The 144,179-nt window shown below is 38.6% G+C and overlaps 2 protein-coding genes and 2 pseudogenes across 2 annotated transcripts; 3 read left to right on the forward strand and 1 right to left on the reverse strand.

The window, feature by feature from the left end:
* Positions 1–27,214: 27,214 nt before the first annotated feature.
* Positions 27,215–31,118, forward strand: LOC140498803 (single-strand DNA endonuclease ASTE1-like; annotated as a pseudogene).
* Positions 31,119–49,388: 18,270 nt separating this feature from the next.
* Positions 49,389–73,154, reverse strand: LOC140498804 (vomeronasal type-2 receptor 26-like). The gene is given in 6 exon segments (XM_072599586.1): positions 49,389–50,305; positions 53,396–53,519; positions 56,336–56,563; positions 60,413–61,216; positions 64,084–64,375; positions 72,820–73,154. Coding segments are annotated over 6 exon segments (2,700 nt in total).
* A 3,884-nt stretch (positions 73,155–77,038) lies between these two features.
* On the forward strand, positions 77,039–78,324 carry LOC140498805 (G1/S-specific cyclin-E2 pseudogene; annotated as a pseudogene).
* A 25,428-nt stretch (positions 78,325–103,752) lies between these two features.
* Positions 103,753–119,146, forward strand: LOC140498846 (vomeronasal type-2 receptor 26-like). Its single transcript, XM_072599634.1, has 5 exons — positions 103,753–103,788; positions 106,671–107,474; positions 109,660–109,887; positions 113,715–113,838; positions 118,072–119,146. Exons 1-5 carry the CDS (start codon positions 103,753–103,755, stop codon positions 118,989–118,991), a joined length of 2,112 nt encoding a protein of 703 aa, XP_072455735.1. The 3' UTR covers positions 118,992–119,146.
* The last annotated feature ends 25,033 nt before the right edge of the window (positions 119,147–144,179 follow it).

The following is a 144,179-nucleotide window of genomic DNA, read 5'->3' on the forward strand; positions in this document are numbered from 1 at the left end:
AAAATAGTCCATATCAAGTAAGTAATGTGCAGTAAAACATTATCAACTTCTAGCCATGTTCAAATGAATAATCCCTAAGAAAAGTGAATGTCTCTTTAAGGCTTTTACAAAATAGAAAAAGCATTCTTCTTCTAAGCTAATTAAATGTGGTGATATTCCTTTAACACGGGACTAAGATAGTTATGATATTGACTAAATACCAGGCACGTATTCTGGTTTCACAAATCTTTGCATCATTTGCTTAATTATCACCATTACACTGTGAGAAATTAAAGGACCTTAACCTACACAGGAACACATAGCTAGTAACAAATGTCAATGCTAAATAATTAGTTGTTTGGAACGCAGAAAGGACTAAAATTCTACATCAAATAGTTCAAATCTTATACTTACATCTTATTGTAGTAACTCAGATGTGCTCCAGTATTAGCTTATGCTAGATAAAATATTGTGTTCATACTCATTATTTAATATGATTATAGAAATTTTCCATAAAAGAAGAAAAGGAAAATAATGACATAGTAAGGAAATTATGCTTTCCTAACTTCATGCCAACTCCAGGCAAAAATTATGTAGGTAGCCAATTGCACTGAGCCATGTTTAAAGTCAGCCAGGTGGGATATTTTCAAGAGGAAATGTCTCACTGGGAAATTGAGTGAGGAGAATCCTACTTCACCCCATGCCAAATGCCATTCTCCCAACTTTTTCCCATAAGGATTCCACTTACAGCTCATGCATGTAAAATCCCGTAAGGTTGCTGCCACCGCAGATCAGAGACTCGGTGACTCAGTGTTCCTTGAGGATCATACCTGGAGTCAGACTTAGAATAATATCAGTTTACCATCCTCAGGTATTCCTGAGGTGACAATCAACTAGAATTGGTCAACACAATAACAGGTGTGGGCTATATTAATATAAGTGTTTTGGGGTATGTGACTTAGGTCACTCAAACCTTGTTTGAAGAGACATCAATATCACCAGTCTTGATAACAGAGAGAATCAACCTTTCCTAAGGTCTATCTGAGCAAATAAAATGCACAGGCCTACCACCATCAGCCCATACTAAGCATTTCTTTTACTGTATGATTAGATGTTGGCCTGCATAGGTCTCTAAGAGAGATTTCCCATGCTGGTTGGTTTCTGGATGAGAGAGTAGAAAAGAGGAAAAATCTTTGGTCCTAATACAATAATTACTTATTAAATTTAAGAGAAATACTCATTTCTCACATTCCCCCTTTGGATTCTGACTGAGAGATAAAGACTTTTCAATGAATTACTGATTGATATTACAAACACGTCAAGGATGAGAGGCAGACAAAGGGAGAACTTGATGTATGGGCAAGGCCATGTTCACAGCACTGATGGTGACTATGAAAAAGCCAGTGTAGTTCTCAGTGGCAAAGTATACCAGACTCTCCATACAGAAGGCAGAAGAAAAACATTTATTCAGACACCAGACAGCTACATCCCAGAACCAGAAAGTTAAATTTGTCATGGTGACCAAGAAGTTAATGAACATGATCATCACGGGGGGCAAAGCCATTCCCAAACCTTTCCACCTCTGCTGGGGCTTCCTCACAAGCAAAGAAACACGGGCCTGAGCCTCGCACCTTCCTGCATCCTCTCTACTCTGCCCTGACCACCACAGAATGACAAAAAATTCAGGTCAAAGTAGCAAGATCTTTCCCACTTGCTTTTCATTACAGTAATTTAGATGTTTTTGTATCAATCTAATAACTAATAGATTCAGTACTGAGGGAACAAACTTCCATTTTGTCTACCCTTAAATAGAAATTTATGAGAGTTCTAAGCTGGGACATAGTCATAACGGTATCAGAACTGGTCCTGAAGGCCTACATCACTGCGAGTGGCCTGCCATGTGGAGCCAGGTGGACCGATTTCTTGTAGGGAAAGATGAATTAAGAAGAGTCCAACCTTAGCTTGCGAAGGTCACCTCCGTGCCTAATCCCCAGGGACAGATATGGACTAGCCTTAAATCTCAGATGCTGCTTCTACTGAGCTGCTGACTGCTGATGTTTCCTTAAAGAGCCCACTTAAGGCCAGCCCAAGCACACAAGAAACAAGAATGAAACTCAAAGAGTAGTAAGCGTCTCCCTCCCCCAAAGAGTTTTCTCTATAAAGCCTCGCTAATAGTACTAGGTTTGGACACAACTGTTACTAATAGCATCAAATTATTGCAACAAATTAGGTTGCAAATAAAATTAGTAGGGCTTCTAAAAAAATCACACGAAATTTTTCTACAAAAATATTTTTTAACTTAAATATTTCTTCCTAAAAGTATTTCTCTTTCTGAAAAAGAACTTAAAAACTATCCTGATTTTAAAAAGATGATCGCTAACCTTTCATGAAGCAAATTAATTGGAAACCTCTGAAATGACAGATTGCTTTCTTATTCAATACAAATCTTTAAAACTGAAAGCTATCAAAGCTAAATTGGTGTACAATGTCTCTGAGTAACAAAAATAAATCCCTAAAGTTTTATAACAATTTCTACTCATCACTAATCCCTAAATACCATCCCATTCTCATCAAAAGGTGTTTTCCAAGGGGATTTCAGTTTTTCTAAGAAGCCAAAAAGAATATATCCAATTAAATTAGCCCTATTACAGTAACAAAATTTACCTTGCCTTTAAAAAATATTCAATATCTTTTTCCCTTCATCTAAAAATATATCACTAGAAATTAATAAAAATAATTTCATTTTCTTATCCTATATAGACAATGAATATGTGATAGTTCACTTAAATCCCCTAGAAAATTAACACTGGTTAATTTCTGTAAACCTCCAAATTAGCTGGTGAGAGTGTGTGTATGTGTGTGGGTGTGTGTGTGTATCTCCTTAGATGAAGCAGGCTTGAAAATCACACCCCCATTTTGAGGAAGCATTCCCATTTACTCAGTAAGAATTCCACAACACAGGAAACTCCTGCACAGAGTTGATATGAATTTATGCCTAGATGGTTCTAAAAATCCTTCTAGGTTTACAAAGGAGATTTTTATAAGGTCTTTTCTTTGTATAATTACCAATTTTCCTTTTGAAAATACCCATGTAAATACTTGATTAAAATAATAAATCCATAAAACTTAGTTAGCAATCTCATCATTTTCATAAGTGATAGCCAAATAAATTTAGGTGAACTTCCTCTTGAATAACAGTACTTCAGAATATTACCAACACATAGTCAGCAGAGCTGATAGAATGACCTAACTGCATCCTAACCCATTCATTTTTTTTTAAAACAGTACAATTCTAAATCTAACAACATCTAGATTATAAGAGAAATTACTTTTCTAACACCATAGTAGATACAATTGTTTATCCAATTACACAACATAAGAAAATTTAGAAATATGCTAATACCCTAAACAACATTATGTATTTCAAATTGGAAACAAACCCATTACCAATCAGATGGCCTTACTTTATTTGAATGCACTTCTAAATTACCTTACACAGAAAATCACTCATCACCATTGGCATTGTATGGATCACATGTAAAAATCCAAATAAAATGATCAAATATGAAGCAATTCCATCTTATTAAAAGAGATAATAAAACAGTTAACAATTATATAGTTCTTGGCCTATGCCAGGCACTTTACAGTCATGTGATCCTCACAATAACCCTGGGAGGTAGGTTTTATTATGATCCACTTACAGAACAGTAAGCTGAGGTAAATAGTATTTTCTGGGAAGGAAGGCATACAGCTAATAAATTTCTTATACCAAATAATAAGTGTCTTTTTATGTTAGATTGTAATTTGCCATAATAATCCTGAAGAAGAGAGCGTACTAATACCTGACTCTCATTTGCTTCAGGACGTATTTTGGCTTAAATCTAATCAAATCTAGATTTATAAACACTAATGGTAATGTTTTCATTTCTAAGGCCTAATACTCTTGGCACTTTAAAAGAAAAGATTATTGTCCACAAATTCATATTTCCTTTTTTTTAAGGACTCATGGTTACAATTCCCAGATCCATATAGACTTGTTCAAGATCCCCTGCCTCTACTTTTGAGACTAATCAGAAAAGGCACATTCTGGCTTCCCATTCCCATCCTCCTGGGAACTTCAAGCTGTACATAGTAGAGAACACCTGTAAAGTTATACAAAAGAGGTTGAAATCACACCTGTATTCATCGGATCAGCTTAAAATGCGGTGGGTAAAAATATCCCCAAATTCTAAGTTGACCTGTTGCTTTGGGACCAAGCAAAAAGATCGAAGGAATTTGATTTAATGCCAACAAGGCTTGGCCAGGTTCCCCAGGGAGAAATCTTAAGAGCTTTCAGAAAGTTACTTAAATAATAAATAAGTAATTTGACAGTACAAAGAAACATTTAAGATTTAATATAATATATAATTTATACAACATTCATATAACATAAACGATATATAATAAATTTTATATGAAAATATAATTTTTTATAATTTTATATAATAATTGCAAATCACAATAACCATATTTGTCGTATCCTAGAAGTCAAATCACAATACTTTAGCTACTCTAGAATGGGGACTGGATCCTGAAATCTTAAAATACTGACACCCTAACTCAGTTACTAACCCTCTAATAATTTTTATTAAATTATTATTTCGTTATTATTAAATTCTTATTAAGGCTTTCACATCAGTATTTAACAGTTAGATCCATAATCCACAAGAATTAAGGAAGAATTCACATTTCTAAAAATCTTTCTAATACACTAAATTACCAAATTAATGTTGGGCGTTAGCTTCATACAAATTACAAATCGGATAACTGGGGTAAGGTGATTTAAAACTACACAAGTAACAGTTTCCTGACAAATTATAGCAATAGAAATAATAATAAATTTCACTTAAAATGAGAAAGCGATAAATTCAATTGCACCTGCATCTCTTTTCCAAAAGTCACACAGAGCTTCAATTTATAATTTCATTTATTTAGTATTATATTTTGCACACGGGCTATTTATTCCAAGCACGTTTTATAATTGGATTCACTGTTTCCAGCTCATCTGCTGCCAAATATTTTAAAGTGACAGTATATGAAAAAAGAGGCTTGAAATACATGGTGTCTTCTGTTTTGATTTCTCCTATCCCTCTAAAACTTTGTCTATTGGCTTTCAAATCAAGCTACAAAATTCTCTTTTTTACTCTTTCTATTTAACACAGTCCAACTTCTTCCCACCTTTGCACCATGCTGAAACCATCTGATGTTGGCATAAGGGCACCCAGAGCAACTATCCAGGGACAGGTGGGCTAGGAGCACCTGGGCTTGCTGTTGCTCATCTGTCCCCAAACCTTCTTATCTACCTTCCCTATTTTCACTCAAGCCTTTATTTGTCTTTTTAAACATTTCAAACCCATTACTCAGACTACCCCACTGTCCTTTATATTTCATCCACATCCCAGACTGAACATACTATTATTAAACCACTGTCTTACTAAAGCCCTACTTTGCCAATCTATGGAGTTAATTTGAACCCCGGGGATTCTCTTCAATAATCTACATATCACAAAATTCAGGTGTTCTCTAGAGACCAAAGAGCTGCAAATCCCTCATTCTCCCAAAAGGAGAGAGAAACTCTGACTATCTTTAGTCCCAATATAGGAAGAAGTTTGTTGGATGATTCCTTTTTTTTAAAAAAGTATCCATTAAGATGTTTTTAGTGATTACAAAACTTCTAGGAGGCATACAGTTGTTCATGCTGCTGTTGAAACACAAGGTTGGGGATCTGGCTACTCGCAAAACCCATTAATGGATTACAAAAGGCTTGACTTCCTCCCTGATGCAGTTTTCCAAATTAAAAATCATACTCACCCCCTTTTTGTCCTGCTTCTCTTCAGAGCTTAGAATCTAGAGAGAACTAACACTTAATAATTTACAAATCAGAGAGGTGTATTTCTTTCACACCCTTCACCAACATTATTAATATAAGAAAACCAGCTTTTACAATGTTAATATATGTTTTGAATCAATTACTGAAATCCTAAAGTGGTTACATTTGAAGCTATCACATTAAAGGCCTGATCATTGTCTTACAAGACAAAAAAACATATTTTTGCAGTTTTAAACACATTGTCCTGATGTCAGACGTATTAGGGGTGAGGGAGAGTTCCCTAGATTTAATTGCAACAGCCTAAAGTGACTTTAAGTGGATCCCTAACTAACCTCACTTGAGATGATAGGCTTACTCCTAAAAATCAGTCCTACCAGGCTTCATGCAAGCTACAGGCTACTTGGTCTGAGATATTATCTCCTGGCAGAGTCTCAGGCTACTTTTTTCAAGCTTACTTAACAAGCTAGTCTTCAAAAACCTTGCACAAATGGACACAGAGACAAAGAGAACAGAGCCTTAGTTGTTGGTGGTGCTGTGAGCAGATCCAATCATTCTGGAGAGCAATTTGGAACTATGCCCAAAGGGCTACAAAAATGTTCATATCCTTTGGCCCAGCAATACTGCTTCTAGGACTGTATCCCCAAGAGATCATAAAAATGGGAAAGGGTCCCATGTGTACAAAAATGTTTGTAGCAGCTCTCTTTGTGGTGGCCAAGAACTAAAAATTGAGGGAATGCCCATCAGTTGGAGAATGGCTGAACAAGTTGCGGTATATGAAGGTAATGGAATACTATTGTGCTATAAGAAATGATGAAGAGGAAGACTTCAGAGAGGCCTGGAAGGACTTATATGAACTGATGCTGAGTGAAAGGAGCAGAAGCAGGAGAACCTTGCACACAGTGTGAGAGGAATTTTTCTGGGAGACTTAGTACTTCATTGTAATGCAAGGACTTACAAAATTTCCATTGGTCTCTTGAGGCAAAATGCCTTCCACATCCAGAGAAAGAACTATGGAATGGGATCGCAGAATGAAGCAGACCATTGTCTTTTGTATTATGTTTTGTTTTGTTTTATGATTTCTCCCATTCAGTTTAGTTCTTCTATGTAACATGACTAAGGTGAAAATGTATTTAATAGGAATGTATGTAGAGAACCTATATAAAATTGTATGCCATCTCAGGGAAGGAGTGGGGACAGAAGGGAGAAGGAGAGGGAGGGAGGGGGAAAATCTAAGATATATGGAAGTGATTGTAGAACACTGAAAACAAATAAAATAATTTAAAAAAACTACTTTTTTCCTTGCTTTAATATCTCCCTCCCTCTGTTTACTCACTTTCCCTGACAGAATCCTTTTGACACACCTCTGCCTGAAAAGGCTAAGAATAGGTCGTCTCAAAGCCCTCTTGAGCAGGCTTACACACCTGGACACCTTTACTTACAGAGTCCTTTTGCACAAACACACACACAGGCAGCTTAATTTATATGTAACCCCAAAACTTGAAAACAAGGCTTGCAGCTTTAGAGATTCTCTCACACAGTATTGGTCCAGATATCACCATTCAAAAACCTATTCGTAAAAAACTCAGAATATATTGATAGTACTTTTGGGTTTAGTAGAAATTGGTTTTGCAGGCTGAATATCCAGAACACCCTGAATTTCCCAGGTGGCCCTCAGTATGTACACAGTTTTCTCTTTCTCATCCCCATATAGTTTACTTCAGTGGATCTTTTGAAGTAAACCCATCTGACTTGATGATCTGTTTCCCTGTGAGAGTGAAAATGAGAAAAAAAGCTACAGTACAAACACTAAAACCAAAAATATAGACAGATATATGCTGACTCAAATAGAATTTAATTACTGGTAAAAGAGTCAGATCACAGAATCCTAAGAGGGAACTCTCTCCATGGGTTCAATTGAGGGGACCTCCTAGTAAAGAATCTAGAATAAATGACTCTATACCCCTTCCAGGTTAGCTATAACTGTGATGTTTAAAAAGGTTTGAGAGATAAAGTTTCTGGGTAATTTGATAATTTTATTAATAAAGCCAGCAGGTTGTTAATAAAAGGATGGTCATTTGGCCATCTCTCTTAGACCAAAGACCCCTAATGGTGTCGGGGGTCACATTTTATACCCTAAGAAAAGGTACTCCTGAGCAGGGGCAGTCAACTAGGAGTGGTCAAGCATAATAACAGGTGGTGGGCTGTATTAAGATGAAGGTCTTGGGGTATGTGATTTAGGTCACTCAAATCTTGGTCAAAGAAACATCAGTTTCCATATCGCTGGTCTTGATAATAGAATCAACTGTTCCCCAAGCCTATCTGAGCAAACACAATAAGCAGAAATACACACATTAGCCCTTTTCTTTTACTATCAAATTATATCTTGACATGGCTAAGATTTTCCACCGTTTGGTTTCTGGATAAGAAAGGAGAAAAAGGAAAAACTCTGGTCAAAATACAATAATTAGTTATTAAATATAAGAGAAATATTCATTTCTCACACCCTTCCTGGAGAAACAAACACCAGCACTTACACATCATTCAAATGAAAATCAGAAAATCTCAGATATCTCTGATTATGACAGGCATTACATCACCAACTTTTTTTTATATCTGTAAGGATTCATATTTACTATAGCTGGTGATTGAATATACTACTATCCTCCCAAAAAATCCAACAGAAATGATTTCCTCCGTTCCCAGCCACAGTTCAGACTAGTCCAGTCAGCCCCTCTAGGCTTCTCTAGTCTGGAACACAAAGACACCCATGCATAGTACGGGTATGGACACTGAAGGGCAGGATAGGGGAGGTGTGGTAATAAATGACAGAGAATCCTAGTAACCCTTATCTCTGTATCTTCTCAAGGACATGGCTCCAGGTCACAGAAAGAGAAATGCAGGAAAGAGAGAGACCGAGACAAAGACAGAGACACACAGCTAGAGAGAAAAATATAGTACTAGAGACAGAGACAAAGGAAAAGAGAGACAGAAATAGAGACAAAGACAGAGACATAAAGCCAAAAACAGAGGCAGATAGTGAAATAGGAAAAAAAAGAGACAGAGAATGATGGAGACAGAGACAAAGAGGCAGAAAGAAGCAGTTACCAACACAGAGACCTAAGTAGAAAGAAAGGATATTTTCCTTCTTTAGATTTGGAAGAATATCAAAAAATGAAACCTAGTTTGTGGGAACAAAAGCTGGAGGTGGAAGGTGGGGGTTAAGTGGCCTAGGCTTCCCTGTTTGCCATTTCTTTAACAAGAGAATACTTTTAAAAATCCACTCAGTGACTCTAATACTGATAGACACTTACTGATAAGTCCTACAGTCTTTGTTAGGCTGACTTGTAAACAGTGCTGCTCCTGTGACCTCACTGATTTTCACTGCATACAGGGGGAGAAAGCTGCCAATCACCAGGTCCCCATCCCTGCTGAGGCTGGGACTGATTTTGTGGAAGCAGAAGGGCTCCTCTGTCCTGCACACAGAAGCAGGAAACTGCAGGAGTAGTGTCAACAGCAGGATAGGAAGGAGCCAGAAAGTGTCTCTCTGAATGTGAAACAGCATCTCCCTGAACATCAGCCAAAGCCCCAAACCTGGGAGGAGCCAAGGAGCTGCCTGGATTACAACAAAGCCTACTGCTTGGGTCATTGACTGATGGAAAACTGTCCAGCAACAGAAATATTATTGATGTCCAGTGTGGAGTCGTCCTTTTATTTCTGAGGAAACAAAAATGAACATGAGTCATGCCCTTGTCCAAGACAAGGACAATGATGTAAGACCAAGGGCTAAATTTATAAGGCTTCCCTTGCTATTTGACAGAACTGTGTCTCGGTAGCCCCATGTTAGTTACAAGGAGGGGTCCCTCCCCTGGAACCCCAGTCTCCAAAGGGACATCTGGGTCCCCTGAGAAATTCAAGGATTGTCCTTGCCTGAAGCATCTCCACCTGTGTCTCTGTATCCAAGGGAAAAACAGAAGTCAAATAACACGTTTTGGTTTCTCCCTATCTGCTCCCAGCAGAGCCAACCAGGTGGTTGAAACTTTGAAGTCTCAGTGACTTCTCAACTAGAGATACTTGTGCATTCCTGGATAGGCACAAAGCCACAAGGACTCTGTGGCTGTCCTGGATTGTAACTTCAGTGAGGACACTCTGGGGGGAACACTGGATCTGTCTGTTTCAGATAGTGTTCATTGTGAACAGACAACAGGAACTTTTAGTTCAGACACTGAGCTGAGAGCTGACCATTCATAGTCACAGTGTCTATAATGTTCACTGAGCCAAAGGTCATACTTACCAGAGCTCATGTACCCAAAATAAAGAATAATCACTTCCTAAATGCTGTCCTTTGATGTGCTCATAAATCTCATCTGTCACTATGTGCAGGATCATGGAAGCTTAGGGGTGGAGTTTTCCTAATTCAGTTTGTACCAAACAGAAATCCCTTCTTCAGGGACAAACATTGGAGACCCATCAGTGCTTCAAGTTTTCTGCCGCAATAGGGCCATGCTCACAGACTCTGGTGATGTGTTTGTTTTCTCCCAAGGCCATAGAAAATTGGAATTTAGAGCAAAGAGGAATGTAAAGGAAGTTTAACATCCCTACCTCATTTTCAAATGACAGAGACTGAGGCCAAAAGACATCATGTGACTTGCTTAACTTAAATAGTGAGCAGCAGAAAAATGATACAAATTCAGGGCATCTGATCCCAAGCCCAGGGTTCCCCCCACTAGAAGTGGGAAGCACACAAGGATATCCCTTCTAGTAACAACTTTCCCCTCAGGAACTACATCCATTTATGAACCTCCATGTCAGGAGAGTTGCCTTCAAGAACCATTGGATCACACTAGCCAGGAGCTGGAAAGGCCTCAAAGTCATCAGGGAATCACTGATGCCTTAACTAGGAATTGCAACAACTGGGAGAGATTTAGGTGAGAAAAGTTTGTGGAGTGTGATGCTGGTTCACTGGGAGGCCAGTAGATGGGAGTCCAGGGGGTGCCACTCTAGTTACCAATGCTGGGAATCCCAGACAGCATGAGCTTCCAATCCCATGGGCATGATACAGGTTGTCTAACCTCTTTTGAAAGCAAGAAGGTGGCGTAGTGAAAAGAGTCTTGGAGATGGGGTCAGGCCAACTTCAATTGAAATTGTACTTCAGACGCTGTTTTGCTGTTACTTTAGGCAAGTAACTTAACTTTTTCTGTCACTTTCCTGAATTGTAGAAGGGAGAAAAGAATAGCCCCTCCCTTATAGGGTTATTGTGAGATTCCACACTGATAACACAAATAAAGTGCTTTCCAAAATGAAATCACAATATAAGTACAGGCTATCATAGTTATTTTCAATAGGATTATTATTATACTGGAACCTTACAACCTTACAAATGGGTACTCATTAATGCTTATTAATAAAAAGTATTTCTTTGGACTGAACACAACACTCCAGATGTAGTCTAAGCACAGACTTTTCTAAAGGGATGAATTCTTTTCTGATCACAATCCTGACTAAAATTATATTTAATAAAGGTCAATGGAAACATAGAATCAAAACTAACTGGAGACTAAACAATATTCATTCATATTAAATATTAAATTAATTTAATGCTATTGAATATACTATGTAATGAATGGTAAACAATATTAATATTAAAGAAGCAGTGGTTTAAAGAAAAAATTATAGAAAAAATCAATAATTTCATTAAAGAGAAAGACAATAATGAGACAACATAACAAGGCTTATGGAATACAGACAAAGCAGTGATCACAGGAAAATTTATATCCCTAAATGCTTACCTTAATATAATAAAGAAAAGACTAATGAAGTGGATCAGCATTTTGAAAAATAGAAAAAACTCAGCTAAAATACTCATTTAAAAATTAAATTTGAAACTTCTAAAAATTAAAGGTGAGACATAATTGAGTGTAAAAACATTGAATTAATAAATAAAAGTAGGAGCTTGTTTTCTTTTTAAAAAATAAAATAGATATAGCGTTGGTTAATTGTATTTAAAAAAAGAGAGAAGAAAAGCAAATAAAAAAAATTTAAAATGGCAAGAGCAAATCCATCACTAATGAAGATGAAATGAAAAGAAGCAGGAGCTATTTCATCCAATTGTATGCCACTAAATTTAACAATTTAAGTGAAGTGGAAGAATATTAAGAATATTTATGAAAATATAAAGTGCCTAGGTTAGCAAAAGAATAAATAGAACTCTTGTAGAAAAAGACATTGAACACGCCATGAGTGAGCTTTCTAAGAAAGAAACATCAGGACCAGCTGGATTTGCAAGTTAATTGTATCAAACATTTAAATTAACATTTATATTAAATTCCAATATTAAATAAATTATTTAGAATAACAGGCAAAAAAGTAGATCTTACCAAACACCTTTTATGAAATAAATATGATATCTAAAGCAAGCAGGGAAAGAGAAATCCGATCGCTTTTAACATTCCTTCCACCCATGTTCTTAAGCGATGACTTCACCTCATGCATCACAAAAAAACCTGTCATTCTTAATGAAAGTTCCCTTTTCTCTTATCCTTAATCATTTAATGTCTTCCCTTTCTCTCTTCTTCACCTCTGTCTAGTGTGAAGAGGTAGCCTCTGTCATGGTAAAGGCAAAGTACTCTGACTGCACCCTTGATTCCATCTCAATCCATCTTATTCAACAGGTTGTCCCCTTGGTCATTTTCACTCTCACCAATCTGTAATCTCTCCTTATTTCTTGGCTGGTTCACAACGGCTTAAATATAGGCCCATGTTCATTCCTGTCATCCTAAAAACAACCCTCATTGGATCCTACCAACCCTAGTTCTATACCTCTCATCCACTCTATGACTTAATTTCTTGACAAATTAATCTATATCCAACACCTCCTCTTCCTCTCTAACTTTCTTCTAAACCTCTGTAATATAGCACCTAAAGTCATTGAATTTGGGGTTAGAGGGCCTTGGCCAATCAAAAGTTTTCTGGGCCATAGTTTTCTTATTTGTCAAATAAAGAGGTAGTCAACATGATCTTTAAAGTCCCTTTCTGTTCTGTTTCCTATGATGTTAACCATTGCACTGTTTGAAAATACCTGCCTTATGGATTATTTTTCCATTTTGTTTATATGAAAGTTTATTTAAAAAGCAAAAGAGAGGAGGCAGAGACAAGATGGCAGAATAAAGGCAGGGACTTGCCTAAGATCTCTGCCAACCCCCTACAAATACTTTTTAAAATGACTCTAAACAAGTCTGGGTGCACCAGAATGAGCGGAGTGAAACAAATTTCACCTCTGTATAGTGTGAAGCCCAAGACAACTTGGAAGGTGGGTAGGAAAGGTCTGTTGCACCAGGGTGGGAGAGGAACACAATCTAGCATGTGCCATGCCAGCACAGACTTGACCCCAGCAAACCCAGAGCAGGCTTTGGGGTGTCTGAATCACTGGCAGTAGTAGCAGTTTCCACAACTTTCAGCCCACAGATGTCAAAGTATCTTAGAACATCAGCAGAAAAGGTCTGTTGCACCAGGATAAGAGAGGAGCACAGTCTAGTGCAAGGTGCACCCGCAGAGGCTTGGCTACAGCAAACCAGGAGCAGGCTTGGGCGTGGTTGAATCAGCAGTGGCAATGGCAGGAGCTGCTTCCAGAATTCTCAGCCCATAGGCAATAATGGGGTCAAACAACTAGTTGGTCAAAAGGAGATTACAGAGCTTTTTGTTAGCACTGAGGCAGGACACTATAGTTTTGGCCATATTTAGATCTGGATTACAGTCCTAGCAGTGTCAGTCCCAGGGTGAGGAGGAGCACTAGCATAGCAGAGCTTGCAGCCATAGTGGAGCATAGTGGAGCAGGGACATTCCAGTGGATAGAATTCTGATTTTTATAATAATACTCTAATTAATTAGATTTTTCAGAACTGCCTTTCCAACCAGTGAGTCAGACTCATAATGCTGCTTGAACTGATCAATCAAACCTTGACAAGATTCACAATCACTGGCATTTCTGTGCCTGCATACCTGAAGTGAAGGCAATCAAAGACTATAGAATCCATTCCTGTCACAGAATTCTGGTCCTGTGACCCATCACGTGTGTATACACTTCCTGTCTTCACTTCATCCAGGTAGAATTCTGATCAGGAGAATTCCCAAATTGTAAATTTATTCCTCATAATAAAATTCATTAATTAAATGGCTACCTGATTAATGGCACTTTATCTCTGGCCTGTTTCATCATTCTCAGGTTAGAGACTGGCTCACTAAAATCCTGTTAACATTCCTCACAGTTTCAGGGCAGAAAAGTGTGCTTGTGGTCACACACACACCAGAGCACAGGCCAAGGGAGTAGTAAACATCTCTCATTAGGTCATATCACTTTGGAAGAACTGAAAACTTATAGGTCCCTAGAAGTATCTCTGAAAATAGCAGAAAAAAGCCTCTAAAGCTTGGGACAAGAAGACACTTCACCCTGGAAGCAGAGTCCTACTTTAAAAAAGAGTGAAAAGTCAAGTAACAGTCTGGGAAAATGAGCAAACAATAGAAAAAATAAAACCATAACTATAAAAAGTTACCATAGTGACGAGGAACATCAAAACACACACTCAGAAGAAGGTGACAAAGTCAAAGCTCCTATATCAAAAGTCTCCAAGAAAAATATAAATTGGTCTGAGGGCATGTAGGAGCTCAAAAAGGATTTTGAAAATCAAGTAAAAGAGGTAGAGGGAAAATTAGGAAGAGAAATGAGAATGATGCAAGAAAATCATGAAAAATGGGTCAACAGGTAAGTAAGGGAGACACAAAACAAATGCTAAAGAAAATGATATCTTAAAAAACAGACTAGGCCAAATAGTAAAGAAGGTACAAAAAGTCAGTGAGAAGAATGCCTTAAAAAGCAGACTTGGACAAATGGAAAGGAAGTCCAAAAGCTCACTGAAAAAATAATTCCTTAAAAATTAGAATGGAGGAAACAAAAGCTAATGTCTTTACAAGAAATCAAGAAACAACAAAACAAAACCAAAGAAATGAAAAAAAAAATAGAAGACTGTGAAATATCTCACTTAAAAATAAAAGTATCTGGAAAATAGATCTAGGAGATATAATTTAAAATTATTGGACTACTTGAAAGCCATGATCAAAAACTGAGCCTAGACATAATCTTTCAAGCAATTATCAAGAAAAACTGCCCTGATATTGTACAATCTGAGGGTAAAATAGATATTGAAAGATTCCACTGATCACTTCCTGAAGGAAATCCTAACATGAAAACTTCCATATAAATGACAGATGTTGTAAGGGATGTGGAAAATATCAGACAGTAATGTATTGTTGGTGGGATGGTGGATCCAAACATTCTGTAGAGTAATTTGGAACTATGCCCAAAGAACTATAAGACCATGAATATCCTTTGACCTAGCATTCCACTGCTAGGTCTATATTCCAAAATAGACTTTTTTTTTTACAAAAGGAAAAGGACCTACATGTACAAAAATATTTAGAGCAGCTCTTTTCAGGAGACAAAGAATTAGATATTGAGGTGGATGCCTATCAATTGCAGAATAGCTGAATGAGTTGTATATTATTTTGATGGAAAAAATTGTATTATAAGAAAGGATGAACAGTATGCTTGCAGAAAAACCTGGAAAGACTTCCATGGGATGGTGCAAAGTGAAATGTACTTAGTGCAAAGTAGCAGCAATATTATATGATGATCAGCAGTGAATGACTCAGTCATTCTCAGCAATACAAAAATCCAAGACAACTCTGAAGGTATAGTAAAACATGTTATCCATGTCCAGGAAAAGAACTGATGGTGTCTGAATACCGGAGGAAGAATACTGTGTTTTATTTTCTTTATTTTCCTTGAGTATTTTGGTCTATGTTTTCTTTCACAAAATGATTATTATATTTTTTGTGACTACATATTGTTTGTCTTCTTAAAGAAGAGGGGTGGACGAGACAGGAAGGGAGAGAGTTTGGAACTCAAAGTTTTTATAATTAATGTTAAAATTGTTTTTACATGTAACTGATGAAAAATAAAATGGTAAACAAAAAATTTTAAAAGCAAGAGGAGAAAGCAACTGGAAAGATTTCCTATGCATAAATATGAGATGTGAAGTGAGGGAAGTAGAGCGCAACTTGTTCATATGACTGAGCACATAAATTTATGTGAAATAGCTTTTGACCTTTGAATCTACCCATTCCCAGTTGATGGGTTCCTTACATACAGTGAAATCTTGACCAGGTGGAGCACTGGTGATAAATTGAACCACTTTCAACAATAATTCAGTAATATTATGATAAATCACATAATTCCTAATGCCATATTGATCCTCAGAGCTTCTTATCTCATTCACAAACATCTGGTCACCAACACTATTATTAAAATGAATGTCCTTCAGAAAGAAGTGGATCTGAAAGGGAAGAGAAATTTTTGTCATTTCCTGGTATCTAAAGCCAGGACTTTCCCAGAAGTAACACCTGTGTAATATGACAAAGATGCTGGGGCTGGTGAACTGATGCTTCTGACCTGTTTGTAGAGATGACATGTAAGTTGGAATTTGATCTCACATACTTTCTAGCTATACATGACTTTGGTCAAGTTACTTATCTTCTCTCGATCTTACTTGTCTCTGTAAAACACACCTAATAAGAAAATAGATCTAAATCCACTGTCGATCTTAAAGTGCTTTAAAAATGACAGCTGTTATTCTTAATTCTTATCATTACATTCCCTTATTCCCCATGAAATCTAAAAGTGGGCAACACAATTAGGAAAGGAAATGTATATGCAGAGAAAGGAGGTGCTTTGGGACATGGCAGGATCTTGGTGGGATAGTGATAGCAGTATTTTTGTGAAAACAACACTTGAATTATGTGTTGCACGTTTAATAAGGCCAAAGTATGGCACGTACGCTTTTTAAAAATACATTAAGATTATGTTTAAAATCAATGTAATGATTTCCTCTTTGACACTGAAATATGTATTTTACTTCTTTACAGACATTTAGAAATGATAATTAATAAATATTTTAAGGTCTTGTAGGACACAAATGCTGTCATTCAGAGCATTTATTTGTAAATATCATATAGTAAACCAGCTGTTGAAATGGGCATGACTTGTTTTGCAATAATTATCACACACAATCGCTACAACAGATATATGTTCTCTAGTTACAGGCAATGTACTTGGATGTTAGGGAACATGATAAATGACACTATCACCATGAAAGTAATGGCCATGCCAATCTTTTTCCTCAACTGCCACTTGATGGTGTTATCCTTCTATCATAGTAAATGCTAAAACAAAACCAAAAGCAATCTTGTAATCCCAAGACCACATACTGAATGACATGTCCATAGCACCCCATCAGAGGTCACTTTTCCAACTCTCATTCAACCATTAAGTTGGTTCTCCAAAGGGTGGCCGCTATTAACTACTCTCTCTCTAATCTCCTAACAAGGATGAGTGGAGGCAGGAGTTTATGGGAGTTGCTAGTATTTTGAGTCATGAGCCACAAATGGATTCATCATTGATTATCAACTAGAGTTAGTTAGCTTTCAGAAAAGGCATTTACTAAGCAGGTACTGCAAAAACAGTTGCTACAAAAACCTTTACCTTGACCATGGCCCACTCTTCACTTCTACAACAAGGTCCTAAAGGAGAATTGACTCACACTTAGAACTCTTATTGTGCTGTTCTCATGAAATTCCTCTTCAGCTGGCTAAAGAGTTATTAAGCTGTCTATGCCCTTTGACCTAGCAGTACCACTACTATGTCTACTCCCAAAGTTGATTAGAGGAAAAAAAAAGGAAAAAAACATATATGCTCTAAAACGTTTAGAGTAGCTGTCTTCAGAGTAGGCAAAGAACTGAAAATTGCAGGGATGTACATCAGTTGTGGAGTGGTCCAACAAGTTGTGCTTTATGATTGCTATGGAACACTTCCGTACTATAAGAAGTGATGAGCTCAATGATCTTAGAAAAACCTGAAAAGATTTCTAAGAAATAATAAAGAGCAAATGAGCAGAACAAAAGGAACATTTTAAATCATAACAGCATTATTGTTTTACGAGTGGCTTTAAACAAATAAGTTATTTCAACTACTATAAAAACCCAAATTAACCATAAGGAACATAAGACCATGAGATGCTATCTGCATCTAGAGAAAGAAATGATAAATAAAACTACGTACAGAATAATTTTACATTTACATGCATACATACACACAGTGTCTCTCTTTTTCTCCCTCACACACACACATACACATAATTTGTGTCTCATGGTGGCCATCTCTAGGGCAGGGATAGGGGAGGGAAGGAAAAATAATTACAAGATAACTTTGTTGTATGTTTGAAGGGAATGGCAAGTTGTACATAGTGGATCTGCACGTGCATGTGCAATCATCTTTTTATCGGGCTTTGTTGAGGAAATGTTTGTTTTATTGCATAAATAAGATAAAATCAGACTATGTAATGGTTTTTTCTTTGACACAGAAATATGTATTTTACTTGTAATATATATTTTGTTCGAAGACATTTGGAAATAAGTAATAAATATTCAAAATTCTTGTGCTGAACACAAATATAGTTATTTTGATGTTTCCAATATCACTTAATAGCTTCTTATTCAGAGCATTGATTTGTAAACATCAAATATTAATCATGCTGGTTTAGATGTGCAATGGTTTAAATCTTACCATCACTCCAACAGTTAAGTGCTACCTACTTACATGCAAAGTATATAGATGTTAGAGAACATGAAAAACAAAGAGATCACCATGGGAATACTGGCCATGCCCATGGCGTTCCTGATATTCCATTTTATGGTGTTACACACTGACCACAGAGAGGACTAAAAGGAGCAAAATCAGAAGCCATCACGTAATCACTAGACCTTACATTGAATCACTTATGTTTAGCACCAACTCTGAAACAACGTGCCCCAACTTCCATTAAGTTGTCAAGTTAGTTCTCAAAAGGATGGGTGCTACTAAATTCTCTCTCTCTCTCTCTCTGTCTCTGTCTCTCTGTCTCTGTCTCTGTCTCTCTGTCTCTGTCTCTGTCTCTCCCCTTCTCCCTCTCATCTGCTAAGAAGGATAGGTCAAGGCATGGGGTTATCTAGGTTTCTAGTACTTTGAATCATGAGCCCCAAATGGAGTACCTCTCATTGATTATCACCCAGACATAATGAGGTTTGAGAATAGTTGTTTACCAAACAGGTATAGCAAAGACAGTTCTTACCATAACATTCCCCCTAAGCATGGGCAACCTTTGCACTTACACTCAAGGTAACTGAAGATAATTGGGTCAAACTGGGAGAACAGGAGTGACCAAAAGGTTAATTCACATCTCCTGGATTCTGGAAGTCCTTTTCTCCCCCTGTGGAGTCTTCGTGAAGTACCTTTTCAGTGTGGCTTTCTGCTGAGTTCTCAGGATTAGTGGCCTTATAGAATTTTCAAGCTTCCTTTCTTTTTATGTCTCATTTGTTGTTAATGTGTCTTTTGCCTCCCATTGCCAAAGTTAATGTCTTCTACTGCTTGACACAGACATTGCTATTGACTCCAGTGTACAATGCTACTAGTGATGAGAGAAAATCCAGCTCTTATGACCTTTCAAAGTTAATAAGGTCATCATGTGGAAAGGTTATCCTTCCCTCCTCACAGGTCATTACCTCTCAGGAGTCCCTTAACCTTGGATTCAAATACCAAGTGGCTGGCCTGCTGTTACAATGCACAATTCTGCCATGGCTTGTTGCATAATGCATAAATCCAGAGACACGTTTTCTTTTTTCAGTCAAACATGATTTACTTCATATGATGTCGTTTACTGACCCAAAGCCCATATTGTATTTTCAAACTGATTAATGCCTCGCTTAAATATGCTCTACTGTTGATTGATTTACATGGTTAGCTGGAATGTTTTCTGTGATTACATTGTCACTGAGACTATAATAATTTGAACTAGCAGAGAGTTTCTGAACATCAGAAAATGAATGTAATTATTAGGATATAAAAAGACTCAATAAAAATGTCATGTAAAAATTTTCCTTATAAACAGATTGTCAGATAAGGAAAAATATGTAGTTATAATTTACTCAAATTTGAACACATTATTTGACAAAATCTCACTGCATAGGTTCGTAGATACAAAACTACAAAGGATCAGAGAAGACATTCAATTTAATCCCCTTGTTTTACAGGCAAGGAAGCAAGGGCTGGAGAGGGGTGGGGGTTGACTTGTCCAAATATCTGCAAGTACTTAAGTCTAAAAGGTGAGATTTGAAACCAGGCCTCAGAATTCAGAGCAAGTGTTCCTTCCACTATAGTAACCTAATTTATGCTATTTCTGTGCATGGGGGAAATGGGAAAATGGGATGTGATCAATAGTACAATTAAGTTAACGTGGAAATGGTTGAATAGACCCAGAGCATGGTCATTAATGGGACAATGTCAACTTGGAAGGGAGTCTCCAACAGAATGTTCCAGGAAGCTGTTCTTTGTCCTGGACATTTTACCCCATTATCAATGATTTAGGTAAAGCCAGACCATGGTGCTAAGTGTGCAAATAACAGAAAGCTGTGAGTACTAACTTCAACATGAATGGCAAAGTGAAGAAGGCTCAAAAAGGGGTTAATCAGCTAGAACAGTGGGCTCTTTCTAAGAAATGAAATAAACCAGAAATCAGTAAAGTCTGGTATGTGGGTTCAAAAAAGTTAACTCCATAAGTACAAGAAGGGCAGAAAGGGGTCAAGTAGGGAGCATTTCATATGAAAGAGGATGTGACAGTATTAGTGGACTACAATCTCAATGTGCATCCCCAGTGTGTCAGAGCAGCTGCAAGAACTCATTAAGTCTTAGTCTTCAGTGAGAAGCAGAGTATTCAAAAAGAAAACTACCTCAGTCTGCATTACCGACCACATCCAGAACATCCTGACCAGTACTGGAAAGGACAAATACTATTTTAGGAAGAATACTGATAATCTAGAGATTATCTTTCCCAGTCCATCAACCCCATTTTGCCCATTCTCTCCTCTTTGCTCTATTTCATCTCACTGGTGAATGAATTCCACTCTGCAATATTCTCTTCACTCAATCAACGAAATCCCTTAGCCTAGCACCAATTTTACCTTGGCAGACCCCAACTTTGGATTCCTCCCACCATTCACCCTCTTGTTTCTATTTCCATGTTCTTGAAAGGAGCTGGAGAAAATAAGAAAATGATGCTGATTGGTCCTCTACAGATTCTTATTAAACAACTCACCTGGAAACCAAAACAACTCATTGCAGTAAGACAATTTTTTTACACTTCCTCACTGTTTCCCTATCTCACTGGCTAAAGTGACTATTCCAAAAATTCTCACTGAATGTCAGGTAGGTGCCACAGTGAATAGAGCACTGGCCCTTGAGTCAGGAAGACCTGAGTTCAAATCTCAGGTATGTCACTTATTGTTTATATAACTTAGTTTTCTCTTTTGTCAAATGAGTGTAACAATAGCACCTACCTTCCTGTTGTGAAGCTCAACAGAGATAATATATTCACTATAAATAATACCTAATACATATAGTGTTCATTGTGTGCCAGACACCTTATCCTTCTATAATAAAATGCAATCATAAAACCCTGTATGAATGTTAGCCTTCTTAAAGTCCCTTGCAGTATTCCATCCACCTACACCCTCAACAGATAACCTTGTCTCAGACTTTATCAAAAAACATGTCATGTTTAATGAGTTCTCTTTTCACTTCTTATAAGGCAAACCAATGAAATATCTTCCCTTACTATCTATCCCTTTAACCTCTGCATAATGTGAAGAGATAGCCTCTCTCATTGTAAAGGCAAACTTCTCTAAATACATCATTGATCCCATCCAATTCAACCTTCTCTGACAGATTGCCTTGTCTGTCATTTTCCCACTCTCTCTCTCTCTATGCTATTTCCCAGCTACTTACAAATATGCTCATATCCCTCTTTTCAAATCCTAGAAACAATACTCATTGAATCTAGGAATACTAGTTGCTACTGTCCTATACCTCATCTTCTCTTTGTGGATCAATTCCTTAACAAATTCATGATATTCAACATCTTGTATTCCTCTTCTCGTATTTTCTACTAAACTCTCTGCAATATAGCACCTAAAGTATTGATCTGAAATTGTTCTCTCTAAAGTCAACCATGATTGCTTCACTGTCAAGTATGATGGACTTTTCAAAATCTTCATCTGTGTTGATTTCTCTGTAGCTTTGGATACTCATGATCATACTGTTTTCCTTCAAGTCTTATCTTCTCGTTTTTAGGATGCTCTTTTCTTCTTGTTCTTCTACTTGAATGACGGCTTCTTCTTTGTCTCTTTTACTACATATACAACAGGTTTTGGAAGCAGTGAATACAGCATTGGATCTGAAATCAGGAAGATCTGAGTTCATATCTTTACTTAGACACTCACTGGTTGGGTGATCATAGGAAAAGTCACCTAATTTCTGTGTGCTTCGGTTGGGAATAACAACAAAACCTGCCTGACAAAGTTGGTAAGAGGATAAAGTGAGATAATTGTTGTGATGCTTAATCCTACCCCACCCTAACCCTCCATAGGATTAGGCAACTCTAATTCTATTCTTTGTGTAATTCAATGCAAGGTCCGTCCATTCTAAGTTGCAATGGTCCATATAAAGATTTAGAATGTATGAGGCCCAAGATCATTCACCTGTGGGAACTTGTAGAGCTCAAGCAGGGTCCCCATCTGCGTAGACAGAGCTGATGTGGCTCCTCCAATGACAGCCATAGACTTGTTCTGTCCTCTGCAGCTGAAGTTAGGGACTAGCTGATCCCCTCCATGCAACCACCTCAGGGAGCTCTCCAAGGTCCTCTTATCACTGTGGTAGGCATTGTAGACCTGGAATCCCTGAGAAATGTTGGGCAGCAGAACATGATCCCTGTTGATCTCCTCCACAGCAAATCTTATGGTCATGGCCTGCTGGTAGTTTTTATGCAGCCACCTGAGGGGGAATGATCCATAAACCACTGAAAAAGCCAGACCAGAAAGTGAATCACTGAAGGAAAGCTTCTTCAGTAATGTAAAGGTCCACTAAGCACTCCAGCTCGTTTTGTGTTTATGATAATAGCGATAGCTACAATAATAGTACCTAACATTTATATAGTGCTCTGCACTGTATTCAGCCATTCAAAATGACTATCTCATTTAATCCTGACAACAACCCTGGGAGATACATGCCACTATTATCCTCATTTCTTAAGTGGAAAGCTGAGGGAAACAGAAGTTAAGTGATTTGTCCAGTCACACAACCAATAAGTGGATTTAAACACAAATCTTCCTGACTTGAGGCCTGTCCATCTCTCTACAGTTGTATCGTTCTGCCCCAAGATTATTATTCATAGCAGTCTTGCTTAATAGTAGGTACTTAATAAATGCCAGTTGAATTGACTGATTACTTTCTAGGTAATTATTCTCTGCAATTAGAATGAGGCACTGCAGAATAAGCTTTTTGTCTCCATCCAGAATCATGGCTCATAAAGAAAGTTGGTCAAAGGCAACATATAGATAAGAAGGAAATTTGATTCACAGCAGCACCTTGGTCTAAACTGCACAGAGGTCAGGAACATATTCCCCCTTTAAAGTCAACCATCATCAGCCCTGTCAGGTGAAGAAGGAAGGAAGAGAAAAAGATGCTGAAACATTTAAGAAATAAAAAATTAGCAAGAACAGAAGAGCCAGTATTCATATAGTGCTTTAAGATTTTCGAAGGATATGTACATATATATATATATATACATACACATATGTATGTGTGTGTATATATATGTATGTACATATGTCTGTATGTATATAATCTGCTTTGATCCTCACTGGATGCCAGAGAAGTAGGTGCTGTTCTTATCTACAGAGAAACAGAGAAGTTTAGTGTTTTGCCCTACATCACAAACCTAGTAAATAACTGACACAGGATTCAACTCATATTTTTCAGCTCCAGGTTACATAATTTGGTCCCTTATTTTGGACAATTAAAGGAGATACAATTAGGGAGAAGGGGAAGGAGGGGCAGAAAATGAAATAGAGAAATGAAAAGGTAGCTCAGTAGTGGAGAGACAGAGTGATGCAGGAGCCCTGGAAACACAGATCCAGAGGAAGACATCAGAATGCCCATCTGACATGGACCATTTGTATTTTTCCATAATCCACCTCCAATATTCCTACCACACAATCTTGGACCATCCTCTAATCCCTCATTCACCTTATAGTGAAGCTTCTTGAATTGAAATGTTGTGCAGAAGTGTGTGTGTGTGTGTGTGTGTGTGTGTGTGTGTGTGCGTGTACTCAAATCTAGATCCCACCACCTTCTCCCTGGTTCACGATGGGCAGACTCATAGATATTTACATCTGAGGCTACATTGCTAGGCAAAGTGTTCCTACTGCATTTACTCCTCAGAATGCAACAGGAGCAGGGCCCAGACAAAATTCCATGAGAATAGCCATGAGAAAAATGTTCCTGTATTCTAATAAAATTCTGGAAGCAAGGTCAAATTCCAATTTGTCTTCTGCTTTGAGCGTAGCAGAAACTCACTTGAGAAAAAAACACCAAATCCTCACACATCACTCAAGGGAAAATCAGAACATTTTACATATCTCTAAGTACGATAGACATTTCATCACAAGGATTTTATACTTCCAAGGGTTCATGTTTACTCTAGCTGGTGCCCAAACATACCTCGATCATCCCAAGAGTTGCATCCCTCATGATCTTTCAGTTCTCAACTGAATCCTAGCCATCCATGTCAGGTTTCTCTAGTTTGAAACACAAAGACTTGGGTTTATAGTTTCAATACAGACACTGAGGTTCAGAATATGGGAGGTGGAGGAATTGTTGATTGTCCTTCATTCTAGAAGAGAACCATCACATCAGATAAGTTATGCACTGACTGGCAAGTGATTTGGATGTAAGAGAGGCAGGGCTCTGCAAATTTCCCAGGGTCACTTTCTCCCCCAGGGGCAAGTCCATCTGGGTCCAGTGGCAAGTTATAGATCAGAATGACTGGAGTTGGCCACCCGAGGAGGAACAAATTACAGTGAATACTATAGTAACTTATCTCTGGAGACTCTCAGAGGCAAGAATCTTCTGGAAGAAAGAAGCGAAGGGGAGAAATACAGAGATACAGAGACACAAAGCTAAGCAAAAAAGATACATGGAGATAGAGACAGAAACAAAGCCAGAAAGAAAGACAAACAAAAGAAAGACTGTTATATGCAGAAAAACAGAGAAAGATACAGAGAGAGAATATTCTCTATCTCTAGCTTTGTAAGGCAATCAGAGATGAAAATTGATTTGCAAAAACAAAAGTTGGGGAGGGAAGGGTGGGATTATCACTTGGCATGGTAACTGGAGCTTCCTTTTTGCCATTTCTTTTTTTTTTTTTAAAGAATGCTTTGGAAATCAACTCAATCAAAATGAGCCTTTTCATATGGAGAGGTACTTACTGATAACTCCTGCAGTCCTTGTTGGGCTGACTTGTGAAAACTTCTGCTTTTGTAAAACTACTCACTCTCCCTGAATACAGAGAAAGCTTCCAATCATCAGGTGCCCGTCTCTGGTGAGGCTGGGGCTGATTTTGGAAAAACAAAGGGGCTTCTCAGTCCCGCACACTAAGGCAGTAAGGTGCAAGAGCAGCATCAAGACCAGCACAGAAAGCAGCCAGAACGTGTCTCTTCGAATGTGAAGAACCATCTCCCTGAACATCAGCTAAACTAGGGAGCTGCCTGGACAGAGCAAAGTAAACTGTTTTGGTCATTGACTAGTAGAAAACTGACTAGCAACTGAAATACTGCTGATGTGCAGTCTTAAGTCCTCTAACCAAAACTGAGGAAATAATAAGGAACGTGAAGTAGGTCCTTGTCCAGGACAAGGAGAAGGATGCAAGATCAAGGGCTGAATTTATAAGACTTCTCTGGCTATTTGATAGCACTGTGTCTCTTAGTCCCTTGTAGTTAGGTAAGCAAGGAGTTCCTCCATTAGCCATGTCCTCTGCCCCTTACACCCTCTGATTCCTCAAAGAGACATCTGGGATCATTGGGAGCTCTGGGGACTGTCTTGTTTGGAGCATCTCCAGATGTGTCTCTGCATCCAAGGGAAAAACAGAAATGGAATAACATGTTTTGACCTCTCCTTAACATTTCCCAGCAGACCTCACAGGTTGAGTGAAACTTGGGAGTCTCATTTATCCCTGTCAACTTGGGGTACTCATGTGTGTTTCTGTGGGAGAACATGGCTACAGGGACTCTGTGGCATGTCCATGTTGCTACTTCAGAGAGGAGGCTTTAGTAGGGCATCCTGGATCTCATTGTATCAGATAGGACTGGATGTGAACAGACAAGACCAAACTCTCAGTTCAGACAGCTGCACTGATAACTGACCATTCATGGCCGCAGTATCCACCACATTCCTTGAGTAAGGGATCATGTGTACTTGGGCTCCTGTACCCACAATCCAGAGTAATCACTCTCTAAATCGTCTTTACAGATAAGCTCATAAATCTCCTCTCTCATCATTCTCAGGATCACGGAAGTTTAGAGATGGCAATTGCCTAGTCCAACTTGTACCAAACAAAATTTCCTTTTACAAAGAACAGCCATGGAGACACATTACTGTCTCGTGTTCTCTGCCTCAGTAGGGCCATATTCACAAACTTTAGGGATACACATTTTCTCCCTAGATAATAGAATTATGGGATTTAGAATGGGAAAAGACCTTAAAAACAGTCTTTTTCATCCCCATTTGAAAGATAAGGAGACTAAGGCCCAAAACCTATGTGAGGTTATATAGTAAGCAGCAGAGGAATTATTCAAGTTCAGGGGATATGATTCCAACTACAGAATTCTCTCTACTAGGAGATCTCTTCTATCGTTAATGTTCCCTATGGAAACTATATCCAATTATGACTCTCCATGTATAATGTTAAGGAAATTTGAAGATCTTCCCTTCCCCTTAGTAGGCCCATGTGACCTGCTTTATGCTTTGGCCCAGCTCACTGCTTAAGTCACATGGAGCCCGTAGTGGGGGGAGCTTTCTGAATGGGTGGAGCAGGAAAGGTACAGCAGGAAGAGAGAGGGAGGTGGAGCTGAGAGACAGCAGGCAGAGCTGATCTGAGCAGAGCAACTAGCCTGGGTGAGAGAGGGGTATTTTGCCTATGGGAGCTTATTTGTGAGGAGGTCTGTAGGAGGGAAGACTTGGGGAGGGAAATCCTCCCTCTGTTGGGAATGTGTACAAACTTCCTTGTTACAATGGTGGAATTGGCTTTCTGGCATCTGAATAAATATTTTGGTTTCATCTTTGAGGAAGAGCATTTATATTTTGTGAATTTATCCTGGAAATACACCTGTATATCCATGGCGGCTGCTGTGAGTAGCACACATGTCAAGAAAGTTCCCTTCTAGAAACAGTCGGAAGGATCCTCAGAGGACAATAAGTAATCACTGGAACCTTAACTAGGAACTCTAGCACCTGGGAAAAATTTGGTTTAGAGAAGAGGGAAGAGAGTGATTCTAGTGCATCCTAAGGTCACGAGCTGGGCATCCATGAAATACCACTTCAACTGCTGGTCCTAAGAATCCCAGGGGACATGGATTCCTAGCACCAGTGGCATGATATGGATAATCTATCTATTTTGGGGTCAGCTAGATTGTGTTGCACCTAGAGCACTGGACTTGGCATCAAGTAGACCTGAGTTAAAATCTTACTTTAGACACTTACTTGCTTTATGACTGTGGACATATCACTTAACTTTACCTAACTTTTCTGATTTGTAAAATGGCATAACAATAGCACACAACTTTTAGGATTAATTTGAGTTTCAAAGAAGGTATCTCATATAAAATTCTTTGAAAATTTAACAGAAGATAAAATATTAACATAATTTCTTATATTAATGATAGAAGTTTTAAAAATATGATTATATCAAGAGAAGCCGAAAAAGTTTTGAAGTATAACATTCATTTCTATTAAAATTACTTGAAAGCATAGTTTTTTCTTAAATTGTCAAAAAGCATTTATCTAAAAGCATCAGCAAGAAAAGATCAGGTGTGAAACAAGGATGCCCACTCTCATCAATATTATTCAATATCGAATTGGCAATCCTAGCAATAGCAATGAGATTAAAAAGAAATAGAAGGAATCAGAATATGAAACGAGGTACTAAAATTGTCTCCTTTTGCACACAATATAATGACATACTTGGAAGGTTCCTAAAGACTCAATTAAAAAGTCAGTTGGAACAATGAATAACTTTAGCAAAGTAGCAGGATATAAAATAAATCCACAGAAATCGTCAAAATTCCTATAGATCTGAAACAACACTGCAAGAAGAGATAGCAAGCGATGTCCATAAGACTTATGGATAGGAGAAGAATTTTTGAAATGACAAGAGATAGAGAACCCTGTGAGATGTGAAATGGATAATTGTGATTACATTCAATCAAAAAGGGTCTATACAAATAAACGTAAGGCAGCCAAGATGAGAAGGAAAGAGTAAAATTGAGGGCAAGTTGGGGGGTTGGGTGGGTAAAGGCGTCATATACCAAATGTAGAGAACTTCATCCAATGGATAAGAGTAAGAGCTTTCCCCCAATAATTGATACACAATCAGGGGACATGAACAGGTAGTTTATTACAAAGAAGTCAAGGATAGATTAGCAGGCGTAGTTATGTAGAAATATTGACACATATTGATCTATCGATTGATATCTATTGATATAAAATGCTCTAAACAGTTGCCTCTAGAGGGTTAAAGGGAACAACTTTGAGATATCATCTCAGAGCCGTAGAAGGGGAAAATGCCAAGCAGTGGAGGAGCTGCCCAAGACACTGCTGGTGACCGTGCCCGGCACGTGGGGCAGGTGCCCGTGCCCAGGGGCACGTACGGCAGGTGCCCGTAACCTCCCAACAGGAGTCACATTTCTAAAGCGCCTTCAGCAGGCCTTGTGGGGGCAAGAAGCAGACGCGGAGCGGAGCGGACGGCCGTGGCTTGGGTTCATGATGGGGCGCATCCTCCCGGCTGTAGGGAAGGATGAGCGGTGGGGGAGGGGCATGGAGGCGGCCATGATGGTTCAGGAGGCGGGAGCAGGTTGGGGGCCGACCCCGGGACCCGTTCGGTTCTCATGGGAGCCTCCCCGCCCTTTCTTGGGTCACCCCAGGCCCTCAACGAGGGCCAACAATGGCGGGCCACAGAACCTGGCAGGGCGGAACCCCGTGGAACACGTCACATCCGGTCACTTCCGGTGCCTTATCTGCCGTTACTCTCGCGCTAGCCGCGTTCCTGCGGCACTTCCGGCAGCTGGGCTCCTGGCGCGCGAGGCGCAGCAGGCCACTCCTCCAACCGCCAGTCTGGGGGTGGGTGCTGATGACGTAGAAGATCCCAGCAGGCAGTTCGTCCTGGCTCTGCAGTGGAGGCGCCCGGCAGCGATCGCTGACGCCCTGAGCTCTTCCATCGACTGTGTGTCGGTCCCAGCGTGGAGGAGACGGACTCTTTCACCCACAGATTCCTCCGATCGCGCTCCGCTTGGGTGTGGTAGTGGGTGGAGGCTGTGATGTTTCCAACTCCTTACAGGAGATCCGGGTGGGCCTTTCCTCCTCCTGTAGGCCTTGTCCAGCGCTCCTCAGAAGGCCCCAGAGACGTCAGGACACTGGCCCGCACTAACCATGGACAGTGAGGGTTGCTTGTCCTCCGAACGGAAACACCTGGCTGTGATTAAGGTCCCTGCCACCGGGGCCTCTCTTTGTTGTGCTGTGCGGTGATGACTACATCCATGTGCCTGCTCTGGATACAGTCTTCATAGAATGAGTCTCACCTCCAGAACTTCCATCAGCGAAGGGAGAAAGCACCAGAGGATCCTGGGACTCCTGAACTGGCTGTCCCATTTTGGTGATGACCCCCTGAAGTCTTAGATAGTGTTGTGAAGTACTGGAAAATACATGATGGACAAGTGGCTAGAGAACTCCTTTGGGTTCAATGGAGGAATACCAGCCATCTCCAGTGAAGCTGCAGGATTTTTTCTAGGCTTGTTGCTTATGCATCTCCCAGCACTGACTTAGGCTTACTAGAATGGATACAGCTGGCTTTGGTGAAAGGGCAACTTTCTCCTTTTCTTTATGACCCTTTCTCATTACAGAAGACCATTCTTCATACGCAGATAAAAAGTATGCAGCATCCAAGTGCCCACTTTGTCTCTGTGTCCATTCAAAAAGTCACATGTGGGCTTCTTCAGAATTCTTCAAAGCTGAGTAATGTGTTCCAAGGCACAATGTCTAAACCAGCGCTTTCAGTGAGGTAGAAAGGGTTAATAAGAATATTGCAACAGTAGTTACTCATGCAGCAAAGCTCCCAGAAGAATATTGGGAATTAGGCAAATTGACTGAGCCTTCTTTTAAGTACAAGATTCTTCAACTAGAAACTCTGGAAGTGAAAGAGGGAGGCTTGGACCCGATTCCTGCTTTCTTGAAGCTGCCTGTCTCTGTCACTTCCTTTCGTTGCAATCTTTAGAAGCCAAGCTAAAACTACATCGTGCAAGTTTTACTGATGGGAATGCTGTGTGGGCAGTCACACAAGATGACCAGAGAGCCTCATGAAAGTGGCTGTGTGACCAACTTCTTAAAGTGAAAGAAAATAAACTTACAAAGAAGATTGGATTTAGAAACAGCCCACAATTTCTTTCACTGGCAATGTTGCCTCCAGATGGAATTCTATTTCAGTCAGCTTCTGTTGATGCCTTAATCAGAGTCTGACCTCACCTGGCTCTACAGTGCAACACTTGTCCATGGACTTTCTCAAAAAATCTCCATTTCATCCTCAGCAGAAAGTCTCCTTAGTGTGTGCCTTGCAGCATGACACCTTTATAACCAGCCTTTCCATGCACTGAGTGCCTTCAAAATGCCTTTTCCCAAAGTGAAAAGTCAAAAGTCAGAAAGAAGAAACAGAAGAAAAATTACACCAACCTGACAAAGCACCTGGTTGGCATCTCCCTGGGAACAATGTCTTTACATGCTCATGTAGGCTTCTCACAGTAGAAGATTCAAAGGACCAAGGTCAGGGATCAGGGCTGTGTAAATCCAGAAGTGCTTTTAGTTTCCTGCATTGTGAGTTTCCAAGTCCTTTCCTTCCAGAGATCAAGCTTTCAGATTTATTCTCTAAATCAGTCATGCTGCAGAGATTTCAGTACCCCTATTATTTGGTAGTACTCAGTACAGGTGGAACCTAGGAAAGATGTCAGTGTAAAATAATAATTGCTGGAAACCTTTCTCATGGTCCTCTTTAGTTGGGTAATAGTTATAATAGATTATTAAACTGCAACACCTCTGGCTGTGTGTGTGTGTGTGTGTGTGTGTGTGTGTGTATGTGGACATAGATGTACACATATGTATATACACAGAAATTTTTTTAAGGTTTTATGTCATACACATTCTATTAATATTCTGTATTTTACCCCTGGGGATGCTGCAGTGTAGCCCTGGGACTGCCTGGAACAAATTTGACTGTTACAGGGAATCAGGTAATTGCCATTTCTAAAATTATTTTATTGTACTTTTTATGTTTTTTATATATCATTTGCACTGAAAAATAAAATTCCATAGCATAGAACCAGAAAAAAAGAAAAAAAAGAAATGATGAGCATGATAGTTTTAGAAAAATACAGAAAGACTTTCATAAAATGATGAAGAATGAAATTAGCAGAATCAAGAGAAAGTTGTATTCAATAATTGCAATATTGCTCAAATAGTAACTGTGAATGACTAAATGATTCTGAATATTTTACCCAAATCAATTACAAAGGGCTTATGAAGGAAGATGCTATCATATCTACAGATCAAGAGAAAGAACTGATACATAGGCATAGGTAGAGCAGAATTTTATGTGAGTGTGTGTGTCTGTGTCCAATGGTGGCCTCCTTTAATGTGGGTGTGAGGAAGGGAGGGAGACAGTTCAGAACTTAAAATGTAACAAAACATAAATAAAATGAAATGTCTAGATTGCCAGGCCTAGAGGCCTGAGGGCTACCCGAGTCTTACCTTACCTATCGCAGGTCTTCGGCTGGCCAAACCGGGTAAACGTATGAGAGAAGAGACTTTCCAGAGTCGAACAAGGGTTAGGCTTTATTCAGGGTCCTGGTTACATGTGCAGGGGGAACTCTTCCTTAGGAGAGAGAGAGAAATCTCCCAAGGAGACAAAGATCTTACAGTAAGAGAATGAAAGCAGAAGTGGAAGTGGGGAGAGAGGGGAGAGGGAAGAGCGAAGAGAGGAAAAGGGACCTTCTGTCCTGTAAGGGCCCCTCAGCGCTAAGAGAGCCTTCGGGCTTTCCTGACCCTACTTAAGCTGTCCTGCCGCATAGTTTGCACCTGAATACAGTGCCTGTTAGATAACAATAGGTGTGCCCAGATCCGGGCCAGTCTCGAGGGCGGGGATGCTCTCTCCCATCACGTTCTCACGGGAAGAGGCGGAAATACACAAGATCTCACTCCTCAATTCTCTGCTGTTTCCTGGGGGGCCTCATGAGAACTCTAAGGTTTAGAAGCTCTCACCTTTACCCGCCCAAGACTGTCCACATGGAACTGAGCTTACACCCCCAACACTAGATAAATAGTAAATGACAGCCATTGTGTCACTTGTTATCTCTTCTGCTGTTAAACATTCCCAGAACCTTAGAATAATCTTCATATGACAGGGATTCCAGGGTGCTCATCACCTTCATTGTTCCTAGATATTCATGTCTCTTTCTTGCCTAAACTGTTAGTCATAGGCTGCTGAGAGATACTGCAACATAATGGAAGAGGAGTATTCCTTTCTATCTTTATAAATGGATTTTTCATTTGTTTTAAGACATTGATGTTGTGTGTGAAGACTGTCAACCTCCCCGACTGGATGTATCTTAGCCTTGCAGACCTTACAACAAGAGACCAATTAGTTATTACCAATATGACATGTACCAGTGTTAAGCAGAATGCTCTTTGCAGAAGTTTCTGTACATCTTTTGTGTGCTTCAACCACAAAAGGGTGGAATCCCCACCTGTTGCAGTAAGCAAACAGGTGTGGGGTAAAGCAGATAATTTTTAGGGCAACTTTTCCAGGCCCTTTCTCACCCCAGAAGGTGAAGAGCTTGACCTTGAAAACGTTTCTCAGACAACCCAGGGTATGCCAAATCTTACTGCTGCTTCCTATCGTCTAGACCATCAGCATGCAGGGTTGTAACTACAGCTCCCTGAGTACCTACACCTGCTTCTTTGCCACTTTCCTGTCACCACAGGACTTTTAGATAGGAAAAAATGGATTTACAGTGGGTGATATCTTCAGGGTTATAAGACCAGGAGTAGAAACAGGGTGTGGGCTTAAGCTAGGGTGTCCAACTCTATTGTCATCTGATCTGGGATTCAAGTGATTTTCTGTGGCATCTGGCTGGGAACCACTTCCCACTTCCCAGACACAGACTCTGAATCTGGTCACATCACTATTCACTGTAATCAGGGGTCTGATATTGTCTTCTACTGTGCCCTGAGTTACCTGGGTTTTCTAACCCTGGGTGGCTTCAATATAGCTGTTCTAGCCAGGACTCTTCATGACACCTACAATGAAGCCAAATTCATCACATTCAGCATGTTGGTGGTCTACAACGTCTGAGTTTCCTTCTCCACATATGGAAACACCAAATAGAAAGCTGTGGTTATTGAGGAAAATTCCATCCTGGCCTCCAGTTCTAGGCTAGTGGGCTGCATTTTTATTCCAAAGTACTATGTAATGCTACTCAGGACAGAAAGAAGTATCCAGGAGTGGATGAAAAAGAAAGTGGATTCTGAGGACAAAAAGTATTGTGGTTCATTGCCTAAGAATTTCTTTGACAGTCCTAAGAGACTTAAATAATAATACATTCTGTCTAGCATTTCTCTGTTTGAACATTGTCCCTGGCCTGATTACTGTGGCAGGTGGGGAATTCCACTATGTAGTAGAAACGCACACACAAAAAATGTACAAAATGTACAAAAGCATTTGCAAAGATGATTCCACTCACCAGTGGCACATGGAACATGCACGCACTAATAGACAACACAAAATCCAGTAGACCTGAAAGACAAACTGCTCTAGTTGCAAGAGAACTCAACAGGTATTGCATCCAAGTAGCAGCCCTGAGTGAAACAAGGTTGGCAAATGAAGGCCAGCTTACTGAATTTGGATACACCATTTTCTAGAGTCGTCACAGTGAAGGGGAGCACCATGAAACTGGAGTGAGTTTTGCAATCAAAACTAACCTAATCAGCAAGCTGGTATGCCTGCCAAAAGGAGTGAATGACAGGCTCATGACAATGCTATTGCCACTCACAGGAAAACACCATGCCATCATCATCAGGGCCTATGCTCGCACCATGAGAAACTCTGATGAAGTCAAAGAAAAATTTTATGAAGACCTAGAAACCCTTATCGTCAATGTGCCAAAAGAGGACAAGCTTATAATTCTGGGTGACTTTAATGCTAGAGTAGGTTCAGATTACCAGACTTGGCAGGGAGTCCTAGGGAGGAATGGAGTTGGAAACAGCAACAACAATGGTCATTTGTTACTGAGGACTTGTGCATCGTGTGACCTTCTCATCAGCAACACTGCCTTCCTTTTACCTAAATGCACTAAAACTTCATGGATGTGCCCTCACAGCAAACATTGGCATCTAATAGATTATGTGATTGTAAGGAGAAGAAATAGACAAGATGTGAGAGGGACAATGTATGTCAATCTGTGGTGCAGAGTGCTGGACCTATCATAGACTTATTCATTCCAAGCTACATGTTTACATTCATCAAAAGTGCTGCCACCAAGGCAAAATGACTACCAGAAGAATTAAAGTCAAGAGATTATAACTCTTCTCTGAATGTGAACAGTTTGTTGCTGACTTGGGGGGAAAGGTGAGCCAACACAGAGTTGGTAACAGTGGGGCAGAGAAGGAGTGGGCCACTTTCAGAGATTTAGTGTACAGCACTGCATTTGTTTATCTGGGTCAGAACACTGGCAAACACCAAGACTGATTTGATGAAAATGATGGGGAAATTCAGAAACTGCTAAATGAAAAGCGAGAACATCACAGGATTTACCAGCATGATAGTTGATCCACCTCTAAGAAGGCAGAATTTAATTCCATCAAAAGCAAAGTACATGCAAAGTTTAGAGAAATGCAAGATTCCTTGCTTAGTAAGAAGGCACATGAAATTTACTTTTATGCTGATAGTAACAATTCAAAGTGTGCTTCTATGATTCTCTGAAAGGTCTTTATGAACCAAAAACCTATGGTGCATCGCAGATACTCAGTGCTGATGGAGCCACATTGATTAATGATAAGGACATGATCCTAGTGAGATGAGCTGAACACTTCCACAGTGTTCTCAACAGACCATCATCAATCAATGCTGAGGCCATTGACTGTTTACATCGGGTTAAAGTCAATCCCTCCTTAGCAGAACTTCTAACTGAAGAAGAGGTTTTGAGGGCCATTAGACTCCTTTCATGTGTCAAAGCACCTGGTAGTGATTCTATTTCAGTTGAGATTTACAAGGGAGGGGGACCATTGCTCATAGAAAAACTGACTGAAATTTTCCCAGTTATATGGCAAGAGGAGGTTATCTCCCAGGAGTTCAAGGATGCCTCCATTGTCCATCTCTATAAGGGTAAAGGACAATCACAGGAGGATCTCTGTCTCTCTTAGTCATTGCTGGAAAAATTCTTTCTAGAGTACTCCTCAATAGACTAATCCTTCACCTGGAAGATGGTCATATATCTGAGAGCCAGTGTGGCTTCAGAAAGGGCTGAGGAACAGTTGATATGGTGTTTGGTGCCTGACAACTCTTGACAAATGCCAGGAGCAGAAGAGAAGTCTGTACACAATGTTTGTAGATCTGACCAAGGCCTTTGACACTGTTAGTCATGAGGGGTTATGGAAAATTATGTCAAAATTTGGTTGGCCAGAGAAGTTCATCAATATTGTATGTCAGTTTCATGATGGCATGTTTGCCCAGGTTCTGGATAGTGGAGAAAGCTCTCTTGCCTTCCTATTCACCAATGGAGTGAAACAGGGCTGTGTCCTTGCTCCCATGTTTTTTAGCATGATGTTTTCAGACATATTGACAAATGCTTTCAATGAGGAGGAGCACTGCATCGAGGTCAACTACCATACTCATGGCAAGTTCTTCAATTTGAAAAGGCTACAAGTCAAGACCAAAGTGGAGGGAGTGGCGGTGCATGATTTTCTGTTTGCAGATGATTGTGAACTTAGTGCAGCCTCTGAAGCTGAGATTCAACAAAGTATGGATCAATTCTCTGGTGCCTCTGCTAATTTTGGCCTAATAATTAACACCAAGGAAACACAGGTGCTCCATCAGCTACTACCAAACCATCCATACGTGGAACCATTGGTTACAACAAATGGAGAAATTTTGAATGCTGTGGATAAGTTCACTTACCTTGGTAGCGTACTTTCCATGGATGTACACATTGACAATGAGGTTGATGCACGCATTGCCAGAGCTAGCTCAGTGTTTGAGAAGCTCCAAAGAAAAGTTTGGGAGAGAAGAGGTATTAGACTGACTACCAAACTGAAGTTCTGCAGAGCCATTGTGCTGACCTCATTGTTATATGCTGTGAAACATGTACAGTCTACCAGTGCCATGTCAACAAAGTGAATCACTTCCATTTGAACTGTCTTAGGAAAATTCTGAGGATCACCTGGCAGGATAAGGTGTCAGACACTGAAGTCCTTGCTCGAGCTGAACTGCCAAGTATTCAAACTATGCTTCAGAGAGCGCAGTTCTGATAGGCTGCCCATATTGTTAGAATGCCAAATGTACACTTGCCAAAAAGACTGTTTTATGGAGAACTCACATGGTGCAGGCCATCACATGGTGGCCAGAAGAAATGACAGAAGGACACTCTCAAGGTTTCTCTCAAGAACTTTGGATTTGACTGTGCAACATGAGAGACACTAGTACAGGATCACTCAACATAGCAGGCCCACATCAGAAAGGGTACTGTGCTCTGAGCAAAGCAGAATTTAGACAGTACCAGATAAATGCAGGATGTGCAAATTTGTGATATCCACCCCAAATATTCACACAGACTATCTGTGCCCAACCTCTGGTAGAGTATTCTGAGCTCTTATTCATCTGATCAGCCACAGTCAGACACACTGAAATTTCACTTTATCATGGTGATGTCATTTTGGTCCTCTTCAAAGATGGACAACAACCAACCAGTCAACCAATTTGACCATTGTAATGATTTAGGAATCAATTATTTTATTTCAAGCAGTTTGTTTTCCCATTTTTTCCAAAAATGCTTGATCCCTCATATAATGGTATAGAAAGCATAACTGAATACTTTTGAAGTTCCTGATATGCAGTCTGTGAGAATATCACCTTTTCCTTAAAACTCTTTTTATCAGCTACCATAAATAGTAAAGTTTTACCAAGACATTCATCTTTGATTAATGAATTTCCCTAATATATTCTGACTTAGAATCCTATTCTCTTTCTTTTCCTATACTGTGATTGTTCATTTTTTATTAAGTCACGTGAAGACAAGCAAAAAAAGACATTTGTAAATACCACAAACCTAAATTATAGTTGAGCTGTTTCAGCAATATCTCACTATTTGTGACCCATTTGGGATTTTTTGGGAAAGATTGCTCTACGGAATGGATGAATCAGTCCACAACTCCACCAACAGTGAACTAATGTCTCATTTTTCCCACATCCCCTCCTACATTTGTCCTTTACTTTTTGTGTCTTATTAGCTAACCTAATAAGCATGAGGTAGTACTTTAGAATTGTTTCAATTTTCATTTCTCCAACCAATAGAGAGTTAGAATATTTTTTCATACAGCTACAGATAGTTCTGATTACTTCATCTGAAAACTGATCACATCTTTCAAGTGTTTATGAATTGGAGAATGGCTCTCATTTTTTATAAATTTCACTTTGTTCTCTACATGTTTGAGAAATGAGGGCTTTCATGGAGAAACTTGCTTCCAAATTTTTTTTCACAATTACTTTGCTAACTCTATTTCCCTCCATCCTATCCTGTCCCTACATTCTATTCTCTCCCACCTCAAAACTGTTTTCCTTCTGGGGCAGAACCGAGATGGTGGAGTAGAAGCACAGACCAGCTCTAGATCTCCCCCCAAATCCCTTTTAAAATACCTGTAAAGATGACTCTAAACAAATGCTAGGGCAGCAGAAGCCACAAAATGAGAGAATGAAACAGATTTCCAGCCCAAGATAGCCTGGATGGCTGACAAGAAAGGTCTATTGCACCAGGATCAGAGCACAGCATAGCCCAGTCCACTGTGGGCTGCTCCAGCACAGACAGGACTGGAGCAGGCTTCAGGGCACTGAAATATGGGCAGCTGCTACAGTTTTCAGATTTCTCAACCCACAAACAGCAAAGACAGCTTCGAAGGTCAGTGAGAAAATGTGAGGATTGGAAGCTCAATTCCGTGTGGACGGTCTTGGGCGGGTAAAAGTGGGACTTCTAAATCTTAGAGTCTTACGAGGCCCTCCATGAACAGCGGGGATTCGAGAAGGTCAGACTGAGCTAGCTCGGCTAGCTCGGGTATTTCCGCCTCTCCCTGGGAGATATGTGATGGGTGGAGTCTCCCTGCCTTCGAGGTCGTCCCGGATCTGGGCACACTATTGTTATCTAACAGCACGGTATTGAGATGCAAACTGTGTGGCTGAAGGTTAAGTAGGATTGAGGAAGCCTGAAAGCTCTCTTAGCACATGAGGAGCCAAGAGGACAGTAGGCTCCGTTTCTCTTCTCTTCTCTCTCCCCTCCCCCTCTCTCCCTGCTTGTACTTCTATTTCCAAGCCCTTAAGATCCTAGCCTCCTTAGGAAATCTCCCCCTCTTCCTCCTAAGGAAGACCCCCCTGCACTTGTAACTAGACCCTGAAATAAAGCTCAACCCTTGTTCGACTCTGGAACGTCCTTTCTCTCATATGTGCATCCGGTGTGGCCAGCCGAAGACCTCGGAGGTGAGGTAAGAAAGACTCGGGTAGCCCACACAGGCCTCTAGGCCTGGCAAGAAAACTCTTTCACCTGTGTGAGAGGCAAGCCTGGTCAGGCCTTAGCCCTAGCCCCAGGGTGGTGGCAGTCGTTGTGGCAGGCATCAGGGTTCACTTTTTTGCCTACAGACCCCGTGGGAACTGAGCAGTTGATCTGAGTTTCAATCCTGAAGGATGGTCCTGGAGTGAGGAGAAGTGCTGGTGTGGAGAAGCTGGTGGCAGCTGTGGAGAGGGAATCCTACTTGCAGTTCCAGGGCAGAAAAGAGTGCTTGAAGTTGCTCACAGAACAGAGCACAGGCCAAGAGAGGAGTAAACATATGTCTCTTGACTATACCACTTTGGAGGAAATGAAAAGTTACAGGTCCCTATAGATGTCTCTGTAAACAACTGCACAAAATTTCTGAGGCTTCGGGTAGTATAATCTTCACTTGACAAAGGACTTGAAAGTCAAGTAATTGTCTGAGAAAACTACCGAAAAGGGGAAAAATAAGACTATGGAAGGTTACCTTCTTGGTGAAAAAGTGTTTTCTTCCATCCTTTTATATGAGAAAGAGCAAAGCATACAGTCAGAGGAAGACAGCCAGGTCAAGGCTCCTACATCCAAAGCCTCCAAAAAATACAATGGTCTCAGGCCATGGAATAGCAAAAAAAGGATTTTGAAAATCAAGAAAGAGAGGTAGAGGAAAAATTGGAAAGAGAAATCAAAGCAATGCAAGAAAATCATGAAAAACGAGTCAATAGCTAAAGCAAACCCAAAAGTGCTGAAGAAAATAACACCTTTAAAAACAGACTAACCCAAATGGCAAAAGAGGTCCAAAAAGCCAATGAGGAAGAGAATACCCTAAAAAGCAGAAATGGTCAAATGTAAAAGGAGGTCCAAAAGCTCACTGAAGAAAATAGTTCTTTAAAATTTAGAATGGAGCAGAGGGAAACTAATGACTTTATGAGAAATCAAGAAATGATAAAACAAAACCAAAAGAATGAAAAAAATAGCTGACAATGTGAAATATCTCATTGGAAGAGAGAACCAGGAGACATAATTTAAAAATTATTGGTCTACCTGAAAACTATGATCAAAGAAAGAGCTTAAACATCATCTTCCAAGAAATTATGAAGGAAAACTGCCCTGATATTCTAGAATCAGAGGGTAAAATAGGAATGGAAAGAATTCACCAATCACCTCTTGAAAGAGACTCTAGCAGGAAAATTCCTAGGAATACTGTAGCCAGATTCTAGTGTTCTCAGGTCGAGGAGAAAATATTGCAGGCATCCAGAAAGAAACAATTCGAGTATTGTGGGAACACAATCAGGATAACACAAGATCTAGCAGCTTCTACACTAAGCGATCAAATGGTTCAGAATATGATATTCCAGAGGTCAAAGGCAATAGAATTAAAACCAATAATAGCCTACCCAGAAAAACTGAGTATAATACTTCAAGGAAAAAAATGGAATTTCAGTGAAATGGAGAACTTCCAAGCATTCCTGTTGAAAAGACCAGAAGTGAACAGAAAATTTGACTTTCAAATACAAGAATCAAGAGAAACATGAAAAGATATACAGGAAAGAAAGCCTTAAGGAATTCTTTAAAGTTGAATTGTTTACGTTCCTACATGGAAAGATGATATCAGAAACTCCTGATACCTTTTTCAGCATTTGGGTAATTAGAGGATATATCTATCTATCTATCTATACCTACCTACCTACCTACCTACACATACATATATATATGTGTGTGTGTGTGTGTGTGTGTGTGTATAGGTATGTACATATGTTTATATTGTATGTGTATGTGTTGTATATATGTATATATCTATTGTATGTGTGTATATACGTATGCATATACAGATGGAGGGGCACAGGGTTACCTGAATATGAAGGGAGAATGCCTAAAAACAAAATTTATTGTTGAGTGTAATGTAGTGGAAGAAATAGAAAGAGAGAGGAAGAATGTAGTAAATCATCTCCACATAAAAGAGGGAAGAAAAAGCTTTTACAATGGAAGGGAAAAGGGGGGAGAGGAAAGGCAATAAGTGAGCCTTACTCTCATGGCATTTGGTTTATGAAGGGAATAACACACACTCAATTGGATATGGAAATCTATTTTACCCAGCAGGAAGTCAGAGCGGGGAGAAAGGGGATAGGAGAGGGAAGACAATAGCAGGGACAGCAAATTGGGGAAAGGAATAATCACAAGCAATCATTATTGTGAGAGGACAGGTCATGGGAGAGAATGGAATAAATGGAGGGCACGACAGGACAGAGGAAAATGTGGTTAGTCTTTTGCAGCACAACTATTATGGAAGTGTTTTGCATGTTTATGCATGTACGACATATTGAATTGCTTGCTTTCTCAATGAGGGTGGGTGAAGAAGGAGGAAGGGAGAGAATATGGAACTCAAAGCTTTAATAACAAAAGTTAAAAATTGTGTTAGCATGTCACTGAGAAATAAGTTGTACAGGCAATGGGGTATAGAAATCTATTTTGCCCTACAGGAAATTAGAGAGAAGGGGGATGGAATATGGAGTGTAATAGAAGGAAAGACAGAGTGGAGGAAGGGATGGATGGGGTGCATACTGTTCTGGGGTAGTGGGGTGGGGAGAGATGGGGAGAACATTTTTCATTCAAATTCTTGTGGAAGTGAATGTTGAGAACTGAAAAATCATGTATTTAAAAAAGTGTTTTGCTTCTGACAACCCTTACCCCAACCTGCCCTCTCTTATGTCACCCCCACTTTTCTTATGCCCTTTCCCTATCACTTTCCTGTAGGGTAAGATAGATTTCTATGCCCAGTTGGGTGTGTATATTAGTCCATCTTTGAGCTGATTCTGATCATTCACTCACTCCCTCTCACTTCCTTCATCTTTCCCTCCATTGTAAAAGCTTTTTCTTGCCTCTTTTGTATAAGATAATTTACCCCATTCTACCTCTCTCTTCCCCTTTCTCCCAGTACATTCCTCTCTCAGCCCTTAATTTTATTTTTATGTACCGTCCATTTATATTCAGCTCACACCTGTACCTTCTGTCCATATGTACTCTTTCCAAATACCCTAATAACGAGAAAGGTCTTATGAGTTGCAAATATCTTCCCATGCAGGAGTGTGAACAGTTTAACCTTGGTAATTGCCTTATGATTTCCATTTCCTGTTTACTTTTTTATGAGTCTTTTATTTGAAAATCAAATTTTCTATTCATCTCTGGGCTTTTCACCAGGAATGCTTAAAAATTCTCTATCTCATTGAATGTCCATTTTTCTCCCTGAAGGAACACACTCAGGTTTGCTGAGTAAATGATTCTTGTTTGTAATCTTAGGTCCTTTTCCCTGCAAGGTATATTCCAAGCCCTCCTGTTCATTAATGTAGAAGTTGCTAAATCTTATGTTATCTTGACTATGGTTACATGATACTTGAATTGTTTCTTCCTGGCTGCTTGCAATATTTTCTCCTTCTCCTGGGAACTCTGGAATCTGAGTATAATATTCCTGGGAGTTTTCATTTTGGGATTTCTTTCAGGAGGTAATCTGTGGATTCTTTGAATTTCTATTTTATCCTCTGCTTCTAGAATATCAGGACATTATTAGACTATCAGTGCAAATTAAGATGGAGTAAATGAAAGCTAATTACCTTATGAGAAGTGAAGAAACAATAAACCAACAGAATAAAAGTAATTGAAGACAATATGAAATATCTCATTGGAAAATCAAATAATATGGAAAATGGATCCAGGGGAGATAATTTCCAAATTATTGAACTACCTCAAAGGCATGATAAAAAAGAGCCTAGATGTCATCTTTCAAGAAAATATCTTGGAAAACTGCCAGCAGACTGAGGAGAGCTCAGTATTTTGGGTCTTCTGGATAAGTCAGAGCACAACCATAACACTGGAAAGTTGCTGACTGCCCACAGACCCATGGGTCAAAAGTCATTGGCACCATGGCCCAAGTAAAAGAGATTCTCAAAGTGCACCCTTTCCTGAACCCTCAAATGCAGATATGCCACTGGCATTTTTTAGTTGCACCTTTTAGCAGGACAGCCAGTGCAGGAGTACTTGTGGAAGGGCTGTGACACAATATGGCACACTCATCTCAGTCAAACAGCTTGCTAATGATTTTTTGAAGAAGTTGCAGTAGCTGAAACCATCAGGGAGTTTTCTATACTGAATGTGTTGGTCTCTCAGAGAAAGATGATCCCAGAGCAGCTGCCCTATGCGATCAGGAACTAGAAGAGGTCAGTCATGCATGGACAGAGCAGAATGTCCTCATAGACTTTGCAGAAATCTTGTGGCTTTATGCCCTGCTTACCCAGGTATTTGAAGACTTTATGCATGTATTTGTGGTAAAAGCCCTCTGGGAATATGGACCACAGGCTGTTGGGCAGCTTCTGGGCTAGCTCAGTGCATGCACTGAGTTGTTGCTGTTTTTGTTCACTATGGTCTCATCAAAACTGAAGGTTTGCAGAAAGTGTGGAGCCCCTGGCTCCATCATACTTGTGCTGTGCCTAGGCAGTCATCTCAAGTCAGTGACTGGAAAATACTCATTAGTCCTCAGGACATGACTCAGGGCTCTGCCACTTTTACCAGTAGAGTGCAAAAGCTGTATTCTGATCTCCAGTGTCACTGCAGAGGCAACAGTATCAATAGAGGCATGGTGGCAGCAGCAACAGCAGCAGTGGTGGGGTTGTGGGGTGTACAGGATGAGCTTTTGTAGTGTGCCTGCACAGGGACTTGGATGAGATATTCTAGTGCGGGATGGAAAAAATGAGGCAAGGGAAGGAGGGAGCATGATAATCTATGCTCCAGGCAATTCTCTTTTTCAAGACATTCTTCTCTTAACTAGATTTTTGGCCTCTTTTATAAATTGGCATATTTTGTTTTGTAAGGTGTTATTTTCTTTACCATTTTTATGCCTCCTTTACCAACCTATTGGCTCCTTTTTTCAGGTTTTTCTTGCATCACTCTCATTTCTCTTCTCCATTTTTCCTCTACCTCTCTTAATTGATTTTGAAAAAAAAGATGAGCTCTTCCATGGCCTGAGATCAATTCATAATTTTTGAGACTTTGGATGCAGGGATTTTGACTTTGTCATCTTCTTATGAGTGTGTGTTTTGATCTTCCTTATTACCATAGTAACTTTCTATGTTTGCTCATTTTCCAGCCTATTTCTTTACTTTTAACTCTTTGTTAAAGTGAGGTTCTGCTTCCCAAGTGGAGGGGACACTGTCTCAAGCTTCAGGTATTTTATGCAATTGTCTTCAGAAGTAATTCTAGGGACCCATAAGGTTTCGACTCTTTGAAAGTGGTATGATCTAGGGAGAGGTGGATTTTCTACTCTCCTGTACTGTGCACTGGTTTGTGAGCAACCACAAGCATTCTTTTCAATCTTGTAACTGTGATCAGGATCCCTGTTGCCTTGTGGCTGCAAACTCTACTGTGCTAGTGCTCCTCCCTACACTGTGACTGAGACTCAGGACTATGATCCAGATCCATGTATAGGCAATGCAAGAGATGCTGCCCATGGTCCCAGCAAAGGGACCCTTATAAGTCTCCTTCTGACATGTTGTCCAATCCATTTATTGTCTGTGGGTTGATAGGTCTGAAAACCATCACTGCTACCTCTGATTCAGTTGACCCAAAGCCTTCTACCTCTGATTCAGTTGACCCAAAGCCTTCTCCAGATTTTCTTGGGCCCAGACTGTGCAGGTGCTTCCTGGGTTGACTGTGCTCCACTCTTACGCTATTGCAACAGACTTTTATCACTCAACTTTTAAGTTGTCTTTGGATGGAAAATTGTTTGACTCAATCTTTTTGTGGTTTCTGCCACTCTAAAATTTGTTTAGAGTCATTATTGAAAGATACTTGGAGGAGTTTGGGGGGGAGATCAGAGGAGACCCTGCCTTTATTCCACCATCTTGGCTCTACCTCCTTTCTGAAAGGGCAAGAGTAGAAGAGAAAACCTTTTTTTAAAATCTTTTTTTCTTTGGATTGTGAGCAAAATTTAAAAAAAAAAAGAGAAGAGGATCTTTCTCCAGATTTATAGTTTGACATCATAAACTAAGTGGAAATTAGTAGAGTTTCCATAAATTGTGCATTGTGTGCTAAAATTATATTAGTGAGTCTCAAAATAGCATCCTTTGAAAATCATTTTAAGAAAGTTAAAAACATACAGGCAGATTTGAAAGTAATATAATTGAAGTTTCAAGGCTGTGGCCTCTTATAAGAGGCTTGTTATGGTAATTTAAATGGGGAGATCTTTCCTGTTCATTAATAGGCCCATGTGACTTGCCTGGGCCCATGGAAGCTTGCCTGGGCCCATGGAAGTTTGAGTCACATGAGCCTGAGTCACATGGAGCCTGTGCTGGGAGGAGTTTGCTGAATGGGTGGAACAGAAAGAAGCAGAGCTAGAGCAGAGCTTATAGGAAATTAGTCAGAGCCTAGTCAGAGCTAGGAAGCATGCAGGCAAGCAGACTGCAGGCTAATGTGAGTGAAAGAACCTGCTTGTGATTTGTTTAATGGAGTTGGCTTGTGGGAAGCCTAGCAACACCATCTTGGGGATGGTATTGTTCACTGCATTGTTACTGAGTAGAGATTTTTGTTACTGTGATGGATTTGGTTTTCTAGTGTCTGAATAAATGCTTTGGTTTTGCCTTATATGTAGAGAGTGTGTGGTATGTTGTGATTCAGAACTGCACCAGGACATTCATGACTTACATAGGCACTGTGAATATCTCATTGTTGCTACAAGGTTGGAGGTCTTGGGTTGAGTTCAAGGTCAGAGGGGAGAACTGAAGAGGATCAGAAGTCAGAGGCACCATCCCCCATCCCCCAGGACTAGAGGTGGTTATAAAAACTAAATTATTACCCAAAAAAATGCACAGGCAAAGGAGAAAGAATCCAACTACAGAAAACTAGTATGGGAATAGAGAAGATTGGATTTGACTTCAGAGGAGGATATTGAAGCAAAGACCCCTCTTCTATTCGAAAGAGTAATGTCAAATGGTCACTTCCCTAAAAGGAATTCATTGGATAACTTAAAAAAGACTTTCAAAATCAAATGAGATTGAGGAAAATTAAATAGAAAAATAAGAATAATACAAGAAAAGAAAGAAGATTATGACTAAAAAAAAATCAAACAATTAAAAAAGAGATCCAGAATCTCAGGGAAGAACATGACTCCTTGAAAATCAGAATTGGGGAAGGGGAAGCCAGTAAAATCATAACAGATGAAATAAAAATATATACATATATACATACATACATACCTGCATGCTACACGTATGTATATGTAAAAAATGAAAAAAATAAAACAGAATGTGAAATATCTCATAAAAAATCCAATAAATCCAGAGAACACATCAAGAAGACAAAGCATAAGAATAATTGTATTACCTAAAAGTTCTGATAAAAAATTTTTTTATTTTAAAAAAAATTGTCCTGAAACATTAGAACAAGATGGGAAAGTAAAAATAGAAAAAAATCCACCAATCACCACCTGGAAGTGATCCTACAAGGAAAACTCACAGGAATATTATGGTTAAACTCTGAAACCCCAAGGGTAAGGACAAAATATTGTAAGCAACTAGAAAAAAAATACTATTTACATGTGATAGTACCACAAACAGAATCACACAAGACCTAGCATTGGTCACACTAAAAGGTTGTTGTTGTCGTGTTGGTCCTTCGCCATCAAAGAGGACCATGACATCATGGAAGTAATGACATGACTTGCAATTGACTTTTATTTGAGTGAGGGAAGCCTATACAAGATCACCAGCCTCACTTTCTCCTACTGAGCCATCTGGGTCCAGTGGCCAAATGGAGATGGCTCAGCATGCAATGGGAGACCTTGATGTTTAAACTAAGACCATTCCATATTCTCACTTTGAATGAGGTAATGCCTATTCAGTGAATGGACCTCTTTACGAAATGGGTCAAGAGATGGCCCCTTTAATTAGAAAGAAAAGTACAAAAAAAAAACCCCTTGAAGGTCTTTCCCTCCTAGCTTGACCCTAAAAGATCTCAGGTCTTGGACACTGTATATTGAAGAACAAAAGAACTGACCCTCTGGCTAAAAATATCACACCTAATAAAGCTAAGCATAATTTTGAATGGAAAAATGGACATTTGATCAACTGTCAGACTTTCAGGACTCTTAAAAAAACAAACACTCAATAGAAGATTTGACTTATGAGAGCCACAAGACATATAAGGTGTATACCAATGACCAGTTATAAGGGACTAAATAAGGATAAAATGTTTATCTTTTATGTAAGGAAGATGTAAAACCTATGTCTAACATTGTTACTAGTAATTAGGTTACTTATAAGAAAGAATGGGGTAGACATGAGTATCATATGACTTTAAAAAGAAAAATCATTCCAGAACAACCAGAGGAGTTATCATCCTATACAAATGACATACAAGAGGAAGAACCAATATAGAGGAATTAGATGGGGCAGGGGGGTTGTTAGTTCAGGAAAACTACTTTTACTGGTAATGGTTTTGAGGGGAAAATACACACACACAAATATATATGTATGTGTATATATATACATATGTGTATAAATTCAGAAAGAAATAAAACCTTAAGGGAATAGGGAGGCAGTAACAGTAAGAGGATGGGAAGTAGAACCTGGTCAGGCTCTTTGGGCCATTTCAAAGGAATTAACAAGAAGGTTAGAGCTGGGCATGCAGTCAAGTGTCATTTACAACGAGTTTATTGGCAATAGTGAGCTCTCTTTTTGAAGCTTTGACAGCCAATGACGCTTAGACAAATTGAGACTGAAATATTTTTAGTACTGCTTTGTTAGAGATGCACTCAACACCCAAAAATGTATCCAGGAAAATTCATTCGAGCAGAGTTCAGAGGAATTCAACACTTTGGCCAAAGCTGACCCCATCCTTCTTCAGGAGGAGGGAATGCCTTCTACGTTCATTCCCCCTCAATTAACGGGTGGCTTCCAAGTAAGGCTACAGGAAGACTACAATTTGTTCAGACCAATGTCAGTCATTTATATTGTTCTGAATTTTGAACTCCATGGGCCATGTGACTTCATGTTTTGCTCTCTAATAGGCTCTCCCTCAAACAGCTTGTCAAACCTGCACACAAGTTTGTGACCTTTAATCTGACTGTACTAGGCCACAAGTCTGTGGAAATAGAATTTGCTCCTGGTTTGGATTCTAAACCCAGATTTCATTTGATACAAAATATGTCCTAAAACTTAATCAGAACGTGATCTTCATTGTGGTTAATAGGATTTTTACTGAGCCTGCTTTGTATGGCATTGTCAGTAATCAAGCAGTTGAATTAATCAGTTTCAGGATGAGGAATATTCTCCTAGCTGAAATAAAAGCACAGGTACACACTTAAATTCCAACTGAGGGAGGAGGGGGGAAGGTGGATCACAGACATTCCTTTAGGGTGTTTCCCTGAAGAAATCTACAAGTCCCACAATACAACAGTTTTGGAGTCAAGTCAGTAGGGGTTGTGACCTCCCCTATAGTTATAGAACAAGAATCCTGTGACAGGAACAGGTTCTACAATCTTGGATTGGCTTTACTTCAGGTAGGCAGGCAAAAGGATGTCAGTGAGTGTGAGCCTTGTCAAGCACTGATCGATCAGTTCAAGCTACATTGGGTCTGACTCATAAGTTGGACAAGGTAATTCTGCAAAATCTAATCTATTAGATATGTTGGTATAGTCATTTCACATATCATACTGATTATTATAAAAATCAGAGTTCCCTCCATGTTGTGTTCCTCTAGTAAGATAATTATGGTACATTAGACCCTAAGAAAACCAGGGATTGACACTAAATTTTTGGGCAGAAGATTAACTGAAAATTTAGGTTCTATGAAGTTCTTGAAACAAATAGGCCTTATAAAGAACAATATTAAATAATTGAAATTATTTCTTAAGTATTCTCTATTATAGCTTTTGGGAATATAGGTCCAGGAGTAGTTGAATTTGTTTTGGTCTCCTTTTAAGTGAAGTACATTTCTCCTAGAATTTACTGTACAATTTGGCATTAAGACAAATAGGGAAAATGTATGGGTCAGGAAAGTTGGTAGGTGGGTGTGTTTGACCCAAGTTACCTCATGTTACCAGTTTGTTAACTGTATGAAAATAGTGCCTCATATAAATGTGATACAATTTTGTATTTATTAAAATATGGATTAGATAAGTGAACTCTGATTCTTTTGAATTTAATTGTTAAAAGACTGATATAAATGTTTAAAATTAAAAAAACTCTTTAGAAAAATGGAGGATAGTAATAATTTTTTTTTAATGAGTTCAGAGAGCTCTTTCCTAAACAATTACCAGCAAACACCTGGATGTCTCTGACAACATGTGGGGAACTGGAAAAAGATCCAGCTGAAATTAGTCATATTGAAATTATTCAAAAGATGGTGAAATGAATGTCCCAAAATGACAAGAGTTATTATTGAAATCTTTTTATGCTTCTGGCAGGAATTCTTAGGCAAGGTCCTAGAATAATTTCTGCCTTTGGAATCCACTTTTTTTCTTTATCCCTTGTTGGGTGTTCCTTTCTGACTTCAGCAGGATCATATAGCAGTTGGGAATAAAGATGCAGCCCAGTAACCCAGCACTGAAGGCCAGGATGGAGAAGATCTCGACAATCACCATGGCCTTACCCTTGGTGCTCTGGCATGTGGGCAGGAAGGAGACCCACACACTGCAGAACACCAACATGCTGAATGTGATGAACTTGGCTTCGTTGAAGGTGTCAGGCAGGTTTCTGGCCAGGAAAGCCACAGTGAAGCTACCTAGGGCTAGGAAGCCCATGTAGCCCAGGACACAGTAGAAGGCAATATCAGAGCCCTCATTACATTGAATGATGATGTGACCAGGTTCAGAGTGTGGGTCCATGTCTGGGAAAGGGGGAGAAGTTTCCAGCCAGATGCCACAGAGAATCACTTGAATGCCAGAGCAGATGAGGACAACAGAGTTACACACCCTAGATTGTACCCACATCCTGACTCTACTACCTGGTCTTGTAGCCCTGAAGGCCAGAACCACCATAATGGTTTTTGCCAAAATAGAGGACACGGCCACAGTGAAGACAACTCCAAAAGTTGTTTGTCTGAGGAGGCAGGTGGCTGCAGTGGGACGGCCAACGAAGAGCAAGGAGCAGAGAAAACAGAAGGTGAGGGAGATGAGGAGAGTGTAGCTGAGAGTTCGGTTGTTGGCCTTGACTATGGCAGTGTCTCGAAACTTCACAAACACCCAGAGAACCAGGGCTGCCAGGAGGGAGAAGGACACAGCTATCAGTGCCAGAGTCACGCCCAAAGGCTCTACAATGTCCAAGAAGATCACAACCTTGGGGACGCAGTAATCTCTGTCCTTATTTGCATACTTATCTTCTGGGCATTTCTCACAGTGGTCTGAATCTGAAGAGGAAAAGAATCCTGTCAGATCCTGTCTAGTGCAGGAGGATCTACTGCTAGTGACCTCCTCTATGAGATTACCTTCCCTAAATATTCTATTCACATAGTGTCTTCCCTATTAGTAGGTAAATTCCTTGAGTGCAGGAATTAGTTTTGCCCTTCTTTGTATACACAGCACTTAGCACTAAGCTTGGCACAGAGTATGTGTTTAACAAACCCTACTGCCTACTTCATGGTCTGTAAATAGTGAACCACATTTTTTTGTGATTAGTTTAATGAAGACTCAAGACCCCCGATAAATAAGCAAAGTGTTCTAGAACCAGCTTAACTGACTAGACTTCAGGGGTTCATTTCTTATGTAAGATTCACTGTAGTATATCATACTTTCAGATGCTTTATTAACATAAAAATGAAAACAACCCCAATTCTATTCCCTAAGGGACTTCGTCATGAACTGAGTCATTCACATTCAGAGAAGAGCCTATTTATAGCTCTTTTTCCATCTCTGTATAATTCAGTTCTTTTCATAATCAGATTTGTCAACCATCAGACATGACACTTCATTAAATGAGAATTTCGTATTTTATTTTGCTTTTTAAAATCAGACCATGATTTCACCAGGATGGTAAGACTTTCTCAAGTCCTTTATCTTGGCATTTGAAAGCAGATAGAAATCAAGAAGACCTGAGTTCAAACCTTGCCTCAGATCTATACTAGCTGAGTGATCCTGACCAAGTCACTTAACCTCTGTTTGTGTCAGTTTCTTCACGTATAAAAGATCTTGCAGTTCCTCACCCAGAGTTTTTCTAAGCATCAAACAAGGTAATATTTCTCAAGTGCTTTGTGAACTTTCAAGAACAACATGAATGGTAGTGTGTGGGATGGTTCAGGCCCCTACATAAATCAGTTACTCAGAGGCCTCTCAAAGTGATGACAGAAAAGAGATTTATTCGATTCTCGAGAAGTGGGGCCAACCTGTAGGAGTAGGAAAGCTGAAGACAAAGAAAAAGGCAGTGATTTATATAGACCCTAACGCAAGTCCCTCCTCCCCCCACTGACCATTATCCTCATTAGCTGAGAATATGATCTTACATTCTAGATGTGAAATCTAACCAATCCCTTTTGAAATGAAGACATCGAGGAATTATGTAAGTTTTATCCAATCATTGAGACCCTAATACACTACACAGTTTTATATCCTTATATGAAACTATTCTATTTTAAAAATATTGTAACCTTGAGCCTCTCTTTCTTCCCTCACCCCTGGGAGAAGAATCACAGTCTGAGAAGTCTTCACTAAACCTATCCCACTTAGTAGCTATCATTATTTACCAGGACAGGCAGAAATTTCTTTTCTGCAAAGTGTGGTGTTAGAGCAGTGATTCTTAAGCTAAAGTCCATAGATCCCCAACTAGGTTTGTTGGTGCATTTCACAGGGGCCACAACTTCCGATGTAAGAAAATACATAATTATTTTTACTAATAATGCCTGAAATTTAGTATTTACTACATTTTAAAATAAAAAAAGAACAATATCTTGAAAAGAGTTTCATAATCTTCCCGGACTAACATGACATGTAAAATGCTAAGGACTTCTTTCTTAACTTGGTACACAGGGGGATAAATTAACTTGACCTGGTACATGAAACCAGTATTTGGAGATTGGACTGACTTGAGGTCTTCTGGACTCCAAGGCCAGCTCCTTTTCTGCTATTCTATTCCTCTCTTTTCTGGGCTCATGATTGTGAGTTATGTTATTCTCCTGATGTAATCATGTTTTATTCTGAATCTCTGACTTCGTACATGAAATGAACAATACAGTGTAGAAGAAAGAACTCTAGGCCCAAGGTCAGGAGACAGTAGTATTAACCTTGGCACAGCCCACATCAGATCTGAGGGAGTCATGTCGTCTTTACAGATTTCATAAATAAAAGGAGACATCTGAAAAGGTCCCTGTGAGTCATCTTCCAGCTAATCACGCTATGTTGGCATGTTTCAGTGACACTGATTTCAGTCTGTCTGCATTGCAAAGCATACCAAAATCTTCCAGAAAAAAGCGAACATTTTAAGAATAGTCCATTCCACCCAGAGGAAATGGCACTCCACCCCAGCAACACTTGAAAACAGAATCACCTACTGCATCAAAATTCAATTTTGTAAATTTATAAATTTATGTAAACACTAAATAATAACTATTTCTCTTTACCCAGGAACTCTGAGAGTCTTCCCCTCCCAGTGTGACTTTTTTTTTTAAGTGGCCATCCCTTGAGTAACTACTTAAAGGTGCCTATTCATTGAAAGGGTCTATCTTACTCAAAATGAGAATCTGACAAGATAGCCTGAAATGGTGAAGGTCTCCCATTGCACCCTGGGACATCTCCTGTCATCATGATGAATATTTGGCCTCTGCACCCAGATGACTCTGGAGGAGAAAGTGAGGCTGGTGACCTTGTACATCTCTCTCTCATTCAAATCAAAGTCAACTGCAATTCAACTCATCATCTTAATGTCACGATCCTCTTTGAGAATGAAACACAAATACAACCTGTGAGTGAGTAGGAGTTCCTTTCCTTTCCCCTTCACTTCCCTCCCCTTCTCTCCCTCCTTTCCTGGGATCCCCCAACCAGGGGAAGGTACACTTCCATGGCCAAAAGCTGCCTTTTTTATTTTGGGTTTCCTGCTAGATTTCTTGCTCAAAGACCAAGCCTCAAGCCCAATATATTCTTGAGTTCAGAGATTGGACAACAGGTCCCTGCCCTCCTAGCATGGGGTGAATGTAAGTACTAAATGAATAGATTTATGTAGCATATGTGTGTACATATACATGTAGACGCAGGTATATATGTTATATATACACACAAAAATAATCAATTATAATTTACATTATTTTGTGATGTCAGATACTCTTCTCAGGCTGTTACTTCCTGCATTGTTTCCTTATCTCATACATTTGCCCTGAATTCTCCTAGACTGTTTATAACCTGTTACTTGGGCAGTGATGTTACTGTGGATTGCATATGACTCCAGTAGCCCAATCTCACTGTTCTGTGTCACAAAGCTCACAAGGGAACCCCGTGCAGACACATACCAATTGTATTGGAAATCTCCCCCTCTGGGCACAGGGAACAGCTGAAACAGCAGATAGGCTTTCCCTCCTTAGTTGTCTTCCTGTATCCAGGGCCACAGCTGTCACTGCACACAGAGCTGGGGACCTGAGCCAATAACAAGAGAGTGGGAAGTATCCCAATAACTAAAGAGATATTTAGGGTGGATGGGGAATGCCAAGAAAGTGTATCTTCTAAAACAACCCTGAGTAGTATACCAGGTTCATGCGTCAATGGACATCACCGATAGAATGTTTAAGGAATCTCCTTCTGGTGCTATTTCTGTCACCTGCTGTGGTACTTTGGCTAAAACTATTGCCCTCTGGGGACTTGAATTTAATCATTTGTTAAATGAGGGCTTTGGGCTGGCTGATCTTAGGACACTAAGTATACTGCTAAATATACCCTGAATCATTCTCATAGTTATGACCTAAGCTGCTGAATGAAAGACTGATGATCATCCAAAATTACATTCAAACTTTCTTTGTGTAGTATGGAAAAGATATAAACATGTAGGACTGTCCCATAACAGGAACTTAGTCAATGATACCGATCTCCCCAAAGGGTAAGTACTCTGTTCTACCTCTTACCAAACCATGTGGAAGAGACTAAGTTACTTTCTTTCAGAAAAAAGAGATGTTTTCTATTGGAAAAAATCTGTTTCCCATTACAGGCATCGCCTGACATTCTGATCGTCCAAAACCCCTGTAATGTATGAAAAAGAGGGACTACTTGGTTGGGTGCTGAGTCAGAATTGAGATTGTTTTCAAAAGGCAGTAACTGGACAATACCGTTTCTTTTTTTTTTTTTGGGAGTTGTACGCTATAAATCTCTGGGCAAATAAAGGCTTCACCTTCCTGCCACCAGTGACCAACATGTGGCCAGTGACTACAGGACCCTTTGTTTTGCCTCTTTTATTTCTTCTTTCTTGCATTTAGGTGAAGGAGCCTTGGAAATTTGAGCTTCACAAAGTGAGCTACCATAAATCCAGTGATGGGAGTCTAGAACTGAATTGGATTCCACCCTGGAAGCAACACAGCTCTGAGGAGGAAGACCTTAATCAGGTCATAACAGAGGCAAACATATGTCCAGTTGTGATGCTGGATTTTTAAATTTTTCTTCTACTTTCATTATTTGGCTTTGAAAATCCTTCCTGAGCTCATCAAAGAAGGCTCTTTGGGGTTGGAATCCAAACTCATATTTCCCTTTGAGTTGGTATTTTGATCTTCCCTGTCACCATAATAATTCTCTGTCATCAGTGTTCTTTTCTGTTTCTTGCTCATGATGTTCGCCTATTTCCAGGCTTTTAAAGTTGAGCTCTCCTGCTGAAGCATAGGGGGCACTGTCCCAAGGATCTTGTGCTGGGTGCCAGGGGCCTAGTTACCTGCTTCATGTGTTAGGGCTTCAGGTGCTAGCAGCTGGGGGTTTTAGGAGTCTGACACCTTCCCTGGTGCTCAGCTGGGGTCCTAGTGGTGGTATCTGTTGTGTACTGAGGCCAAGTGGGGGTTTTCTGCATTTCCCCAGTACTTTGTGAAAGCATAGGGAGATTTGCCTTCTGGAAGATGCCTATGCACCCTAGATTGCACTGAATAGTGTGGAGGTCTGCTGCTGGGGGACCCTTACCTGCTGGGGGCTGCACCAGTACACATGGTAGCTCTGTAAGCTGGAGTCTGCTGATTCCCTTGGCTACTCTAAGGCATGTGGGGGGTCCTGGTGTTGGTGTTTGCCATTTTACTACCGTGGGACTTAGGATCTCCTGCTGATTTGCTCAGGGGGAACTTGCTGCTGTCATGGTGGGACACTCATTTCCTTTCCTGGAATGAACTCCCCTTTTACCTTAACGGTGAGGACATTTCTTGCTGAACCTCCAAATTTCCCAGGCTAAGAGACTGCTCCACTCTGACTTTCTGCTGGCTCTGCTGTTACAGAATTTTTGCTGGCATGCTATTTCCTGTTTTTTTAAGAGGTCAAAAAGGGAGAGTGATAGTGACTTCTTATTGCATCATCTTGGTTCCCAGAATTTGGAGAAAGACTTTTTGAGCAAATATTTTTTTACAATATTTCAAGTTTGGTTCCCCCATACCCAACTGGTGTAAGAGAGAGTGTGTCCCCAAACATTGTCTAGGGAGGAATGATTGTACTCTTTTTTTTTGCTATGTCTTCTCAGTAAATATACTTTTATAAAATCTAATTGATGCTAATTGGTGAAAAATACTGGGCCACTGATCCCTGTAATTCATATTGGGCAAAAATATCAAAATTGAAACCTGATGTAACTTCAGTGAAGACATCCTCACCAAGACACCTCCAGGTGACTCCTGGCACCCAGAGGGAGAGGTTTTAGCCTTGTACTAGAGATATCAGACCTTCAGTATGAAAATGATGTCAGGTGAGAATCTTCAGAGCTATATATGAACTATAGTGTAATGGAAATACAGACTATTAGAGCACATCTGATATCTGGCTAATTTGAGAAAGCATATTGCACTAATTTTAGCTTACATAGAACAAAACTTTGCCTAGCAACAGGATGAAATTTTGTCTTAACTCAATTGAAGCGTGTCGAAGCTTCACCATCATTCATGAAGATACAGGGAATTGGATAAGAAGAATAGCTTTGGGGTCAAAGGTCCTTGGACCCAACAAAAGCTTTCTGGTCTCCTTTTGATTTTCTGTGAAATAAAGAGGTAGACAAGGTGACCTCTAAAATCCCTCTCTGTTCCATCTCCTCTGATGCTGACTGTCACAATGCCTGGAAACCTGATGGCTTATTTTTTCATCCAACAGTTTGCCCCAAAAGCAAAAGAAAAAAGGGAGCTAGGTGAGATTTGCTATGCATAAATATTGAATGTTCAGTGAGGTAAGTAGAGTGAGACCTGTTCTTAAGACTGAATGTGTAAGTTGACATGGAAATAATCTCTGACCTTTGAACCTATCCATCCCCAGTCAATGGCTTCCTCACACATGGTGAAATCTTGACCAGGTGGAGCGCTGGGGATAAATTGGTCCACTTTCAGCATCAGTTCAGTATCATTATGATAAATCACGTAGTTCCTAATGTCATATTGAGCTTCAGAGCTTTTTTTCTCATCCATAAATACATGGTCACCAACACTGTTGTTAAACTGAATGTCCTTCAGAATGGAGTGGAGCTGAAAAGGAAGAGAAATCTCCATTATTTCTTGGTATCAGGGTTGTCCAAGAAGTGAAACCCCTGTATTTTTCCAGAGATGCTACAGTTAGTGAACTGAGGTTTGTGTCACGTTTTGGAGGAATGATATTTGTGAGTTGAAATTCTGCCTCACACACCCTATAAGCTCAATGTCCTTGGGCAAGTCATTTATCTTATTTCATCTCCTCTATTTTTTTCCTCTTTAAAATGAAGTAAAACATCAAATAGAATAATATCTCAAAGCACTCTGTTGGTCTTAAAGAGTTATCAAAATGATAAATATTATTCTTTTAATCATTATATTTCCTTATTCCAATGAAACTGAAAGGAACATCACAATTGGGAAAGGAAATTTATTCCTTGTGGGGAAATCTGGGGGCAGAGAATTGAGGTGCTTTGAGGCATGCCATGATCTTGGTGGTAGCTGATTCATAGCTAGCATATGTACTTGGAAGGAAAAAGGTTATTCATAGGGAACAAGACAGAGCATCAATTTGGTCACCACTTACATGTAATCAAGTTGAACACTCAGTTGGGTTAGATTCAGATACCTCTTCCTCAGCATCCACAAAACTGGACATTTTAAAGGTCTCTGAATGGCATTTATCTAATATAAATTCCCATTATGATCTCTGGTATTCCTGCCCCATAATTACCACATTTTTCACCTTAAACTAATTTTGTTCTCATTTATTTCATCTCCCACCCTTCAATGAGGCATGCCTCAGTCCTGAAAACACTGCTTTTTTTTGTTATTCTTTCTAGTTCTGATTGCACTTTCCCCCATATCTCCCAATTTCTTAATCATTCTGGGGAATTCAGAACTCCCCTTACTCCCCTTACATATCCCCAAATTAGGAATTTATCTAACCAAGTTAGAGTGATTGTCACTGTATTCTTAAGTCTGAGCTTAAAATCACCTCTTTAGAGCAGAAGAGAAGAAAACAATCTGATCCAAAAGGACTATTGTGTTGTTCTTAGACAAAAGATGATGCTACTATAAGTATTATATTTGATTTTAGGAACTTATGTTTATGATGCATTGTTCGGCCTTGAGGCCGATGAGCTACCCGAGCCTTCTTACCTTTCACAGGTCTTTGGTGATCAGCCGGGTAAACGTGTTGAGAGAAGAGACTTTCCAGAGTCAAACAAGGGTTAGGCTTTATTCAGGGTCTTAGTTACATATCCATATGCAGGGTGAATTCTTCCTCAGGAGAGAGGATCCTCCTCCTCCCAAGGGGCAAGGATCATACAGCAAGAGGATGGGAGTGGGAGAGGGGAGGGACCCTCTTCCCTCCAAGGGCCCCGCAGCAAGAAGAGCACCTTCAGGCTTTCCTGTCCCTACTTAAGCTCTCCCGCTGCATAGTTTGCACCTGAATACTGTGCGTGCTCTCAGCCCCTAGCTAATCAACAACAGGTGTGCTCAGACCATGGGCCAATCTCAAGGGTGGGATGCTCTCCCCAGCAAGTTTCCACTGAGAAGAGGTGGAAATGCACGAGATAGCCCATGTTTCACCCCTCAATCCCCAGCTGTTCCCTGGGGGGCCTCGTGAGAACTCTGAGGTTTAGAAGTCCTCACCTTTACCTGCCTAAGACTGTCCACGTGAAAACTGAGCTTACACCCCCAACAATGTGTGTGTGGATATAGATACATAAATATACATACTTGTTCACTTCTTCATTAGAAGTTAAGCTCCTTGAAGACAAGACAATTTGTTCCCTTTCTTTATGTTCTCTCCCTTAACACAGTTCCCAAAATACAGTGAATGCTTAATAAATGCTGACTGAGTGAATGACTTGAAAGTAAGAACTGTGTGATTCTTTGTACTTGTATCCCCAGTTCTAGTAAAATGCCTGGCACAAAGAAAGACTTTATTAATTTAAATAGTTGTTGATTGATTTGTTAAGAAAGTGAGATTTTGAGTTACTTCACTTGCATAAGAAAAGTCCCATAGAGGAAACAAATTTGCCCCGAGAGTATAGCTCTCTTCTGGCCCTTTTCCCTAGCTCCTCATTTGTACAGTTCAACAGGAGCTCTGTACAATTTGTGGCAAAACCACAGAACCCATAAATTAATGGGTAAATCATCTTTGCTTAGTGATGGCCTAGCCTGCAGAGATGAGGATTTAGAAAATCAATGGGATGGTCACTGTAAGTTAGTGTTAGGTCTCTCACTGAACTAGCCCAGTCTTGGGTCTGAAAGAGTTGTTAAAGTGAAATGCCTGGGAAGTGGCAAGTCTAAGAGATGACATCATAAGGGAAAAGAACTTGGAAGGCTCCTGTAAGTCCAAGGCTAAGGATCTTTGCTCTTTTGCAAAGAGTCCAACAGTTCCCCTGCAAAGAAGTACAGCTGAGCCTTGAGATGGAAGTGATGAAGAATTCAGCTAGCATCAAGGAGCAAATCCAAGAAAATCCAACAGCATGATCTAGCCAACAGAATCACCATATTCCTGTAGAAGAAGCAGGCACAGTCTGTATGTTAATTCATTCAGAAAACAGGTCACAGCTTTGTGAAGCCTCTATGAGGGAAGAACATCAAGGACTTGAAATTCAGAAGGTGAAAGTTGCTTGGTCACCTGTGTGCCACATTAGCATTGCTCTTGGAGTTTGTGTCCACTATGTCTATGGGCACAGTGTGTATTTGTAGGATCACATACCAGTGTTCCAAAAGTATTCAGTGAGGCAGTTTGAATGTTGCCTGTAGAGGAAGTTTAGAAGGGAAAGTGTCTAAGGAGAATGATAATAAGCTCAGTTTTGGTCATGTTGAGTTTCAGATATGTATAGGACATCCACTTCAAAGTGTGCAACAGAAAACTGTAGATGTAAGACTGGAGATCAACAGAGAGGTTAGGGCTGGTTACAAAAATTTAAGAACCTTCTGCATAGAGATGATCATAGAAACCATGAGAGCTATTGAGATAATCAAGTGAAGTGCTATAGGAAAGAAGAGAGGAAAGCTGAGGACAGAACCCTGGTGAACACCCAAGGACACCCAAGTACAAGAGTCAAGATCCAAAAAAGTCTGTAGAAGATTACAGGATGGGTCAAATCTGTCACTGAGTCAACACTCCACAAGCATTGCTTAAGCACTTACTGTGTGCTTCACACAATTTACACAAAAAAGCAAAAGAACAGTCCCTCCTCTCAAACAGCTTCCAATGTTGAGGAGACAACATGGAAACAACCATGAACACAAAAAGGTATATGGGGGGGGGGATATGGAGATAAGCATCGGAGGGAAGTGAGTAGCTTTAAGAGGGATTAGAAACATCTTCCCACAGAAAGTTGAATTTTAGTATGGAAGTGAAAGAAGCCAGGGAGGACAGAGATGTAAAGAAGGAGGGAGAGAATTGTAGGTACATGGAACAGCCAGTGAAAATGCTTGTAATAGGGAAATGGAACATTTCTGAGGAACTATAAAGAGGCCAGTGTCACTGGGTCTCAAAGTTCATGACAGTGAGATTTAAGGTGTAAAAAACCCTAGACATTGATGAGGTAATCCAGATGATGAAGGGCTTTGAATTCAAAACAGAGAAGTTCACATTGATCCTAAAAACAAAAGCGAGAAATTGGAGTTAGGATAATAAAATGAACCATAATAGAGATAGAAAAATGTTTTGTGTGTAAGACCTAAAACTAACAAGGTGAATGGAGAAAGAATTAATTGATAGAATCTGAGTTTTGCAATAACTCCACAGTGTGCTGTCTTGGTCACATCAATAGTGGAGTTCAAAGATTTTGTAAGTTTGTAAGAGAAGGCCTACCATGAGTGCCATCCAAAACATTCTGAGTAAGCAAAGGACAGGACTAATTCTTAGAGGAGCCTTACCTGCCAAGCATGAGGCACCCAGATTTCTCCAGCTTCCTCAGATGCAGTCTCTGATTTGCTCAGAAGTGTTTCATGAAAGGCCCAGGTCACAGCATACACTGCATTATAGATGGTGTAACTCAGACCAGACATACTCATATCAAAAATGAATATTGGGAAAGCCTCCAAGGTAGCATTTGGTGCACACTGCTCTAATTGCAGTTTTTCATACTCATCCTGGCACCAGAAAACTGATGACCAGAACTCCTTAAGTGCAATGTCCTCTGGGTCTTTATTAGGGTTGATTGATCTGAGAAAGGACTTAAATCCAGGAACCTCCCTGGTAAGGTATGTAAATGTGAGAGCTCCATGGAAATTGCAACTATCAACATAGTTGGGTCTCATGGTGATGTCCCAGTGAGAAGTGGTGATCCACACCTTATGTATTGGGAAAATGGGCAATTGTGAATGTCTCAGAATCATTAATGAATCTGTATCACCATGAATGACAACTACTGTGGATGAAGATGCCATGATCCTAGGCATAAAATCCACCCCTGATTCTTCATGTCGTCTCTCACTGACAGGGATCTTCTCTGTGAAGGCTGCACAGATATCATATTTTGCCATCTTCTCTATGACTTCCTGAAGGAATTCCTCACCCCTGAGATCATCTGTTGTCACCAGACCTACCCAGGTCCATTTAAAGTGTGCCAGTAACTGGACCACCCCTCGCAGCAAGGAGGAGTCTCTGGGAACCATCTGGTAGAGAGAAGGAAACTGGGTCTTGTCACTGAGGATTGGATCAAAAGGGCCAAAGCTGAGCTGGACAATAGGAAAACATGGGAAAAGTTGAATTCTTTGAATTTGGTAGTGAGGATAGTATTGAGGGAAATTATAAACTCTCATCAAGCCATTCTTTCTCTGTGTGGATAAATGAAGTAAATCTTTTTATTTTCTTTTTTAAAAATTAATTTATTTCAAACTTAAATGTACAAGAAGAAAAGAAAAAGAAACATGATAAACTTAAATATTCAAACTTAAGCACAAAATAAGAAAGGAAAGCATTGCCATAGGTATAGCAGAATGTATGAGAAGATTCAAAATGTGCAGCAATAAGTTTCCATTTCACGAAAAGCTGTATAATAAATACTATGCATTATGTTCAGAGCTATCCACCTTTCTTTTGCTTCCTTGTCAGTTTTCTCTTGTATTCTGTTGTGCCCCTTTTACTTTGTTTTTTTTCTCCATTCTTGCTACCTTCCCCAAGAAGGCTACAAGGAATTGCAGATATAGATAGCTCAATAGATAGACTTAACGATCTATAGTCACCCTAATATATAGATGTATACATTCATATACATCTATGCAAGACCATACTATTTCTTTGCCTGCAGTTTCTATAAGGGTGGATCATCTCTTCCTTCATAAATCTGAGGTTTCAAGATTTTTTAAGTCCACTAACTCATCACTTCCTACACCACAGCCATATTCCAAATGCATTTTGCTTAGTTATTTTAGATAACAATATCCATGAATATGGCTGCCATGTAGTGTGACTTCCCTTTTTTCACTTTTGATTAAACCTGTTTTAGTTTTAACTTTCTCAGAGATCATGATTACTAACCTTACTTATTTTTGTAATATATTCTATTGTTGATCTTTATTTTATGTTTGCATGCATTTCTTAGTTTCTATCCTGCTTCACTCCTCTACTTTACTTCTGCACACTATCTTGCCCTTTTATAACTTACCCCCTGTAAGGATCCCTCCCTTATCCTCCTATTCCTTTTAATCTAAATATTCTTGTATACCTCACCTTATTTTATATTTTCACTCTCACCTCTAAAAATCCCCTTGTTATCTTCTCTCCTTCCTTATCCCCTTAGCCTTTTGTTTCTTTCTGATTTTAGAAGATTTTATACCCTTCTAGACAAATATGTATTATTCCCTCCTTACCTCATTCCTGATGAACAGGGTACCAGAACTACCAGTCCCTCACCCCTATACAATTTCTCTTTGTTACCTTTTCCCCTGACACCTCATTTGTATAAGATGATCACTTTTTACCTTTTCCTAAAAGGTTTCATTTTTTAGAATCATATCATACTTAGGTCTATCCCAATCTTTCTTCTTCTAATAACAATATTAGACATACATTTTACTTTTCCATGATTGTTTTACACTTCCTAATTGATTCCCTATCTCACTCAATACTGGGAATATTACAAGAATTCTCCTCAGTTGGCTGCTGAGTGGCACAGTGAATTGAGCACTGGCCCTGGAGTAGGCAAGACCTGAGCTCAAATCTGAGGTAAGTCAATTACCCCTTGTATAACTTAGTTTTCTCATTTGTAAAATGGGAATAACAAGGGCACCTACCTTTCAGGTTTATTGTGAGGATCAAATGAAATAAAATATGTAATAAAGATAAAAGCTAACAATTAAATAATATAAGTTATATGCCAATCACTTTAAAGCTGTGTGCTACAACGGAAATCTGAAGATGCTACATAAAGGGTACCCATATCGAATCTTTGAATCTCTTGCAGTATTTCTACCACTGATCTTTTTAACTGATGACATTGCCCCACACTTCACCTAAAAAGGAAAAAATCTGTCTTTTTTAAAAGAAAGTTCCATTTTCTCTTCTCTTCCTTAAGTAAAATCACTTAGATGTCTTCCCTTACTATTTCCTCCACATCTGTATAATATGAAGAGACAGCCTCTCTGAGTGTAAAGGCAAACGTCTTTGAATAAACCTTGATTCCATCCCAATCCATCTTCTTAAACAGATTGAGCCCTCTGTCATTTTCACTCTCTCAATAAACTGCAATCTCTCCCTACTTCCTGGCAGTTTCCCAGATGTTTAAATATATCTGGAATGTCCCTCTCTTCTAATCCTATAAGCAACCCTCCTTGGATTCTACCAACCCTGGTAGTTATTGTCTTATACCTCTACTGCACTCCCTGGCTTAACTTCTTGACAAATTTGTCTATATTCAACACCTCCTGTTCCTGTCCTTTAACTTTCTGCTAAATACTCTGCAACATACTGCCTAAAGTCTTTGTCTGAAATTGTTCCCTCCAAAGTCAACTATGATCCCTTCATTGTCAAATCAAATGGACTTTTTGAAATCTTCATCCATCTTGGCTTCTCTGCAATTTTGGATACTACTGATCATACTCTTCTCTTTCATGTCTTGTCTTCTCTTGGTTTTATGATGTTATTTTCTTATGTTTCTTCTGCTACTTTTATAACTGATTCTTCTTCATCTCTTTTGCTACATATGCAACAGATTTTGGAAGCAGTGAGTGGATCACTGCATTTGGAATCAGGAAGATCTGATTTCAAATCTGTCCTTAGACCCTTACTGGTAGAGGGACCATAGGCAAATCATGTAATTTCTATGTGTTTCAGTTGGGAATAATAGCGGTATGTGAATTACAAGGTTGTTGAGAGGATCAAGTGATATAATATTTGTGAGAGTGTTTAGCACAATACCTGGCACGCAGTAGACACTCTCTAAATGCTTTGTCCTTCCCCACTCATTGTTCCACAGGGTTATGTAACCCTAATTCCATGCTTTGTGTTCAGTCTGCATATAGGTTAATGAGAGGTCCATCTAACCTCTCCTAAATTGGAGTGGTCTGATAAAGGTTTAGAAGGTAGCAGGCTCATTATCACCCACCTGTGGGAACTTGTAGAGCTCCATCAAGGTCCCCATCTACACAGATAGAGCTGATGTGGCTCCTCCAATGACAGCCACAGACTTGTCCTGTCCTCTGCAACTGAAGTTAGGGACTAGCTGCCCCCCTCCTGTCAACCACCTCAAGGAGCTCTCCAAGGTCCTTTCATCACTGTGGTAGGCATTGTAGACCTGGAATCCCAGAGAAATGTTAGGCAGCAGAGCAGGGTCCCTGTTGATCTCCTCCACAGCAAACCTTATGGTCAGGGCCTGCTGGTAGTTTTTGTACAGCCACCTGCAAGGGAAAGAAACAGAATTGACTAACAAAGCCTAAATAAAACAGGCATTTCAGAAGGAAAGCTTCTTTAATTATGTGAAAGTCCAAACTAAACAGTCCAGCTCATTTTGTGTTAGTAACAACAACAATAACCACCACAACAATAGCTAACATTTATATGGCGCCAGGCACTTTGTTCAGAAACTTATAATTGATTCGTTAGTTGGTTGTTGTCTTTCATTCTCAAAGAGCACCAAGATGATATCACTGTGCTAGAGTCAAGTTTCAATGTGTCTGACTGTGGCTGAGCAGACCAATAGGAGCCCAGAATGTTCTACCACAGATTGGGCACAGAAGATAACATGAGAACATCTTCAAGGTGACCCGTAAGTAGTTTGCATGCATTTCTACACATAGTCTAATGCCAGATTAAATAACAAAGGAAAGTAACAAGATAGTTCTGGAGCAACTGCTCTTTGCTAATATAATTGACTGTATTGAAATTAAAATATAAACATTAAAATATAAACAAAAGAGGTTCTTGACTTTAACCTCCCGACTTAATAGATTTACATCTTTGTTTCACAAGCTTGTTTACCTTTGGCTAATTATGTTCATATCATTCTGAAGGAATGAGATACTTCAGGAATGGAATCTTATGCATACGATGAGTTCAAGCACCAATTGAACTCTTATTTAGGCCACAGAATATAAACAAATTTAATTCAAAGTAACAAGATCTTCCCCACTTGCAGCTTATTACAGTAATATAGATATTTTAATATTAATCTGATAACTAATAGATTAAATATTGCAGAAACAAACTTTTACTTTGATAATAGAAATTGACTATGAAAGTTATTAGCAGGGACATAGTCACAACGGCACCAAAACTGGTCCTGAAGGCCTACGCCGTTATGAATAGTCTAGAATATAGAACCAGGTAGACTGATTTCTTGTATGGGAGAATCAATCTAGAAGAGTCCAACCTTAGCCTTTTTTTCACCTCTGTTCCTCATTCCCAGGGACAGATATGGACAGGGGTTCACTAGCCTTAAATCTCAAATGCTGCTTTCTCTGAGCTGCTGACTACTGATGTTTCTCTTATGAGCCCATTTAAGGCCAGTCCAACCACACAAGAAACCTAGGAATGAAATTCAAAGAGCATTTCCTACCCCCCAAGAGCTTTCTCTTCAAACTCTGAAGTCTCCATTAATCATGCTTGGTCAGGACACAATTGTTATCAGTATCATCACATCATTGCAAAAAATTAGCTTACAAATAAAAATTGGCAGGCCTTCTAAAAAAATCACACAAAAATTTTATCAAAAATTTTTAACTTAAGTATCCCTTCTTAACATATTTTTTTTTCTTAAAAACAGCTTAAAATTTATCCTGACTTTAAAAAGAATAATCACTAAACTTTCATGAAGTAAATTAATTGGAAACTTGTGAAACAACAGATATCTCTCATTCACCTTTAAAACAAAAATAAATCTTCAAAACTGGAACTTATCAAAACTAAGTTCAAGGAAAATATCTTTGAGAAACAGAAACAAATCCTCAAAGTACTGTAACAACAAAGTAATTTTCTACTCATCCCAAATTCCTAAGTACCATCTTGTTCTGATTAAAAAGCATTCATAATGGGGAAGAGTTTCAGTTTTTCTAAGTCAAAAAGAACATACCCAATTAAATTAGCCATGTCACAATAAAAAAGTTTACCAATACTTTAAAAAAAATCGAAATGAAACCATTAACAATCAGATGATTTTAATTTATTTGAATGTATTTACAAATTACCTTACGCAAAAATCTCACTCATCTCATCACCATTGGCAATGTGTATGGATCACATCTAAAACCTCAAATAAAGTTATCAAATATGAGGCAGTAACATTTTATTAAAAGAGATAATAAAAACAGTTAACATTCACATAGTGCTTGCCCTATGCCAAGCACTTTACAGTTATGTGATCCTCACAACAATCCTGGGAGAGAGTTTTTTTTAATAATCCCCTTACAGAACAGTAAACTGAGGTAAATGATACTTTCTTGGGGCCATACAATGAATAAATTTCTTAATCTCAAATAGCAAATATCTTTTGATGTGAGATTGTAATTTACCATAATAATCCTGATAAAGAGAGCATATTCAGACCCAATTCTTTTTTGCTTCAAGACATATTTTGACTTAAATCAAATCAAACATAGATTTATAATTACTAATGGTAACATTTTAATTTCTGAGGCCCAATATTCTTAGCACTTTAAAAGAAAAGATTCTTATCCATTAATTCATATTTTATTATTTTTTAAAGACAACATGGTAACAATTCCCAGATTCAGTTCTCAGTTCCATATAAGCTTTTATTCTACTTTCTGGTAGAGTTAGGATCCCCTTTGAGACTTGTCAGATAAAGAGGATTCCAGCTCCGTATTTCCATCCTCTGGGGAATTTCAAGCTGCATATACTAGGAAATTCATATAAAGTTTTACAAAAGAGTTTGAAATCACATCTGTTATCATCATGTTAGCTTAAAATGTGCTGGGCTAAAATATCCCAAGATTCTAAGGATCTGCTGCTTTTGGACCATGCAAAGAGATATAAAGAATTTGATTAAATGCTGACAGGTGTTGACCAGTTTCCCCAGGCAGAAATCTTAAGAGCTTTCAGAAAGCTACTTAAATAATAATTAAATAATTGACCAATACAAGGGAATGTTTAATTTAAGATTTTATATAATAATACTGATATAGTAAATATTTATTATATATAATAGGCAATATAATATATTGATATAAATTTTCTATAATAATAACAATTTTCTATAATAATCGCAAAGCAAACCAATATCTTTGCCATATCCAGTATTTATATAGTGTTAGATTTAATATGGCCTTCCTACAGATTTTTCCTGAAAGATGGGTGGACATGGTTAACCAGATGATTATCTAACCTTACTTTTAGAGTAAAGCTGGTTATGGACTGATTTCTAAAAATCTTTTCCCCGGCAATTTTTTGTTCTTAATTTAAGTCAAATCATTTCACTTTAAACACCTAGGCACTGGGGTTACATCTTGAAATCTTAAAATAGTGATATCTTAACTCAGTTGTTAATCTGCTACTATTGAGGTTTAGGGATTCTGGGACCCCAGCATAGTGCCACATGGCTCCTGCCCCAATGAATTCGACCCAAGTCTTCTTTCAACTAAATTAAAGCAAAGTTTATTAAAAATCCTTCATATTGGCCAGACTCTTAAGGAATCTCAGCATTGTCTAGAGTCTTAAAGAAGCTGAGCATTTGTGTTGCTTGTACTGGCAAGTAGGTTAGATTGAAATTGAGAACCTTCATGGAGGCTGAGATGGATTTTATATACAGAAACACTGTAGGAGGGATCTAGGGTTGGCCAAGAAGACTGGGTGATTGGAGGAGGGGTCTAGGGAGGATTTTGATGAGGGTGGCCAGTAGGCTGGGGTGTCTAGAAGTTTGATGCCAGGAGCCAAGAGAATGGAGTTTTGATAGGATCAAGGGTGGGAAGTAACCAGAGGCAATCTGGAGGTAAGAGACAATGAAAGCCTGGGATAGGTTAAGGGTAACAGAAAATTGGGCAAAGTGATAATGAAAGACTAAAGGAGGAGATTAATGCCTCAGAGGAACACTAAACCAAGGAGGAAGATTCAAGAAGAGTTCAAGGGGGTTTCCAGAGCCTGTTGTGGTGGATAATTAGGTTTACTCTTGTGCACCACTGTCACTACTGGTTATTATTAATTATTATTATTATTAATTATTTTGCATCAATCTTTTAACAGTTAAATACATAAACCTAAAAGAATTAAAGAAGAGTTCACATTTTAACAATGTTTCTACCACACTAAATTATCAAATTAATGTTAGGCATTATTTTTATACACATTACATATCTGGAGTAACATGACTTAAAACCACACAGTTGACAAGTTTCTTGATATAGAACAATAAATTTCACTTAAAATGAGACCATAAAAAATTCACTTACACCTGGATCTATCTTCCAAATGTTGTCATATAGAACCTCAATTTATACTTTCAATTATGTAGTATTATCTTTTACACCAGGGCTATTTATTCCAAACATTTTATATAATGGAATTCACTATTTCCAGCTTATCTACTGCCAAAGATTTTAAAGTGATGCTCCATTAAAAGAGAAGCTTGAAACACACGGTGTCCTCTATTTTGATTCCTTCTAGCCCTCTAAAACTTTCTCTATTGACTTTCAAATTAAGCTTTAAAATTCTCTTTCTCACTCTTCCTACCTAAAACAAAGTCCACCTTAATACTACCCTCTCAACACGCTTAAATCATCTGATGTTAACGTATGGGCACCCAGAACAACTGTCCAGTGACAGGAGGGGTTAGGAGCACGTGGTATTGGGGCTTCCTGCCTGTTGTGCACAGCTTATGTCCCCTGCCTGTTCATATTTTCATTCAAGTCTTTATTTTTCTTTTTAAATATTTCAGACTCATTCCTCAGACTATCCCACTTTCTTTAACATGTCATTATAACAGAAAGTACCCCACCTTACACTAGGGGGCTGCTATCACAGGTTCTTTGATCTGCTTTTGTGAAAGGAAAGTTAACTTTTGAGGGGTCAACAATCACTTTAATCAAGCACAAGTATTATTCATTTAGTTTAGGGGGAAAAAATCAGCACCCTGAACTTCAGAGAAAATGCAGAGAAATCAAAGTCAACAAACATGACTTCCAATTGTCTGACATAAGCAATACATGCATCATAGAGCAACAGACAGATCCAGCTGTTTGACCATAGTACATATCTACATTCTTTTTAGAGAGAGAAGCACCAACATCTGAGTTTTCAAAGCTGGGGTGGGAGGGCGCTGCTGCTTAGCGGCTTCCCAGAGTCTCATCTGGCACACAAACCTTCTTCCAAAACTAAGCCCCAAAGTAAAATCTCAACTCAGAGTATTTATTCACTTTTCAGAGCCACAGGGCATCACAACCCTTGAGAACCAGTTGCTCATTAACAAGAGGTGTAGGCCTTTCAACAAATCTTCCCAGGCCCATTAATTACTGGGGAAGATCTTCTTTAAGGGCTTTATTCAATCAGAGGCACTTGATTATACTAAAACAAAAAATGCATTATCAGTACATTCATCCATATATCAGACTGCTGGGATGATACTATTATTAAACCAAGGTCTTACAACAACCCTACTTCAAACCAGGACATTCTCTCCATTAATCTGCATATCACAAAAGTCAGGTGTTCTCTAGAGATCAAAGAGCTCCAAATCTTTCATTCTCCCCAAAGGATATAGAATCCTGCACTGTCTATTCCTAGATCCAGAAGAAGTTTATGGAATAAATCCTTAAAAAAATCCATTATGAAGTGTTAGTGATTACAAAACCTTTTAGGAGACATGCAACAGTTTACGTTCCTGTTAAAATACAAGGGGTCCTGGTTCCTCCCAAACCCTGTTAACAGATCACAAAATGCTTGCCTGCCCCCTTAACACAGTTTTCCAAATTAAAAATCATACTAACCCTCCTTTCTCTCCTGTTTTTCTTCACTATTTAGAATCTAGAGAGAGGTAACACTGAATAATTTAAAGATCAAGAGAGCTGCCTTTGTCTTACACCCTTCACCAACATTACTTATTAAAAAATCTTTTTACAGAATATAGGCACATTTTAAACAAATTAACTGACATCTTAAAGGGATTACATTTAAGAATGTGACATAAAAGCCATGATCATCATCTTAAAAGATGAAAAACCACCTTATTTTGTGGTTTTAAATACACTGCCTTCTGTTTAATATTTTTTTTGGGCATGGGGCAAAGACAGTTCTCTAGATTTAATTTAAACATCCTAATTTGCGTTTAGGTGGATCCTTAATTAGTATCACTTGTGATGATGGGTTTGCTCCTAGAAATCAACCCAAGCTGGCTACAGTCAAGCTACAGGCTACTTGGTCTGAGATGTTATGAGTTAGGAGCTGCAAGTTAAAAACTTACCAAAGGAAAAAAAAACTTGGCATTTTCACTCCAAGACAAAGATTTCTTCTCTCATTTAGTGTCTCAAAATAACACCTGGCAGAGTTTCACCCTGCTTTTTCACTTTCCTTACTTAAGGAGCTAATCTTAACAAGCTAATCACACAAATTGACTCAGAAACAAAGAGAACAGATTCCCTAGGGACTCAAAAAGTAAAAAGTCATAATTAAAAATTGCTTTCTTTCCTTGCTTTTTAATATCTCCCTTAGTTTACTCACTTTACCTGACAGCAAGAATCCATTTAACACACCCCTGCCTGAAAACACTAGGAATGGGTCCTCTCCAGGCCCTCTTGAGCATGATTACACACCTGGAGACCTTTACTTAGAGTCCTTTCACACACACACACACACACACACACACGCACACACACACACAGAGTCAAATCATATGTAACCCCAAAACTTGAAGGCTTTAGAGATTTTCTCACAGAGTATTCATCCAGATTTCAATATCTGAAACCCTAGTGCTTCAAGAAAAATCAGAATATATTGCTAGTACCTTTGGAGTTTAGTAGCATTTGGTTTCATAAGCTTAATGTTCAGACTACCCCAGATTTCCTAGGTGGCCCTCACTGTGCACACAGGTTTTCTCTCCTTCATCACCATGTAATTTACTTCAGAGGATATTTTTTAAGTAGACCCATCTTGATGATTGGCCTGCCTGTGAGAGTGAACATTAGAAAAAAGCCACAGCACGAATACTAAAAATAAACATAGAGACATATATATGCTTATCCAGATAAAATTGATTATTTATAAAAGGGAGAATCAGATCATGGCCAGAGGCCTAACAGAGAACTCTCCTTGTGGAGAAACTCTCCCTCTGGACCCAATTGAGGGGGCCTCCTTCTTAAGAATCTAGAATGAAAAGCTCTAGTCCCTTCCTGCTTAGCTGTAGCTATTACCTTTTAAAAGTTTTTAGAGACATAGTTTCTGGGTAATTTAATCACTTTTCAAAATAAAGTCAGTAGATTATTAATAAAAGGAAAGTCATTTGGTTATGTCCCTTAAACCAAAGATCCCTACTGGTGATAGAGTCAGAGTTTATATACCCTTCCAAGAGGAGGTGTTCTGAAAGGGGGGCAATCAACTCAGATTGATTAACACAATAACAATGAAAGTCTTGGTATGTGACTTAAGTCACTCATTTCTTGGTCACAGAGATGTTAATTTCCATATCACCTGTCTTGATAATAGGGAAAATCAACCTTTCCCCACACCTGTCTGAGGAAATGCCAGCAGGAATACAGCCATTAGCACATACTTAGAATTTCTTATACTGTCCGATTTGACCTTAGCCACAACCCACACTGGTTAGGTTCTGGATAAGGAAGTAGAAAAGAGGAAAATCCTTTGTCCTAATACAACAATTAGCTATTAAATATAAGAGAAATATCCATTTCTTACAACCTTCTTGGAGGAAAAAACCACCAAACCCTCAGACATCACTCAGTTGGAAAACAGAGCAATTCACATATCTCTAAATATGACAGAACTTTCATTATCAGTTTTTATATCCCCAAGGATTCATATTTATGATAGCTAGTGTCAAAATATACTTCTGTCCTCCCAAGAAATCCAACAAAGATGACATCCCCAGTTTCCAAGCACAGCTCAGGCTAGACCAGTCAGCTTGTTAGACCTCTCTAGTCTGGAACACAAAGACATCCATGCATAGTGTCAGTCTGGACATTGAAGGGTAGGATAGGGAAGGTGGGGTAATAAATGATAGAGAATCCTAGAAACCCTCATCTTTATACCTTTCTAAAGACATGGCCCTTGAAAAAGGGAAGAGAAGTGCAGGAGAGAGAGATACAGAGACAAAGACAGAGATAAAGGGATCAGAAATAACGAGATAGAGACAGAGATAAAGGTAAAGAGAAACAAGAATCAGACTTCAAGATAAAAACAGAGGAAGGTAGTGAAACAGACAGGAAAAAGCACAGACAGATAAGGATAGAGACAGAGACAGAGCATAGAGGCATAGAGAGGCAGAGAAAGACACAAAGACATAGAAAGAAAGAAAATATTCTTTCTTTAACTTTGTAAAACTATCAAAGAAAGGAAACCTAGTTTGCAGGAGGTTGTTATGTTGCCCTTTCTTCTCAAAGAGGACCATGACATCAGGGAGAAGATGACATGACCTGCAGTTGATTTTGATTTGAGTGAGGGAGGGCTGTGCAAGGTCACCAGCCTCACTTTCTCCAGTCGTCAGATATTCATCAGGACAACATGAGATGACTTAGGATGCAACTCAATTCGTGGGAACAAAAGTTGGAAGAGGAAGGTGGGGGATTAGTGGCTGGGGTTTCCTTGTTTGCCATTTTTTTTAAAAAGAGGATACTTCTTAAAATCCACACAGTGAAAATTAACTTTCATACTGATAGGCACTTACTGATAATTCCTACAGTCTTTGTTAGGCTGACTTGTAAAAAGTACTGCTCCTGTGACATTGCTGACTTGCACTGCATACAGAGGGAGAAAGCTTCCAATCACCACGTCCCCATCTCTGCTGATTCTGGGGCTGATTTTGTGGAAGCAGGTGGACTCCTGTGTCCTGGTCACAGAAACAGGAAGCTGCAGGAACAGCGTGAAGAGCAGGGAAGGAAACAACCAGAAAGTGTCTCTCTTAATGTGAAGCACTGTCTCCCTGAACATCAGCCAAAGCCCCAAACCTGGAAGGAGCCAAGTTGCTGCCTGGATCAGAACAAAGTCAACTGCTTGGGTCATTGCTTTATGGGAAACTGTCCAGCAACAGAAATATTGTTGATGTCTAGTCTTGAGTGCTCCACTTATATCTGAGGAAACAAGAAAAGATACAAGTCAGGCCTTTGTCCAGGACAAGAACAATGATGTAAAACTAAGAGCTAAATTTATAAGGGTACCCTTACTGTTTGACAGAACTGTCTCTCAGCATCCTCATGTTTGTTATAGGGAGTTGCCCCTCCCCTTGAACCCCATTCTCAAAAGAGACATCTGGGTCCATTGAGAGATCTAATAACTGTCCTTGCTGGAGCATCTCCAGCTGTGTCTCTGCAGAAACAAAAGTCAAATAACATATTTTGGCTTCTCCCTACCTGTTCCCAGTAGAGATCACCAGATGGCTGAAACTTTGGAGTCTCAGTGACTTACTCTCAGCTAGAGATACTCATGTATTCCTATATCTACACAAGGTTACAGGGACTCTGTGGTTGGCCCAGGTTGTACCTTCAGTGAGGACACTCTGGGAGGGATATTGGATCTGCCTGTTTCAGATAGTATTCAATATGAAACACTGAGCTGAGAGCTGATCATTCATGGGTGTAGTGTCTACAACGTTCAGTGAACCAGAGGTCACATGTTCCAGGGTCCATGTACCTGAAATACAGAGTAATCACTTCTTAAATCCCATCCTTTGATGTTCCCATAAACCTCATCTTTCACCATGCTCAGAATCATGGAAGCTTAAAGGTGGAGTTTTCCTGATTCAGCTAGTATCAAGTAGAAATCCCTTCTTCATGGACAAGCACTGGAGACCTATCAGGACCTCAAGTGTTCTGCCTCATTAAGGCCATACTCACAGACTCTGGCAAAGCATGTTTTTCTCCACAGCCCATAGACTCTTGGAATTCAGATCTGAGAGGAACTTCAAGGTAGTTTAACATCCTCAACCTCATTTCAAAGTGGAGACTGAGGCCAATAGACAAAATGTTATTTACTTAACTTTACATAGTAAGTAGCAGCGTCTGATGCCAAGCCCAGGGCTCCACCACAAGGAGTGGAGGTACACAAGCACGTCGCTTCTAGCGACAACGTGTCCATCAACAACTACATTTATTTCTGAGCCTCCATGTTGGGAGAGTTGCCTTTAAGAACCACTGGATCACACAAGTCAGGACCTAGAAGGGCCTCAGAGTCATCAGGAAATTCATGGAGCCTTAACTAGGAATTCCAGCACCTGGGAGAAATTCAGTTGAGAAAAGAAGGAAGAGAGTGATGCTACTACACTCTGAGGTCACTAGATGGGAGTGCAAATGGTGCCACTGTACTTGTTGATCCTGGGAAAGCCAGATAGAGTGGGATCCCAACCCCATTAGCATGATACAGGTTTTTTGCCCTGTTTGGAGGGGTCAGGCAGACCTCAGTTCAAGTCCTACTTCAGGCACTTATTTGCTGTGTTACCCTGGGCTAGTCACTTAACTTTATCTCTCACTTTCCTGATCTGTAGAAGAGAGATAAGGGTAGTCTTTCCCTTATAGTGTTATTGTATGACTCAAAACTGATAACACAAGTAAGTGCTTTCAAAATTTTAATCACTGTGTAAGTGCAGGCTATCATTATTTTTATCAGTAGGGTTATTATTATACTGGAGCAAAGGAGAGGAAACAAAGACTTCAAGTTAGGTGTATGACTGAAGAGGCTCTGAATGAAGGGCTGGTCCAGGGCCAGGTGGCACAGAAAAGGCAGGATATAGAAGTAAATGGCCATAAAGGGGCAGGGACATAGGGAGGAATCCCATTATGGAGGCCATAGGGCAAAGTTCAGATCAACCCAACATCATATGACTCCATGAAACAAACTGAATAAGAATCCCCCAAACGTGCTGGACAAGTACTTGAATGGTTGTTGTCCTTTGTTCTCAAAGAGGACCAAAATAACATCACTATGCTAGAGTCAACTTTCAATAAGTCTGACTGTGGCTGATCAGACCAATATGAACTCAGAATGCTCTACCCCAGGTTGGGCACAGATAGCCTATGTGAACAATTGGGTGAATTCTCTAAATCTACACATGTTGTGTTTTCTTTGAGCTGTTTCTATTCTGCTTTGGTCATAGAGCACAGTACCCTTTCTGATGTGGGCACACCATGCTGGGACATCCTGTTGCAGTGTCTCCCAGGCCACACAATCAATTCCAACGTTCTTGAGAGAGACCTTGAGAGAGTCCTTGTAAAACTTCTTCTGAAAACCATGTGATTGCTTGTCCATAAAACAGTCTGTTTGGCAAGTGTAGATTTTGCTTTCAAGCAACATGGCCAGCTCATCGGAGCTGCACTCTCTGAAGCATAGTTTGCATGCTTGGCAGTTCAAGTAAGGGCCTCAGTGTCTGGTATCTTATCCTGCTTGGTGATCTTCAGAATCTCCCTAAGACAATTCAAATGGAAGCGATTCAGCTTCCTGGCATGACACTGGTAGACTGTCCATGTTTTACAGGCATATAACAATGTGGTCATCACAATGACTCTGTAGACCTTCAGTTTGGTAAGCAGTGTAATACCTCTTCTCTCTCCTACTTTTCTTCAGAGACTCCCAAACACTGAGTTAGCTTTGGTAATGCTTGCCTCATCCTCATTATCACTGTATGCCTCAGTGGAAAGTATACTAACAAAGTAAGTGAACTTATCTACAGCATTCAAAACTTCTTTATTTGTTGTAACTGATGATTCCACATATGGATGGTGTGGAGGTGGTTGACAGAGCACCTGTTTTAGTTGGTGATAATTGCTAGGTCAAAATTAGCAGAAGCAGCAGAGAATTGATTCATACTTTGTTGCATCTCAGCATCAGAGGCTTCATTGAGTACACAATCACCTGCAAAGAGGAAATGCAAATTGCTTAGATTAACAGAAGAGAAAATTATACACTTAAATAATCCTTTTTCAGCAAAAAAAAAAAATTTAACAAGCCAACAATGAACTCCTGAAGAAGAAATTTCCAGGGACAGAAGATTTACAAGTGAATTCTATCACATGTTTAAAGAACAATAGTTCCCAATATTATGTAGACATAAGAAAATAATTGAAGAAGTCCTACCAAATTCTATTTATGATAAAAATATGGTGCTGATACATAAACCTGGAAGAGCAAAACAGAAAGAAAATTGTAGACCAATTTCCCTAATAAATACAGATGCAAAAAATTTTAAATTAAATATTCTCAAAGCGATTATAGAAACATATCTCAAAGATAGTACATTATGGTCAGGTAGGATTTATATCAGAAATGCTGGGCAGTTCAATGTCAGGAAAACTATCAGCAAAATTGACCATGTCAAGAACAAACCTAACAAAAATCACGATTATCTCAATAAATGTAGAAAAAAACTTTTGAGAAAATACTACAATCGTTTCTACTAAAAACATGAGAGAACATAGAAATAAATGGATTCTTCCTTAAAATGATAAGTAACATCTATCTAAAACCAACTGGAGGCATTATATGTAATGGGGGGAAGCTGGAAGCATTTCCAAATGATTAGGAATGAAATACGGATGTCCATTGTCACCACTATGTTATCAAATATTGTTCTAGAAATGTTAACTTCAGAAATAAGAGAAGAAAAAAATTAAAGAAATTAGAATAGGCAAAGGAAAAACAAAGCTATCAGTCTTTACAGATGATATTATAGTATACTCAGAGAATCTTAGAGAATCAATTAAAAATGACTTTGAAAATAAGCACTCTTGAAATTTTTCTCAGTATTTGCGTAGTTGGAGGGATTCTACACACACACACACACACACACACACACACACACACCACACATACCACACAAACACACACCTATATATATGTATGTATGTATGTATGTATGTATATAGACAGACAGCACAAGGTGAATTGAATAGGAAGAAATGATATCTAAAAAAATAAAATTCAGGGGAGAACGGATCTTCAGTTGGACTGATGGTGGAGCAGAAACTTTGAGGAACCCAAAGTAAAAAATGTCAAGAAGAAGTAGCAGCCCCAGACCAGTCAAACAGATTCCCCCCAGGAAACTCAGTTCCTTCAAGTCAAAAAGAGAAAAACAGCTCAGGCTGTAAAGAAAAGAAAAGGGGAGACTGTGGCCAAGAGACAGCAATATGAAATTAGGAATTGTTGGCATCTGTGTTATCTGGGGTTATCACTCCTTGCATTATTATTGAAATGCCACAGAAATAAACTGTCACCAGTGACTTCTCCAGATTTACTAATTATAGGTTTTAAAACCTTTTCATAAATCCTTCACCTCTGCCTGACCTAAGTTGGGCATGTTCTAAGGATGTCTGGTTTAATATGTTAGAAAATGAGATCAAGTATGTTCATGACAAACATTTTGAAATGCTACACTCTGACTTAGAACCACAGATGAGGTCCATATTTCTGGACTGGCTTTTAGAAGTATATACAGTACATACACTTCACAGGGAAAAGTTTTATCTTATTCAAGATTTTTTTTTGATAGATTTATGCTGACACAAAGAGATAAAAACAAAAATATATTTCAGTGCATTGGAATTACATCATTATTCGTTGCTTCAAAGCTTGAGGAAATCTATGCTCCTAAATTACAAGAATTTGCTCATGACACTGATGGTGCTTGCAGTGAAGATGATATCCTAGGGATAGAACACATTATATTAAAGGCATTAAAGGGTGAACTCTTTCCAGTAACAGTTATTGCCTAGCTAAATGTCTTTCTCCAAGGCGATGCTCTAAAAGATGTTCCTAAAGTACTCCTACCTCAGTACTTCCAGGAAAATTTCATTCAAATAGCTCAGCTCCTGGATCTGTGCATTCTTTTCATTGATTGGAATTCCATTGTAGAATATTGGCTGCAGCTGCTTTATGCCACTTTACCTCCACTGAAGTCATTAAGAAAGCTTCAGGCTTAGACTGGGACAACATTTCAGAATGCGTACAATGGATTGTACCTTTTGCCAGAGTAGTGAAGGGTGGTTCTCCGGTGAAACTGAAGGTTTTCAAGAAGATTTCTGCAGAAGACAGGTATAATATCCAGACACACACAAATTACTTGGCTATGCTGGAGGAAGTCAATTATATATCAGCTTTCACAAAGGTGGGACAGTTGCCACCAGTGTGCAATGAAGGTGTCATGACACCACAGAAAAGCACAGAAAAATCCCCAGGAAAACACTAAAGACAAAGTTAACTGACAACATGCTGAATGGATTTGTTCTTACTTGGAAGTAAAATATATTCCTTTGGAGTACTAAAAAGGTATAACACAACTTTTGTAATAGTCCTAACCAATTCAGAATTACACTGCCATGGACAAGTTAAAAACCTACCCATTTATGAATGGGATAAACTTTGCTCAAATTTTAGCTGTCAAAAATAATAGCTGAACATTAGTATGTCATTTCCCGGGTGAATTCAGATCCAATAACTGTGTAGTCAGATATAATTTTTACCGTAGCTACATTTTTGGGACTGGTTTAACAAAGTTCATTCTGATAAATTAGGGATGTTACTGTTTCAGCTATTTTGGACTACATGAGTGCTGCTTTCCTTTGGACTCTGGAAGTTCAAGAACTCAATTGATTGGTTCTATTCAACGAATTCTTGAACAAAAAATCTGAATTCTGTTTACAAAACTTTGTTATACAATAAGATGATGAAATTTTCATTGCAGCTGCCATAGCATTCTGCTCCAAAATATATGAACTTTTATGATTTTCAGGAAAATCAATATTTTCTTTGGGTAAAACCAAAGATGATAAAAGAAGAAAAAGATAATAGCTGTGCACATCATAATCAGAACTTTGTTTAATATACAGGTTGCTTTATACAAAACCTTTGTATATTATCATAATGATTTTAGTAGGGAAAATTTTTATATGAAATATAGCTTTATGAAATATCAAAGAAAATGTCCCCTTTAAGGTACATTTAAAAAAAGTTATAGACTAAGGTCATTTATGTTCACAAGACTTAGGATTCCCCTCAAAAATACATTATGAAAAAAAGGACAATGTGGGAAGAGACATGATTTTTTCCCATCACCTCCCTCAATCTTTCCTCTCTTCTATGAATCCCCTCCCTTTTATTCCCCTTTTCCCTTATTACTTCTTCCCTCCCTTTTAACTCCCTTCTCTTTTCTTTCCCCTTTCCCATCTCACTGCCTGCAAGGAAATTGTATTTCTATACTTAACTAAGTATGTTGTTCCCTCTTGAGCCAAAACAGATGAAAGTAAATCTCAGACAATGCTCATCTCCCTCCCCTCTTTCACTCTACTGTAATATGTTTTTGTGCCTCTTCCCTGTGATGTAATTTACCTTTTTCTGCCTCCTTCTTTTCTCTTCTCCCATTACAATCCCTTTTCACCGTTTAGTTTCATTTTTATCATCATATCAATTAATTTATACCCGTTCCCTCTCTCTATGTATATCCTTTTTAAATGTCATAACAACTATACATTTGTCAAAATTATCAAGTAACATCCTCCCATATAGGGATATAAACAGTTTGCCCATATTGAATAAAAAGTTTTTTTCTTTTTTCCCCTTGTTTGCCGTTTTATGTCTCTCTTGAGACTAGTGTTTTAAGATCGAATTTTTTATTGATCTCTGACTTTTTCATTAGGAAGGTCTGGAAATCTCTTATTTCTTTGAACGCCTATCTCCTTGTTCGAAATATTATGCTCCGTTTTGCTGGGTAATTGATCCTTGATTATAGTCCCAGTTCCTTTGCTTTACAGAATATCATATTCCATTTTGTCTGATCTTTTAATATAGAAGCTACATTAAAATCCTGTGTGATCCTGACTGTAGTTCCTTGACTATTGATTTGTTTCTTACTGGCTGCTTGGAGTATTTTCTCCTTAACTTGATACTTCTGGAATTTGACAACAATATTCCCCTGGCGTTTTTCAGTTTGGGGTCCCTTTCAGGAGGTGATTGGTGGAGCCTTTCAATGACTATTTTACCCTTGGGATCTAGTACTTCATAGTAATTTTCTTTGATGATTTATTGGAAGATACTGGACAGGTTCCTGTTTCATCATGTCTTTCCAGTAGATGAATAATCCTTAGATTTTCTCTCCTGGGTCTGTTTTCCAGGTATGTTGTTCTTCCAATGAGATATTTTGTATTTTCTTCTATTTTTTCGTTCTTTAGATTTTGCTTGATCGACTCTTGATGTCTCATAGAGTCATTAGCATCTTCTTCCTCAATTCTAATTTTTAATACATTGTTTTCTTCAGTTGACTTTTATACCTCCTTTTCCATTTATCCAATTTTCCCAGTCAGGTTTTGACTTTTTTTTTCCATTTGCCCAATTTTTCTTTTTAAGGAGCTGTTCTCTTCATTGAATTCTTTGTTCATTTTGTCAATTCTATTTTTAAAGTCACTGGCCAATTTTTCTTCTACATCTCTAACTTGGCTTTTAAAATCCTTCTTGAGCTCTTCTAAGAATGCTCTTTGGGCTTGAGATCAGTTCATAGTCCTTTTGGAGGTTTCAGATGTGAGTACAGAGTCAGTGCTGAACAAACAAGAGATAAAGTGTTGTGAAAGGTAAAATGGATAATTTTTATTACAATAATTTTTTAAAAATGTACAAATAAAATGAATATAGCCAAGATCGAAGGGAAGTCAGAAAATTAGAGGGGAAATTTTACAAAAAATTTCTCATATAAAGGTCTTATATCTCAAATATATGAAAGACTTTGTCAAATATTTAAGAATACAAATCTTTCCCTGATGACTAAAATATCAAAGAATATGAACAGTTTTCTGATGAAGAAATCAAAACAATTTGTAGTCATACAAAATGCTCTAAGTCAAAAACAATATTGAGATATAATTTAAACTTATTAGACTGGCTCAAAGTATAGAAAGGGAAAATTGCAAATGTTGGGCTGAATATGGAAAAAAGTGGAACCTTATTTCCTGGTTTGTGGATCTGTAAGCTGATCCAACCATTTTAGAGAGAGATTTGGAATTACGCCCAAAGAATTATTAAACTGCCTATACCCTTTGACACAGCAGTACTATTATTAGATCTGTTTCCCAAGATGATCAGGGAAAATGGAAAACAATCTATATGTTCTAAAATATAATATGCTATTATCATTAAAAAATGAATACTCAGAAGTCATACGACTCAAATTTTTTAAACGTCACATGTGTGAAGTTGCATCCATGAAGATTTATTGAGTTTAGGTACATGGAGATCAGTATTAGTGATGAGCAGGTCATGGTATGTACAATTCTTCTGTAGTAAGTGACCAGTGCTATTGCTGTTTTTAACTCCATTCCTCTCAAGGAGTCCCTGCCATATCTAATACTCTGCCACTGCTCTTGAGTAAAAGTCACCTATAATTATAAGCTTGTCTTGTAGCAGGAAGAGGAGGAGACTGATGATGGGAGTCTCCAGGTCTTTGTAAAGTTTTTCTTTGACCCTATAGGGATTCATCATAGTGACAACATACACACTTATGGTGCTGGCCATGTTACTCTCTGGCGAGCAGCAATTGCATTGTCGTGAATCTGTTGTTCATGAACCTGCTATTCCCTCCTTTTGGGAGGCAAACATGCTTATTGGCTAGTTTATTTTTCATTGTAAAACTTGTGCCAGCTGTCGGTCCAGGGAGGAGGAGCCCACAGAGGAAGAACTGTGGGGTTTCAAAGTCATCCTTGAGTCAAGATGAGAGTGGACTTTTCTTGGACATTGTGTGTTGATTACAGCGATTGTGCTCAGAATGGATGGTATGGTATTTTCTGGTACTCCTTAAGGATGCATTGTGCTAGGGAAGACCCTAGCCTGGGACCTCCTGACTTTGGGGATGTAATGATATATAGCACTGAGTGTTATGAGGCACACACACACATACACACACACACATATGTATATATAGGATCTTTCTCAGTCTATATTGGTCTGATCAGCCATAGTAGGACATATTTACATTTGACTCTAGCACAGTGATGTAATTGTGATCCTCTTTGAGAATGAAGGGCAACAACCAATCATCTTCTCTTAATCTAGACAATTTACGTATTTTAAAAAATATCCATTTCTGTTGGATTATTTATTTATTGGCATATATGGGCTAAATAACTACTAATAATTGCTTTAATTTCACCTTAATTGGTGATGAATTTTGCCTTTTTAATTTTTAATACTGATAATGTGATTTCTTTCTTTTTAGAAATCAAATTAACCTGTAGTTTACACACTTAATTGCTTTTCATTTTTAAAATTAGGTCCCAGTTTTATTTATTGGCTCAATACTTTCTCAGTTTCAATTTTTTTAGGCTTTCTTTTGAATTTTGGAATTTCCAATTTAGTGTTTAACTAGAAATTTTTAACTTGTTCTTTTTCTAGATTTGTTGGGGTGCAAGCCCCATTCATTGATGTGCTGTTTCTCTAATTTGTTAACGTAAGAATTTGAAGATTTAATTTTTCCCCTAAATGCTGCTTTGGTTTCATCCCATAATTGTTGATATGTTGCCTTATGTCTCCTCAATGAAGTTATTTTTAGTTTTCTTTATCTATTTGCTTTTAATTTTCAACATTCACTTTTATAAGGTGGTCAGTTTTAATTTTTTTCACCCTCCCTCTGCACCCTCATCCCCAAGATGTCATGCAATTTGATGTAAGCTATACATGTACATCCACATTAAACATGTTACCACATTAGTCATGTTGTAAAGAAGAACTAGAACCAAAGGGAAAAACAATGAGAAATAAGACAAAAAGGAGAAATTATTATGCCTTCATTTGCATTTAGACTCTGTAGTTCTTTCTCTGTATGTGTATATCATTTGATTTTTTGGAATTGTAATAGATCTTTGTATTGATGAGAAGAGTTAAACCTATCAAAGCTGGTCATTAGCACAATGATGATGTTACTGTGTACAATGTTCTCCGAGTTCTGCTCATTTCATCAGTTCTTGTAAATGTTTTCAGGTTTTCCTGAAGTCGACTTGCTCATCGTTTCTTATGGAATAATAGTATTTCCTTATATTAATATAACACATTCCCCAATTGATGGGCATCCCTTCTATTTCCAGTTCTTCATTATCACCAAAAGAGCTGTTTTAAATATTTTTGTATATATGGGTCTTCTGTAACATTGATCTTCTCTAACATTCATCATCTTCTTGTTTTGTTATATTAGCCAATCTGATAAGTGTGATGTGGTACCTCAGAGCTGTTTTGATTTCATTTCTCTAATCAATAGTGATTGAAAACTTTTTCATATGACTATAGATAGCTCTAATTCCTTCATCTGAAAACTGTTCATATCGTTTGACCATTTCTCAATTGGGGAATGACTTTCAGTCTTACAAATTTGACTCAATTCTCTAATTATTTTAGAAGTGATAACTTTAAAAGAAATAGTGACTATAAAAATTGTTTCCCAGATTTCTGTTTCCCTTCTCTTTAATGAAATTATCTGTTGTTTCTGTGATTTGTTTTTTGACCCACTTATTCCTGAGGATTTAGATTTCAATTAATTTTAATCTATCTTTCCATAGCCCCTTACTGAATATAATTTTTATTTAAACATGATGTGAAAAGGATGCATTTAATATTTCTGTTGTCTTCATTTGGTCATGCTGTTTTTATGCCATAATACATGGTCTCCATTTTTGTAGGTGTCACGATCCACTCAGAAAAAATTATCTTCCTTCCTATTCCAATTTTCTTCGGAAACATATCATATGTCACCTCTCTAAAATTCTATTTACTTCTTTAATTTCGTCTTTGTTTATTCTTTAGTTAGATATATTTAGTTTTCAAAGGGGCAAGCTGATGCTCCCCACTAGTATGGTTTTACTGTCTATTTCCTCCAGTAACTAATTTAACATTTCTTTTGAAATTTTGAAGGCTATACAATTTTGCACATATATGTATAGTATTGCTATCGCTGAATTATCTATGATACCTTTTAGCAAGAAGAAGTTTCCCTGATTATATCTTTAAATTGGATCACTTTTTGCTTTTGCTTTATCTGAGATCATGATTGCTACCCCTCCACCCCCCTGGTTTTACTTCAGCTGAAGCAGCCCTTTATCTTTACTCTGTGTCTCTGCTTCAAGTGAATTTTTTGAAAACATCTTATTGTAGGATCCTAGTTTTCAATATACTCTGATATCTGCTTCCATGTTATGGAACAGTTTATCCCTTTCACATTCACAATGATGATTCCTTCCTGCTTTTGCCCCATACCATTTATCTTTCACCTTTCACTCTATCCCTCCTCAAAGTGTTTTGCTTTTGAGCAAGACCTCTCCCAATCCAGCCTCTTTTCTATCACCCTCCACACACTTTTTAAAAATCCCCTTCCTCTCCTACTTCTGTGTTTGGTGTCATCATTTGTCCTTTGTTTTTGAAAAGGACTGATAACATCACAAGGTGGTCTTGACTCGAATCGGATTTAAGTGAGGCACAGTTGTGCCAAGTCATTAGCCTCACTCTCTTCCAGAATCATAAAATTCCAATGGCAAGATGATTAGAAATTGTTCTGCATGCTGGGAATTGGCATCTTTAATGCCTGACCATGCTCTGAGTGCTCCATAATACCTGTTTCACCCACATTCGTGGCCATGGAAACAAATTGTTCTTGTTCACTAGTTTGATTGGGACAAGGCTGCGCCTGCTTGGGGTAACCAACAACCACCCTGAAGCTGAACAATGGGTTTGAAGCCTGTTGGTTACCCATAATATGATTTTGCTCATCTGCTGTGATGGTTTACAACAGTATGGCCACTAAGCATGATACATTTTCTTGAAACCTCAGGTTTAGTGCAAGGTAGACACAAAAAAATTGCTGAGTAGCCCTGAAAAGGGTTTATCAGACCCTCACATCAGAAGTTCTAGTCCTTCTTGAATACTCCACACATATCACTTGCCTGTAGGGTTAAGACTTCTACACCTGAGAGTATGTTATTTGTCTTTGAGACAATTCCAATGAAAATAACGTTCAAGTGTTATCCACCTACTCCTTCTTCCTCTATCCAGTACAGCAGATTTATTGTCCCTCAAAGCCTGCTACTGGCTTATACTGACTCTGTCCCACTACTGCTTGATTCATGTTAGGATTCAGGGCCTTGGTCCTGGGTTGTTGGGCTCAGTGTATGCTAGACTTCCTTGTCCTCTTACTCAAACGAGACAGACATTTCCTGGAGAACTACTAAGTTGCTCTGGGTGGGTATCATCCTTTTCTTGGTTTTGCCAAAAAAGATGACGAAAATTATAAAAGAAACAATGTGACCATAAGAAAGTTATTATGGTGGCATTGAAGATCAAGATACAAACTCACAAGAAGACAACAAGGCAAAAACACCTATGGGAAAAACTTGAAAGAAAAATGGAAAGTGGTGTGAAGTTCATGAAGAATTAGTGGAAGAGAGAAAAAAAGAAACTTAAAAATCATGTAAGAGAGATAGAAGAAAAATTGGGAAAATAAATGAGAGTGATGCAAGAGAACTATGAAAAAAGAGTCAACAGCTTGGAAACCGAAAATAATAGCTTAAAAAATAGAAATGGCCAAATGGAAAGGTAGATACTAAAATCCACTGTAGAAAGCAACTCTTTAAAGGCCAAATGAAAAAGAAATCAAAAAAGCTCATTCAGGAAATCAATCCCTTAAAAGGTTGAATTGGTTGACTGGAAGCTAATGACTCAATGAGATATCAAAAATCAATGAAACACATTCCAAACAATAAAAACATAGAACAAAATGTAAAATGCTCCATGGGAAAAATAATTGATATGGAAATTGGATCCAGGAGAGATACTATTAGCATCATTGACTACCTGAAAATCATCGTCAAAAGGAGAATCTAGACAATATCAAGAAATTATCAAGGAAAACTGCTCTGATTTCTGAGAACCAGAGGGCAAAATGGACACTGAAAGTATCCACCGATCACCTTAGGAATGTTCCCAAAATAGAAACCACAAAATCAAATATAGGAAGGCAGAAATATTAAATTATTCATTTTGGATTATAATGCAATAAAAATTACTTCCAAAACAGGGCAGTGGAAATCAAGATTAAAAATTAATTGGAAACTAAATTATCTTATCCTAAAAATAAGTGGGTCAAAGAACAAATCCTAGACAAATCACCAATTTCATCATAGAGAATGACAATAATGAGACAACATACCAAAATTTATAGGATGCAGTCAAAGCAATAGTTAGAAGAAATTTTCTTTTTCTGAATTCTCACTCAAAAAATGAAAAAAAAAATCAATGAATTTGTCATGAAAATAAAAAAAGTAGAAAAAGAACAAATTCAAATACCCAATTGAGCTCAAAACGAGAAATCCTGAAAATCAAAGCAGAGAATAATTAGATAGAAAGTTAAAAAAAGACTATTGAGCTAATAAATTAATGTAGGAGCTAGTTTTATTAAAAAAAAACCATAAGGTAGATAAGCCATTGGTTAATGTGATATTAAAAAAAGAAAGAAAAAAACCAAATACCTTCTATCAAAAAATGGAAAGAGTGAACTCACTACCAATGAAGGCATTAAATCAATCGTTAGGAAATATTTTCCCGAATTATCTACCAATAATCTCACAATATGAGCGAAATGGATGAATATTTACAAAAAATCCATAAATTGCCTAGATTTACATATCAGGAAATAGAATACCTAAGGAAACCCATCTTAGATAAAGAAAATGAGCAAGCCACCAATGAACTCCCCAGGAAAAAATCTCCAGGGCCAGATGGATTCATGAGTAAACCCTACCAAGGACAAGCTATTTGGAAAAAAATGGCAAAGGAGTCGTAACAAGTTCCTTTTATGACACAAATATGGTGCTGATACCTGAACCAGGAAGAGATAAAACAGAGAAAGAAGATTATAGACCAGTTTCCCTAATGAATATCAATGCAACAATTTTAAACAAAATTCTAGCATGCATGTTGCAGCTATATATATGTGTATATATAAACACATGTATATCATAAGGATTATATGTCATGACCAGGTGGGATTTAAATCAGGAATGCAGGGCTGCTTCAACATTAGGAACACTATGAAAATAATTGACTGTGTTAATAACAAGAGCAATAGAAATCATATTATCTAAATAGATAATAGATTTTGACAAAATATAATACCCATTCCTATTAAAAACCTTCAGGAGCATAGATATAAATGAAGAGTGTCTTAAAACAATAAGTAATAATTATCTAAAACCATTAGCAAGCACTATTTGTAAAGGGGATAAACTGAAAGCCTTCCAAATGCAATTGGGGCGAAGCAAGGAGGCCCATTATCACCTCTATTGTTTAATATAGTATCAGAAATGTTAGCTATAACAATAAGAGAAGAAATTAAATAAAGGATTTTAGAATAGGCAATAAGGAAACAAACCTATCACTCTTTATGATGTTACACTTAGAAAATCCTAGGGCATCAACTAAAAAAGCTACTTGAAAAAATTAATAACTTTAGCAAAGTTGTAGATAAAAAATAAAACCACACAAATCATCAGCATTTCTATATCTTACCAACAAAGCCCAGCAGTAAGAGATAGAATGATAAATTCCATTTAAAATAACCACAGTGATGGAGAATATCTGAAAGCTAGGATTCAGGGAAGGTGGTGGAACAGGTCAGAAAACTGCAAGTTCTCAAGATTTTCCCCCACAGCGGGGTGGAGCCAAGATGGCGGAGTAGAAAGACACACATGCACTAGCTCTGAACCCACAGCCCATAAAATATCTGTAAAAAAGAACTCCCAACAAATTCTGGAGCAGCAGAAGCCATAGAACAACGGAGCAGAGGAGACTTCTGTTCCAGAGAGCCTGAAAACCTCTCGCAAAAGATCCTTCACGCTGTGGGACCCGGAGCTGAGCCCAGCCCTGCCTTGACCTCGCGGCACTGAGAGGAGCGGATCTGAGCAGGCTCCAGGGAAAGAATCTCCAGTGGCTGCGTGGGTCCCTCCACCCACGGGCCCCAAAGGTTGGTGAGAGGGTCTTTTCGGCTTGCCGAGAGAGGAGTGGGGTGCCCCCATAAATCAGGCCCCATCGGGAGGAAGTGGAGGTGGGAGCAGACTGGGGCTCCCCAAGCAGGCAGGAGCCTTGATCCATTGTTGAAGGTCTCTGCATAAACCCCCTGAGGGAACTGAGACTGTGAGGCAGCCCTGCCCCTACCTGAGCACCTGAACTTAATCTCACACTGAATAGCAGCCCTGCCCCCGCCCAAAGCCCTGAGGCTGGGAAGCAGCATTCAAATCTCAGACCCCAAGTGCTGGCTGGGCGGATCTGGAGGCCAAGTGGGTGTGAAGAGAATATTCAGAAGTCAAGTCACTGGCTGGGAAAATGCCCAGAAAAGGGAAAAAAAATAAGACTATAGAAGGTTACTTTCTTGGTGAACAGATATTTCCTCCCTTCCTTTCTGATGGGGAAGAGCAATGCTTACTATCAGGGAAAGACACAGAAGTCAAGGCTTCTGTATCCCAGCCCACTCAATGGGCTCAGGCCATGAAAGAGCTCAAAAAGGATTTTGAAAATCAAGTTAGAGAGGTGGAGGAAAACCTGGGAAGAAAATTGAGTGACATGCAAGCAAAGCATGAAAAACAAGTAAACACCCTGCTAAAGGAGACCCCCCCCCCAAAAATGCTGAAGAAAATAAGATTTTCCCCCACAAAAGAAATGAAATAGTTCCTCAGGGCAAATATTGAGTAGTAAAAAGAAATGTGTAGGGCCAGAATGGGGGGCTTAATGGGACAATCAGAGAAGATCTGAAGAAAAGTCCCAAGATGAGATTTGGTCCACGTGAAGAATAAACACCTTCATACTAGGTCCTAGGTTCACTTTAAGCAACAAACAGCAAGCTCTGAGATTAGTTGGGTTGGGAGGCTGCCTTGGCCCCAGACACAGGAACTTTTACCCTTGGAACAATGAGGCATGTTGAGCATCTGAGCTTGGGAAGATAGAGGGAACCTCTGCTGACAAGGAATGCCAGACCCAGCTGTGCTGTGGGACACAGTGGGGGTGAGAAAGAACCCCCATCACACAAGGAAGTCACACATTTGGGTAAGTACAGAAGCAGTGGGGCAGGGATGCTGCTCGTTGTGGGCACTTATAGGGGATTGAGGTCTTGGTTCTAGATCTATGTTATAGGGAAGAACTGAAGGAGGATCTAAAGCCAGAGGCATCATCCCCCATACAGCATTACTAGAAGTTATTTTAAAAACTAAGCTATTATAAATTTAAAAAAATGCACTGGCAAAGAAGAAAAAAAATAGACTATAGAGAGGTACTATGGGAATAGAGAAGACTGAGGCTTATCATCAGAGAAGGATACTGAAGCAAAGAAACCCTCTTCAGCTTCCAACGAGTAACATCAAATGGTCACCTGCTCAAAAAGAATTCATAGAAGAACTTTACAAAGACTTTCATAATCAAATGAGAGAGACTGAAGAACACTTTAAAAAAAAGAACAATTCCAGAAAAACAAGATTATGAAAAGAAAATCAACCAACTAAAAAAGAACTTCCAAAATCTTTTATTTTATTTTTTTAGAGATATCATCTCTTCTGATTCAACTCAACCTGTACACTCCAACTCTCTCTCTCTCTCTCTCTCTCTCTCTCTCTCTCTCTCTCTCTCTCTGTATAATCCCTCCACCTACTCAAATACTGAGAGAAGTCTCAAGTTACAAATATTATCTTTCCATGTACAAATGCAAACAGTTCAGCTTTAGAAAGTTCTTTATGATTTTTCTTTCTTGTATTTTTCCATGCTTCTCTTCATTCTTGTGTTTGAAAATTAAATTTTCTCTTCAGGTCTGGTCTTTTCATCAAGAATGCTTGAAAGTCCTCTAAATCATTGAATGACCATTTATTCCCTTGAAGTATTATATTCAGTTTTGCTGGGTAGGTGATTCTTGGTTTTAATCCCAGTTCCTTTGACTTCTGGAATATTCTAGTCCAAGCCTTTCAGTCCCTTAATGTAGAAGCTGCCAGATACTGTGTTATCCTGATTGTATTTCCACAATACTCTGTTTCTTTCTAGCTTCTTGTAGTATTTTCTCCTTGATCTGGGAACTCTAAAATTTGGCCACAATATTCCTAGCAGTTTCTCTTTTTGGGCCTATTTCAGGAGGTGATCAATGGATTCTTTCAATATCTATTTGACCCTCTGGTTCTAGAATAATAAGTCAGCTTTCCTTGATTATTTCATGAAAGATAATATCTAGGCCCTTTTTTTTGATCACGGCTTTCAGGTACTCCCATAATTTTTAAATTGTCTCTCCTGGATCTATTTTCCAGATCAATTGTTTTTCCAATGAGATGTTTCACATTGTCTTCTATTTTTTCAAACTTTTGGTTTGTTTTCCAACTGCTTGGTTTATCTCATAGTCATTCATTTCCCTGAACTCCATTCTCTCTTTCAGAGAACTGTTCTGTTCAGTGACCTTTTGAACCTTCTCCTCCATTTGGCTAATTCTGCTTTCTAATGCCTTCTCCTCATTGGCTTTTTGCATCTCTTTTTCCAATTGAGTTAGCCTCCTTTTAAAGGTGCTATTTTCCTCAGCATTTTTTTGGTTCTCCTTTAGCAGGCTACTGACGCTCTTTTCAATCTCTTCTATTGCCTGAGACCAGTTTAAATTCATTTTGGAGGCCCCGGAGGCAGGAGTCTTAAGCCTTATCACAGTAAGCCTTGTTCTTCCTCATCCAAAAGGATGGGAGGAGACACCTGTTCACCAAGAAAGTAACCTTCTATGGGGTTATTTTTTTCCCCTTTTTGGGGCATTTTCCCAGCCAATTACTTGACTTCTGAATCCTTTGTCAAGAGATTAGACTCAACTGCTTGTTCCCCTGGGCTTTGGGTGGGGATGGGGCCATCACTGTGGGCTGAGGTTTAGATCACCTGCTCCCTAGCACTGGAGGCTTTGATCTGAGCTGCCTGTACAACGGATCCAAGTTGCTTCCTGGTCACCATAGCTGCCTACAATCTGCTGCTGAGGCCTCTGCCATCACCTGGGGCTATTGCTGGAGAAACCCCTATTCCCTCTGGTCCAGCTGGGAGAGCCCTCCTCCACTGACCTTTGGAGCTTTCTTTGTCACTTGTGGGTTGAGGTATCTGGACCATTCCCTGCTAGGAACTCTTCCTTGAGGTCTGTTCAGGTCCTGTTCCTCCCAGTACTGCTGGGCCAGGGCTGTGCTGTACTCTGTTCAGCATCCCATGGACACACCTTTCCTGTTGGCCTTCCAGGTTACCTTTGGTTGGAAGTGTCTTTCTCTGTGTTGTTCTGTGGCTTCTGCTGCTCTAGACTTTGCTGAGATTCCTTTTTATAAATATTTTGTGGGCTGTGGGGGAAGTGCTAGAATATATTTGTCTTTCTACTCTGCCATCTTGTCTCTGAAGACATCCAGAATCTTAAGGAAGAAACAAGTCCTTAAAAATAAAAAGTGTAGAAGGAGAAGTCAATGAATTTATAAGAGAACAAGAAATAATAAAAGAAAATTTAAAGAATGAAAAATTGAGGTAAATGTGAAACATCTCATAACACAAACAAGTTCTCTGGCGAAGAGACCAAGAAGAAAAACCATAAGAAAACTTGGACGACTGAAAGCTATGATCAAAAAGAAACTTGATATAATAATACAAACAATAACTTTTAAGAATTGTTCTGAAGTAGTAGAACAAGAAGGAAAATAAATATAGAAAAAAAACCAAGCAATCAACAACTGAAAGAGATCCTATGAGGAAAATCCATAAGAATATTGCCATCATATTCTGTAACTCCAAACTCAAGGATAAAATATTATGTACAACAAGAGGGAAAAACTTAAATAGTGGTACCACAATAAGAATCACACAAGACAGAACAGCAATGACTTAATAGACCAAAGGTCTTCGAATACTGTATGTTAAAGGATAAAAGAATTGGGGTTCCAACCAAAAATATCATACCCAGCAATCCTAATCTTGAATGGAAAAAAATGGACATTTGATGAACTGTCAGACTTTCAGGATATTGTTTAAAAATAAAACCTGAAATTAATAGAACATTTGACATATAAGAGACAAAGCAAATATAAGCTACATACCAAAGACTAATTTCGAGAAAATCAATAAAGACAAACTGTATACCTTTTCCTATGTAAAATGTAAAATGTATGCTTGAGTCTGTTATCTGTAATTGGACAGTTCATAAAAAAGATTGGGGTAGAACTGAGTATGATATGACTTTAAAAAGTAAAACTGTTTAGGAACAGTTAAAGAGAGTAATTATTTTAATGAAATGAAATGTGAGAGGAAGAAGTGACAGAGGAATTAGGGGAGGAGGGCTATTAGTTGTGGAAACTTACTTTCATGAAGAATTGGTTCAAGAGGATACAATGTATATATGTGTAGAAGAGTCTAAGAATCTTCTAAATTCAGAAAGAAATAAAAATGGAAGGCGATAGAGAGTGGGAGAGAATAAGGGAGGTATCTTTAGGACAAAAATGAGGGAATAGGTTAAATGGAGGTATAGAAGGATGTCTAAATTAATGGGAATAGGAGGACAAGAGAGAGACCTTTTGAACGATAAGGAAGGGAACTTTAGAGGGGGGAATAAGGAATAGGTCAAAGGTGGGATATTCGAAAGGTTTTTAGATTTAAGGGAATGAGAGGAGAAGGGGAAGGGGGCAGTTTAAATAATATGAAGGCAAGGTAGAGGGTAGAAATAAAATAGAGGAGTTAGGAGGAATAGGAAATAAGGGATACACACAAGCAAGCAAAGATCAGAAGTAGAATTTGTCTATATATGTATGTCTATGTATGTATATAAGTATATGTGTACCCATACATCTCTATATAAATATATCCATACTTAATTGGAGCCTTCAAGTGGATGGGGGGAGAGCCAAGTGAAAAGTACACAGCAGAAAACAACAAAAGGAAACACCTGACACTCAAGCAAAGATGGATAGCTCTCAACACCACACAAATAGTTTATTATGTAGACGTTCTTGAAATGGAGATTTATTGCCATGTATTTTGAATCCTCTCTTACATTCTCAGTGTCTGCTTTTCTTATTTTGTACTTGTTTCAATATTTGTATTTATAATACGTTTATTTTCCTTTTTCTATTGGATATTTAAGTTGTAGTGAGAAAAGAAAAGGTAACGATATAGATTAAATGAAGAAGTTTGTGGGACATTTACAAAGAGCTCTTTGTTAGAATTTGCTACCATCCCTTGGGTATCTTTGAACATTTATGGTACCTTTGGTTCTTCAGCGCCCCAGGAAGGAGGAGCTCAGTCTCCGTCTTCCACTACAGTCATTGTTGCTGCCTGCCTCTCGGCCCCCAGCCCTGCTCTGGACCTGCTGCCCGCTAGCTACATGGGATTCCAGGGGCTACTCCAGTTTGGCCATGTTTTGTGGAGAAAGAAAACTGCCGCCGCTGTTTCCCACAAGAGGGGCTATCTCAAGATGAATGGGCAACCACTGGAGATGATTGATCCTGGCACTCTGCAGTTCAAGCTCATGGAGCCTGTCCTCCTACTAGGTACGTTTTGCTGGGTTCGTGTGAAAGGAGCAGCCCATATCACCCAGATTTATATCATCAGGCAGTCCCTCTCTAAAAGCCCGGGATGCCTATTACCAAAAATATGTCGATGAGGCCTCCAAGGAGGAAATAAAAAACATCCTTATCCAATCTGACTCAACTGTGCTAGAGGGTGATTCTCAGCCCTGCTATTCTGAGAGAGCCCTGGGGCCTGGTCTTGCTACCAGAAATCCTATCCATAAGGCAACTGCTGGGATTGTGGATCTTCTTGCCATAATTTTGGAGTGTGAGCTTAAAAAAAAGAAAAGAAAATATATGAGAAGTTTGAAAAGGAGCTAGTTGAAACTCATTAATCAAAAGACAATTGAATACAGGTGTCTGAAACATAGATGGGGTATCATTTAAACCTTTCATACCTCTGGTAGGAATGGTGAGGCAATGTCCTAGAATAAATTCTGTCCTTGAAATCCACTTTTTTCTTTATCCCTTCGTGGGTGTTCCTTTCTGGCCTCAGAAGGCCACATAGCACTTGGGAATAAAGATGCAGCCCAGTAACCCAGCAATGGAGGCCAAAATGGAAAATATCTCTACAGTGTCCATGACCTTGACCTTGATGCTCTGGTATGTGGGGAGGAAGGAGAGGCACACATTCCAGAACCTCAGCATACTGAATGTGATGAACTTGGCTTCACTGAAGGCTCACTCAGGCAGGCTTCTGAGAAGGAAATTCACAGGGAAGCTCCCCAGGGCTAGGAAGCCCATGTATCCCAGGACACAATAGAAGACAATGTCAGAGCCCTCGTTATACTGAATGATGATGTGACCAGGTTCAGAAGGTAGGTCCACGTTTGGGTAAGGGGAGAAGGTCCCAGTCAGATACCACAGAGAATCACTTGAATGCCAAAACAGATAAGGGCAACAGAGATGGACATCCTACATTGCACCCACATCCTGACTCTACTTCCTGGTCTTGTTATCCTGATGGCCATAAACACCATAAGGGTTTTGGCCAAAATTGAGGACACGGCCACAGTGAACACAGCTCCAAAAGTTGTTTGTCTGAGGTGGCAGGTGACTACAGTGGGATGGCCAATGCAGAACAAACAGCAGAGGCAAAGGGTGAGGGAGATGAGGAGAGTATAGCTGAGAGTCTGGTTGTTGGCCTTGACTATGGAATTGTTGTGAAACTTCACAAACACCCAGAGAACCAGGGCTGTCAGGAGAGCAAAGAACACTGGCTGTCAATGCCAGAGTCATCTCCAAAAGGTCTGCAAGATCCAGGAAGGTCACAACATTGGGGAAGCAATAATCTCTGTCTTATTTGGATACTCATCTCCTGGGCATTTCATACAGTGGTCCACATTTGAAGAGGAAAAAATTCCATTCAGATCCTATCTTCAGAGCAGGTCATTCCCAATTGTGGTGGCTTCTAGGAACTTACTTTTTGGAATTATCTCCCATCAAAAGGTGAACTTCTTGAATGCAAGAACTATTTTGGCCCTTTGTATCCACTGCACTTTGCACTAAGCTTTGCAAGTAGTAGATGTTTAATTTACCCTGCTGCCCCTTGTACGTCTGTAAATAATGCGCTAAATTTTGCTGGTGGCGGCTTTTGTTGTGATTGGCATCACTCATGACCCAATGTCTCAGCAAAATGAGCAACGTGTTCTTGAATCAGCTTAGTCTGGGGCCTTCAGAAACCCATGGGTTACATTCTGTCATCTGCTTTATTAATAGAAAAATAAAAGTAAGCCCAGTATCAATCCCTGAAGGACTCAATCATGAAGTTAGTCATCTAGATTCAAAGAAGGGGTTAGAGATGCTTCCTTACTTTCTCCTATAGAATGCATTTTTTCATAACCAAACATGACTTCATTATCAGATGTCACACTTTATTATCTGAGCATTAGATATTTTATTTTTCGTAATTTTTAAAAAGAAATTTAACTTAAATACCGAATGAGAAAAGAAGAAACTGTCATGTACAAAGTAGGATAAAATATAAAATAATGAATTTTCATTTCCAGAAAACCTATATAATTAATGCTACATATTGTTGTTAAAGGAGTCCAGCTTTTCTTTGCTCCCTTATTAGTTTTCTTTTGATCTCTGCTGTTCCCCTTTTTACTTTTTCTCCTACGTATCCACCCAAGAAGGCTGCAATGAAGTGCATATATATATTTGAGTTGTCTGTGTGGACACACACACACATATATAATATGCATATGCATAAATGTCTATGAACATGCACATATATGCAAGATTGCACCATGTCCATTTTCTCCTATCATCCGTTTCTCCAAAGGTAGATTCTAAGATCATGATGACTATCCCTGACTTTTTTTAACATATCATATTCTACTTCTGCCCTTCATTTGTTCTTTGTGTGTGTGTCTCATTTTTATAATGGCTCTTGAAAGTAATATATTGTTGAATTCAAATTTTTAATCAGCTATCCATTACCATTTTATGAATAAATTTTTCCCATTCACATTCTAAGCTACAATTACTTGTGTATTTTCCTCCTTCTTATTTTTCCTCATTACCCTTCTCACTCTATTGACCAGATCCCTCATCTTAACTTCCATCTGCTACCTTGCCTTCCTATTCTTTAACCTACTCTTTTGTTTTAGAATCCCTCCCTTATCTTCTTCCCCAACCTTGTCTCCTTGCCCTATTTTTCTGAATTTAAAAGACTTCCCTTTCTTTGATATAGATATTGTCCCCTCTTTAACCCATTCCCGAAGAGAGTAAGGTTCCAGCATGACCCTCCCTCCCCCATACTAACTTTTTGTATATCAGTTTTTCCTTTTATGCCTCATTTGTATGTGATAATTCCTCCTTTTTGTCTCTCCCTACACAATTATACATTTTTTAAAATCACTACATAATACTCAGCTCAACCCAAGCCTATCTTTCAAAATATCCAAATGATGACAATCATAAGAAAATCCCTAAATATAAATGTATATATGTAAGTACACATATATTCATACACACAATACATATATGCACACATACACACATATGTACATATATATGTCTCTATATAGAACATATATATTATATATGTAAGATATATATAATATATATATAATACAACATATGCTACACACACCCGCACACACACACACCTGCACACACACACACACACACTTTCTGGGGTTTTTTCAAAAAACCTAAAAGTCTCTGAGTTTGGTAAATGCCCATTTTTTCATTCAGTATTATACTTTACTAGGTAAGTTTCCCTTGTTCATAACCAAAGCTTTTTAATTTTTCCTAATTTTTCCAACACTCTTTTGGGCCCTCACATAATGGTATACAGGGTACACCTTCTATTATTGAATAATAAGTGAATGTAATTGAATAATTGAAGCTGAATAAAGCAGATTATAGCTTGTCAAGACCCACAGTCCATCAAGGTAGTGTTTTTTTTTTTTTAGATCAGATTATAATTTCATTAATCTAGTAAAATTTCTTCAGGTCTTTACTCTGGCTTTTGAAGTCAGATAGGAATCAAGAAGGTTGAATTCAAATCTAGCCTCACTCCTTTCTTAACTGAGTGACTCTGAGAGCATCTTGCTCATCATTTTCCCACACAATCATACGCCACACAATCATATGCCACATTCCTCACTTGATGGGAAACCCTTCAACTTCCAATTCCTTACTACCAGAAAAGAGCTTCTGGTAGTAAGGAATTGGAATTAACTTTGATTACTTCATCTGAAAATGAACTGTTCAAATATTTTGATCCTTTATTATTGCAATAATGGCTCTTATTTTTATAAATTTTACTCGTACTTCCATATGTCAGAGAGATGTTATCTTTTTCAGAGAAATTGTGCTTCAAATTTTTTTTCACAGTTAGGATTGCTAACTGTATTTCCTTTCATCATATTTCCCCACTGTTTATTGTATTCTCCCTCTCCTTTCACCTTGTCCCTCCTCAAAAGTGTTTTACCTCTGATTATTGCCTCCTCCAAACAACAACTTTCTGTTGTTGTCTGTACACACTGAATACTATCTGAAATAAGTGGATCCATCATCCCCTCGCAGAGTGTTCTCACTGAAATTACCACCTGGGTCAGCCACAGAGTAGCCTTGGGCTAATACAGTAATGCACAAGTATCATTAGCTGAGAAGGAGTGACTGAGGCTCCAAAGTTTCAGCTGCCTGGTGAGCTCTGCTGAGAACAGGCAGCAAGAAGCCAGAACATGTTATTTGACTTCTGTTTTTCCCTTGGACTTAAGGACACAGCTGGAGGCACTCCAGGAAAAGACAGTCCTTAGATCTCTCAATGGACCCAGATGTCTCTTTGGAGACTGAGGTTCGAGAAGAGGGGCGCCTCCCAGTAACTAGTACGAAGCTACTGAAAGACAGTGCTGTCAAACAGCAAGGGAAGCCTTATAAACATAGCAGTTGTTTTTATATTCTTGTCCTTGTCTGGACAAGGACATGATTTATGTTCTGTTTTGTTTCCTCAGATATAAATGAAGGACTCAAGCTATATTTCTTTTTCTGGACAGTTCCCCATAAATCAATGACCCAAGCAGTTGACTTTATTGTGATCCAGGCAGCTTCTTGTCTCCTCCTAGGTTTCAAGTTTTCAGCTGATGTTCAGGGAGATGGTGCTTAACATTCAGAGTGACAGTTTCTGGCTTCTTCCTATCCTGCTGTTGACACTGCTCCTGCAGTTTCCTGCTTCTGTGTGCAGGACAGAGGAGCTCTGCTTCCACGAAATCAGCCCCAGCCTCAGCAGAGATGGAGACCTAGTGATTGGCAGCTTTCTGCCTCTGTATGCAGTGAAAATCAGTGAGGTCACAGGAGCAGCACTTTTTACAAGTCAGCCTAACAAAGACTGTAGAACTTACCAGTAAGTTCCTATCAGTAGGAAGGAGCAAATTTTCAATGAGTGGATTTTAAAAAGCACTCTCTTTGTGAAGAAGGGGCAATCAGGCAAACCCCAATCACTGCTCCCCCACCTTCCCCTTTCCCATTTTTGTTCCTACAAATTAGATTTTATCTCTTTGACAGTTTTACAAAGCTAAAAAGAGGAAATCTTCTTTCTTTTGATGTCTCTGTGCTGCTCTCTGCCTCTTTGTGTCTCTATCTTTCTTTGTCTTTCTTTTTTTCAGTCTATTCACTGTCTGCCTCAGTTTTTGCCTTTTGCCTCTGTCTTTGGCTCTATTTCGGTGGATTTTTCTTTACCTTGCTCTCTGTGTCTATCTCTATATTTCTTCTCTCTCTATCTTTGTCTCTTTATCCTTCTTTCTCTCTCCCTCTCTTGCACTTGTCTTTCCTTCCTCAGGGGCCATGTCCTTGAAAAGGTACAGAGATGATGGTTACTAGGATTCTCTGTTTATCATTACTTCACCTGCCCTATTCTGTCCTTCAGTGTCCATATTGATTATGCAAGGATGTCCTTGTGTTCCATACTAGAGAAACTTAACAGGATTGACTGGTCTAGCCTGAGCTGTGCCTAGGAATGGGAGGAATCATTTGTGTTAGAATTCTTGGTACAACATAAACATATTCAGGTATTGGGTATGGCAAACATGAATCATTAATGATATAAAAGCTGGTGATGAAATGTATGTCATATTTGGAGATATCCAAGGTGCTCTCACTTTTAATTGAGTGATGTATGAGGGTTTGGTGTTTCTACAGGAAAGTTGGGAGAATTTAATGTTTTTTCATATATTTAATAACTAATTATTATATTAGGGCCACAGTTTTTCTTCTTTTCTTCCTCCTCATCCAGACACAACTCATTATGCAAAAATCTTTCCCAGGCTAACATTTGAACTAAGTATAGGCTAAAGGGTGTGTATTTCTGCTTATTGGGTTTGCTCATCTAGTCCCGGAGAAAGGTTGATTTGCCCAATTATCAAAACATGTGATATGTAAATTCATGTTTCTTTGACCAAGATTTGAGTGACCTAACCCAAGACATTCACTTTACTATAAATGACACCTGATATTTTGCTAACCAATCCTAGCTGATTTCCACCTGTCGAGAACACCTCTTCTTCAAATCATATATAAACTGGAGCTCCACCACAATTAAGGATCTGTGATCTAAGAAAAATGACCAAATGATCATAATTTTATTAATAACATGCTGGCTTTGTCAATGAAATGATTAAATTACTCAGAAATTATGTCTTTTTCAGTATCACAAGGTTATGCTGAGCTCAAAAGGGGAAAGAAAATCGGAACTGGAACTTTCTTCCAAAACTCTGTTTAACTCTTTGGACATTGCCCTTTCTCAGGCTGTGACTAGAGTTATTTCTTGACTCTGCTCCTGTTGCATATTAAAGGATAAGTATAGTAGGAATGCTTTTCTAGCAAAGTAACCTATAATGTAAGCCTCTGTGAATCTACACTTTTAGGCAGATAGGGCTAGGGGAGTCCAGATTTAAACACATACACACAGACATGCATACATACATTTCTCCTCTCAAATACTCCTTTAGAAGAAGCTTCACAGGAAGGAAGCTGATGAATTAAAAGGTAGTAGGAAAATGTGTGTTAGGATTGTGGGAGATGAATTATGGGAAAAGCCCAATGGTCCATATCAGATGAATATTCTGATGTCTTCCTTTGGATCTCTCTCTCTGCATATCTCTAGTATCTCTGTCTTCCTGTTACTACTGAGGACCCTCAGAATTTCTCTGTTTCATTTTGTGCTGCCACTTCTACTTCAATATTTCTCTATTATTTGTCCAAAATATGGAAGCAAATTCTAATCCATAGAGTCAGAAAGACCTGAATTCCAGTCCTAAGACACGAGGTTTGTGATAACTGGGCAAAACTGTCAACCCGTCTGTGCCTCGGCTTCTCCATGTATAAAATGAGGATAATAATAGAACCTTTTCCCAGGGCTGCTATGAGGATTCACTGAGATTGCACACACATGAAGAGCTCTTTTCCAACCTTAAAGCCCTATAGAAATTCTGGCTCTTAGAGTCTTATACATGTTGATGTGTGTATTCGTCCTTCATTGCCAAAGAAGACCCTCGATTCTAAATACCATCAGAGAAATAATGACATGACTTGCACTTGACTTTGCTTGGAGTGAGGGAGGGCTGTGCAGGTCACCAGCCTCACTTCTCCTCCAGAGCCATCTGAATCCAGTGACCAGATATTCATCAGGATGACTGGCGATGACCCAGGATGAGGCAATTGGGGTTAAGTGACTTGACCAGGGTCACACAGCTAGTGAGTGTCAAGTGTCTGAGGTGAGATTTGAACTCAGGTCCTCCTGACTCCTGCACTGGTGCTCTATCCATTGCACCACCTAGCTGCTCCTTCTTATACACGTATATTTCTCCAAATGCTTTAAGGTGTTCACTGTCGTTTCCTTTGCCTTCATTATTCTCTGCCAGGGATGGTAATGGTTGTCTCTGGAGAGAGGAAAGTGCTCTTGGCCTGTATGTACTTTCAGACAAAGGTTCTGCTGGGAGGCACATTTCCTTTTTTTCTGTCACCTTTGACTTTTGAACAGTGGTCCTTGATGGAGACAAAAGAGCTCATTGTGCAGTGTTTCTTTCTAATGGTAGAGAATTTGAGAGATTGAGAAACCAAACTAGCTGGAATTTATTAAGGACCTACTGTGTGCCAGCTCCTTAAGACTTTACATTCTGAGGCATAGAGAGGCTGAAAGAGAAAATATGAATAGATTCTAATCAGAACGGATACCGGGTATTTATGGGATGGAAGAGATTAGCAGCTTAGACGGCCACTAAAGGCTCTGTGAGGAGGTGTGCCTTTTGCTTGGGAGACAGCTGATAACAAAGCATGGAAAGAGTGGACTCAGTATCTCAACTTCTCAAGAACCTGGCAAACAACTTCTCACGAAGGAAAAGAGAGTCGCTTCTTGCAGGTATAGGTAGTTTGGATGTGATCACAAGAGGGATGGGGCAGCCTGATGGACTCTCTTCTCCTCAGCTGCTGTGTCCCAGAAAACTCAGCTTGTTTTCCTCAAAGGTGGGAGTTGACAGAGGAATATTTCCAGATTGTAAATCTATTGAGGAATGTTGGTGTGAACAAAAAGGGTCTTTGCTGTGGGTTGTGTGGTTAAAAATTGGTTACAGGTGACAGTATTTGAGTGCCTTTGACTTCCTTCTCCTCTCCAGCCTTAACAGGGAAGAGAAAGAGATGAAGATAGAGGAAGGGAGGCCTTCACAAACCCTGGCCTTGAAAACAAGTCATATTATCAAGGCCTGACAATAGATGCTGTTTGTACAAGTCTGGCAGGCTTCCTATTTCCCACCTTGCCTCTGATCCTTGTTCTACAGTTCCCTCTGCCTAGAGATGATGATAATGATAGTAAATTTGTAGCTAACCTATACGTAGTATTTTACAATTATTATCTTATCTGCGCAGGGATGGAGTATAATCAATTCCCATTTTACAAATCAGGAGAAGTGAGGGGAAAAAGGCTAAGTGACCTGCCCTGGGTCACACAGTTAAGAATATTAGGCTTGATTTCAACTCTGGTGTTCCAGATTCTCATCCAGGAGCCACTTAAGTACCTGCTCCCTTCTTACTCATTTCCCTGAATTTCCTTAGAGCACAAAGGTAGAAAACAAGCATTTATCCAGTGGGTATTATGGATCAGGCACTGTGCTATACACTTTTCAAATATTACCTCCTTTGATCTCCAAAACAACCCTAGCAGGTAAGGGCTACTATTATCCCTATTTTTTAGACAAGGAAACTGAGGCAGACTGAGGCTAAAGTGACCACCCTAGGGTATGAGGCTGGATGTGAACCCAGTATTCTGGTCCCAGTCATCCTGGATCAGTTTCTGCCTATATTTCACATTTCCAGTGCTATTCCCATTCTTGAAATATGGTAAATATTCATAAATGCTTGTTATTTAACTGGTCACCTTTTTTCAGTAGGCATGAAAAAATCCAGGAAGCCTTTTCTAATGACTTTATTTCAAAGTGAACTCTTTCTTATTCATGATCTACATCTTTCTGTACCATGCATGTGCACATCCCTCCTGCCACCTTGTATTTAAGGTATGTGGGCATTTCGTGCCTCATTTACTGTATCCTAGACCCCTCTGGATACAAGGGCCATCTTGGTCACTGGCAGTTTCTAGTACATCATATTTGCTTACAATTTATTATTTGAACAAACGGGTGAATTCTGCAGGCCCAGTCAAACAGAGAGCAAAACGTAAACTGTCCTATACATCATAGGAATCACATGAGGAAGTTGTTCATGAAGGGGACCATGATGTCAGGGAGGTGGTGCCAGGTCATGTAAGTGACCTGGCTAAAAGTGAGGAAGGGCTGTGCTGAGCAGTGAGCCTCACTTTCTCCCCAGAGTCATCTGGTTGCAGTGACCAGATATACATCAGGAAGACTGGAGATGACCCCATTGGGGGAAGGAGTATAGGAATGAGGAAGCATGTTATTAATAATCAGCTTGCATCTTCAAGGTTCCATGCAGGATGAAGGGACAGACCTCAAGTCAGGAAGATTGTGATTGAATCCAGCCTCAGACCCTGGACAAGTCACTCAATCTTTGCTTCATTCATTTTTCCGCTTGTGAAATGAGGATAATAGCAGCACCTATCTCCCAGGGTTGTTGTCAGGATTAAATGAGATAATAGTTGTAAGTGGCTGAATACAATGCCTGGCACTATCTAAATTTAGATATTATTAATTATTCTGTTGCTATTGTTGTTATTACAAATGCAAAATGAGCTGGAGAGCTGAGTTTTGAACTTCATATAATTGAGAAAGCTTTCCTTTCGAAATGGATTCTCTTTTCTGTCTTTGTTAGCCATTTCTGATTTTTATTCTCTCAGGTGGCTGCATAAAAACTACCAGAAGGCCTTGACCATAAGGTTTGCTGTGGAGGAGATCAACAGGGACCCTGCTCTGCTGCCCAACATTTCTCTGGGATTCCACATCTACAACACCTACCACAGTGATGAGAGGACCTTGGAGAGCTCCCTGAGGTGGTTGACAGGAGAGGGTCAATTTGTCCCTAACTTCAGCTGCAGAGGGCAAGACAAGTCTGTGGCTGTCATTGGAGGAGCCACGTCAGCTCTCTCTGTCCAGATGGGAACCCTGCTGGAGCTCTATAACTTCCCACAAGTGCGTGATATTAGGCCTGATATATTCTAAACCTTTATCTGGACACTCCAATTTAGGTGCATGAACCTCTCATTGAGCTACTTCCAGATTGTACACAAGGAATAGAATTAGAGTTACCTAATCCTATGGAGTATGGTCCAGGATTAAGAATTTAGGGAGTGCCTCCTCTGTGCCAGGCACTGTCTTATACACTCTTGCAAATGTTATCTCACTTGATCCTCCTGACAACCTTGTGAGGCAGGTGCTGTTACCATGTCCAAGTGAAGCATACAGAAGTTAGGTGACTTGTCCATGGTCATCCAACCAGAAAGTGCCTAAGGACAGATTTGAGTCTTGATATGGCCTAAAAATCACATTTACTTTTTACTTACAGAGTATCTGCCAATTCACATTATTATATTCTTCATGATAATGAAATTGCCAAAGACATTCTAGCTGAATGTGTGTGTGTGCACTTATACATACAGATATACACGTCCATATACATATATACACACATATACATACATATATATATACATGCATGCCATATACATATATATGTATAATTACAAGAGAAATATAAAGAAGACATTAATAAACTGGAAAGGATCATAGAGGCTCCAGATACCAACACATAAAATACATTGTGTTTTAGTGAAAAAATAAGTTTATGTATGAGTTTCTGTATTACATAATAAGTCTTGCGTAAAGGACTCTCAAGAAGTAATTGTCATTAAAGGGGAAGGAGAAAATTCAATGTAATAATGTTATGAAATTTGAAAGGTGAGAAGAGTTTAAATTTCCATTGTCACTCACAGCACTGTACGCTGGGGACAATAGCATTTCCTATATCAAGCAGTACCAGATGCTAACTTCTCTAATGGGAGGAGAGAGACACACTAATGAGAAATGAGAAGCAGAAAGAAAGGAAGCTTGAGGACTCTGCTGTTGTTCAGTTATTGTTTCAGTTGTCTGACTCTTTCTGTCCTCATTGAGGTTTTCTTGGCAAAGATGCTGACATTTTTAGTCATTCACTTCTCCAGCTCCACTTATAGGCGAGGAACTGAGGCAAACAGGGTTAAATGACTTTTCCAGGGCCACACAGATAGTAGAAGTCTGAGATCAGATTTGAACTCAGAAGGCTGAGTCTTCTTGACTCCAGGAGCAGCAGTCTATCCAGTGTGCCATCTAGCTGCTCTTGAAGATTCTACAAGAGTACAAATCCTTGGAACACAGCAAGGAGCCATACTGAGGAGAAATTTCATGAGGACTTCACAAAGAGAAAAAAGGAGGAAAGAAAGAGAGAGGAAGAGACAGACACACAAGAAGAGAGACACAAAGGGTGGGGAGAGACAGACACAGAGAGAGACAAAGACAGAGAAAGACAGACACACAGAGAGAAAAGGGGTGAGAGAGAAACAGAGAGAGGGAGAAATGGAGGGAAAGAGAGAGAGAGAGTTAAAGTGGAATAGAATGTGAGAGAGGGAGGAAAGGAGAGAGAGAGAGAGAGAGAGAGAGAGAGAGAGAGAGAGAGAGAGAGAGAGAGAGAGAGAGACAGAGAGAGAGAGAGAGAGAGACAGAGAGGATGTCCAGGAATGTAGAGATGTGAATTCAACTTTTAGCCTCATGTGTTCTCTGTGTTCGGGCCAAATCTCTTGGGAACGTTGTGGTGTACATGTTGAGTGTGCCCATGGTAGGGTGAATGTTTTTGTAATAACTATTCTTGCTTTAATTACTTAGGAGAAACCTTTTCTGAAAGCTAATTAAGTCTAGTTGATAATCAATGAGGAACATACCATTTGGGGACTTAGACTCAAATAACTAGAAACTCCCACAACCTCCTGCCCCTCTCCATCTTTCTTAGGAGGCAAGAGGGAATAATCAGTAGCAGCCGGACTTTGCAGACCCAACTTAACAATTAAGGGAGAGTTGGGAAAAATGCCCATGAGGATGTGCTACAAACATCTGATTTGATGTGTTGTCTAAGAATTACAGGATGGATTTTGATTTTGCTCCGGTTAGAATTCACAGTGATCAATGTGTAATACCCATTATGTGGCATTTGAGGAAAATGGTTGGCATGGCTTCTCCTCCCATGGTGATAACTTTATTTATCATTCCGTAAGAACGATGTACATTGCATGTACCTTAGAAGGATGTAACTGATGAACTGAGTGTGACATTTAATCATTGCGCAGTGAGTCATACCAATCTGAACTTAGTGCTTTACTATTTGATGTTTCCAGATAACTGTTCTGAATAAGAATCTATTAAATAATATTTGAACCATCAAAAGGATAGCATTTGTGTACTGAGCAAGACTTTGGAATACCTGACTTCCAATTGTTGTTGACCAAGCTCTACATTCAAAGCAACTATATGCATATTCCAGTGTCAAAGAGGAACTCATTAGACTGTGTATTTTTAAGCAAAATTTGTATATAAAAAGGTGAAGGTGAAGGCATCATACTTTTTGACCTCAAAAACCTAAGCAACAGACACAACACACATAACATTTCAGTGTTTTTTTTTTCATAAAAAAATGTTGCAGTCACCAAATCTGAAACCTATCAGTATTAGTATGACAGCCAATTCTGGGCCAAGACAAAATATATATATTTTAGTTTATATAGGAAGGAGGGAGAAGACCTTCTAGCTGAGTCGATCACAACTGAAGACTCAAGGAACTCTTTCTTGCCAGGCAAGTGGCTAAGTCAGAGGGATTAAAATGGAAAATTATGTTGGTTAGAATTCCCCTGTAACAAGGAGAGTACTCCAAAACCCACAGCATTTGTCCCCACAGAGAAAGGATGGTTTCATGAGAGTTGTAATTTCCCAAAATTCTGTCATTACTACCACATTTATAGAATCAACTTTTCCCATGTTTCTCTATTTTCCAGCTCAGCTTTGGCCTTTTTGATCCCATCCTGAGTGACAAGGCCCAGTTTCCTTCTCTCTACCAGATGGCTCCCAGAGACTCCTCCTTGCCCCGAGGGGTGGTCCAGTTACTGGTACATTTTAAATGGACCTGGGTAGGTCTGGTGACCACAGATGATCTTAGGGGTGAGGAATTCCTTCGTGAAGTGATGGGGGAGGTGGCAAAGTATGATGTCTGTGCAGCCTTCACAGAGAAGATCCCTGTCAGTGAGAGGAGACTTGAAGAATCAGAAGTGGGTTTCATGCCCAGGATAATGGCATCGTCATCCAGAGTAGTTGTCATTCACGGTGATACAGACTCCTTAATGGTTCTGAGACATTCACAATCACACTTTTTCCCAGCATATAAGGTGTGGATTGCCACTTCTCACTGGGACATCACCATGAGGCCCAACTCTGCTGATAGTTACCATTTCTATGGAGCTCTCACATTTACCTACCTCACCAGGGAGGTTCCTGGATTTAAGTCCTTTCTCAGGTCAATCAACCCTAATAAAGACCCAGAGGACATTGTGCTTAAGGAGTTCTGGTCATCAGTTTTCTGGTGCCAGGATGAGTATGAAAAATTGCAATTAGAGCAGTGTGCATCAAATGCTTCCCTGGAGGCTTTGCCAATATTCATTTTTGACATGAGTATGTCTGGCCTGAGTTACACCATCTACAATGCAGTGTATGCTGTGGCCTGGGCCCTTCATGAAACTCTTCTGAGGAGATCAGAGATTGCATCTGAGGAAGCTGGAGAAAGCTGGGTGCCTCATCCTTGGCAGGTAAGGTTCCTTTAAGAACTAGTCCTATCCATTGCTGATTCCTGATATTTTGGATGGAACTCACAGTAAAGCCATCTCTACAGAATCTGTGAACTTCAAAAGTGATTCGACAAGGACAATATACAGTGGAGCTATCACAAAACTCGTATTCAGAAAATTATGTCTTTTTCCACTCACTTTATGTTAGTTTTAGCACTTGGAGAAGTTGTTTTCGTATGCAAATGATGTAACTCAAAGTCTCCCATTCTTAACAAATCAATCAAAAATTGTTTGAATTAATAAGTGCCATCTTTTTGTCAGACATTGTAGTGAACACTGGGATGCAAGTACAATCACACAGTTCTGTGTTTTAGATCATTCAGTCAGTCAGTATTTACTAAACATTTACTATACTGCAGAAACTGCATTCAGTTCAATAAAAAGAAAGGGAACAAACTATACCTGTCTTCACGCAGCTTTACATTTAATGTGGATGAGAACAACCACACACGCATACACTCACGCAGAGGCATCATTTTTCTAAGTCTCCAAATACAAATATATATATGTATACACACATACATACATATAAACATGAACATACACATATATGTACATATAATAGTGTATTCTTTTGCCTAGGTACGGTTGACCTGAAAGTTTTGGGAACAGACACAAACAGGGTAGGCGGTACATAAATTCATATTGTTTATTCCCTCAAAGTTAGGTAGTACATGTGTACATGCAGCCAGAAATTAAATTCTGATCAATTACAGAATGACAAGTCTTACATACATTTTAGAACAATCCCACCTCAGGATGTCTGTGTCCCTCAGATTTATTACCATCATATGTGTTTCGCCACAGCACGAGAAAGGAATATTCTTAATTGAATAGGCTGTAAATACAAGAAGATAAGAGAGTTGACGAAGTGTCAACTGAAAATGCAACCCAGGATATTCGTGTTTCCTTTACCATCAACAAGACATAACATAGTATATGCAGAGCAAATATTAAAAGTCTCATTATTCAAGATGTCTTGGGTTAAGACACCTCATCCTTAATGACCGCTAACAAAAGAAAATGCTTAGTCAGCTCCATCTGGCCTTGGAATTGCTGATCCAAGAGGAGACATTCTCTGGATTTACTCAGAGGACGAAAAAGGGCATGTCTGTTAGGCCAAGGAGCTTCTTCTGTTTGATTGGTTCAGGTTTTGGCCCTTATGGGGGTTCAAATTACCTTAAATGATTATAAGAGCAAATATAATAATCCATTGTTTCCTTCTCTGCTGCTTTAAGGAGTTGATATTAAGCTTAAACTAAAGAATACAATCACAATCACTCTGACCACCTAGTTAGGAAAACTTGTAACATTTGGATCTGGAAGTGGCAGTGGAGAGTGAGGAATATTCTCACTCTCCCAATATGCCTGGGAAATCAGGAGCTATGGGAGGAAAGTAAAGGAGGAACTCCAAAGGCTAACAAAGAAAGCAGTGTCCTTGGAAAAGAGACATGCCTCAGTGAAGGGTGGAAGATGAAATGAATGACATAAAAGTAAATTTTAAGGTGAAAAGACTTTTGTTAATTATAGGTAGGAATGCCAGATGGCACAATGGGAATTTATATTAAACATCTGCCATTCAGAGATATTTTAAATCTCAAGTTTTGTGGACTCTGTGTTTCAGGGAAAGGTACCTGAATCCAGTCCAACTTACTGTTCAACTTTATTTCTTAAAATTGATGAACAAATGGATACCCTATCTGGTTCCTTATGAATAAGCTGTCCCTTTCCTGTACATATGATTCTATGAACTAGTTACCACCAAGACCATGGCACGTCGCAAAACACCTCACTTCTCCATACACAGATTTCCCACAAAGACAAAATTTCCCTTTCCAGACTGGGATAAGGATATGTAATGATGGCAACTAAGAATAATACCTAATATTTTTATAGACTATTAAGATCTACAATGAGCTTTGGCATCTTATTAGGTGTCATTACTTCATTTTACTGAGGAGAGAAGAGATGATAACTAACAAGAATATTTAGCCAATGTATGTGAGGTTGAATTGCAATTACATCCCTCCAAAATGTGGCACAAACCTCCATTCATCAGCCACAGCATCTGTGGCATATTAAAAAAATCTTACTTCTTAAAGAGCTCTGACACCACAAAATGACTGCAATTTCTCTCCCCTTTCAGCTCCACTCCTTTCTGAAGGACCTTCAATTTAACAACAGTGCTGGTGATCAGGTGTTTATGGATGAGAAAAGAAGCTCTGAGGCTCAGTATGACATCAAGAACTATGTGTTCTATCTTAATGATACTGAATTCCTGCTAAAAGTGGGCCAATTTATCCCCAGTGCTCTACCTGCTCAAGATGTCACCATATGTGAGGAAGCCATCAACTGGGGATGGATGCATTCAAAGGTTAGAGATTACTTGCAGATCAACTTACATGTTCAGTCATAAGAACTCACTCCAACATAAGTCTCACTCTACTTACCTCACTAATAATTCTATATTAATGCATAGAAAACCTCACCCAGCTCTTTTTTCCCTTTTGCTTTTAAGGCACACTGTTTTATGAAATAAATAACCTATCAGGTTTCCAAATAGCATGGTAGTTATCATCATAGGAGTTGAAAGATGAAGGCACTTTAAAGGTTTATTTATATGCTGCTTTACTTCCCAGAAAGCTTTTGATTGACCCAGGGACTGTTGGCCCCAAAGCCATTTTCCTGCATCTTCAAGACTGATGGTGAAACTTTCACTCACTTCAGCTGATTGAAGATGAAATTTCATTCAACTACCGGGTAGTTTTGTTCCTATGGAAAGTGAAATTGGCATGATGTACATTTCCCCAAAGTGGCCAAATATTGGATGTGCTCTCATAGGCTATATCTCCATTACATTCTCATACATATGTATAGTTCTGAAAGTTCTCATCTTCCTTCTTTTCACACTGATGATTCGGGCACCTAGTGCAAGGCTACAATCTCTCCCTCTGGGCTCCAGGGTCACCGTGAGTGGTCCTGGTGACATATTCACTGAGAACTCCATCAGGTTTCAATTTAGGGATTTTTACCCAATATAAGTTGCAGAATCAGCACCTCAGCATTGTCTCACCAAGTGACATCAATTAGCTTTTATAAAGGGATGTTTACTGAGAAGACAGAGTGAAGATAACAGTACAGACATTTCTCCTGAACCAGCACTTGGGGATCTGTTGTTCCTTAAAGCAACTGGGTATAGTAGATGCAAACTTAAACTACTTTTTCTTATCTTATTTAAATTTTCAACTTTCACTTCCACAACGTATGCAGTTTCAAATTTTCTCCCCATTTCTCCCCTCCTACACTCTGACAGTATGCATTCTGATTGTCCCTTTCCCCAATCTGCTCTCCCTTCCACCACCCCGCATTTTCTTAGCCCCTTCCCCTTCTGTTTTCTTGTGTGTGTTCCTCATTCGTTGCCGAGGAAGACCATGCCATCAGAGAAATAATGATATGACTTGCACTTGACTTTTGTTTTTTGAGTGGGGGCGGGATGTGCAGGTCACCAGCCTCACTTCTCCTCCAGAGCCATCTGAATCCAGTGGACAGATATTCATCAGGATGACTGGAGATGACCCAGGATGAGGCAATTGGGGTTAAGTGACTTGTCCAGGTTACACAGCTACTGAGTGTCGAGTGTCTGAGGTGAGATTTGAACTCAGGTCCTCCTGACTCCTGCACTGGTGCTCTATCCACTGCACCACCTAGATGCCTCCTATTTTCTTGTAGGGCAAGATAGATTCCTACGCTCCATTGTCTGTATAACTTATCACCTAATTACATGTTAAAACAAATTCTAAGCTCAATTTTTAAAATTTTGACTCCTTACTTCTCTCCTCCCTCCATCCTCCTCCACCCTCATTGTGAAAGCAAGCAGTTTTAAAGAATTTATGCATGTGAAGTCGTGTAAAATGGTTTCATAATAGTCGCGTTGTGAAAGACTAACTATATTTCCCTCCATCCTATCCTGACCCATTCACTCTATTCTCTCCCTTGACCCTGTCCCTCATCATAATTGTTTCCTTTTTATTTACCCCCTTCCTCAATCTGTCCTTCCTTCTTTCCCCTCTTTTCCTCTTCCCCACTACTTTCTTGTAGGGCAAGAAAGATTTCCACAGTGTAGTGACTGTGTATGTTATTCCTTCCTTAAGCCAAATCTGATAAAACGTTCGCTCATTCCTTCTCATATTCCCCCTCTTCTTCTCTACTGTAAAAGCTTTTTCTTGACTCTTTTATGTGAGATAATTTACCCCATTCTATCTCTCCCTGTCTCGTTATCCCAGTACATTCCTCTATCTCACACCTTAATTTTATTTTAAATATCATCCCTTCATATTCAACTCACATCTGTCTATCTGTCTGTCTGTCTATCTATCTATCTATCTATCTATCTATCTATCTATCTATCTATCTATCTATCTATCTATCTATCTATGTTTATAAGTATATATGTGTGTATACATACACATGTATATATATATATATATATATATATATATACATATACATATACATGCACACACAATCCCTCCAGCTATCCTAACACTGAGAAAGGTCTCATGAGTTACAAATATCAATTTTTCATGTACAAATGTAAACAGTTCAAATTTATTATCATTATTATTATGATAATGATTTCTCTTTCCTGTTCACCTTTTCATGTTTCTCTCGTTATGTATTTGAAAGTCAAATTTTCCATTCGGCTCTGGTCTTTTCATCAAGAATACTTGGAAGTTTTCTATTTCATTGAATCTCCATTTTTTTCCCTGAATAATCATATTTTGTTTTGCTGGGCAGGTGATTCTTGGTTTTGATCTTAGCTCCTTTGACTCCTGAATATCACATTCCAAGCCTTCCAATCACTTAATATATAAGCTGCTGAATCTTGTGTTATCCTAATTGCATTTCTACCACATTTGAATTATTTCTTTCTGGCTGCTTGCAATATTTTCTCCTTGACTGGAGAACTCTGGAATTTGGCTACCCTATTCCTAGGAGTTGTCCTTTTGAGATTTCTTTCATGAGGGGTCTGTGAATCTTTTTAAATTTCTGTTATCTCCTCTGGCTCTAGAATATCAGGGCAGTTTTTATTAATAGTGTCTTGAAAGATGATATCTATACTCTATTTTGGATCATGGTTTTCATGTAGTCCATTAAAATATTTTTTGGAAAGTATTTGCTCCACCAAGCATATTTCAAAATCTAGCATCATTACTGAAGAAACCATTGCCTCTGCTATGGCTAGATATGGTTCTTCCTTCTTCAGGCTGTATGCTTCCATGGTCAAACTGTATTCTGTTCTATAATCTCTTCACTGGATTTATAAAGACTCACTCTCCCAACCTTGTGAAGCTCCCACCAAAAAACAAGAAAGAAGACACACAAAGTGGCAAAATACAAGAAAAAAAACCTGGCCACATGTTGACCATGGGTGGCAGGGGCCTCCAGCCTTTACTTACTTAGAGGGTTACAGCATGTCTTACATTCAGGTAGAAAAGAGAAACAATGTTGGTCAGTTAATGACTTTTGAAAAACATTCTCAGTTCTATCTCAGTATCCAATTAAATAGCATCACTTTTTCATATAAGAAGGGGTTTTCAAACAGTCAGAATTTCAGGGGATGTCTGTAATGGGCAATAGACTTTTCCATTATCCAACATCACCATTTTTCTGGAAATAAGCATTTTATTCTATTTCATATGGATGGGCAAGAGGTAGAGCACAATACTTATCCTTTGGGGAGATGGGTATCATTGACCAGATTCTCCTTATGAGACAGTGAATTAATTTCCATACTACAAGCTTATGATCTGTTCACACTAGAAGAATAATTGTAATTTTAAATGATAGCCCGCCTTCATTAAGCAGCTTGAGCCATTACTATTAAAATGATCCAGGGTATATTTAGCAGTACAGAATGTAAGTGTCCTAAGATCACTCAATCCAAAGCTGTCATTTCACACATGATAAAACTCAAGTCTTCAGAGGTTAGCATTTTCAATCCAAGTATCACAGCAGGTGACAGAAATAGCATCAGAAAGGAGATTCTTTGGACATTTGCATTAGTGATATCCATTGACACATGAACCAAATACACTAGTCAGAGCTATTTTAGAGAATACAGTTTGTTGGCCTGCATCATCTATCATAACTATCTCTCTAGTTAATGGGGTACTTTCCACTGTCCAGTTAACGTCTCAGGTCCCCCAATCTGTGTGCAGTGACAGCTGTGGCCGTGGATATAGGAAGACAACTAACGAGGGAGAGCCTGTCTGCTGCTTCAGCTGTTCCCAGTGTCCAGAGGGGGAGATTTCCAAAAGAATTGGTAAGTGCCTCTATGGGGCCTATTGGCACAGAACAGCAGGGTTGAGCTATTGGAATCATACGCAACCTGCAGTAACATCACTGCCCAAGTAAGAGGATACAAACAACCAAGGAGAGAAAGAGGAAATGTCTGCGACAAGGAAATGGTGTGAAACCATGACAGTCTGAGAATGGTATCAGGCATTATAGAATTATGTAAACTATGTGATTTTGTGTGTGCATGTGCACACACATACTACTTGTATACAGGCATACATGTATGTATGTATACACATATGCTACATAAATCTAAATACATATGCATTGATAGACAGTGAGAGAGAGAGAGAGAGAGACAGACAGACAGACACAGTCAGAGAGGGACAGAGAGGGATTCTTCCCTTATCTTTTTGTGACTCAGGAACCACTGGCCTCATACTGGGGTTGAGCATTGTGAGATAGGGAATAGGGGTGTGCTGCAGTCAGCTTCCACCCAGCTTTCAGAGGCAAATGTTACATATCCCATATGAACCTTTTTACAAGGTAAATTGACCAGTGTTACAAATTAGGCTTTGGTTTATTTGTTGAGTAGACTAATTATTCATCTTACAAGTGGTTTGTGCATACATTTCCCTCCAAAATCTACATGTTAAAATTTGACCATCATAGACTTGCATGAAGGTGATTAACATGTAGACACTTATGTCTGCTAATGAATACGTATGATCTGGAGAAGCAGAGATTGGGCACTGAATGTTGCATTTCCTCTTGGACAGAAAGTGCAGGAGGGGAATTTGACCAAGGTAGGGTAGGAGGAGTTGATCCCACTGAAGGGGGCTCAGTTAGGCAGTGCCAGGCCTAGAGGCCTGAGGGCTACCCGAGTCTTACCTTACCTATCACAGGTCTTCGGCTGGCCAAACCGGATAAACGTATGAGAGAAGAGACTTTCCGGAGTCGAACAAGGGTTAGGCTTTATTCAGGGTCCTGGTTACATGTGCAGGGTGAATTCCTCCTTAGGAGAGAGAAATCTCCCAAGGAGGCAAAGATCTTACAGTAAGAGAATGAAAGCAGAAGTGGAAGTGGGGAGAGAGGGGGGAGGGAAGAGTGAAGAGAGGAAAAGGGGCCTTCTGTCCTGTAAGGGCCTCTCAGCACTAAGAACGCCTTCGGGCTTTCCTGACCCTACTTAAGCTGTCCTGCCGCATAGTTTGCACCTGAATACCGTGCCTGTAAGATAACAATAGGTGTGCCCAGATCCGGGGCAATCTCACAATAGGTATGCTCAGACCTGGGCCAATCTCGAGGGCGAGGAAGCTCTCTCCCATCACGTTTCTCACGGGAAGAGGTGGAAATGCACAAGATCTCACTCCTCAGTTCCCTGCTGTTTCCTGGGGGGCCTCATGAGAACTCTAAGATTTAGAAGCTCCCACCTTTACCCGTCCGAGACTGTCCACATGGAACTGACCTTACACCCCCAACAAGGCAGAAAGGCTGAATTGGTTCTTAGCACCCGGTTGGGATGAGTTCTGAGGTTTGAGGGTGATTTGAAGAGGGGGTGTTCCCTCTTGGCAAAATTATGTTATCAGGAGCAAAGGAATCTGGAAGAGAGTTCTAGTTAGGTGAGTAGTGACTGAAAATCGAGAATGAGTGATATTGTACAAAAATGACTTTTAATGGAGTAAGAGATTCTCATTTCAAATGTTCTGGGAAGGAGTGTGAATTCTTCTGGGTGGAATGGACAATGCTTAAAATCTTCACTTTTTTCTGGAAGGCATTGATTTCATCTGCAAAAAAATCCCAGGTGAATGGAATTAGTGTCACTGAAACAGGCCAACCAAGGGTGATTAACTGGAGGACTAATTATATAATCTTGTAGGTGGAAGGGATCTTGGCTATAATCTTTTTGCAACGTCTCATTTTATTTAGGAAACCTGTAGAGATGACATGACTCCCTCAGATCTAATAGGGGTTGTGTTATGGCTAATACTCCTGTTTCCTCACTTTAGATCTAGAACTCTTTCTTCTAAATTTGGCCTAATAATTAACACCAAGAAAACACAGGTGCTCCATAAGCCACCACCACATCATCCATATATGGAACCATCAGTTACAACAAACGGAGAAGTTTTGAATGCTGGGGATAAGTTCACTAACCTTGGTAGTGTATTTTCCAGGGATGTACACATCGACAATGAGGTTTATGCATGTATTGCCAGAGATAGCTCAGTGTATGGGAGGCTCCAAAGAAAAGTTTAGCAGAGAAGAGGTATGAAACTGACTACTAAACTGAGGGTCTACAGAGCCATTGTGCTGACCTCATTGTTACATGCTTGTGAAACATGGACTGTCTACCTTCCTTGCCAGGAAACTGAATAGCTTCCATTTGAACTGTCTTAGGAAGATTCTGAGACTCGCCTGGCAGAATAAGGTACCAGACACTGAAGTTCTTGCTTGAGCTGAACTGCCAAGCATTCTAACTACGCTTCAGAGCACAACTCCGATGGTTTGGTACGTTGTTCGAATGTGAAATATATGCTTGTCAAAAAGTCTATTTTATGGAGAACTCAAATGGGTCAGGTGACCACATGATGGCCAGAAGCAACAATACAAGGACACTCTCAAGGTCTCTCTCAAGAACTTTGGATTTGACTGTGCAACATGGGAGACACTGGCACAGGACTGCTCAGCATGGCATGCCCACATCAGAAAGGGTGCTGTCCTCTATGTGCAAAGCAGAATTGAGAGAGCACAAGGTAAATGTAGAATGTACAAATTTCGAGTATTCACCTCAAACATTCATAAGGACTATCTGTGCCCAACCGATGGTAGAGCATTCTGATCTCATATTGGTCTAATCAGCCACAGTCAGACACTGGAATTTCACTTTTTCCTGATGATGTCATTTTGGTCCTCTTCGAGAAGGAAAGACAATAACCAACCAGCCAACTGGCAGTTCATATACCAGGTCAGAGATTCAGAATAAAGCAGGACAATATACACTGTTAAGGAGATACTACATCTCAAAGGTGATTATCACAATCATGAGCCCAGAGAAAGGTGGAATGGAGTAGCAGAAAGAGAGCTGGCCTTGGAGTCTAGAAAACTTTGGTTCAGTCCCATCTACAGGGCACAGTCATTTATTGCTCTGTGCCCCCAGGAACTTTCTAACACAGAATTTCTTTGCGTTTTATTTGTTATGGAAACCAGAGAAGATTATGAACCACTTTTGAGGGTTTTTTTTCTTTAAAATGTAGGAAATACTAAATTTCAGGTAATATTAATAAAAATAATATCTTTTATTGCATCCAAATTTATGGGCCTTCTGAAATATACTCACAAACCTACTTGGAGATCTAGGAACATGAAGTTAAAAATCAGTGCTCTGAAACTGCACTTTGTGGAAAAGCCACTTCTGCCTGTGTTGGTAAAGAATGATAGCTTGTTCTTGAAATTTACAAAACACTTTTATCTTATTTGATGTTCACAAATATCCTAGGCTCACAACATACCTATAGTATGATCTTTGTCAGGATCACTCAGCCAATAAAGGTCTGAGGCCAGATTTGAACCCAAATCTTTCTGTTTCCTACCTGCCTCAAAAAGCCAACGCAAAGAAATGAGAAAAATTTACAATGCTGATGAAATCACAGTCTGATTTTAAAAAGCAAAACAAAACACGAAATTCTCAGCTAGTGAATTATCTTCTCCAATAGTGAAGACATGTCTGATTATAAAAAGAGTTAAATTGTACAGGGGAAAAAAGGGAGCAGTTAATGGACCTTTCTCTGAGTGTAGATGACAATTCATAATGCAGTCCCTCAGGGATAATGACTGTGGTTATTTTCAATTGTGTGTTAATATAGCATCTGAAAATATGATCTACTCCAGTATATCTTATGTAACAAATTAGCTCTTGAAATCCAGTCAGAGTTAAGCTGGTTCTAGAACACTTTGGCTATTTGTCTGGGCTCTTGGATCATGCATTAAGGCAATCATAATAAGAGCCACTACCAGTAAAATTACTTACTGGTTCATTATTTACAGACCATTCAGTAGGCAGCAGGATTTAGTAAACATGGCTCACTGCTGTGGACACAAAGAAGGGGAAAACTAGTTTCTGCACTCAAGGAGTTTACCTTTTAATAGAGAAGGCATTATGTGAATAACTTATTTATACAAGGCAATCTTATAGAGGAGGTCACTAGCAGCAGATCCTCCTGCAAACAACAGGATCTGACTGGATTTCCTTCCTCTTCAGATGCAGACCACTGTGAGAAGTGCCCAGAAAATGAATATACAAATAAGGACAGAGATCACTGCTTCCCCAAAGTTGTGACCTTCCTGGGTCTTGCCGAGCCTTTGGGGGTGACTCTGACATTGACAGCTCTGTCCTTTGCTCTCCTGACAGCCCTGGTTCTCTGGGTGTTTGTGCAGTTTCGAGACACTCCCATAGTCAAGGCCAACAACCGGACTCTCAGCTATACTCTCCCCATCTCCCTCACCTTCTGTTTCCTCTGCTCCTTGCTCTTCATTGGCCGTCCCACTGCAGCCACCTGCCTCCTCAGACAAACAACTTTTGGAGTTGTCTTTACTGTGGCAGTGTCCTCCATTTTAGCAAAAACCATTATGGTGGTTCTGGCCTTCAGAGCTACAAGACCAGGAAGTAGAATCAGGATGTGGATGCAATTAAGGGTGTCCAACTCTGTTGTCCTCATCTGCTCTGGCATTCAAGTGATTCTCTGCGGTATTTGGCTGGGAATTTCTCCTCCCTTCCCAGATGTGGACCCAGATTCTGAACCTGGTCACATCATCATTCTGTGTAATGAGGGCTCTGATATTGCCTTCTACTGTGTCCTAGGCTACATGGGTTTCCTAGCCCTGGGCAGCTTTACTGTGGCTTTCTTGGCCAGGAACCTGCCTGACACCTTCAATGAAGCCAAGTTCATCACATTCAGCATGCTGGTGTTCTGCAGTGTGTGGGTCTCCTTTCTCCCCATATACCAGAGCACCAAAGGCAAGGCCATGGTGATTGTAGAGATCTTCTCCATCCTGGCCTCCAGTGCTGGGTTACTGGGCTGCGTCTTTATTCCCAAGTGTTATGTGATCCTGCTGAAGTCAGAAAGGAACACCCAAGAAGGGATAAAGAAAAAAGTGGACTCCAAGCCTATTTCCTCATAATTCCTGTCAGAGACTTAAAAAAGCTTCAATAACATTCCACATCAGTGTGGGATGCCTATATTTCGCCTGCTTGTTGATATTTGAATTTCCGTTGATTCTTTTTTCAACTCTCCATATGTTGTCAGAGACACCCAGGTGTGGCCAGCAATTGTTTATCAAAGAGCTTTCTGAATTTCATAAAAATGTTATTATCATCTTCTATTTTTTTCTAAAGAGTTTTCATTTTAAACATATCTACATAAATCTTTTGACAATAAAATCTATAATGGAAAAGAATCTGAGTTCATTTTTGTAATTCACGTTTCTAATATTATGAACTGTCATATTTATGTTAGGCACTGTTTTCCTGTAATTATCCAATTGGCAACCTGAAGCAACTTGTCTTAAGATCAGACAACTAACAAATTCCTTGATCCATACATTTTTTCCAATTTGTCTTAATGAAAAAATAGTACAATGACTTATAGGAGAGAACATTTCACCTATTATGAGACCAGAATAAATTCAATTATACCTGGATGTATATTCCCAAGTTGCATATAAATCATGCTTAAGAATTTCAATTATTTCATATTCAGCTAATCCACTGCCAAAAATTCAAAGTGGCAATCCCTATTTGTTTTTCTTTTTTAATGTTCCAATCTTCTATAAATATCCTACAACAGGAGTACTTTTAAGAGGACATTATGATTGAGCTTGAGGACATATTTTGATCCAAATGAAATCTGAGTTCAGAATCAGTCCCCAAATCATTTAGATCTCATTTTGACTAAGGATCACTTGCTGATAAAGCTTCAAAAAGGAGAGCCCATTGCTGTCAATAAATTCATTTTTAAACATGTGAGATTTGCAGATCTCACAAATGCTTTTTTCTAATTGCTTTCAAATCACCCAAAGAGTCTGGTCTGATTCTTGTCCCCATTTTCTTACTTTTCCTGTCATTAAGTGACAGAGGAGGGGTCAGGTCTTGAGGGGCAGATTAGAATTTCCTTTCCCTGCTTCCTTTTCCCTTCTTCTTTCAATGAAACATCAACCCTTAATTTAAAAAAGAAAACTTATTTACCTATATCACCAAACTTTGTTGAGTTATTTCTTGAGTGGTATTCTGGCATTTTCTAGGAGATTAAAGAATTTCAAATTTCTCCTGTTCTTCCCAGAGGAGTTAGAAATCTGAACTGCCTGCTCCTAGTCTCAATATCTTGAAGAAGTCTATGAGAGAAATCTCTCAAAAATCCGCTAAGATATTCTTTAAAATTACAAAATCTTTTAGGAGGTCTGCTTATGTCCTGTTAAAACCCAGAAATGGGATCTGGATTCTCTCAGGCTTTTTTTTTTTAACAGCATACAGAAGACTTGATTTCCCAATTGTTAGACACACACTTGACACTAAAAAGGTATCAAGGAACATTTTTTTGCAGCAGAGGTCAGAAGAATTGAACACTTTGGTCAAAGTTGGTCCACACTCTCTTTTCAGGAGGAGGAGGGAGCACTGGATACAGAAGCGAGATGAGCTATATACCATTACTCCAAGACAGATACTCTCACCAGGAGATGGATTGGTCCATCCTTCATTAGATCACCATTTTTTCTACATGCCCATTACATAACCCCCATCCCTTAGTTGGTTTCCCCCTCCCCAACATGGTCTAACATAGGACCCATGATCAGAAAATGGAGGGATAATTTTATATGGGGTGTGTCTACTCATGTGCATGAAGTTTGTTAAGCAAGAGCAGTGAAGAAAAACCTTCTCTAGGTAACTCTAGGTCATTTTTCTTGGCTATTTCAAGTTAGCTGCAGATATGGTTCCTTTATTAAAAACTTTGTAATTTTCGGAAGGCCACTGTCTGTCTTTTGATTGGTTCAGTCCTCCTTCAGTCTGCTGGCCTTCTTATAGTCTAATGTATTCTCCATGACTTCATCAATTGACAATAACTCACATTAGAACCTTAACTTTTGCTCTTTCTCACACAATGGACAACTACCTTCTGTTACGTTGTCTACAAAGTATTTTTTTTCCAAATTAAGTCAAAATTTACTCTCTTCCTTTTTCCTTACTATTCATTTTTCAGAATTTATAGAGAGTTAATACTCTGTAATTGACAAGTCAAGAGAATTATTTCTTAAATCCTCAACAATATTCTTTATACTAAAAGTTTTTACAATGGGAACACATTTTAGACTTAAATTGCTAAAATTCTCAATCAATTGTATTTAAGGTCAATCTAGAGAAACCTTTATCACTATAGAGAAACCAGATGCCATCTGGGGCCTGAATGTTAGTGGCCAGATATATTGGTCTACTCCAAAGGTACCAATACTTTAATTGCTTAAGATTTTTGACCCCTGTAACTGACCTTAAAACCCATGGTCTGACAGTTAAAAGAGCCATACCTGGGTCACAATGATTCCCCAGCTGTATCAGTTGTTGTTTTAGGCCCTATGTCACAGAACTTAATCGTTGCTTTTTTTCATCCCTGACTCAGTGGGGACTTCTCTCTTGTCCCACATGCAATGAGGAGTGATTCTCTGGGAGATCCTTTAGGCATCCTCTTTTTACTATGGTTGGATCTACATTATATGCATATACATGTGCATATATACACACAAACAAATATATGCACACATGTATGTATATTTGCACACACATTTATGTATATATCTGCCTATATAGGTACACACATGAACACACATATCATATATGTGTATATATACACACATACACCTATGTGTATAGTATATGTATGTATATACATATATGTATGTTGTTTATGTGTGTACACTTGTATACAGATGTGTGGATTATATATATGCATATATGCATGCATACACATATGCATACATATATTGGCATTTATGTGTGATATATGTATGTGCATACATGCATATACACACAAGCACATGCATGCATGTTTACACATGTATCTATATATGTATGTATGTGCATATACACACATATATACATATAGGCAATCACACATATAGACATACACACAAGTATTATACAACCATATATATGTGTATATGTACAAACATATATGCATGCAAACACACTTATATGCATATACATATTGTGATACCTATCCAAATAGAATATTTTGCTGTTTTTTTTTTCAGTATAATTAAGTGCCTCTGCTTGAATCTTTCCTTTATCCATCAAGAGTTTTTACAAGGAGTAATGTAGAGAAACAAAGAGTTTTATTAACTAGAACCAGTTTATGTATTTTTATTGTTCATTATTTTAATGTGATTAAAGATCTTTCCCACCTATTGATGGCCCTGTCCATTGAGGGAAGTTTGATTAGGGGTCTTGTTTTGTAAGAGGGTCTCAGGTACCTTTTATTTTTTCTACTGAGGCACTGGGTCAAAAGATTTTGATGCCCTCTGGCTCTAAAGAGTTATAAATACTCTGAGGTGAGATTTTACTTTGGGGCTTAGTTTTTGGCAAGAAGATTTGAGTTCCACATGAGGACTCTGGGAAGCAGCTAAGGAGCTCCCTGCCTTTGAAAAAGCAGACGTTGTGCTTCCCTCTCTGTTAACAAAGGTCAGAGAGTTGGTGTCCAATTGTCTGTTGAATTCAGGTAGAGGAAGCCATGTCTGTTGAACTTTTTATTTCTCTGTATTTTCTTTGAAATTCATTGTATTGACTCCCTAAACTAACTGAATGATATATGTACTTGGTTAACGAATTGATACATGTGCTTGATTAAAGTGATTGTTAACCCCTTTAAAGTTGTTTTTCTTTTACGAATGTACATCTAAGAACCTGTGATAGCAAGCTCCCTTGTGTTTGTTGGGGTGCTTACTGCTACACATATACACATATGTATATACATACACACATATGTATACACAAAAACACATATATACATACGTATACACACATATCTACATGCTCATATATACACACACATATATTATACATATCCATATATACACATACACACACATATATGTGCGTATATATATTATATATATTTCTTACACAGGTTTTAAAAATATAATTTCTAAGAATTCCCTTATTTAGGGTTTCAGGAGTTCCTCCCAAGGGTATAAAAGTTTCATCTGGAAAGTGGGTCATGGGCCAGATGCTCAAATTATGCTAGTGATTGTCATGAAGAGGGCTAAAGCAGTCAGACATTTTCGCCTTTCCTAAACAAATGAGTGGGCTGGGGCAAAAGTCAAGTTATTACCACATCCTCTCATCCTTGCTAATTGACCACAAGGTAGGAAGAGTCGCTTGGTATTTATTAATGGAAGCACATGCATAATTCCTTGAAACTTCACTGATATTACCTTCAGATATGACTTCTGTCTTTAACTTTCTTAAGATAAATTTAAAAGAATGAAGTTTTCAGACTCACTAGTATAATTTTTGCATACATTGCACAATTTAGGGAAGTCCCAATTATTTCTAATTAGTTTACAATGTTGAAGTTCTATAAATTGGAGGAAAAGATCCCCTTCTCTATTTCTTTTAATTTTGACCACAACCAAAAAACAGAAAGAGATTAATTGTTTACTCTTTACTCTTGCCCTTTCAGTGACGGAAAAAGGAAATGGAATCAACATGGCAGGATAGAGTCAGGGATGCACTTGATTTCTCTCCCAAACCCTTCTAAACACCTTTAAATAATGATGGAAGGAATTTTAGAGTGACAGAACCCAGAAAACATGGAAGAAGACATTCTAGCCCAGGACAATTTAGAAGGTTGGCAGGAAAGGTCTGCTGCACCAAGGTAAGAGAGAAGCAAAGTGTAGGTCTTGCCAGCACAAACTGGGCCCCAGAAAACCAGGAACAGGCTTCACCATTACTGAATTAGTGGCAGCAGTGACATTTTCAGGCATCTCAATTCAAAGATGATGAAGGGATTGGACAATTGATCAAAAGGAGATTTACAGTGTCCCTTTATTGGGACAATGGGCCAGACTCTATTCACTGGCTATACTTGGATTTGGGTCACAGTCCTGGGTCTTAGTCCCAATGTGGAGAGCCTGAGACTGCGGGGGAGCCAGGTTGAAAAGAGTGTCTGGAGTGGATCACAAACAAATTCACAGTAGAGGAGTGTAGTAAACACACATCTCCCTAGATCATACCTCCTTGGAAAAGTCAAACAGTTACAGGTCCTTAGAATTACCTCTGAAAATAGCTGCACAGAAAACCTAAAGCTTGGGATCATGCCCACTCCACTTGGGAAGTAGAGCCCCATTTCAACATAGAATTAAAAATCAAGAAATAGGCTGGAAAATGAGTAAACAACAGAACAAAATCTGACCAGAGAAAGCTACTATGGTGACAAGAAAGATAAAAACACACACTGAGAGTAGGACAGCAAAGTCAAAATTTCTGCGTCCAAAACCTTAAAGACGAAGCTGAATTTGTCTCAGGCCATGGAAGAGCTCAAAAAGAATTTTCAAAATCAAGTAAGAAAAATTGAGAAAAAAGTAGGAAGAGAAATGAAAGTGATGAAAGAAAATAATAAGAAAAGAGTACTTGGCTTGATAAAGAAGCTACAAAAGATACTGAAGAAAATATACTGAAGAGTAGGGAAATTTCTAGTTCTGGGAGCCATGATGACAGAGTGATTGGTAGTTGTTATCTCCCTCCCTTTGTTGACCTTGAAGAGCCCAGAGAATATCTCCCTGAGAAAAACTCTGGAACAGTGGGAGCAGCTGAAGGGATAAACACACTCTTAGCCCATGAGGCTAGGAAGATTGCTAAGCAGTGTCCCTCTTGTTGCGGATGAAGGGGACCAGTGCAGGAATAGAGCTGTCCCAGACAGCACCACCTCAACAAATTGAGAGAAAATCCTGAGCCCTGGGGAGGTGGGTGAAGTCAGCAACTGTCAATACCAAGACCCCAAGCTTGCCTGAACACCCTAGGAGAATCAGGAAGACACTAGTGAAGATGGGATCACCAATCATTGAGCTTTCCTATCCTCTAGCAAAGCAGAGGAGATCTCCTGAAACCAGATCACCCTCTCCACACTTAATGAGCTAGTTCCAGGGTAAATGCAGGGAAACCCAAAATGACCTCACCTCATCTCTGCTTTCCAACACCAGTCAACTCAGCATCAGGTAAGCTGCAGCATTTTAGCTTCTAGCTGAAAGAACTAGAGATCACAATGCACAATGCCTCAAATTTTAGGCACAAGACTTGTGGGACAGAGCCCTCTGTACGCCAGAGGCAGAGATCTACTTTAAAAGCCAGGAAAAGGGTGATTATCATGATTAAGGAGCAAAACAGAAAAGAAAAGACCTTAGAATCTTTCTATGGGGACAAGGACCAAAACAAATATAAAAGAGGTCAGCACTGAGACTGTACTGTCTTCTGAAACTTCAGAAGAAATATGAACTAGTCTGAAGCACAAAGAGTTTTCTCAGAAGAGCTCAGGAAGGATTTTAAAAGTCAAATTAGAGAAACAGAAGAAAAACTGACAAATGACTTTAAAAATATGAAAAAAGAAATCACAGAATTTAAAAGGACAGTCGGACAAATGGAAAAAGAAGTACAAAAACCTAACTGGAGAAAATAACTCCTTAAAAGGAACAACTGGACAGATTGAAAATGAGATGCAAAAGTTAACTGGAGAAAACAATTTGACAAAAATTAGAATCAGACATGTAGAAGCTAATAAGTTTATGAGACATCAAGAATCAGCAAAACAGAATCCAAAGAATGAAAAGATTGAGGAAAATGTGAAATATGTAAGTGGAAAAAGAACTGACCTGGAAAATAGATCCAAGAGAGAAATCTAAGGACTTTTCTACCAGAAAGCCATGATGAAAGAAAGAGCCTCGACAATATCATGCAAGAAATCATCAAGGATAATTTACCACAAGTCCTAGATCCAGAAGGCAAAATAGTCATTGAAAGAATCCACCGTTCACCTCCCGAAAGGGATACCAAACTAAAAACACCAAGAAATACTATTGCCAAATTCCAGAATTATCAAGTGAAGGAGAAAATACTGCCAGCAGCCTGAAAGAAAGAATTCAAATATCAAGGAGCTACAGTCAGGATCACACAGGACCTTGTAACTTCTACATTAAAAGATCGAATGAATTGGAATACGATATTCAATAAAGCAAAGCAGCTGTGATGACAACCAAGGATTAATTTCCCAGCAAAGTTGAGCATAATATTTCAGGTAAGGAGATGGACATTCAATGAAATAAGGGATTTCCAGGTTTTCCTGAAGAAAAGGCCAGAACTCAGTAGAAAATTCGATCTACAAACGCAGGTTTCTGGAGAGGCATAAGAAGGTAAACAGGAAACAAAACAAACTTGTTACTCAATATGTGCAAACTTTTTACATCCCTCTAAGGGAAAATGATATTTGCTAATTTTGAGAATTGTATATTTATTATGAAATGTAAAAGGCATATACATAGATAGAGGGTGTGGGTATAAATTAAATGATATGATGATAACAAATATGATTGAAGGGTGCAAAGGGATTGTAATGGGAGATGTGAAAAGGATGAGGCAGAAAAAAATTAAATTCTATCACAGGAAGAGGCACAAAAATATATTACAGTAGAGGGAAAAAGGGGAGGGAGATGAGCATTGTTTGAGAGGTACTCTCATCTGATTTGGTTCAAAGAAGGAACAAACTCAGTTAAGTATAGAAATACAACTAGCTCTATAGGCAGTAGGAGGGGAAGGGAAAAGAAAAGGGAGGGGAGGATAAATTGGAGGGAAGAAATAGTAAGAGAAAAGAGGATTAAAATGGAGAAGGGATTAAAGAAGGGAGGGAAACCTGAGGGAAACAGTGGTCAAAAATTAAAACTTTATTGTGGAGGGGAAGGGACAAGGGAGAACTAAAGGCATAAACGGGGGGAAAGGGGATGGAGAGAAAACAGATAGTAATCATAACTGTGAATATGAATAGGATGAACTCTATCATAAAACAGAGAGGGATAGCAGAATCGATTGAAAAACAAAATCTAACACTTTCTGGTTTACAAGAAACACATTTCAAACAGAGGCATACACACAGGGTAAAGGTGAAAGGTTGGAGCAAAGTATATTGTGCTTCAGGTGATGTAAAAAAAAGCAGGGGTAGCAATCTGAATCTCAGAAAAAGGAAAAGCCGAAATAGATCTAATCAAAAGAGATAAGGACAGAAATTATATCCTGCTAAAAGGTACCATAGACAACGAAGGAATTTCATTACTAAATATGTATGCTCCAAGTGGTATAGCATCCCAATACTTAGAGAAGAAGTTAAGGAAGTTACAGGAAGAAATAAACAGCAAAACTATACTAGTGGTGGATCTCAACCTCCCCCTCTCTGAACTTGATAAGTCTAACCTCAAAATAAAAAAGAAAGAAGTTCAGGAGTTGAATAAACACCTGGGAAAGGTAGATAAGATAGGTCTCTGGAGAAAATTGATTGGGCATAGAGAGGAATATACATTTTTCTCAGTGGTACATGGCACACATACAAAAATTGACCATGTAGTAGACCATAAAAACCTCACAATCCAGTGCAGAAAGGCAAACATAGTCCATGTATCCTTCTTAGATCATAATGCAATAAAAATTACATGCAATGAAACTCCATGGAAATATAAACCAAAAAATTAATTGGAAAGTAAACGATGTAACCCTAAAGAATGAGTGGGTTAAACAAGAAATTATAGCAACAATCAACAACTTCATTCAAGGGAATGACATAATGAGACAACCTACCAAATCTTATGGAATACTGCAAAAGCATTTTTAGGGGAAGTTTTATATCTTTGACAGCCTACATTAATAAAATAGAGAAAGAGGAGACGAATGAATTGGGCATGCAGCTGAAAAAGCTGGAAAAAGGACAAATTGAAAACCCCCAAGTAAATACCAAATTAGAAATACGGAATACCAAAGGAGAGATTTAAAAAATTGAAATAAAGAAAAATCTATTAAACTAGTAAATAATACTAAGAGTGGTTTCATGAAAAATTGATAAACTTTTGGTCAGTCTGATTTAGAAAAGAAAGAAGAAAACCAAATTGTCAATATTAAAAATGCAAAGGGTGAAATAACCTCCAATGAGGAAGAAATTAAAGCAATAAGAAGAATTACTTTGCCCAAATATGCTCATAAATTCAACATTCTAAATGAGATGAATGATCATTTTAAAAAATATAAATTGCCCACCTTAATGGAAGAGGAAGTGGAGGATTTACATAACCCCATCTCAGAAAAAAGAAAATGAACAAGCCATCAATGAACTCCCTAGGAAAAAATTTCCAGGGTCAGATGGTTTTACGAGTGAATTCTATCAAACATTTAAACAACAGTTAATTCCAATACTATATAGGTTATTTGGGCAAATGGCTGAAGAAGGAGTCCTACCAAATTCTTTTTATGATACAAACATTGTTCTGATGCCTAAATGCAGAAGAGCCAAAACAGAGAAAGAAAATTATAGACCAATTTTTCTAATGAATATAGATGCAAAAATTTAAATAAGATATTAGCAAAAAGAATACAGCAACTTATCACGAGAATAATACATTATGACCAGGTAGGATTTATACCAGTAATGCAAACGTAGTAAAATATTAGAAAAAACTATTAGCGTTATTGATCATATCAACAAGAAAATTAACAGAAACCACATGATAATCTCAATAGGTGCAGAAAAACTCTTTGACAAAATATAACATCTATTTCTTTTGAAAACACTGGAAAGCATAGGAAAAAGTGGAATTTCCCATAAAATAATAAGCAGTATCTACCTAAAACCATCAGGAAGCATAACATGCTATGGGGACAAGCTAGATGCATTTCCAATCAGATCAGGGGTTAAACAAGGATGTGCATTATCACCACTGTTGTTTAGTATGGTATTAGAAATGTTAGTTGTAGCAATAAGAGAAGAAAAACAAATTGAAGGTATTAGAATAGGCAAAGAAGAAAGTGAGTTATCACTCTCTGCAGATGATATACTTGGAGAACCTCAGAGAATCAAATGAAAAATAAAACTACTTGAAATAACAAACAACTTTGGCAATGTTGCAGGTTACAAAATAAACCCAGAGAAATCATCTGCATTTCTATATATTACTAACAAAGCACAAAAGTAAGGGATAGAAAGAGAAATTCCATGTAAAGCTACAGTGGACATCATAAAACATCTGGGAGTCTATCTGCCAAAACAAACCCTGGGATTATATGAACACAATTACAAAACACTTTTCTCACAAATAAAGTCAGACCTAAGTAAGTGGAAAAACATCAGTTGTTCCTGGATAGACCGAGTCATTATAATATAAATGACAATTCTACCTAAATTAATATGCTTATTCAGTGCCATATCAATCAAACTACCAGATAAGTGTTTTCTAGACCTAGAAAAAAGTAATATCAAAATTCGTCTGGAAGAACAAAGGATTCAGAATATCAAGTGAACTAATGAAAAGATATGCTAGGGAAGGTGGCCTAGCCCTACCAGATCTCAAATTGTACTATAAAGCAGCTATCATCAAAACCACTTGGTACTGGTTAAGATATGGAGGAGAAGATCAGTGGAATAGAATAGGTACTCAATACACAGTAGTCAATGAATATAGCAATCTACTCTTTGATAAACCTAAGGACTCCAGCTTCTGGGATAAGAACTCACGGTTTGACAAAAATTGCTGGGAAAACTGGCAACAGTTTGGTGCAAACTGGGCATAGACCAAAGTCTGACACAGTACACAGGAATATACTTCAAATAGATACATGATCTAGGTATCAAGATTCATACTATAAACAAATTTGTGGAGCAAAGAATAATGTATTTGTCAGATTTGTGGAGAATGGAGAAATTTGTGACCAAATAAGAGATTGAGAACATTATGAAGTGCAAAATGGATTATTTTGGTTACATTAAATTGAAAAGTTTTTGCACAAACAAACCCAATACAACCATGATTAGAAGGGAAACAGAAAACTGGGAAAGAATTTTTGCAACTAGTGTGTATGATAAAGGCCTCATTTCTAAAATATATACAGAACTGAGAAAAATATACAGGAATACAACTCATTCCCTGATTGATAAAAGGTCGAAGGATATGAATAGAGAGTTTTCAGAGGAAGAAATTAAAGCTATCTATAATCATATGAATAAATGCTCTAGATCACTTTTGATTAGAGAAATGTAAATCAAAACAACTCTAAGGTATCACATCACACCTATCAGATTGGCTAACATGACAAAACAGGAAGATGATAAATGTTGGAGAAGATGTGGGAGAGTTGGGACACTAATTCATCGTTTGTGGAGCTGTGAATAGATCCAACCATTCTGCAGAGCAATTTGGAACTATGCCCAGAGGGCTACAAAAATTGCTTCTGGAACTTAATCCCAAAGAGTTCACAGAAACAGGAAAGGGTCCCACATGTAGAAAAATACTTATAGTAGCTCTCTTCGTGGTTAGTTGTAGTAATAAGAGAAGAAAAAGAAATTGAAGGTATTAGAATAGGCAAAGAAGAAAGTAAGTTATCAAAAACTGGAAGTCAAGGGGATGCCCATCAGTTGGGTAATGACTGAACACATAGTGGTATGCGAATATAATGCAGTACTATTGTGCTATAATAAATGATGAACAGGTAGTCTTCAGAGAGGCTTGGAAAGATATATGAACTGATGCTGAGTGAAAAGAGCAGAACGAGGAGAACTTTGTACATAGCAACAATCACAGTCCACAAGGGATATTTCTGGTAGACTTAGTACTTCATGGAAATGCATGAACTTGAATAATTTCCAATGGACTCTTGAGGCAAAATGTCTTCCATATCCGGAGAAAGAACTATGGAATTGGATCGCAAAGAGAAACACACCATTTTCTCTTGAATTATTTTTTTTTATTTTGTGGTTTCTCCCATTCATTTTAATTCTCCTATGCAACATATTTAATAGTAAAGTATATGTGGAACCTGTATAAGATTGTATGCCATCTCAGGGATGGAGTGGGGAGGGAAGGGAGAATGAGGAGGATGGAGGGGAAAAAATCTAAGGTATATGGAAGTGATTGTCGAACACTGAAAATAAATAAAATAATTTAATTAAAAAATAAAAAAATGCTGACCACAGAAAAAGAAAAAGGCCATTTCCATGAGTAAAGAATCATCCACTGCCTGTTGCTGTACCTCTATCCACTACAAGTCTATCTGCTCAACCTTTCCCTGCGATTCACTCTTGAGATGTTCACATCACTTAATTAAATATTGACGATTATGGATGACAAGAACCGATCTATCAGTAGATCTCAAAGAAGCCCAGGTTTTCAGGTAAGTGAAAATTGATTAGAAATTTGATGAAATAAGCAGTAATAATGACTGTGGGAGGAAAGCATCTTAACTCCTTCAAAGAGCACTATTTCTAAGGTCATAAGAAATTTTGCAAAATATAATGTCTCAATTCCTTCTTCCTCTTGTCTGGGAACCCCATGTTATTAGTAGCTCTCTGGATTCCTGGCCTTAGATGTACACCTTTAAATTACATTTGAAGTTAAAGTGTCTTGCTGAGGTTCTTGGAGGACATTCTCCTTGCTCATTCCCTAATGTCAGTGCAGGGTACTCAGCTTTTTGATTGTTTGTTCCAATAATCAGCATTCCTTCTCAATTCAGAGCCTTTAAGCTTCCTGTTCATAGCAACATAGTCATACTGGATGACTTGGCACATTTTCTCCTTCTCAGCAAGTTTGCACACTCCAATCTCAGAAATCCTTTGACTATGAGGTATTATGGCTATTGGCATAGTGGGCACAAGCAAGGGTTTAAGTGTCACCATGCATCAACCTATATGTACTGGATGAAAAATGACAGATGAAAGATTCATTTCCTAAAATACATAAAGATACCTCCCTTATCCTTTCCAAATCCCTATCCCTCAACACTTTTATTTCTTTCTGAATTTGGAAGACTTCTATTTTCTTCTAGATATATATGTATTGTTCCCTTTTGAACCCATTCCCAATGAAGGTACATTCCTCTTCCACCATTTAATTTCTTTATTGTCAATTCATCCTCTCCCATTTCATTTGTTTAAAATAATTACTCCATTTAGTTGTTCCTAATAAGTTTTACTTTTTAAAGTTGTATCATGATCTTGTCTACCCCAATCATTCTTATGAACTGCCCAGTTATTGATAACAGTCTCAGGCATATGTTTTACATACATAAAGGTAAACCGTTTGTCCTTATTGAGTTCCTTGGAATTAATATTTTGTATGTATGTTATATTTCTCTTGACTCATGTCAAATCTTCTAATAAATTCAGTTTTTTTAAACGATATCCTGAAAGTCTGACAGTTCATCCAATGTTCACTTTTTTTTTCCATCCAGGATCATGCTTAGAATTGCTGGGTAGGATATTTTAAACTGAACCTCCAATTCCTTTGCTCTTTAGTATATAGTGTTCTAAGACATGTGGTCTATTAGTGCCATTGCTATTAAATATGGGATTCTTACTGTGGCGCCATTTTTATTTATTTTTTCTTATTGCTTGTATTATTTTATCCTTGAGCTTGAGGTTTCAGAATTTGACCATGATTTGGCCATGAGGTTTCCTCAAAGGATCTCTTTGAGGTGATAATTGGTGGAATTTTTCTATTTCTATTTCTCCCCTTGTCGACTGCTTCCGGGCAATTTTCTTTAATTATTTCTTGTATTATTGTATGAAGCTTCTGTTTTTTGAACGTGGCTTTCAGGAAGCCCAATTTTTCCTATATTTTCTCTTCTTGATCTCTGCTCCAGAGCAGTTGTTTTTCTTATGAGACGTTTCACATTCATTTCAATTTTTTCATTCTTTACATTTTTTTAATTATTTCTTGCATTCTTATAACTTCATTGGCTTCCCTTTTCCCAATTTTGATTTTCAAGGAGTTGTTTTCTTCCTTAAGATTCTGGATGTCCTTTCCTAGTTGGTTGTTGTTCTTTTCATAATCTCGTTTTCTTGGAGTGTTCTTTTTTTACAAATTGTTCTTCAATCTCGTTTGATTATTATAGTCTTGTTAAAGTTCTTCTATAAATTCTTTTTCAACAGGTGACTTTTTGATGTTACTCTGTGGGGGTAGAAGAGGCTTTCTTTGCTTCATTACCCTCCTCTGATGATGAACCTCAGTCTTCCCTATTCTCATAGTACCTCTCTATGGTTGATTTCTTCCTCCTTTGCCAGTGTATTTTTTTTTTAATTGTAGTAGCTTAATTTTCAAAATCACCTCTAGTCTTGCTTTATGGGGGATGATGCCTCTGGTTTTAAATCCTCCTTCCATTCTTCCCTATGTCATGGACCTGGAACCAAGACCTTAAGCCCCCTATAAGTGCCCACAACCAGCAGCATCCCTACCCCACTTCTTTGGCACTCACCCAGGAATGTGCAGGTTCCTTCTCACCTCCACTGTGCCCCACAGAACATCTGGGTTTGGCATTCTTTGTCAGAGGTTTCTTCTATCTTCCCAAGCTCAGATACTCAACACCTCTCATTGTCCCAAAAGTAAAAGTTCCTTTGACTTGGGTCTAGGTAGGCTCCCAAAACAATGACTTTAGTGGCTTGCCATTTGTTAAGTGAACCTAGGACCTAGCCTAAGAGTATTTACTCTTCACATAGACCAAATCTCATCCTGGGACTTTTCTTCAGGTATTTTCTGATTGTTCCGTTATGTTCTATATTCTGCCCCATTCTTATTTGTTTTTATTGTTCAGTATTTGCTCTGAGGTGCTATTTCATTTCTTTTGTGGGAGAAATTTTTGAGAGCTTGGAATTTTCCTATCTGCTACACCATCTTCCCTGAATTCTATGATTCAGATTTTCTCCATCACTTCTCTAAGTTTAGGCAATAAAAAAATTATCTATCTGTCTGTCTGTCTGTCTATCTGTCTGTCTGTCTGTCTATCTATCTATCTGTCTGTCTGTCTGTCTGTCTGTCTGTCTGTCTGTCTCTCCGTCTGTCTATATCTATTGCACAGACCCTGCACTCAATTTTTTTAGCCATTATCAGATTATTTTGATAATTACCACTTTATAATGCACTCTGAGATCTGATATGGCTAGTCCACCTTCCTTCACTTTTTTTTCATTCATTCCCTTGATATTCTTGACTTTTTGTTCTTCAAGATGAGTTTTGCAGTTTTTCTCTAGTTTTATAAAGTAATTTTTTGAAAGTTTGATTGGTATGGTACTGCATAAACATATTAATTTAGGGAACATTGTCATTTTTATTGTATTGGCTCAGCTTACCTATGAACAATGAATGCTTTTCTTGTTTTTCAGATCTGGCTTTATTTGTGTGAATAGTGTTTTGTGTTTGTATTCCTATAGTTCCTGAGTTTGTCATCGCAAGTAGACTCAGAAGTATTTCATATTTTGTACAGTTATTTTAAATGGAATTTCTCTTTCTATCTCTTTGTATTGGGCTTTGTTGGTAATATTTAGAAATGCTGATGATTTATGTAGTTTTATTTTGTATTTGCAGCTTTGCTAAAGTTGTTAATTATTTCAATTAGCATTTTTAGTTGATTTCCTATGATTTCTTAAGTGTAATATCATATCGACTGCAAAGAATGATAGTTTTGTTTCCTTATTGCTTATTCTAAAACCTTTAATTAATTTTCTTCTCTTATTGTTATAGCTAACACTTCTAGTTCAATATTAAACAATAGATGTGATAGTGGACATTCTTGCCTTACCCCTATGGCATTTGGAAGACTTCCAGTTTATCACCTTTCCAAATAATGCTTGTTAATGGTTTTAGATACTTTATCTTTTAATTTTATATTTATTTATTTTATTATCATTTTAAGGTGAACTGTACTCATTTCTATACTCCTGAGTACTTTTTTAAAGGAATGGGTATTGCATTTTGTCAAAATATATTATCTTTTGAAGTCATGATGTGACTTCTGTTGGTTTTGTTATTGATAACCAACCAAGGATGGGAGGAGATATTGGTTCACCAAGAAAGTAACCTTCTATAGTCTTATTTTTCCCCTTTTTGGGCATTTTCCCAACCAATTACTTGACTTTTGGATCCTTTGTCCAAAGTAGGATATACTCTAGGGACCTATAAGATGTCAGTTCCTCCAAGATGGCACAATCAAGTATGTGTTGGTCTGGGCGGAGGGAAGGATTTTTGTGCCCAGAATCTTAGCAGCCTTTTGTCTCCACAGGCACCTGACCTCCAGTTCCACCAAGTTAGCACTGGGGGGGTGGGCTTCAGTGAAGCTTCGGTAGCAGGGCCTCCATTCAGTGCGAGACAAAGACCAGTTGCCTCAGGGCGTCTACACAGGGCTGAGGTAAGATTCAGCTCTTCAGTGCCCCCAGGGGCGTTTACGATCCAGCTATGGTCTCAGGCTGCTGTAGAGGCTGCTCTGAGAACTCCTGCCTCCTGCCGATGTGAAGGCCCTTCTCCCTTCCTGGCCAGCTGAATAAACCCCGTCACTGACCTTTGGTTCCTGTGGGTTGAGGGATCTGTGGACCCTCTGTTCCTGGGACTGGGGATTCTGCGACTGGAGATTCTGCCCCGGAGGGCTGTTCACTAGCTGTGTGCAGGAGGCCAAGGCTGGGCTGGGCTCCAAGCTCTGAGCTCTGATCCGCATCTGGTGCAACTGATGGTTCCTGTGGGTCTTTTGGGTCACTCTGGGCTGGAAATCTTCTCCACTCTGTTGTTCTCCACTTCTACTGCTCCAAAATTTGCTGAGAGTCCTTCTCTACAGGTGTTTTATGGGCTGGTGGGGGCAGCCTCTGTATTAGTGTCTTTCTACTCTGCCATCTTTGCTCCTCCCCCCTTTCAAGGTTTCTTGATACCAGGTAATTCGTTTTCTTCTTTTTTTCTTTCAAATCACATTAACTAATGGTTTATCTATCTTATTGTTTATTTAATAAAAAATAGTTTCTAAATTTATTTATTAACTCAATATTGTTTTTAATTTTTCAGTCTTATTAATCTTTGCTTTGATTTTCAGGATTTCTAATTTGGTGCTCAACTGGGGATTTTTGATTTGATCTTTTTCCGGTTTTTTTATTTGCATTCCAAATTCATTGATTTGTTTTTTTTTCCACTTCGTTGATGTGAGAATTTTTAAAAAAGAAAATTTCTCCTAAGTACTGCTTTGGTTGCATCCTGTGAATTCTGGTATGCTGTCTCATTGTTGTAATTCTGTTTAATGATATTATTGATTATTTCTATGATTTGTTCTTTTACCTACTTACTTTTTATGATTAGATTATTTAGTTTCCAATTAATTTTTAATACAGATTGCCATCTTTTGAATAGAATTCTTATTGAATTATAATCCAAAAAGGATAATTTAGTATTTCTGCCTGTTTATACTTGATTTTGAGGTTTTTATTTTGGGAACTTTTCTGAAATTAATGGTGGATACTATCAAAGCCCATTTTGCCATCTGGTTCTGGGACATGAGGGTAGTTTTCCTTGATAGTTTCTTGATGCTGTCTTGGTCCTCCTTTTGATGATGGCTTTCAGGTAGTCGATGATGCTAATATTATCTCTCATGGATCTAATTTCCATGTCAGCTGTTTTTCCCATGAGGTATTTTACATTTTCTTCTATGCTTTCATTGTTTGGAATTTGTTTGATTGACTTTTTTTGTCTAATAGAGTCATTAGCTTCCACTTGAACAATTCTAACTTTCAAGGAACTGTTTCCCTGAATGAACTTTTGTAATTTCTTTTCCATTTCTCCAATTTTACTCTTTAAAGAGTTGCTTTCTCCATTGGAATTTGGTATCTACTTTTCTATGTGGCCATTTCTACTCTTCAAACAATTATTTTCTTTGTCCAAACTGCTGACTCTTTTTCATAATTCTCTTGTATCACTCTCATTTATTTTCCTATTTTTTCTTCTACTAGGCTTATATGATTTTAAGCTCCTTTTGGAGCTCTTCCATGAGTTCTTTCTGGGCTTGAGACCACTTCCCGTTTTACTTTGGGGTTTTGCCCATAGATGTTTGGATTTGTTCTCCTCTTCTGAGTTTGTGTCTTAGTCTTCCCTGCCACCACAATGGCTTTCTTATGGTTACATTATTTTTAATTGCTTTTTAAATCACTTTATTTGTCCTTTTTCCTTTCTTTTAAATATGATCTCTGGTTCTGGTGTGAAATGGGCATTATCTCAGGCTTCTTGTGCCAGGGGCTGCAGACCCTGGCTAATACTTTGTGTTGCATTGATGTTACTTTGAGGTTCATGGGGGACCTTCTGTTTAGTACTGTGCATGTGATTTAGGTGTTTGCCTGCTCCACTTCACTGGGGCTCAGGACCTAGCACTGTTTTGCTGTGTGGGGACTTGCTGCTGGCTTGTTGGATGTTTCCTGTCCTAGCCTACACTTCCCCTTTCCTTAACTGAAATAGACCTTTTTTGCCAATCTTCCATCTTTATTGGGCTCAAGGATTGTTTCACCTTATCTTTTATATGGTTTAGATGTTCCAGGATTTGTTTGGAGCTCAATTTTATAGTTGTTTGGAGGTGAATATAGGAGAGTTACCTCAATTTACTGCCTACTCCACCATCTTAGCTCTTAGAAGTCTACAACTCCATAACTTCTGTTCTTGCTATCTTCCCCAAAACTCTTTTTATAAAAAGTTATTGGAGTTCTATTAGTTAAATTATGAGAATGATACATAACAGGACTCCTGAGTTGTCTTAAAGAGAAATTCAAATCTTCAGTATTACCCCCTAGAATTTATGGAGAAAATAGGCAGTTAGCTTCTGGGAACCTAATCTTCCAATGATGGTGGGAGTGGAAATTGAGGTGAGCGTGATTGCCAAACTAGCATGAGCTAGGGAGAGGAGGGGAACATTCTCCCAGATCATCTGGTAGCTTCCAATCCCTCAAATATTTTACTTATCTAATATAGTCAAGGCACTATGCACCACGAGAATAAAAGAAAATATAGTCCCTGGAGTCAAGGAGATTACATTCCACTAGAGGTGGCAGATGCAACAGGCAAAGCAGATAAGCATACACAGAATCAGTTGGCAAAGGCAGGGGAACATAAATGTAACAGCCTCTATGAAGGCATTGTCTGGCCACGAGAGTTATAGGATTGGGGAATTGTGGCTCTTCCATGCTGAGGGAGAACATGAGACCTTTGATCAGATGGTGGGTTGTCTTTAACAAGTCCTTGCCAAACTTCTGCTTATTGGTAGTTATTTCTCTTTTAAAGAATGTATTTGACAGGTTTTATATAATTTCTCATAAATAACTAGAGCTGAACCTTTCAGTGAGTCATAAACATTTATTTAAACTCCTACCTTATGCCAGGGACTGGGCAAGGGACAGGAGATTTTTCAGAAGTGAAAAGAAAGCACACCAGACCTCATTCTTCACACACTAATGTGGGAGGTAACATTCAAACAACTCAACTAGGCACAAATAAGCTATACATAGGAACAATTGGAGGTAATCAACAAAGGGAAGGCATTCTCATTGAGAGGCATTTGAGAAATCTTGTAAATGATGAGATTAACCAGTATGTGAAGGAAGTCAGAAGGCAGACAGGAGGAGGGAGAGATTATGAGATATGGGGCCAATGAAAATGCTTAGTTAGGAGGTGAAATATAAAGTGAAATGAATAGCAAGGAAGCCAGTGACACTGATTTTGAAAGTAATCTGCAGGTGGGGACCCAAGATAGTAGAGCAGAGGAAACAATCAACTGAGCTCTCCCAAAGAACTTTAAAAATTACTGGTCTACAGGAAAGCCATGAGGAAAAACAGAGCCTGGACAATATCTTCCATGGAAAAAAATAATAAGTGAAAAATAAATAAAAAGTTTTAAATTTCTCCATTCTCCATAAATCTGAAAAAATACACTACTCCATGTCACCTAATTTGTTTTCAGTATCAGTCTTTATACCTATATCATGAAGCCATTTAGACTTTATTCTTGTGTGCGATGTCAGCCATTGGGCTACACCGAGTTTATGCCACACTGTTATCCAGTTTTCTCAACAATTTTTGTCAAACAGTGAGTTCTTATCCCAGAAAGTGGGGTTTTTGGGTTTATCAAACAGTCACTTGCTATATTCATTGACTATTGTGTCTTGAGTACCTAACCTATTCCACTGATCAATCCCACTATTTCTTAGCCAGTACCAAGTGCTTTTGATGATTGCTGTTTTATAATACGATTTGAGATCTGGTAGGGCTAGGCCACCTTCCTTACCCTTTCTTTTCAGTAGTTTCCCTGATATTCTGGAACTTTTGTTCTTCCCGGATAATTTTGATATTATTTTTATGGTTCTAGAAAACAATTATCTGGTGGTTTGATTGGTATGTCACTGAATAATTAAATTAATTTAGGTAGAATTGTCATTTTTATTACATTAGCTTAGGCTACTCATGAGCAACTGATGTTTTCCCACTTATATAGATCTGACTTTATTTGTGCGAATAGTGTTTTGTAATTGTGTTCATATAGTCCCTGGGTTTATTTGGCAGGTAGACTTCCAGATATTTTAAAGTGTCTACTGTAACTTTATAAGGGATTTCTTGTTCTATCTCTTGCTGTTGGGCTTTGTTCATAATAAACAGAAATGTAAATGATTGATCTGGGTTTATTTTGTAACCTGCAACTTTGCCAAAGTTGTTTATTATTTCAAGTAATTTTTTACCTGATTCTCTGGGATTCTCTAAGTATATAATCATATTATCTGCAAAGAATGATAACTAAGTTTCTTCTTTACGTATTCTAATTCCTTCATTTTCTTTTTCTTCTCTTATTGCTACAGATAGCATTTCTAATACCATATTGAATAGCAGCAGTGATAATGCCATCCATGTTCTGCCCTTGATGTTACTGGAAATGCATTTAGCTTATTCACATTGCGTATAATGCTTGCTGACGGTTTTAGATAGACACTGCTTATTATTATATGGAAAGTTCCATTTATTCTTATGCTCTCCAGTGTTTTCTATGGCGATGTGTGTTGTATTCTGTTAAAAGCTTTTTTGCATCTATTGAGAAAATCACGTGGTTTCTGTTAGTTTTATTGTTGATATGATCAATAATGCTGATAGTTATCTTAATATTGAATGAGCTCTGTATTCCTGGTATAAATTCTACCTTATCGTAATTTATTATTCTCATGTTAAGTTGCTGTTTTTTGTCAATATATTATTAAAAATTTTTGCATCTATATTCGTTAGAGAAATTGGTCTATAATTTCCTTTCTCTGCTTTGGTTCTTCCTGGTTTAGGCATCAGAACAATATTTGTATCATAAAAAGAATTTTGCAAGACTTCTTCTTCACCAGTTTCCCCAAATCATCTATATAATATTGGAATTAACTATTCTTCAAATGTTTGATAGAATTCACTTGTCAATCCATCTGGTCTTCGAGATTTTTTCCAAGGGAGGTCATTGATGGTTTGTTCAACTTCTTTTTCTGAGATGGAGTTATTTATAAATTCAACTTCCTCTCCTGTTAATCTGGGCAATTTATATTTTTTAAAATAGTCATCCATCTCATTTAAATTGTCAAATTTATGAGCATACAGTTGGGAAAATTTATTTCTAAATATTTTTAAAATTTCCTCCTCATTGGAAGTGAGTTCACTGCTTTCTTTTTTGATATTGGTAATTTGATTGTCTTCTTTCTTTTTTTAATCAAATTGACCAAAGGTTTATAAATGTTTTTTTTCATAAAACCAAATCTTGGTTTATTAGTTCAATAATTTTCTTAATTTCAATTTTGTGAACCTCTCCGTTGGTTTTTGGTATTTCTAATCTGCTATTTACTTGGAGATTTTCAATGTCTTCTTTTCCTAGCTTTTTCAGCTGCATGTCCAAGTCATTGATCTCCTCTTTCTCTGTTTTATTCATGTAGGTATTCAATGATGTAAAACCTTCCCTAAGAACTGCTTTTGCAGTATTCCATAAGTTTTGGAAGTTTGTATCATTATTGTCATTCTCCTGAATGAAGTTGTTGATTGTTTCTATGATTTGTCATTTAACCTGCTCATTCTATAAGATTTGATTATTTAGCTACCAATTAATTCTTGGTTTATTTTTCCATGGCCTTTTATTACATATAATTTTTACTGCATTATGATCTGAGAAGAATGCATTGAGCATCTCTACCTTTCTGCACTGTATTGGGAGCTTTTTATGGCCTAGTACATGGTCAATTTCTGTACATGTGTCATATACCACCAAGAAAAAGGTATATTCCTTTATATCCGCATTCAGTTTTCTCCAGAGATCTATCATATCTACCATATCCAGAGTTTTATTTGCCTCCTTAACTTCTTTTTTGTTTATTTTGAGGTTAGATTCGTCAAGTTCAGAAAGGGGAAGGTTGTGGTCCCCAACTAGTATAGTTTTGCTGTCTATTCTTTCTTTTAACTCCCTTAACTTCTCCAGTAAGAATTTGGATGCTCTGCCACTTGTAGCATCTATCTATCTATCTATCTATCTATCTATCTATCTATCTATCTATCTATCTATCTATCTACATACATGATATTGCTTAATTGTCTATGGTGCCTTTAAGCAGGAAAAAGTGTCCTTTCTTATCTCTTTTTATTAGATCTATTTCTGCTTTTTCTTTGTCTGAGATCAAGATTGCTACCCCTGACTCTTTTTTTACATCAACTCAAGCACAATATATTCTGCTGCAACCTTTTACATTTATCCTCTGTGTATCCCCCTTTTCAAATGTGTTCCTTGTAAACAGCCTATTGTTGGATTATGGTTTTTAATCCATTCTGCTATCCATTTCCATTTTATCAGAGAGTTCATCCCATTCACAGTCGCAGTTAGGATTATTATCTGGGTCTTTCCCTCCATTCTCTTTCCCCATATTTATGCTCTTAGTACTCCCTTCTCCCTTCCCCTTCACAATAGTTTTAATTTTTGACCACCGCCTCCCTCAGTCTTCTCTCCCTTCTTAGCCCGTTTCCCTTTATTTCCACTTTTCCATTATTACTACTTTTTTCATTCTCCTTTAGCCACCCCTCCCTTTTCTTTCTCCCTTCCCCTGCTACTGTCTGTAGAGCTGGTTAGATTTCTATACTTAATTGAGATTGTTGTTCCCTCCTTGAAGCAAATCTGATAAGAGTAAATCTCAGAAGAGATGCTCATCTCCCTCCCCTCTTTCTGTCTACTGTAATTTGTTTTTGTGCCTCTTTCTGGGATATAACTCATATTTTCTCCTCCTCACATCTCCAATTACCATCCCTTCACATTCTTAAATCATATTTTTATCATCACATCATTTAACTTATATCCACTTCCTCTGTGTATGTTCCTTTTAAATATGAAAATAAGTATACAGTTCTCAAGATTAACAAGTATAATCTTCCCTTTTTCGGGATGTAAACAGTTTTCACATATTGAATAATAAGATTTTCCCCTTTGTTTACCTTTTTATACCTCTGTTGAGACTTGTGTTTGAAGACTGAATTTTTTTTATTGAGTTCTGGACTTTTCATCAGGAAGGTCTGGAAATCCTTTATTTCATTGAATATCTATCTCTTTGCCTGAAATGTTCTGATCAGTTTTGCTGGACAATTGACCTTGGTTGTAGTCTCATCTCCTTTGATTTAAGGAATATGATATTCCAATCCCTCAGATCTTTTGATGTAGAAGTTGCAGGGTCCTGTGTGATCCTGACTGTAGCTCCTCAATATTTGAATTGTTTCATTTTGTCTGCTGCAGTATTTTCTCTTTCACTTAATAGTTTTGGAATTTGTCAACAACATTCCTTGTTATTTTCAGTTTGGGATCCTTTTCAGGAAGTAAATGGTGGATTCTTTCAATGACTATTTTTCTCTCTATACCTAGCACCTCTGGACAGTTTTCCTTAATTATTTCTTGGAAGATATTGTCCAGGCTCTTTTTTCATCATGGCTTTCTGGCAGATTAATAATTATTAGATTTTCTCTACAAGATCGATTTTCCAGGTCGGGTGTTTTTTCCAATGAGATATTTTACATTTTTTTCTTCTTTTCATTCTTTAGATTCCATTTGACTGATTCTTGATGTTTTATAGAGTCATTGGCTTCTACTTGCCTAATTCTAATGTTTAACAGATTGTTTTCTTCAGTTAACTTTTCCATCTCCTTTTCTGTTTGCCCAGTTGTTCCTTTTAAGGAGTTATTTCCTTCAGTTTCTTTTCCATTTGTCCAATTTTCTTTTTTAAGGAACTCTTCTCTTCAGTGAATTCTTTTATCATATTTTTAAAATCATTGGCTAATTTGTCTTCTACCTCTCTAATCTGGCTTTTAAAATTCTTCTTGAGCTCCTCCAAGAATGTTCTTTAGGCTTGAGTTCAGTTTATGTTCTCTTCTGAAGTTTCAGATGAGAGTATAGTGTCAATGCTGACCTCTTCAGTGTTCATGTTTTGGTCCTTGTCCCCATAGAAAGATCTTATGGTCTTTTCTTTTCTGGTTTACTACTTGCTCATGGTGATCACCCTTTTCATGATTTTTTAAGTATAATTCTGCTTTTGGGGCACAGGTGGCCCTCTTCAGCACTTCTTTTATTTTTTCTTTACACAATTTTATTTTATTTTGTTCTTTAATATGTTTTCAGTGTTCTACAATCAATTTCATATAATTTAGATTTCCTTTCTCTCCCTCCTTCCCCACTCCCCCCCTCCCCCTTCCCTGAGATGGTATGCAATTTAATATAGGTTCTACACATACATTCCTATTAAATACATTTTCGCATTAGTCATGTTGCATAGAAGAATTAAAATGAATGGGACAAATCATAAAACAAACCCAAACGCAATACAAAAGAAAATGATCTGCTACATTCTGTGATCGAATTCCATATTTCTTTCTGTGGATGTGGAAGGCATGTTGCCTTAAGAAACCATTCGGAATTTTTTAACTCCTTGCATTGCAATTTAATTCTAAGTCTACCAGAAAAAATCCTCACACACTGTGGTTGTTGCTGTGTACAAAGTTCTCCTGGTTCTACTCCTTTCACTCAGCATCAGTTCATATAAGTCTTTCCAGGCCTCTCTGAAGTCTTCCTGTTTATCATTTCTTGTAGCACAATAGTATTCTAGTACACTCATATACCACAATTTATTCACCCATTCTCCAATTGATGGGCACCCCCTTGATTTCCAGTTTTTGGCCATCTCAAGGATTACTACTATAAATATTTTTGTACATGTGGGTCCCTTTCTCATTTTTATAATCTCTTGAGGGTACAGTCCTAGAAGTGGT

This window comes from Notamacropus eugenii, chromosome 4, assembly GCF_028372415.1.
Source record: "Notamacropus eugenii isolate mMacEug1 chromosome 4, mMacEug1.pri_v2, whole genome shotgun sequence".
NCBI lineage: Eukaryota > Metazoa > Chordata > Mammalia > Diprotodontia > Macropodidae > Notamacropus > Notamacropus eugenii.

What these genes read in the sequence shown, in the direction of transcription:
- LOC140498846 (XM_072599634.1), top strand. Translation starts at nt 103,753, where the DNA reads ATGGGAACCCTGCTGGAGCTCTATAACTTCCCACAA. An exon ending in GGGTGCCTCATCCTTGGCAG is followed by an intron (nt 107,475 to 109,659) that starts GTAAGGTTCCTT and finishes CTCCCCTTTCAG; the next exon opens with CTCCACTCCTTTCTGAAGGA. An exon ending in GGAGATTTCCAAAAGAATTG is followed by an intron (nt 113,839 to 118,071) that starts GTAAGTGCCTCT and finishes CTTCCTCTTCAG; the next exon opens with ATGCAGACCACTGTGAGAAG.